The sequence below is a fragment of the Fusarium phalaenopsidis genome (genome assembly GCF_050370095.1).
Source record: "Fusarium phalaenopsidis strain FUZ10S chromosome Unknown contig_32302, whole genome shotgun sequence".
NCBI classification, from domain to species: Eukaryota; Fungi; Ascomycota; class Sordariomycetes; order Hypocreales; family Nectriaceae; genus Fusarium; species Fusarium phalaenopsidis.
The window spans coordinates 4,293,785-4,412,951 of NW_028145405.1; the positions used below are offsets into that span (position 1 = coordinate 4,293,785).

The 119,167-nt window shown below is 53.0% G+C and overlaps 34 protein-coding genes and 2 non-coding genes across 36 annotated transcripts; 21 read left to right on the top strand and 15 right to left on the bottom strand.

Moving 5' to 3' along the window:
* Positions 1-9,937: 9,937 nt before the first annotated feature.
* LRP88_08682 (uncharacterized protein) lies at positions 9,938-11,077 on the bottom strand (the record flags this gene model as incomplete). Its single annotated transcript, XM_083245185.1, has 4 exons — positions 9,938-9,972; positions 10,026-10,108; positions 10,218-10,643; positions 10,698-11,077. The coding sequence occupies 4 exons, from the start codon at positions 11,075-11,077 to the stop codon at positions 9,938-9,940; spliced, it is 924 nt and encodes a 307-aa protein (XP_083099679.1).
* A 587-nt stretch (positions 11,078-11,664) lies between these two features.
* Positions 11,665-12,612, bottom strand: LRP88_08683 (uncharacterized protein; the record flags this gene model as incomplete). The annotated part of the gene is made up of 1 exon (XM_083245186.1): positions 11,665-12,612. The coding sequence occupies one exon, from the start codon at positions 12,610-12,612 to the stop codon at positions 11,665-11,667; it is 948 nt and encodes a 315-aa protein (XP_083099680.1).
* Positions 12,613-14,295: 1,683 nt separating this feature from the next.
* Positions 14,296-14,601, bottom strand: LRP88_08684 (uncharacterized protein; the record flags this gene model as incomplete). The annotated part of the gene is made up of 1 exon (XM_083245187.1): positions 14,296-14,601. The coding sequence occupies one exon, from the start codon at positions 14,599-14,601 to the stop codon at positions 14,296-14,298; it is 306 nt and encodes a 101-aa protein (XP_083099681.1).
* Positions 14,602-16,275: 1,674 nt separating this feature from the next.
* LRP88_08685 (J domain-containing protein) lies at positions 16,276-18,720 on the top strand (the record flags this gene model as incomplete). Its single annotated transcript, XM_083245188.1, has 1 exon — positions 16,276-18,720. One exon carries the CDS (start codon positions 16,276-16,278, stop codon positions 18,718-18,720), a length of 2,445 nt encoding a protein of 814 aa, XP_083099682.1.
* Positions 18,721-19,576: 856 nt separating this feature from the next.
* LRP88_08686 (cation efflux protein) lies at positions 19,577-21,406 on the bottom strand (the record flags this gene model as incomplete). The annotated part of the gene is made up of 3 exons (XM_083245189.1): positions 19,577-21,049; positions 21,111-21,194; positions 21,263-21,406. The coding sequence occupies 3 exons, from the start codon at positions 21,404-21,406 to the stop codon at positions 19,577-19,579; spliced, it is 1,701 nt and encodes a 566-aa protein (XP_083099683.1).
* Positions 21,407-24,004: 2,598 nt separating this feature from the next.
* Positions 24,005-24,978, top strand: LRP88_08687 (uncharacterized protein; the record flags this gene model as incomplete). Its single annotated transcript, XM_083245190.1, has 2 exons — positions 24,005-24,417; positions 24,471-24,978. The coding sequence occupies 2 exons, from the start codon at positions 24,005-24,007 to the stop codon at positions 24,976-24,978; spliced, it is 921 nt and encodes a 306-aa protein (XP_083099684.1).
* A 3,014-nt stretch (positions 24,979-27,992) lies between these two features.
* Positions 27,993-30,171, top strand: LRP88_08688 (uncharacterized protein; the record flags this gene model as incomplete). The annotated part of the gene is made up of 2 exons (XM_083245191.1): positions 27,993-28,426; positions 29,166-30,171. The coding sequence occupies 2 exons, from the start codon at positions 27,993-27,995 to the stop codon at positions 30,169-30,171; spliced, it is 1,440 nt and encodes a 479-aa protein (XP_083099685.1).
* A 499-nt stretch (positions 30,172-30,670) lies between these two features.
* Positions 30,671-31,703, top strand: LRP88_08689 (MEMO1 family; the record flags this gene model as incomplete). The annotated part of the gene is made up of 2 exons (XM_083245192.1): positions 30,671-30,825; positions 30,884-31,703. The coding sequence occupies 2 exons, from the start codon at positions 30,671-30,673 to the stop codon at positions 31,701-31,703; spliced, it is 975 nt and encodes a 324-aa protein (XP_083099686.1).
* A 2,037-nt stretch (positions 31,704-33,740) lies between these two features.
* LRP88_08690 (t-SNARE) lies at positions 33,741-35,246 on the top strand (the record flags this gene model as incomplete). Its single annotated transcript, XM_083245193.1, has 5 exons — positions 33,741-33,746; positions 33,907-33,911; positions 33,977-34,101; positions 34,179-34,952; positions 35,008-35,246. The coding sequence occupies 5 exons, from the start codon at positions 33,741-33,743 to the stop codon at positions 35,244-35,246; spliced, it is 1,149 nt and encodes a 382-aa protein (XP_083099687.1).
* An 832-nt stretch (positions 35,247-36,078) lies between these two features.
* Positions 36,079-36,765, bottom strand: LRP88_08691 (uncharacterized protein; the record flags this gene model as incomplete). Its single annotated transcript, XM_083245194.1, has 1 exon — positions 36,079-36,765. The coding sequence occupies one exon, from the start codon at positions 36,763-36,765 to the stop codon at positions 36,079-36,081; it is 687 nt and encodes a 228-aa protein (XP_083099688.1).
* A 1,374-nt stretch (positions 36,766-38,139) lies between these two features.
* Positions 38,140-39,503, bottom strand: LRP88_08692 (glycoside hydrolase superfamily; the record flags this gene model as incomplete). The annotated part of the gene is made up of 4 exons (XM_083245195.1): positions 38,140-38,229; positions 38,373-38,944; positions 39,021-39,252; positions 39,324-39,503. The coding sequence occupies 4 exons, from the start codon at positions 39,501-39,503 to the stop codon at positions 38,140-38,142; spliced, it is 1,074 nt and encodes a 357-aa protein (XP_083099689.1).
* Positions 39,504-43,336: 3,833 nt separating this feature from the next.
* Positions 43,337-44,616, top strand: LRP88_08693 (S-adenosyl-L-methionine-dependent methyltransferase; the record flags this gene model as incomplete). The annotated part of the gene is made up of 5 exons (XM_083245196.1): positions 43,337-43,639; positions 43,710-43,779; positions 43,827-43,844; positions 43,894-44,098; positions 44,151-44,616. The coding sequence occupies 5 exons, from the start codon at positions 43,337-43,339 to the stop codon at positions 44,614-44,616; spliced, it is 1,062 nt and encodes a 353-aa protein (XP_083099690.1).
* Positions 44,617-45,274: 658 nt separating this feature from the next.
* On the top strand, positions 45,275-46,063 carry LRP88_08694 (uncharacterized protein; the record flags this gene model as incomplete). Its single annotated transcript, XM_083245197.1, has 1 exon — positions 45,275-46,063. One exon carries the CDS (start codon positions 45,275-45,277, stop codon positions 46,061-46,063), a length of 789 nt encoding a protein of 262 aa, XP_083099691.1.
* Positions 46,064-46,419: 356 nt separating this feature from the next.
* LRP88_08695 (DUF1776 domain-containing protein) lies at positions 46,420-48,035 on the bottom strand (the record flags this gene model as incomplete). Its single annotated transcript, XM_083245198.1, has 3 exons — positions 46,420-47,382; positions 47,433-47,945; positions 48,003-48,035. The coding sequence occupies 3 exons, from the start codon at positions 48,033-48,035 to the stop codon at positions 46,420-46,422; spliced, it is 1,509 nt and encodes a 502-aa protein (XP_083099692.1).
* A 1,626-nt stretch (positions 48,036-49,661) lies between these two features.
* LRP88_08696 (amidase signature domain-containing protein) lies at positions 49,662-52,893 on the top strand (the record flags this gene model as incomplete). Its single annotated transcript, XM_083245199.1, has 6 exons — positions 49,662-49,699; positions 49,783-51,166; positions 51,215-51,361; positions 51,984-52,086; positions 52,136-52,270; positions 52,340-52,893. 6 exons carry the CDS (start codon positions 49,662-49,664, stop codon positions 52,891-52,893), a joined length of 2,361 nt encoding a protein of 786 aa, XP_083099693.1.
* A 614-nt stretch (positions 52,894-53,507) lies between these two features.
* Positions 53,508-54,633, top strand: LRP88_08697 (WLM domain-containing protein; the record flags this gene model as incomplete). The annotated part of the gene is made up of 3 exons (XM_083245200.1): positions 53,508-53,574; positions 53,628-54,268; positions 54,493-54,633. 3 exons carry the CDS (start codon positions 53,508-53,510, stop codon positions 54,631-54,633), a joined length of 849 nt encoding a protein of 282 aa, XP_083099694.1.
* A 4,040-nt stretch (positions 54,634-58,673) lies between these two features.
* LRP88_08698 (uncharacterized protein) lies at positions 58,674-62,937 on the top strand (the record flags this gene model as incomplete). The annotated part of the gene is made up of 5 exons (XM_083245201.1): positions 58,674-60,516; positions 60,567-60,899; positions 60,952-62,093; positions 62,144-62,155; positions 62,209-62,937. The coding sequence occupies 5 exons, from the start codon at positions 58,674-58,676 to the stop codon at positions 62,935-62,937; spliced, it is 4,059 nt and encodes a 1,352-aa protein (XP_083099695.1).
* An 816-nt stretch (positions 62,938-63,753) lies between these two features.
* LRP88_08699 (SMP domain-containing protein) lies at positions 63,754-67,641 on the bottom strand (the record flags this gene model as incomplete). The annotated part of the gene is made up of 3 exons (XM_083245202.1): positions 63,754-63,864; positions 64,032-64,370; positions 64,447-67,641. 3 exons carry the CDS (start codon positions 67,639-67,641, stop codon positions 63,754-63,756), a joined length of 3,645 nt encoding a protein of 1,214 aa, XP_083099696.1.
* Positions 67,642-70,903: 3,262 nt separating this feature from the next.
* On the top strand, positions 70,904-72,679 carry LRP88_08700 (ferric reductase NAD binding domain-containing protein; the record flags this gene model as incomplete). The annotated part of the gene is made up of 3 exons (XM_083245203.1): positions 70,904-71,016; positions 71,067-72,550; positions 72,603-72,679. 3 exons carry the CDS (start codon positions 70,904-70,906, stop codon positions 72,677-72,679), a joined length of 1,674 nt encoding a protein of 557 aa, XP_083099697.1.
* A 175-nt stretch (positions 72,680-72,854) lies between these two features.
* LRP88_08701 (uncharacterized protein) lies at positions 72,855-73,697 on the bottom strand (the record flags this gene model as incomplete). Its single annotated transcript, XM_083245204.1, has 2 exons — positions 72,855-73,248; positions 73,303-73,697. 2 exons carry the CDS (start codon positions 73,695-73,697, stop codon positions 72,855-72,857), a joined length of 789 nt encoding a protein of 262 aa, XP_083099698.1.
* A 1,705-nt stretch (positions 73,698-75,402) lies between these two features.
* Positions 75,403-76,060, top strand: LRP88_08702 (Mpv17/PMP22 family protein; the record flags this gene model as incomplete). The annotated part of the gene is made up of 3 exons (XM_083245205.1): positions 75,403-75,422; positions 75,500-75,660; positions 75,717-76,060. The coding sequence occupies 3 exons, from the start codon at positions 75,403-75,405 to the stop codon at positions 76,058-76,060; spliced, it is 525 nt and encodes a 174-aa protein (XP_083099699.1).
* Positions 76,061-76,827: 767 nt separating this feature from the next.
* LRP88_08703 (mitochondrial 37S ribosomal protein mS38) lies at positions 76,828-77,892 on the top strand (the record flags this gene model as incomplete). Its single annotated transcript, XM_083245206.1, has 2 exons — positions 76,828-77,158; positions 77,219-77,892. The coding sequence occupies 2 exons, from the start codon at positions 76,828-76,830 to the stop codon at positions 77,890-77,892; spliced, it is 1,005 nt and encodes a 334-aa protein (XP_083099700.1).
* A 715-nt stretch (positions 77,893-78,607) lies between these two features.
* LRP88_08704 (ribosome biosynthesis protein KRE33) lies at positions 78,608-81,971 on the top strand (the record flags this gene model as incomplete). The annotated part of the gene is made up of 4 exons (XM_083245207.1): positions 78,608-78,624; positions 78,681-78,875; positions 78,930-81,716; positions 81,767-81,971. The coding sequence occupies 4 exons, from the start codon at positions 78,608-78,610 to the stop codon at positions 81,969-81,971; spliced, it is 3,204 nt and encodes a 1,067-aa protein (XP_083099701.1).
* Positions 81,972-82,490: 519 nt separating this feature from the next.
* Positions 82,491-83,318, top strand: LRP88_08705 (uncharacterized protein; the record flags this gene model as incomplete). Its single annotated transcript, XM_083245208.1, has 1 exon — positions 82,491-83,318. One exon carries the CDS (start codon positions 82,491-82,493, stop codon positions 83,316-83,318), a length of 828 nt encoding a protein of 275 aa, XP_083099702.1.
* A 2,101-nt stretch (positions 83,319-85,419) lies between these two features.
* Positions 85,420-86,292, top strand: LRP88_08706 (uncharacterized protein; the record flags this gene model as incomplete). Its single annotated transcript, XM_083245209.1, has 1 exon — positions 85,420-86,292. One exon carries the CDS (start codon positions 85,420-85,422, stop codon positions 86,290-86,292), a length of 873 nt encoding a protein of 290 aa, XP_083099703.1.
* A 1,667-nt stretch (positions 86,293-87,959) lies between these two features.
* LRP88_08707 (JmjC domain, hydroxylase-domain-containing protein) lies at positions 87,960-89,465 on the top strand (the record flags this gene model as incomplete). The annotated part of the gene is made up of 1 exon (XM_083245210.1): positions 87,960-89,465. The coding sequence occupies one exon, from the start codon at positions 87,960-87,962 to the stop codon at positions 89,463-89,465; it is 1,506 nt and encodes a 501-aa protein (XP_083099704.1).
* A 417-nt stretch (positions 89,466-89,882) lies between these two features.
* On the bottom strand, positions 89,883-91,062 carry LRP88_08708 (DUF4448 domain-containing protein; the record flags this gene model as incomplete). Its single annotated transcript, XM_083245211.1, has 2 exons — positions 89,883-90,586; positions 90,639-91,062. The coding sequence occupies 2 exons, from the start codon at positions 91,060-91,062 to the stop codon at positions 89,883-89,885; spliced, it is 1,128 nt and encodes a 375-aa protein (XP_083099705.1).
* Positions 91,063-92,033: 971 nt separating this feature from the next.
* On the top strand, positions 92,034-92,135 carry LRP88_08709. The gene has a single exon. It is a non-coding gene; the product is annotated as a tRNA-Leu (tRNA).
* Positions 92,136-92,363: 228 nt separating this feature from the next.
* On the bottom strand, positions 92,364-92,479 carry LRP88_08710. Its single transcript, XR_014475184.1, has one exon. It is a non-coding gene; the product is annotated as a 5S ribosomal RNA (ribosomal RNA).
* A 1,235-nt stretch (positions 92,480-93,714) lies between these two features.
* Positions 93,715-94,719, bottom strand: LRP88_08711 (uncharacterized protein; the record flags this gene model as incomplete). Its single annotated transcript, XM_083245212.1, has 1 exon — positions 93,715-94,719. The coding sequence occupies one exon, from the start codon at positions 94,717-94,719 to the stop codon at positions 93,715-93,717; it is 1,005 nt and encodes a 334-aa protein (XP_083099706.1).
* Positions 94,720-96,065: 1,346 nt separating this feature from the next.
* Positions 96,066-97,061, top strand: LRP88_08712 (dihydrodipicolinate synthase family protein; the record flags this gene model as incomplete). Its single annotated transcript, XM_083245213.1, has 1 exon — positions 96,066-97,061. One exon carries the CDS (start codon positions 96,066-96,068, stop codon positions 97,059-97,061), a length of 996 nt encoding a protein of 331 aa, XP_083099707.1.
* A 2,138-nt stretch (positions 97,062-99,199) lies between these two features.
* On the top strand, positions 99,200-99,775 carry LRP88_08713 (uncharacterized protein; the record flags this gene model as incomplete). Its single annotated transcript, XM_083245214.1, has 1 exon — positions 99,200-99,775. The coding sequence occupies one exon, from the start codon at positions 99,200-99,202 to the stop codon at positions 99,773-99,775; it is 576 nt and encodes a 191-aa protein (XP_083099708.1).
* Positions 99,776-101,796: 2,021 nt separating this feature from the next.
* On the top strand, positions 101,797-103,502 carry LRP88_08714 (glycosyltransferase; the record flags this gene model as incomplete). The annotated part of the gene is made up of 2 exons (XM_083245215.1): positions 101,797-101,866; positions 101,917-103,502. The coding sequence occupies 2 exons, from the start codon at positions 101,797-101,799 to the stop codon at positions 103,500-103,502; spliced, it is 1,656 nt and encodes a 551-aa protein (XP_083099709.1).
* Positions 103,503-108,822: 5,320 nt separating this feature from the next.
* Positions 108,823-111,711, bottom strand: LRP88_08715 (uncharacterized protein; the record flags this gene model as incomplete). Its single annotated transcript, XM_083245216.1, has 3 exons — positions 108,823-109,206; positions 109,262-110,626; positions 110,680-111,711. The coding sequence occupies 3 exons, from the start codon at positions 111,709-111,711 to the stop codon at positions 108,823-108,825; spliced, it is 2,781 nt and encodes a 926-aa protein (XP_083099710.1).
* Positions 111,712-113,345: 1,634 nt separating this feature from the next.
* On the bottom strand, positions 113,346-114,933 carry LRP88_08716 (alcohol acetyltransferase-domain-containing protein; the record flags this gene model as incomplete). Its single annotated transcript, XM_083245217.1, has 2 exons — positions 113,346-114,807; positions 114,860-114,933. The coding sequence occupies 2 exons, from the start codon at positions 114,931-114,933 to the stop codon at positions 113,346-113,348; spliced, it is 1,536 nt and encodes a 511-aa protein (XP_083099711.1).
* Positions 114,934-116,984: 2,051 nt separating this feature from the next.
* LRP88_08717 (RNA polymerase II subunit A C-terminal domain phosphatase) lies at positions 116,985-117,811 on the bottom strand (the record flags this gene model as incomplete). Its single annotated transcript, XM_083245218.1, has 2 exons — positions 116,985-117,642; positions 117,702-117,811. 2 exons carry the CDS (start codon positions 117,809-117,811, stop codon positions 116,985-116,987), a joined length of 768 nt encoding a protein of 255 aa, XP_083099712.1.
* Between the last annotated feature and the right edge of the window lie 1,356 nt (positions 117,812-119,167).

The following is a 119,167-nucleotide window of genomic DNA, read 5'->3' on the forward strand; positions in this document are numbered from 1 at the left end:
TCCACTTGAACTGACGCAGACTGGGAGATTGAGCTGAGTTGAGATGGGCAGATTGAGCTGAGTAAACGCAGGGAGACTGAGATGAGGCTCTTGAACTTGCCACAAGACAATGATGCGTCTCTTGGGAACCGACGAGAGAACTGACAGCTCTTCCGAAACTGGAACAAAGAAAAGCTCCATGTCAAATCTTTTCTGTCACCACCTTTTCTCTCACTTCTCACATGCGCCAGTCGACGCCAGTGAGGGGTAGCCCCAGGAACCACGTCCAGGATCCCCCTGGCCGGTCCCGACGCGGAGGGTCGAGATACCAGATCTGTGAACCATGGTGGTGTGTGGTGGTGTGTGAGCCGTGTGAGTGTGTGCCAGCTATTTGCAGATCCTCACATCCCCCATATCCATATCGTTGCATTCGCCAGCCCTCTTCTCTGCACATGATGATGCTGCTGTAGTATGATCAAGAGGTGAGGCTCAGCAATGGGCCATAATGACGTGTCTGACCGAGCGGTTTGCACTTCCGTGATCCGGCCCTTGTCGTGGCACTCAACCTGATCAACCTTAAGGTACGAAAAAGCATCTGTAAAGTCGGCTCTGGACTGGTTCGCCCAATTTAGCTACCCAATCTTGAACTAGCAAACATGTCTCAGCCAACTTGAAAGCCATCTCATGTCGTCCGCCCCAGAGATCAACCATGCCATTAGCAAGCTCTGTATACTGGGCCTTGAACTCTGTTACTCCCCCACGGCGGACAGACGGTCTGGACGAATTGTCGACAGGTGGCTCCTCCGAGAAACCCCTCAACGACCACAAGGAACAGGGACCCTACAGGATTCAAAAGGTCGGTGACGGTCGCCGTGGCCCGCTCCCTCGGAGGCGAATTTTCCTTACATGGAAAAAATGTCTCTTTTGTATTGAACAAGGTGTTGTTGTGGTGTTGTTGTTGTTGTCCCTTGTCTCTGGCCTGCGACACTCAGAGGCCTTACTCGAGGCCCTCTAAACAATGTGACAAAACAAGAAGCGGCCGAAAATGGCGGCCCAAGCCACGTTTCCCGAGAAGCTGCAGCAGCCACTGGTTTCTGTAGATCAGCCATGTGCCAAAACAGAAGAGACCTTCTTTTGTATTCCCGGCCGGTGTGATCAAGGCCTTTGTCTGCAGAGTCGGGGCTGAAAGTCTTGCCCGCTCACTCGGTTATCGAGTTGAAGTTGTCAATTCCGCAATCACGGGTTCTAAACGGTCAGCACAGGCCCGGCCTGTCCTTCATGTCCTCCTGCGGCGCCGGCTAGACCTTATAGACCTCTAATCGTATCATAATTCGCAACTGGTGGCCCTTGGTAGTGCTCCTCGTAGTGCCCGTCGTTGCGCTACGGCTGCCGCACTGGCCTGGTTGCGGTCCTGGACACAAGGCAACCCAGCCCAGGCAACAAAGGCCCGGCTGAGTGGCTGGCTTGGCTGCCGAGTCGTTCAAGGTGCAGTGCGTCAATGCTGAGTGATTGTGATTGTATCTCTATGAACAAGGGACGGGTCCTCTTGTGAGCGTCTCCGAGCCAACCAAGGCTTCCTTTCTTCTTCCGAGTCGCCGGCCTCAAATTTCCAAGGCAACTCGACTCAAGCAGAATGCAAGTTTCAATTCTCCCTCACCCTCACATCCAGCCAGCTCCAGCACCGACAAACGTGACGTATGGCAACCTGGCTTGTGGGGGACGCCGAGCCGTCACTGGGGCAGGCGTTGAAGTTTAGTGCTCGGAGCCCTGTAGGATGTGACCACTTAAGCCGGGCCTAGTGTGAGCCCCCGCATTCGCCGAGAGGAGAGTTGCCAATGGACGGACCGGGATCTATTGAACCTATTGGTAGGATTGCGGATGCTGCTTTCGTTGCTCTATAGAAATGAGACTCAAAGGTTTCGGACCCTTTCATGCTCTGTGTCCTCCGAGTTCATGCTGTGTAAGACCAGTAGTTCCTGTTTGCGAAAAGAGCCGCAATCTTTCCATCCCGATACCCGAAGAGTCGGCTGTCCTTTTTACGAGGACCGGTGAGGCACAGCGTCCTTCCGATCCCCGTAGGTTTCCATTTTTTCTTTGGCCTGTGGTTGTCAACTCCCAATGGTGCCCTGGCAACACGGGTCACGCCGCAGCGGAATGCCCAAGAAGCGGCAGGGCCTGCACTGCATCAGACTTGCAGACCTAGCCACCTCGAGTGTCATGGTCATGCTGTCACTCAGGCTGTTGTCGATTCCAATCGCGTGCCCCTGTTGGATGGCTGGTACGTCAGAATGTGCAAGCACTTTAAAGCCCGTCCGGAGAGTCACGAATTTCACACGCTCCGCTCCGCCCAGCCCAGCCCCGATGTAGGAACAGCGTTTCGACGAGTGGAATACGGTGTCAAAGTCTAGCCATCGTAGCACCTTGGATCGCATCTCAGCCGCCTTGTCCTTGCTGTGACTGCTGCAGAGTTGAGCGTGTCACCTCCCGCGTCGGAGGAGTTGCTTAATTCTGGCGTCAGCCTGTCCTGTGCTGTCCTTGCTGGGATCCAATGCATCGTCCCCTCGCCTCGAATGTGTTGCCGCGCCGTCCACAGCCTCCGCCTCTATCGCACGAATGACGCCCATGCCGAGACACTCCTTGCTGCGGATGCTGACGCCGTTGCCTGCAAATTCTATCTAGACCCTTACTTAACCTCAATCAACCCCGTCCCTGCGCGGCACTCCCCCAACCCCGTTGCCCGAGAGCGTGTCTTGCCTTTGAGCGACATAGACGCCCCAGAGACGCGCGGGTTTTCGTGATGATTTGCAGCTCGCAACACGTCCCACGTACATGGGTTGCTGCGAGACGCGTGAGATGACAGCCACCGACAGGGTAAAGTGTGAAGTGAGGGGACAGTAGAAAAGAAGAAAAAAAAAAATTTATCATCTACGCCCACCGCCCCGTTGAGGCAGGCCGGCAAATTGGAGTCTTGGGCGCTCCATTCCCTTGCAGGCCCCTCCGTCGCCATTTTCTCTGCAACGAGGCTGTCACCGTCACCAAGAGAATTCTTCTCCCTGGCGGATGCTGCGGTTTCTTCCACTTCATCTTTACGTACGCAGGGACCACGCAGAGGAGAGGATCAGCTTAATTAAGCTGGGTCCGACCACGGTGGGCTCCAGCTAAAAAGGCGCCCCCAAGTCCCGTCGCCTGAGACAAGAGGCAACGGAGGATGCTGCCCCTCGAATTATCAAAAGCGCGGCTGTCGTTGGCTGGCTTGTTCCTCTTCCGCACTCCATCGAACACATCCGAGACCGTGGACAATGACGCCCTTGCTCTCCCCTCCGAGGACCGACGGGGCGTCGGCCGCGACAAGCGGATGTGACTAATCCAAGTGGTTCCAGGGTGGAATTTCTTGTTTGTTTCTTGCATCTGACCCGCGACGATGCATCCACTCCAAGATGAAGAGAAGAATTGAAAAGATCTCTCGTCCCCAACCACGCTGCAAATTGAGGCTCCAGAAGTTTGACTCGACTCGACTCCATCGTCCTCCACTTGCACAAAACTGACGCGGGTGCACGTGCCTAGCGCCTCCAGCTTGTCCACGCTAAGCGCGCCATGTTCGAGAAGCCTTCCACAAGGTGGGGCTTCCCGCGGAAGTGACGACACCAACTCCTTGCTTCAAAGCGAGATGAGGCTGAATCGCAATCTCTTGAGGCTGGTATCCCCCACAAGCCACGGCGCGCCATCTTCAGGGTCCAGTTTTCCCTGTGCCTTTATTATGTCTTGTTCTTATACACGTTGTATTCAATGAATACCGTTTTGTGTCTCCTCTGGTTATGCTAATGCAGGGCAGGGTGTTCCTGCCGGCGGTGGAAAACCCGGCAAAACTGCCCCAGAGGCCCAGACTCTTGCGGCTCCATCCCTCGCTTCTTCACCACGGCGACGCCCATGACCAGGACCAAGACTAACTGGATCCATGACGCCTCGACGAGGACCCATTCCTCCGATGGACTCATGCAAGACGATGGGAAAAATCCCAGAGAAAAAAAGAGTGCATCCACCCGATCGTCTACCTACTACTGCATCTCAAGGTCGCATACATGTGCGGAGAAGAAGACACCGCTCTCGAAGTTTCTGCATTGGCAGGACAATGATGAGAAAATTTCTGTCTTTCCCCTCACTTGGGATACAGCCTTTACTTTAAATGACCTTTTCACCCTCGTCCCCCGACTCGTTTCCGTGGTGAGTGCCGCAAGCGCCGGGCTTGGCCTTCGGTCCTTTGACAAACGGCCCCAGATCTAGGCTCCTCCGGACCCGGACACGAGGGAACTCGGCATTCCACCCCTCGGCCCCTCTCCACTGTAGGAGGGGTCGGAGAGGGATAAAAAAAAATTCGATTCTCGCGGCGGTGAAACTATCCTCGGCAACTGTTGAGAGAAAAATCGCATTTCTACTCGAAAGGCCGAAAGAAACTTCACTTGAACATCTTGTGATGGCTTGTGTCGTTGCTGATTCAACTTGTTTCAGCCCTAGGGTCTGGTGGACCACGGACAAGGGCCGAGCCTCCCAACAACCATCAACCTGACACTCGTTTCCTTATGCTGACGTTGTCACTTTGCTATTTCCTGGTGGTCGCCGTCAACCAATGCGTTGCTGTGGTTGGGGATGGATTGCTTCCTTGAGGGTTGTTGCTTGGCCTTCAACTCGCTCGGCGGGCTTCCCAATTGAGTCAACATGAGAACTGATCATCATGGATGTTTCTCTCGACCTGAGGAAGCGAGATTTGCCCGCGAATGCCCAACGCTTGGTCAGCGAGTTGCTAATATCAATACCAGAATTACCGGCCTTCATTTTCCCGTTCGGAAAGGAGAGCTCTTCGCAACAGTTGCTTCAGAAAGAAGTTGCTCAGCCATGTGTCAGTCACCTCAGGGTAGCCACTAGGACAGCTTCAGACACAACAGTTACACGACGCACACCTAGCCGGTCCTAGGTTCGCGGGGATGCAAGTAAGCGGCGCTATTGGTCAATGCCGCCATCTGATCAGCCGGTTTGCGATGATGCGGGCGTACAAGTGTGCGACACGGCCATGTTGAGAAATCCAATGCGCTCTTACTCACACGAGCGCCGGCTGCGGTTCCATGTCATTTGAAACCTCCCCGCATCTCACATGTCTGAGAAACTCCAATGCCCTGACTGTCAGCCCAAGGGCCCTGGGTTACCGAGTGGTCCCTTTGGCAAGACGTCAATGCTTGTGACTTGCAGCAAGGATGCTACCGGGGACGAAAGGAGCGTTGGTGATGGATATTCTCCACGACTGATCATGTTTGACAATCCCGTGACCAACATTCGTCTCATCCAAGAAGATGTGCAGGCATTCATCGCCAGTCATGATGTTGCCACAGGCGGTGGAGTCACGGGCGCGCGACATGATCCTGGCGAAAACAACAAACAACAAAAACAACATGGAGATAACGGAGTCAAGCACCGAGTGGGATAGTTTCGGTACCGGAACGAGCAAGAGGCGATCTATCAGTTGCAGAACAGGGTGGGATTCGCTGACGGAGAACCCACGATCTTGGGATCTCCAAGCCAAGAAGCCGTCCAGTGAGAGCGCACCAAAGAGGCTTGGCCACAGCCAAAAGCATTCACCATGACGCCGAGCTGCATTCAATGGTTCCTCTGCGAGGTCTGACCCCTGGCCTCTTTGGGTCTTTGGGCCCTCTAGCCGCCAAAAACGTTTGGCTAAACTGGCTTGATGATGGCAGGAGGCCCTAGAGGCCCCAGGAACTGTCAGCTGGAGGTGGGAGGCTGTGAGGATGGCCATCGCCGAGCGGCCTATCAGCGGCCAGAATTGACATGTCGGTTGTTGACGCGAACAGGTCCTCCACAGATCTACTGTGGCTATTGCATGCATGTGGACGCTTCTGTCGGTCGCACTCGTCATGTCTATTTTGATGGCATTTACAGGCGAACATGGGATATTCGGGCAAGGCGATGAGCAGCATGTCATTCAATGGATCCATGATGCATCAAACAATCAACTGCCTCAAGTTTCCAACCCCAGCTCTTCTCGGCTGCTACCGGGACATTCTCCAGCGGTCGGAAACATTGTTCTCCAGAAGCTCTGACCGAGGGCGCGCTACGCGGTCAGAGAGGAGAAAAAAATGGCATTATCTCTGTCGCGGCTGGCGGACGATTGCGCTGGGCAAACAGGGCATGGCCTTGCTTGGTGCTCAATGGTGAGATTGGATCGCGAGCTGTGGTTGGCCTGCTATACAGCTCGCCCATGTTTGCTTTTCCCCTCTCGAGACACCAAGCCGGGAACTTGCTGGCCTAAGCAGGAGCTGGAATCTCCAGCATCAGCCACCAAGGGCCTAGGCGAGGCCGAAGGGACGCATCTCACAAAGAAGTCTCACCAGCTCCCCACAAGCCTTCTGATCAAGGGTCCCTGGAAGCCCTAGTTATTATTCACAAGCCCATCTGCGTCCCATCACCAACAAGGCTCTTGTCAGCTCCCAGAAACCGCGGATGAGCCTCCCAATCGGGGACATGGCTGATGAGCTTTTGGCGATCTGAGTTTCGCAAGGTTTCCTGGCCGGGGTCCCTGTCTAGGGCCAGGCTCGTGCGGCGGTCATACGGATTCGTCGCCCTGGTTCATCCCCGCAAGTTTTTTGCTGCTGGGCCAGCAGCATGTGGGGTTTTTCTTGTTCGGGAGAGGCAAAGAGAGAGAAAGTCAAGGGCTTGAGTATCAAGAATGCTGAGTGAGGGGAAAGAACCGCCTGGGCCTTGGAGGTGAACTCAATGCGAAAGATGCCATCTGTTGAGAGTTGTCGGTTGAGGCATTAGATGGCATCTCCATGTTGACATGGCATGGCGCAATAGCAAGTTGCTATGTTTGCTGGTCAAGTTCATTAGCATGGTGAACTGACCAGCACCTAACGCAGCCTCGACGGAGACTTGAGACAACTGGTCTAGCTTGCGAGCCGAACCAGGCCAGGCCAGGCCAGGTACCTGCTTGTACCTCGCCCATCTTCCCGATACCTTACCCACTGATGGGAGGATGTTTCGCGTGTCAGCCCGCTCGGGGCTCCTCTCCTGCGTATCACCAGAGCATAAGGTCGACCTCATCCTGCCGGTTCTAGTGGACGACTCCCCATGTCGATTCAACAACTCTAATCGGTGCGATGTAACCAGAGCTCCTGTTCCAGAGGTGCCGAAGGACCGAGGCACGCAGAGTCCAGCCTCAATTGGCCGCCCGTGGTTCGTCAATTCAGCTTCCAAAACAGAACGATAGGCTTGCTGTTTTAGGTCAACGAGATGCTCAAGGCAAGGCTGCCTTGCTGTCTGGCACGCAGGCTGTTGGAACGGCTGCTGACACCACCATGACGCCTTTCCGCTAGGGCATTTGTTGACAAGACTCCATATTTTGTCGTCGCCCGTTGACATGCATCTCGTCTACGTACATACGCTGCGCTCCGCTGCGAGCCGCGCCACGATGCGAGCGAGCGAAGCATGCATGGATCTAGGCCGCCAAGACGAGGCCATAAACAGGTTTATCTTGTCCCGCATGGATCTTCTTCTCCGGCACAACAAATAAACAACAGGAAAAAGAAAACCGTGAGCAGTTTTTATCAAGCATCATCCATCGGGAGATGGGATATCCGAAGAGTTCTCGGTGGTGCCAAATTCTCCGATAGGGACCGATTTCCCCCTCCCGTTGACAACGCCGAGCGCCCTGTTTGATTTCGGTTCAGCCTCTCAGACGTCAAGGAACCTTGCTTCTTGGTCTTGCTGCGTTGGTGCCGGGGGGTCGATGTTTTCAGCCCATGATCCCGGAGGGCAATGGTCGGCCCAATCGATGAGGACGAGAGGGCCACGCTATCGACAAGTCGAGGGATTGCATCTTGACGCCGTCTTTTCTTTTCTTGGGTGATGGTTCGGGCAGTTATCTGGTATTCCATATTTGGAAATTCCCCTACTGACAGGCGGGAGCTGAAACGTATGCTCAGAGAGACCTACAGGCAATCTCCAATCCTTGCCCTTGGGACACCATCAATACAGGACCCGCCCAAGGGAGAATCCCTCGTGTCTATCGGCGATTGCATCGTCGATTGCTCCCGCCAAGGGATACGAAATCTTAAAAAATCTGCCCACGACGGTCTGTTCTTGGGGGACGTGAAACCAGAGGCTGGGACCGCCAAACGACGTCGGCAGCCAAGAACCACGCGTGCGATTGCAATTTCGGTCATCCGCTGTCCCTATCCTTGAGAGCTCAAAGAATGAGAGTGACACTGATCCGGTTTGCTCTTGTCCCGCAAGCGCTGCTGCGTTGGTGGGCAATCATGGTGGCTGCGTACAATCATCTCGCTCACCCTGGCAGTCCAACCCCTGACGATTGGCAGCCGTCCCTTTAGATAGGGCTGCCAGCACAGAGAGATGCGTATGTATGTCCTCGCCCAGTTTTGCTGGGCAGATTCGTGCGTTGAAAACATGCATCGTCGACTTCTCACGAGCCGCTGCGCGACGTCGCACATATCGTTGGTACCACGCGAACCGCGGGCATCCCTTTGGAGAGTGTGCAATCAACTGACTGGCAGACCCCCCCTGGTGAACTCGTCGACGGGGCCTGGCATCGGATGGCTCATGGTGCTACGGCACAGCGCCGCGAAGAGGAAAGAAGCAATTCGCTGCTCGAGGCCGGGGCAAGCGAGACGACGACGGGTCGACGCTCCGGGCCGCGGGTGGCCCGTCGAGCGCCTGCCGGGGGCCGTAGGTCCTCCCTTCATCTATTGATCTCTTTGGATGGGGATATGAAGTTATGCTGTTTGTTGTTGCTGTTCAGGCGCCCCTGTCGTGTCCTCCGGCCTTCCCACCGAGATGCAGGGCCTCCCGAGTTGCATTTTCCCTTTCCCGGGGGTGAAACTTGACAAGAGAGGAAGGCCAAGATCCAACAGGATCATCAGGTCAGTCAGCGTAGCAGTCCTGAGACCGGTCAGCAAGGGTTTCGACCCATCCAATTGCCCGCCGCTGCAGGTCTTTCAGCTCGACCCGGGCTGCGGCCACTTTCCCAAACCGTTCGTGGCGACTGGATGCGCCGTGTGGCAGAGCTGTCGTGGCGCCAGTAGACAAGTGTAGATGCTCAAGTCTAGGTGACAGGTGTGTGATGGATGCCTCGTGCATGATTTGACAGGTGCTTAAAGGGGGTTGTTGCTTCTCCTGACATGACATCTTTGTAGATTGCCAAAGTGGGAGATACATGATTTGAGGGCCATGTGACGGTAGCAGGACGTTGCAAGCGTCAACTTACTGCGTAACGCTCTTTATCGTTTCAACTTGCATCTTGGTGTGTAGGCATCTGACCCGTGATTCGTCGGCAGATATTCATCATCTTGGGTTGTATTGCATACCTGATAAACAGAACAAGTTTACAAGTTGTGAGATTAGCGATCGTGGTTCACCAGTGCTTGTTGCAACGACAGGCACTTGAGTCAAGCGCTGTGTATTGCGGAATGGCCCTTGGCTGTGCTCTATAGAACCTAAGGGGTATCAATTAGTTTCGCTCTAAATCTGCCGTTTGTTTAGGGACATTGTCAGGGGATACTTGGGAGTACATGTAACTGATTGTCCTAGGAGCCTGCTTATCTGCCTTCAATAGACATGCCCTCTCAAGGTGTTCAGTTCTCCAAAATAGATGGGTGAAATAAGTAGCTTGCATAGCAATCTTGGGTTTGATAGGTATTGGATCCTTTATCAAGTTTCGTGAGGGTCAAGGTGTCTGGAGTTGATTCAGGATGATGCTTCGTCTTAACCTTTAGCTCAGATAAGACTAAGGTGATGCTTTGTTGACAGTTGTGTGTGAATGGGAAAGGCATTACTGCTACTGCAATGGCTTCAAACAATGAACTACTCTTACACCAGACCCCCTTTCTTCATGGCACCTTGAAACGTTGGCACAGCCGTCACGCTCGCTCTATGGTCTCTAAAGCACCTTTTGCAGCCGGTTCTTGTCCTTGACTGGGAGAAAACGTCAACACGGTTTCTAGAACAGTGAGAGTCAGGCTACTTACATCGTATGGTCATGAGGGTAGCCACGCCTCCTGAGCTGGTGGTTGTGGACTGAGCCAGACTCGACGTTGTAACGCTCTGTGTCCTGTTCACGAAACCCGCCCAGCCATTCGACATATGAGGAGGGATAGGGTTTCCCATGTATTGCGTCTTGGAGGAACTGGCAGATGTCTCCTCTCTAGTTTTGACCAAACCACCTCCATTGGCTTGTCAGCACCAGGATGGGCACGATGAACGAGATGAGGTTGATGGCGAAGGTCGACGCGCCGGATGGCATTGGGGTGAGAACTGGGATCTCCGGGGAAGGACTGGGAGTCACTTCAGTCGAGGCGTCTGCCACAACTGGAGTCATTTCTGCCCCTGAATTGCCAGTTGAGGAAGAAGTGCCCGTAGCAGTCGGTGTGCCTTTCAGGGTGTGCAGATCAACGCTTGTCGTCTCGCAAGCGTCGATGTAATCAGCAACTGCTGACGCAAAGTTCTCGTCATATTCGGCTTTCGACTCCTCTTGTATCTGATACAACCCCAAGACGCAGTCGGAGCATCTCTGGTTCCCGAACTTCCCAGCCTCACTCGAATCCACCCATTCTCTAAGCAGGTCATAGCAGAACCTTCCCGTCTCTCTGTCCCTTGGTTAGCCTTGTCTCAAAAGCGCACTTGGAGGGGGATCATCTTACGGGTCAACCAGGCAGAGCTTGTTGTACCTGTCAATGAACTCGTTGATGTTGTCCGTGCCCGTAAAGTTGCTGCCATCGGGCCAGTGGACGATGTTGCTCTCTACCGGACACGCCCTTTGTATGTCCCTTTTGAACCGGACGAGGGAGCTGTGACATGTGGCACTGCAGATCTTGGTCGCTTGCTCGACCGACGGCGTGATGTTTTCAGGTCCATATCGAGCAAGTAGCGTATCGCAGTCGAGAACCTTGTTCAAGGCTGCTTTGCATGTCGGCGTGATGCCCTCAGAGGGGCGAAAGTCGTAGTCGTATTTGTATTCGGGGAGCTGCTGGGCAGTTGCCGTACCCAGCAGCGAGGCAAAGGGTATTTGAAAGTAATGCATCTTGGTTCTTGACGATTTGATCTCTCTGGGGTGAACCGACGTGAAATACTTATGTCTTTGCTGAGGTTTCATGTATAAACTTGCCAAGAGGATTGTGGCTCGAGCAGGACCTAGAACCAACAACTCATAACCAACACTCACTAGTATTGGATTTTGCTGACGTTTAAGATTAAAACATCGTCTAGAATATGTAAAGTGTTTCAAGGGGTCGGTATTTCATCCTCATTGTGCCTGGTATGTTGGTAGCACCAGCTTCGTAATTTCTACCTGGCACACATGCGTGAAGGAAAATGAGATACTAAAATATATAAAATATCAGAAAAATACTCAAAGTAACTAACTAGAATATTCAAAGATTTGTGATATTATTGCTTATTATTATCATCTCATATTTAGATCATAATTCGGCTATAAAGCGAATCCTCTTTGTTAGGTTAACTGAGCGCAACCCTGATGTCTTGAGTTTTTTTACCACCGCGTGCTGGTTGAAACATTTTGCGATGTTAGCTCGAGGATTGTCTAGGGAAATATTTGCCGAGAATACATGATAAGAAGTTAAATGCCAATAACAATTCCCATGTATCCATTCATATATCTAGAAACTTGAACATAGGAAACATCTCATTAACATGCCAGTGAGACAATCTCTCATACACCTCTATGAGACGGTTGAGCGGCAGTTGGTCGATACCAGAGAAGAACTTACGACTCGAACCATCAAAGTATCCAGTCTCACAGTTTGGCTCGTCTGGGTAACTCCAACTACGGCAGATGATCTTGACACTGACCTTGCGAAGTGCTCGATCGTCCTCCTTGGGGTTGATGGGGAATTTGAAGGCTGCCAGCTCGTTGATCTTGGCTTCGTCTAGAACAATGCAAAACTTGAGTCGACTGTTTCCAGGGGGTCTGTTGAGGTTGTCGTGGTAGTATCGAGCACGGTTTGCATCTGGGTCGTAGTCGCCATCCCAGAGATGTAAGCTCCTTACATACGCGTTGAACTCTTCTCTGACACGGTCGTCCGAGGCATCTTCAAGTAACTCCTTGTTCTCGAACAAGTCCAACTTGAATCTCTTGAAGGCCTCTTGTCCAAACGCAGCGAATCCAGGAGTGGTTTTTTCACGAAAGTAGCGGTCTACGATCTTGACCAGCATAAACACGGCTGAATCCAGGTTCTTCTGAGCCTCTTTCGAGTAGCTCGTGACAAAGATGCAAAAACCCCAGGTGACTTCTGGTGTGAATTCATCTTCGTTGCGGAAATCGGTTCGGCCGTCAGATATGACGCGGTCAAGAAACTCGCGGACAGCTTGATCCCGCGGCTCTTCCGAATGGCGGCCTTTACCACTATAGTCAGGCACGACGAGGTCTCGCTCCAAATCTTTGATGGATCGGACAGTCTGGTGGATATCAGGGGAAGCGCCTGGGCCGACAGACCGAACGTCAAAGCGTCGTTCTCTCGGGACTGGGCGAATATCGAGGGTGGCATCTGGTCTAGGGAGTTTGGGAACAGGGTTCCCTGCACGCCCGCGGCCCGTCATTGTGTAGGTGCAATCAATGAAATTGAAGAGAGAAAAAGGAAGATGTTGAGGATCAAGAATGATGCCACAAGTTGGCAGATAAATAGAGTCCATGTTGACCCTGCTCTGTTGCCTGCTGACCCACCTTTTCAAGTTTCAGCACGCACCAACAACTCTATAGTTCGGTCGCTTAAGATCCTTTGAAGAACCGAGTTGTCTAATTTGAGGCTATCTGATTGACTCTGCTAGCATTGATGGCTGTGTGTCTGTGTTGAGTGGTGCTGGACCTTGTCCAGGCGAAGCTAGCCTGGGCATGTATAGAACAACCAATCAAGTCTCGAACTGCGACACTTCAAGTCAAGCATACTCCATACTATGTTGGTATGCTGAAGCCTATCAACACATGTTACTGAGGTAGTATGGGTCATTCTCGGGGTCGTCTTGACTGTATATCCATTCCTGATCGGGCACACTGTAAGTTCGATGATTCTCTGGATATGGATTAGACACTTGACTAACTCTTGCCGAGGCATGTGGGTAGAGATGTTCACGGCTGTCAAGCGGCATCTTGACTGGGACTACGCTGTCAAGACTGGGAAGAAGCTCCCCCCAGGTGGCAAGCTGGACTGGAAATGGGTGCTTCGCTATTGGGATGGTGCCTAGGAGTCCAGCAAGTGGGCTCTATTTCATATCAAACCGTCATTATGGCCTGAATGCTTCAATCTAAATTTTTTTCCTGGCGCCTTGGTGGCATTATTTGGGAGACTCCCTCGTTCGTTCCCATCCAATTGAGGTTTTCACCAGCATATCTAAGAGTCCATCAGTAAGTCTTTTCCTCTGTCTTTGGTATTTACTGGCAATACTAACTCTTATTCGGGGATAGATCATAGAGTCTCTTTTTACTATCTTTGCTATATGGGAATGGCGATCTGGTACTTCGGGGTTGGGAAAAAAACTGGCGTTGAGGATGAAGTCCAAAGATGGAGCAGGGCTACCGCCCGGGATACTACTGAAACAAGTCTCGCCAAAGTGGCAGGTAGTAATTGAAGATGACGAACCAAACCATGTAATGGAGCAGCTTTTACTATTGCTGCCTGGGTATTAACTTGTGACATGATGAAGATCCGTGGAAGACTTGGTGACCATCACAGTGCTGAATGACGCTCAGTTTTCAGAAGTTGAGCTGTGGACGCAATAGGTGACCCTGATCGCAATCCTATCAAATGCGAGATTACATGTGCAACGGTAGCATTTCGTCAAAAACATGGTGCTATGCGTCGGGAGGCTTAAGCAAAACAAATCCCACCAAGACATTTGGCACGTTAATGGTTATAGACCGTCGATAGAGCTCTGCGATATCGCCCAATTATTCTTGCCTACTAAATCACATTATCCTCATAATCCATCCTGCCCTTCAAATCCTTGTTCCTATCAGCTCACCACTGAACACAACCATTCTGCTTCGTCTCATCGCCATCGCCACCGGCACCCATATTAGTCCCAGATAATTTTGACAGCCTCACCTCCGCCCTCGTGGTTAACATCTCCGTCCATGGCCACGACATGATTGTCCTCTCGGGAGTATTATAGGAAGTACTAGAACCTATGAACTTTAGTGTGAAATGAGAAGTATCTTAGGATAAGAATAGTATAAATCTATTATAAGTTAGGAGGAACTCAGTATATTTTCCTCTTAAGTTTTGATTATCTCACTATAAGATATGTAAATGATGCTGTTGGCTGGCGTTTTATCAACACCTTGGACTTGATGAGCTCAGCTTCGCCGTCATCTCCCTCCTCGGCCTGATTGTTTTCCTTAGAGCCAGTGTCGGGAGGGGCGGTGTCAATGTCGCCAATGACGAAAAGAGCGCCGATCTGTCTGGTGATGCCGACGCAGATACGGTTCCCGTTTGCGACAAACAGGGGGCCAGTCTCGCTAGTCACACACAGCACGAGGACGACGATGACCCTCGCGTCCTTGGAAAGAATCGGCTGTGTTGACAGTGACATGGGCGAGGTCGGTGAGGCCAGAAGACTTGTCTTTGAGTGTTTGTTGCAGGCGATGCAGGTTGGCGCGATATGAGCTGATGATTTAAACTAGGTAGGTCGTCGGGATGCGTCGAATGATAGGGCTGTCAGATATAAAGTCTCCTAAGAACATGTCCCTCCCTGTCTTCCTCGATTGCAGGAACTCGTTCTGCGAATATGATGGGCGTTCTCGCATCAATGACCAGCAGAGCCTCGTCGAGGTTAAACTTGTTCACAAGTTAATTGTCGACTGTTCCTTAACTGGTGAAGCCAATCATTTCCCATGCTCAGTCCTGGGCTACAGAGGTATAAGTTAACTCCGACTTAAGGTATCACTACTAGATATAAAATATCACTCGACACGGACATTAGCAACAAGACTAATATATGACTGTAAATTAACTATCTCAGGCCTCTATGACAGTCTTTATGCCGTTCCTGCATAATCGATCTTGGGAGGTATAGGGATCGTTTTATACATGTAGGGGTGTTTATCGATACGTGTGGTTGGTGCAATCGGGTGCAAGCTGAAACCAGATAGATCCTGCACGTAGGGTATCACGACGTCTCGGGTCTCACCGGGCACATGTCTTGCATAATTCCATGGCAAGAGCGTGATTAGCATTCACGAGGTCCGGAAACATATACGGTGTAATGGTGTCCAACCACGGAGGTCGAGAAATAAATAAGACACCAGAACGGCGAAGATCCAACTCTTATTAAAACTCAGGACTATATTTATTTAAATATATAAAAATAATATCATAAATTAATTAAGATATTAGATCCTTTTTCTTTATTCTTTTGTTAACTTTATTCTACCTTATAATTACCCTTAGGGAAGGATAAGTTAAGGTAGATTTCTGTCCTGGTGTCTCGTTTTTTCCTTGACCCGGGTGCCAACGTTGCCGGGGCAGAACTTATGGGGTCAGCAACTTGGCATCAGTGTAATTCGAGTCTTGCCTGCATCCGAGGGAATTCCAAGCGAGGAGACGGAGGAGTCATTGTTGACCTGGCATTGCAGGCGGGACCAGTCGTACGACTGCTGGGCAACGTCGTGGAGAAGGATATCGGTGGGCTTCCTTGCTTTTTCCCTGTACGGATAGACAAGCAGCAAGCGGTGGAGACACGAGAATGATCCGAGATGTAAGAAACGGCCTGACTTGAGTCAATATCAGTACAACAGCCGACTCTTGACCGTAATATCTTTTGATCTTCAAGTTAGACAGAGTTGATCGTCATGTGTAGGGTGCACGAGGCAGTCTGTCAACCACCTTCCCCGCTGTAGGGCTCAGAAACAGTGGCTCCCCCTGCCGCCGTCAGGGCGTTGACGCCTGAAAGCTGGAGCCGTTGTGGGCCAAAAAGCCCCGAACAACCGAGACGAACCCACTGAGGTTTAGCGGAAGGAGGGTCCGGCGTCAACCTCTCCCGACCCAACATCAACCCACCTGCAACCGGGCGACTAATGGACGGCACCGCGCGAGGGGCACCATGATCCATCCATCCATGGCTGTCGTCGTGATTGGCGAATTCCCCATCTTCTCGTCCATCAGGCCGTCAGTCCGGGCGGTGACGTTTTGCTGCTCTTGTTTATCTTGAGCCGTATACCGCCCATGGAGAGCTGGTTTCTCCAAAACACCACTCGACCGCATCACCATGACCGACTCCCGCGAGCGCGCAAACCTCCGTGTTCCTCGTGCCCGGCCCGGCGTCACCAGAAGCCCCTCCACCCGCTCCTCGGCCGCCTTTGAAGACTTTCGCCCTCCCCCAGGCGGCCCCGCTGGTTCTCAGACCCTCCGCGGGAATTCCTCCAGGATCTCTCTCAATTCTCTCAATGAGCAGTTTGCGTCTACGCGCCAAGAGTATGAGCTATGGGACGACGATGGGAGCTCGGTTTATGAACGCTTGACCAACGCATCTGAAGCGGGGGACCCCGAGACCGGCGAGAAGATCCTCATGAGTTCGGCTGATGGATTCGGGCTGCTATATCATGCCGACGAAGCCCCGTCTGGCCCAGGACTGTCTTATTGGGACTACTACGATATCCTCTGTCTTCCTCGAGACGGCAAAGAGTTGTCACAAGAGCAGATTCGAAGCGCTTACTACCGCCTCTTCCTCCTCTTTTATCCCGATAGCTATCCGGAGCATCTTCGACCAATTGCTCGCCAGCAATTCCTCCGCGCACAGGAAGCCTTCGAGACACTGATTGATCCCATCCGCCGAGCGCAGTACGACCTGGACCATTTCCTACATGTCGAAGACGCTCGAAGGGCATCATCAGAGTACGAAACAGCTTTTAAGGAAGCTGTCCGGAACCGCGTACAGAATGGCATCCAGACGAGCTCCGATTTGGGTATCCGGTTGGACGCATCGAGGTCCTCCATAGACCACTCGGGCCCTCGACTGCTGGACTTTGCTCTCAGCCATTCCGTGACGGTGGACATACCCTCCCTGCGCAAGCTAGTACAGCCTCAAGTCTCGCGGTTAGAGCGCTTAGCGTCGAGCAAGCAGCAGCAAGCAGTGGTTGATGGGCCTTTTCAACCCACAGTCGAGGTGGCCACGCCGACTTTGACCGTATCTGGATCTACATACGGCATTGCAGGAGATTCGTCTATGCTGCCGACGACACTATTATATGATAGATACCAGCCGCTTCTGCCGTTGACGATTCCTAGGAACCGCCTCATCCAGCTCGTCGAGAATCGACTTTCTCCATTGGTAACTCTACGATACAGACAAGAGTTCCTGAACCGCTCGCCTATATCATCATCAGACAAGTTCAGATGGGTCAAGACCGCCATCGAGCTCGAGTCTGATATCCTGCCTGAGTTCTCAGCCACTAGCCGCCTCTACCACCAATTCACCCTCCCCAATGTCTCAGAGCCAACCACCCTCGAGTATAGCATACAGTCTTCCCGACATGAGCCTCCTACTCAACCACGAATTACCCTCGGACTTCACCAGAAGCTGTACCATGGCACGGGATTCCTGCGTGCGGATAGTGGTGATTGGGTGTTTGGTTCTGGCCACTCCGGCTGGTTCTCCGACTTCTCAAGGATGAACCCCAACATGTTCAGTGCTGAGTCTCCTCTGAAGACGTCCCCTACTTTGGAATTGGGTTTCCGGACTGGGTCGTCGGAGCGAGTTCCAGTGCCAGGCTCCTCGGACTCGCCTGGTAGCGAGAGTGGCATCAGGGGCCTTGACCATGAACTCAACTCTTCCTGCAACCACGGCACTTGGGCTATCTCTGCCTCGGCGACACCTACTTCGGCTGCGGGTCTCCTACGATATAGCAAAGACCTCGACCTCCCTTTTCAAACTCCCTCGACATCTCTGGACCCTGGAACGCCCTCGTCCGCTCGCGTGGAAGTCGAGCTCTGCTCCAACACTTTCCAAGACCGATATCTCGCCCTCCGCAACCTGTGGTCCGTCGGCCGTTTTGCTCGCATCGGCCTAGAGCTTGGCATCAGCCTTCACAACCTCCACCTCTCAGTCTACTGGTCCCGACTTGGCCAGCGCCTCAGCGTGCCCCTTCTTATCGCCCCGCGTGCCCTTATCGGACCAAGCATCATCTTCTGGGCTGGCGCACTACCTTTTGTTGGTCTTGCTGCGCTTGAACTTGGCCTTGACCATCGCCGCCGCCGTAGACGTTCTTCGCGTTCCCGTCGACGCGCGGCGAGAGCAGAGGCTGCCACTGGTAAACCCAACATGGTTACCGCCCGACATCGCTACGAAGCCGACAACGTCGCCGTGCTCCTCGCCCAAGCCGTCGAGGGCCGACAGAAGCGCCAGATGACCCTCGGCGGGCTCGTCATCGTCAGTGCCAAGTACGGTGTCCCCAGCGAAGACGGTACGCTCTCGACAGGCGAGCAGGTCGCCGACGTCACCATCGGACTGGCTGCTCTCGTCGACGACTCACCCGACGCCCGCGGACCAGCTCTATCAATCCCCCGAGGGGTGCGCAAGAGCCGACTTCCGGGATTCTGGGACCCTGCCCCGGGCCGTGACAAGGTTCTCCGAGTTGAGTATTCGTTCCGAGGAGTTGCGGACGTGGTCGAGGTTGGCGGCCGTGAGGAGCTAATACTCCCGCCTCAGGCGTAAATTTACGGAAGTCCACGTTATAAGTATTTTCTGACTTTATGCCACCCAAAATGGGTATCAAAATATCTCAATCAATGTCTCAATAATTCTAACAGTAAAGGCTTCATGTCCAGGGGTGATGGCTCAATAGACCCAGGCTCATCAGATTTGGGTATGAAACCTCTACTGTTGGAATTATTGAGACATTGATTGAGATACTTTGATCCCCATTTTGGGTGGTGTAATCATGTGTAATGAAGAAGTAAACGAAACGACATGACTGCATGATATGGGCTTCGTGGGGATTGGAAGGAGGGCATAGATGGCGGCTTCGCATTTCCTTGGTAGCACAGCCAGATCCGACGATAGAAATATTATCTATGATACCTATCAGCTGGAAAGACGTTGAATGTGTAACCCGGAACAAGGGGTCAGCCAACTCTTTCATCCGAACTCTGTTGCACTGATACGAACTGACGTGATACTAACTCGTGAGTCATGTGGAACAAGACGTGTGCGAGGTTGAACTTGTCCTACCTCGAGACCAAGTATCACAATTCACGGTGAGCCTAGGCATGGGACAAAGAGAATAGATTGACGCAATAACGCTGTCTTTATCGTACATGACACCATCCCTCTAATCCAGGCACAAAACAAACACCTTGTGCGCAGTGTCGCCCAACCAACTTTGGTCCTCCAGTGAGGACTCGTGTGCTCATACCATAGAAACGCCTAACCCACTTTTTGTTTGTCAAGGAAATAAATTATTGGTATAGAAAGCGTAATGAGAGAAAACCAAGGCTCAGTTGGTATAGACATGACCAATTATCCCCTTGTTAACTGAAAACACCGAGACTGCCATCTAGACAAAAGTCCATTAATGCTCATGTCTATGAGGACTGCTCTGGCTGTGTGACGAGTCACTCGCCCGACGAATCGAAGAACCCCTGGACGAGGCTTCTCTACTTGGGCAGCAGCCCTGGGCCTGGCAGTCATCGATGCACTCGAGCAGGCAAGCGTCACCCTTAATGCCATCAAAAGTGCCATCGAGAGTAAGAGCTTGAGCGTCTGCATCGTGCCGGTGCTTCTGGTCGAAGCAGAACTCAGGTTGGATGGTGGCGCTGTGGATGCCGAAGCCGTGGAGACACTTCCTGGCCCGGCGAGCCAGCTCCATGTACTTCTCACCACTATGCGAGTCGATGGGGAAAGAAACCTGGATATGCATGCTGGCGACGAGCTTCGTGTCGGAGAGCTGCCAGACGTGAATGTGATGGCAGGTGATAACACCGGGGAGTGCCTCGATATCCTGGCGAATCTCGGGAATGCTGATGTGCTCAGGGGTAGCCTGGAGCAGGACTCGTGCGGTACCGCGTGTGAGAGGAATGCAAGTCTTGAGAATGATGGCGGTGATGAACAGAGAGACAGCGGGATCGGCATACACCTTTCCAGGCCAGTCGGTAAGCCAGATGATCAGAGCGGTAGCCATAACACCAATGTTGCCGAGCATATCACCGATGACGTGAAGAATCATGGCATTCATACCCATGTCGTCGTGACTGTGGCCATGGCTGCTCTTCTTGCCGGGCTGCTTGGGCAGAGTGTGGTGGTGACCGTTGTGAACGCTCGAGTCTCGGCGTCGTCGGGGGGAGTGAGAATGAGAATGAGATTGAACAAGAGTCGTCTGCGTGGTATTGACAAGAGAATCGGCATTCCTAGGGACACCCTTGAGAAGAGGCGATTCCTCGGTCGCCTCCTCATCCATAAGAGGGGTCTCCGAATCAACTTCACTGTCGCTGGGAGACTCTCCCATTGTTGCGGCGATGATATCCTGTCGGAAGCTTGCCGGGTGAATGCTAATATCTTCGAAGTTGGAGAATCGCGAATGTCCACTCCTACTGGATCGGCGATAATGTCGGCCCCTCGAATGCGTGGAATGTCGGTTGCTGGCGCTGGACTCCTCCCTGGTGTGACGATGCTCAGTCGCGCGGCGGACAACGACCTCGGGAGGGACGTCGCCGGTATCTTCGTGGCTATGGTATCCGGCATGGCCTTCCTCTTCGTCGTGAGCGTGGTTGTGCGAGTGGCCGTGAGCATGGTCGTGTCCGTCGTGATCGTGGTCGTGATCGTGGTCGTGTCCACCAGGTCCGTGAGAATGGCCGTGGCCGCCGAGAACAAAGAAGCCGACAAAGTTGGAAAAGAGACCGGCGCTGCCGACAATGAGCATGAGCTTAGGGTTGTCGATCTCGGGAGGCTCAATGAATCGGGTCAGGGCTTCGAGGACGATGGAGACGCAGAGGGCGATGAGGAAGACGGCGTTGAAGAAGGCACCTAGAATCTCGGCGCGAACCCACTGCAGGCGCATGTTAGCTATGGACATTGATGCGCGGGCGTTGAGGCGTTTAGGGACCTACACCAAAGGTAAACTGGTCGGTTGAGACCTTTTGGGATGCCTTGACAGCCCAGAGGCCGATAACCAGGGAGATGATGTCATTGAGCTACGTGGAACGTTAGTAGATGGTCCAAAAGCCAATTCACTCGTGAAAGAGCGCCCGAATTGACTGACCATGTGAAAGGCATCGGCCATGAGGGCCAGCGAGTGGGCGAGGAAACCGGTAACGAGCTCGAGCAGGAAGAAGGCTGTGTCAATTGCGATCATGACCTTGATCCTGGTGCTCTTGGACCAGGCCATCTTCTCGAGGATACCCATGGCGGAGGATGATGAAGGCGCCAAGCAAGGCGCCGAGTGTTCTGAGGCGATTGATGGATGGAGAAGAAGAGGATGGAGGGGAATCGATGGTTTCGTTTGCGGGAGGAGGCGAGGGTGAAGGCGGAGATTTCAGTGGTTTGCGATGACGGAATGCGACAGTGGAGGCCGATGGCCCTGGGCCAGGGATGGAGACCTAGGAAGGGCGTCCAAGGGGCACCAGAAGGCCAGGGGCGAGAGATGTCTCGGGGTGAATACAGGAGGAAATTGGTGAAGCGATACTGAGCGATAAGCAATTAACTATCCGGGAGAAAGAAGAAAAAGAAGATGTATGCAAGATGCAACGCAGCAATAAAAGACGCCTCGGGGACGAGGGATGTAAGAAGGAAGAAGAGAGGGCTTAGCAAGAAAGAAGGTGTTTATTAGAGAAAGCTGAGATAATAGAACCAACGGGTGGCAAAGCTAAAAAGGCACCCGGGCCAGCAAACAGGTGAAGAACCTTTTTCAGAGGACGAGACCGAAAAGAAACAAAGCCGAGACTCGATCGGGAAGTACCCGCCCTACGCCCTTGTTAATGCGGCAGAGGGGAAAGAGAAGAGTCTTAGCAGCATCGAGACACGGCTACTACTAGTTTAGTAACCTCTTTAGCACCGACAAGTGTCTTGATCTTCCCTGCCGGCACCCGGTTAGAATTTGGGACTTGCAGTGCGAACCGCGTCAGAGAATGTAGCATCACGAACGAAAAAGCGCCGTGTAAAGCTGTGAGTACATACGCGGGCGTTACGCACGTCATGCACGCACCATCAGTTGATCTGCTGCCCCTTGCCAAATGCAACATTTCCTTCCTTCTGTTCCGTTGCCTTTTCCTTTTCCCTTGCCGCCTTGTCCGACAGGGGCGTAGGGGCGCTCCCGTGGTGACCTCCATCAGGTAGCTAGCTCAATTGAGGCCCCTTGTGGCTCTCCCGATTGTCCAGTGACGGGCCCTGCTCGTCGATAAAAGTTCAGCTCCAGGGTTCACTTTTCACTACCAGCCCGCCCGGTTCGGCCCATCCATTCCTCTTTCTGACAGCTTTGTCTTGAAGATGTATTTATCATGGCGGCCTGAAGAGATTGCGCAGCAGAGACAAGACACGCAGCCGTGCCGATGCATGCGCCTAAGTCTACTGCAGGACCTCTGGTCGGCAGAACCATGCCCTCGAATCAAAGCCTGTCCTACAAGACACTCGGTGGCACAGAGACGCCTGGTCAAGGGGTGGAGATGCCTTCCTCCGTTGCACCAACGCTTCCTCGTCGGTTCGGGACGGATCCATCTCTTCCCGGTCACCTGTTCTGTTCCCACCAACTCCAGCTCCGGCTTCGGGAGAATTCGTTGCAGAGTGTTACTCTCGAGTGACCTTTGTGCGATGGATGGCGAAAAGAAGGATCTGGAGATAATCTAGAGACAATCTCGAGCCCTGAGATGGCCATCGTCACTCTCGGAGATTTAACATGCTACGTACTGCAGTGGTAAGCTGCTCATGTCGCGATGATCAATCTTCAGTCCTACGTACGTCAGTGTCCACAGCCAACCTGTCTCGTCTCGCGCAGCATACTGTTATTGGATCCGCGAGCTTCGGATCCCCATCCGAGCGTCTTTTCATCGAAGCGTCTCCAAAATTGTCAAGATTGATAAGGATCTGATAATGCATCAGACGGACAAGCGATTGCGATTCCGGAAGGGTCTCTACGGAACGGATACTCAGATCGACGTTACCCCGGTAGGCTCCATCCACATCGAACCACGTTAATTCCGTCGCCCCAACAGTTATCCCGGCGGTTCTATGTATTCCGTTTACAAGCCCGTATTCGGCATTGTCGTGGCTCTGGCTTACGTTTGATGCGCCTTGGACACGGAGGAAGACGCGGGGTGTAGGAGACGGCCGCACACGAAACATGGTGCTCCCATGGCCATGAAGTAACATTGACGATACTCAATGGTTTGTTTGCCAACATCCAAGACTCCAGGCCGGACAAACATACCTAGGCATCAACTGCATATTCACCAACCAAACGAACCAGTATGGATCTGGTTACAACCACTCGTTGAATCTAGGCAGCCTGAGCTGGGTTGTATAGGTACCTTGGCGCATATTGAATTGGGCCTCGATTTCGATCCATCACTTGCTGGATACCTGGGGCAGGCAGGTAATACCGAGTCACTCCTCCCTTTGTCATTCTTTGCTTGGCTCATAGGCACCGGGCTCCTTGCAAGTCCAGCCACCGCTCAGAAACCCAGCCCAAGCCACTAATCGTCTGCATGGCGGTATATCTTCTTCTTGATTCGATCATTTCCTTGCAAAGTGCAATTCACCAGTCCTTGAGAATGCCTCACCCAGGTTACAGACATGACAGGTCCAGTCCACCTCACTGAGGCATACCTTCCTGGGAAAACCCTCTATCCGTCGCCAGGCTTCACCACTATGTTCCCTTTGATGGATTCATACGCCGTGATATCAACATCCGCCGCTCATAAGTGACCGAAAAATCAAGACTGACCCAACCGCCGAGCCCTTTCACCACTGGCATTGCGTCACCTTGTCGCAGCCCTTTGCCTTTGAGACCATGGAGCCAGTCGAGATTGTGGGCGTAGCCGCTGCAGCTATCCAGTTTGCTCAGGCGGGCATGGCTATCACGCAGGTGCTCTACAGTACTATTTCGAGCCTGAAAAGCTCTATCGAGGTCCAGCGAGAACGGCTGAAGAAAGTCTCTCAACTTGAAGCTCTCTTTGCCGCAATTATCCCCCACCCAACCTTTCAGACCGAAGCAGTCAAACTCGAACTCGAAAATTGCCTCCGGGGTGTTACTCGTCTGAACAAACTTATCAATCGTCTAAGCGCATCCCCTACTGCTAGCAAGTGGAAGACTTGGTCTAAAAGAGTTCACGCTCTCCTCAAAGACGACGAAATCGAGAGATGCCTGGCCGTCTTGGAGAGAGACAAGGGCTCTCTTGCTCTGGCACTGCAGGCTGCCGACTCGTGAGTACGCATGTATTCGCCCAGAGGGCAAAGATACTTAGAAATCCCCATAGTCGGCTTCTCAGCAACCTGGGCGTTGAAGTCAAGTCTATCCATGGTCATGTATTGGACATGTCAGTGATGATGAACACGATCGCCCAAGGTGTCGAAAGCACGAATACGGCCCTGTCCCAGGTTCTCAGCAAGCTCGAGAATCTTGAAGTCGTCACAGATTCTCAAACAGAAAAAAACGCCCCGGCTAGATTCATCAATGTTCCTTACCATAGGGTCAAGGACTTTGTTGGCCGGGCAGAGGACCTCATGACCTTGAAGCATCACTTGCTCGACAAACCACAAGGGACCGAAGCTCGCTGCGTCGCTCTCAGGGGTCTTCCAGGCCAAGGCAAGACACCTCTGGCAATCGAATACTGTCGACGATACATCAACCAACCTTGCCAGTCAATGTTATGGGTTGATGCTTCCTCTCACAATACTGTTGACTATGACCTGTTCGTTTGCGCGGAGGAGATCCTTAGCCGCCATGACGGCAGGCTCCCCTTGACAATGGATGGTAAAGCCTAAGCCATTTTTCGCCACCTTGCCAACACTAAGACCCCTTGGCTGGCTGTCTTCGACAATGTTGACAAGCCTGAGATGATGCGAAAGATCAAGAGGTGCTTCCCAGTGGCGCAAAATGCCTCCGTTCTGATCACCACTCGTCGGCAGAATGTCCAGGACTTTTTGCGGCTGGATGGATCGGTCGACACGGAAAACATGGAAGAGGAAGATGCCGTGGAGCTGCTTCTGCAAGCCTCAAAGAGTGGTGACACTAAGAACATAGAACCTCGGAGCAAGCGGGTGGTCCGCAGCATTGTCAGCCAGCTCTGGATGAACCCCTTGGCCATCGTCCAGGCAGGGGCTGTACATCCATCGCTCACGCCTCGACTTTTAGGCCTTTCTCGAAAGATGCAAGGACCAGTCTGAGATATTGTCAGACAGATTGGTAGCTACTGATTACATCACGAACCTGGAAGGGCCCGAAATGGCACATATTCTTTCGGTCTACACCACTTGGGACCTTTCCATCCGCCAGGTTAAGAATGCCAAAGGAGATGGCCCTAGGGCTCATAAAGATGATTTGTTGAATATCATTGCCTTCCAATCTTCTTCGAGTTTCTCGGAATCCCGTTTTGTGCAATTTTGCTCAGCTATGCAACCTTGGGACACCAAAGACCGGATGGCAGAGCAGCCAGGTGCCTTTCTCGCAGCTTGTCTCCCGGGATGGGATTCTCGAGCCTTTGGCGATATTCTGGCCGAGCTCTATGACGTCGGACTCGTGCAGCAATATGATATTGGCAAGGATGGCTTCTATCATGGTGTGATGCATGGCATGGTTCAAAACGTGGTACGTCTCCGTCTCGCTCAGGCAGCTCGAAACGAATATGAGAAATTACACCTGGATCTTGTAGTCCATTTCGAACAACCGACGAGCGTTACTGAGCCTTTCGACAAAGACATATTCTATGAGACAACTGGAAACTGGCTGAATGATGTTACTCCACTTGTTGAACCCTGGGCGATGCCGCCGTGGGAGGAACAAGTTGGGCAACTCATCCTCGATGTGGCTTCTTCAGAGTTAGGAGATGGCTTCCCTGAGTTCAACGACAACCGTGATTTTGCGAGAGCAGTAGGAGAACTAAGCTCCGAGGTTGGCATGTTTGCACAGGGACCTAGGGCACCAGGGGCCAATGAGAAATTGGTTGACAAAATCAGGGAGATGGCACAGTTTTCCACAGGTGTCGATGAGGCCATCGATGCCTGGCATAAGGTTGTAGACAAGCCTAGAGTTTACACGGCACCAAACTCATTGCTTCCCGAGGCGCTGGAATGGTTACTGCCAGTGCTGAAACAGTCTGGCATCTTTGGCAAAAGGTTCATCTACCACGTTGAAATTCTCGGTGAAATTCTTACTCTACAGGATTCGTGGTCGACCAGAGCCCATGGAGAACAGCTTTTAAAGGCAGTACTGGTCCTCGGCATCTCGGAGTCCGTGCAGAGCGAGGTGCTTCTTGACACAGCCAGGAGTTTGTCCATGCTGGGGCAGGCCTTTCTAAAAGATGGCTGTCACGAGACGGCTGATGTCATGCTCAAAGCCTGCCTCGATCTTGGCAGGGCAGAAAACGCGGACTTGTTGTTTATACTACATGCAATGCGCATTTATGGAACAAACTTGGCCTATCTCGATGGCAGAGGAAGAGATGCCCTGTCAACTCTGAGAGCTGCAGCTGGTGGCTTTGCAACGATTCGGGGGGCGAGGGATCTTGATATCCACTGCAATATGAACCTAGCTATATGCTCCCACCACATGGGACTTAGCAGGGAAGCTCTTGGGATCGTAACAAAGGCACTCAGAAGTGTCCATGAATCCGGCGATGCTGCCCGGTTCAGGAGTCAGGAAAGACCACTCACTTGTTTTCGCTTTCGTTTCCTGAGCGCCTTGGGATATAGTATGGAGGTAGTAGAGAGCACAAGGGAGATGATTTCCTCGGTACGGGAAAGCGACTTGCCCCTTGCAGCGAGATCTTCTTTGTTGGTTAACTTTGCTTCAATACTGCTTGAGGCACAGCGGTTTGACGAAGCAGAGGCGGTGGCTAAAGAAGCAATACGTGGGTATCCTAACCTAGGGTATCCGGAGACATATGATGAGGTACAGGTGGCTTACCATGTTCTCCGAAATGCGCTTGGCCATGTACATAAGGAGCGTTAGACAGCCACGGTGAGTCTGGCTGAAGAGTCCAAGATGGGGATGTAGACGAAGATTAAAGTATGGGGATAGTCTACGAGATGGCTACGCAACATGCGTTGAGGATGCATAAGAGATTCTGTAGAGTGATCCATGGATGTTTACTGTAGGTACTGAACCATCAGTTCCTGGCGATGATACCTAGTGGTGGACAAAGATGACTTTCTCTGGTGGTGAGATGATAAAGGACGCTTCCGTAGACCAGTAACCAATCATTTTTAGCGCCCAGGTAGCGGCTTTAGCGGCCCGCACCGCTGGGGCTTTCTAGCCGGACCCGTCCCGCGCGTGTGCATGCCCATAAACGGCAGCCATGGCGCTTCTATTCCATCTCATCTCCAATGTTAAATATCTAAGATATTTTTCATCTCGTAGCTAGGTACCTAAAACACTGGGCTATACGGGAGGCCTACCATTTCGCCGACACAGCCTGGCAGGCACCACACTATCTGCCGCGGCCCCCCGTTCACTTTGCCGCCCAGATTCATGCGGCCACCGGTCTACGCGCCATCCCCGTCCTCCCAAAACTGGTTGGTCCGTGGCATGGAGTGGTACACTTCTTGGTTGTTCTTGTCTCGGAACTGGGCCCCCATGCTACGTAGGACTTGAGGTCATGAGTTCCCATCGTGGAGGCTGTGTTGAAGATTCCTCCTCCTCTACTTCAGCCTGTGCTGCTATTCTGTTGTTCCAGTTCATTCCATCCCGCACTCTTTTAATGTCTCGTGTCTAGAGTTGCAAAGGTCAACGGTTTTGTTGTTACTATTTGTCCTGAAATGAGCCCTTCACGAGGCTAAAAATGGAGACCGCTGCCAGTATCATCGCATTTGTCCAAATCACGGGAGATATCGTCAAGTTAATCATCAAGGTCAACCAACTATGGAGCGAGGCAACCGACCTTCCGCACGACCTTCAGGACCTGCTCGAGGAGCTAAAGGACTACTCGATCCTGTTCGAAGAGCTGAAGGAGCAGCTCGAGGCCGACAATGCCACTAATACCGCCCGCAGCGACTCTTGTGTCGCCCGCAGTTTTGTCAACTCACAGCAGGCGCACAAGATTCTGAAAGAACTTCTCGACGAGATGAGCACCCAGGTCCAGTCTAAGAAGGAGGGCTTCCAGCGGACATTGACGGCTCTGAAACTTGCGACTAAAAAGGAGAAGCTTGAACGGTTTCAGAAGAGACTCAAGCGATCAATTAGGTTTCTGAACGCTTCGATCATGACATACCAGCTGTAAGTGCGAGGTATTCAGATGGGGAATACATCACTGATTTGCAAAGGGCTGTTTCAAGGCGAAACGCGGATACGATCGTGAGCAGAGTTACCAGCAACTTCAGCGAGCAGCTGGATACCTTTCAGCTGAAACATGTGTCCACGGTCAGAACAATAAGCGATCGTGCACAAAAGACGGACCGGACGGAAGAGAGCAAGAAACAACTGACGGCCATCCCACGCAAACGTGCCATCTGCAACGGAACGTATATCCCTTCCCAGACAGGGCGGCTTTCGCTAGCCTATACGAAAGGGACAGGTGCCTGGCAAGCATACTTGCAGTTTCCGAGTTGGATTTCGCAGTCCATCTACATCTTTCAGTCTCGCTCGACCATGGCTGGTTGGAGCTTCAACTATCGAGTTTACAACATTGTTTCCCCAAAATCGGAGATCATCACTAGGATACAGAACGGGGATAAAAGCGGTGTTTTGGAGCTTTTCAGTACTCGGAAAGCATCGCCATTTGATAAGGATGCTAACGGAGACTCACTATTACATGTCAGTTCAAAGTGCACCACGCCGTATTCTGTCCATGATTTGCTCACAGCTCAACAGTATGCAGCACAGTCCAAAAGCTACGAGATATGCCAACTTCTATTGAATTTGGGTCTCGAAGAAACACTGTACGAGGTGGTGGGCCGTGATAGAGAGTGAGTTGTTTTTCCAGGTCGTCTTGTTCCACGTCTAACACGAACCTTAGGAGTCCTCTGAAGCCGTTGGTCTATCAGCCCAACAGGGAATGCATGGAACAAGACTGGGAGAAGATTGCGAATCTTTTCCAAACCTACCTACAGGATCCCGAAGACTTACCCATCGTGAGACTATTTGACTTCTTACATGAATGGACATACTCGGACGACTTTATCTTCATCTTCCGGTCCCGGTTCATGCCCAAGTACTACACCTGGCCATTGCGGAACCGACTGGAAGCTGTACGGTTGGGTTCATTTCACGTAAAGTCTTTTGCAAGCCTCCCGCGGCTCCTCTCCGAAGACTCGGTTGTGGCAAAGGCAGACGTGTCCCTTTCGACGGATGAGAATCTATCACTGGTGCATTCAGCGGCGGTGTCGCTGGGGATTAGGTTTGCGGATGAGGCGTTGCCGTACAGGCGAGCGGAATTCCAGTGGCACGACTATAACGATGCCTGGGACAACTTTGTCGTCCACGTCGCATCGGCCGCAGAAGCCCGAGATCTTCACAGCATCGAGTCGGTGGTCCCTTGGGATGTATATCATGTCCCGCAGTGGCGAGGGACACCGTTGATTTCGGTGCTTGGAGGTGCACTCTGCTATCTCTCGCCGCAGGTCTCTTTCTCGCACTGGAACGATGTCTTCCAGAAGACAATACACCAGTGGCTTGAGGACCTCCTGGTGGCTGGAGTGGATTTGCTTGAGTACGGCAAGCGGGAGAGGGATCTGCTCCGCGGCGAACTACGAGGCGCCTTGGACGCTGATGCGATTACGGCGTCAAGGACACTGACAAGAGAAAGCATGGCGAGAGCTGCCTATGGAGGAAAGGTGCAGCAAGCAATCCGCGAGGGATGTAATGAGAACCACTGGGTCCCTATCCGGATGATTGACCTGAAGATTGGTAAGAGCGTACAAGAGTGGGAGCTCTTGTGGGCACCTGAGTTTGAGCACATGGCTTGCGAGTTCTGGAGGTCGTTTGAGGAAGATGGGAGAATGCCCGGTGCTTGGGTGGATTAGAAACGCCCGATCACGCCGAGAGTACAGTTCGCTACGGAGCTGTGGAGTGCAGGATAGCGTGATGTATATTTGTGTCATGATAACCACGTTTCATCCATCGTGTATTGATAGAAGAGGCCTACATATCGGGCCTAGAACATCATGATTTAGTTACTGTAGCATGAGCAACCAAATGACGGCATACAAACACACGTCATCTAGGAGAGTGTAACTAGCCGCGCGGAACATGCGAAACGCCTGTCTTGCAACTGCGATCCAATACCTGGTCATGTATGATGCTCCGGTGGATGCAGTGAAGCGCCTATTGCTGCCTACCCCGCATGCAAGGCGGAGACAGAACCGCCTGCCTCCCGTCAGCTCACGAGTAACGTGAGGCGCTGAGCAACCTGTAGCTAGAAAGCATCTTCAAGAGCTTATCTCGCTCATAAATAACCCCATCATCAACCCACCTGTCTCGTTCAGTCTTCTTGACATAAACACCACTCCCACCAGAGCAAAAATGGCTATCACACGACCTGCTAAGAAGGCTGGTACCTGGTACCTCAAGGATGCCGATGCTCTGAGAGGCGAGCTTGAGGGCTACTTAGCGGTTGTCCCGGAGAGCATCGATGGAGCTCCTCTGCCCATTCCTGGGGCTCGCATTGTCATCGCACCGTGAGTTTACTTCCCATACGTTCTGACTGAGCTCCAATCTGACGACGTCGGGTGCCAGCCATGCGGGATATGACTACTCTGGTCCGTGTGCGGCCTGGGCATACAAGACTCTGGACCTGAGCCGCGCCAAGCGCGTCTTTGTCCTGGGACCTTCTCATACCTACTACCTCGAAGGATGCGCCGCCACTACTTTTGACAAGTACGAGACTCCCTTTGGTGAGCTTTCAGTTGATCGGGTCCTGGCCAAGAAATTTGAGGATGCCGCCAGCATGGACCTCATGCCACAGAGGAACGAGATCTCCGAGCACTCGCTGGAGATGCACATGCCTTATCTCTACCTCCGCTGCCAGCAGACCTTTGGCTCACCGGACAAGTTCCCCAAGATCGTGCCTGTGCTGGTTGGATCCAACAACGGGCCGGAGGAGAAGGAAGTAGGACGAGCGCTTCTCCCCTTCCTCAAGGATCCGGAAAATGCTTTCATCATCAGTTCGGATTTTTGCCATTGGGGTGACAACTTCAGTTACATGGTCTACTCTCCCACCAGCAGCCCCGGGGACCTCGTGAGGCTGCGCAAGTCGGATCGAGCGCCAACCGGTCCCCCGATTCATGAGACCATTCGGGCCATCGACGAAGCTGCCATGGATGGCGTCAAGAGCGGCAGCCATGATGCTTTCCTCGCGACCCTGAAGCAGACAAAGAATACAGTATGCGGGCGACACCCCATCGGAGTCATGATGGCGGCTCTTGAGCTGCTCGGCCAGGAGCCGCAGTATCAGGGCAAGGGCCGGTTCCAGGTCATTCAGTATGACCGAAGCAACCTGGTGCAGCAACCTAATGACATGAGTGTCAGCTATGTGTCGGCGTACGCTGTTTTGTGAGCATGGCCATTGAGATGAGCTGCTTTTGTTTGAGATTCGGATGTTTTTGGGCGTGTTTGGGTTCTTTGGCGATTCGAGATGAGTGGTTGTGAAGAAGTGGGCGGAGTTTCTGTTTTTGGGATTGAAGCGGCGTCAAGACGTGGGATGAGTGAGATATGATATGAAGTTGAAATATGGTTCTAGAGTAATTGACGTCCAAATACTGTAATGCAATGCAGTGAAAGAGAGATGACCATGTGAACAGTTTTCGCCAAGCCGTTGAGGTGTGCCTGCGTGATCGGCGAGCAAACATCAGCGAGTCCGAGCTGTCGAATGCGAGTGTCAGCTTATGATTTATTGAACGCCAGCATGCGGCTGAAGTCTCTGTGGCGGGTTGATGAGAGGGCAAGGGTGTGATGTGAGTGAGACGAATCCTGCCCGTGGGTGGAGCTGACCAAAGTTCCTCAAGAGGGCATTTCTATTGCGAAATGCATGAACGTGGTAAGACGAAGCCGTTGATGACAGCGTTTGTGGACGAGTCTGGCGATCACACGGAGTAGAGTTCCGTATTTTCTTTATGAATCCGAAAATAACCTCGCAGAATCGCGAGCACCCTTGACACGAGCCCCACGCTGGGCGAAGCTTGGTTGAGGTTTGTTCCAGACCAACCCCGGTCAGTGCCAATCTCCAAAAAGGTGGCGTCCCTGGAGCTAAGAGCTGAGGGATTAGCGTGGGCTCGCAGGGCTTTTCCGCGTCAGCCTACATGCGGATGTTCGGTTCTTGGGGGCGCAGTATCAGTGGAGTTTGTTTCTGGTGTCAAGAATGAGGGTAGAATTTGTGGTAATGATGAACAAGACCATGACGCTGCTGCTTCATACGTAGCAAGATGCAACATCAGACATGTTACAGATGGCGAGGTTTGAACATCCATGGGATAAAGCAGCCGCGTGCAAATATGAAACAGTGGAGAGGCCATCACCAATGAGAGGACCCTTGACAGCCAGTTGTTATTACTGGGGATCGTGGGACCCGACCCCTAAAAAGAAGCACAGCACAGCAAATCTGCCGCTCAAGCTCATTAGCCTATGGACCCGACAGAAATCCATGCAGGGCCCCCTCCAATTGAGCGTCGCATGATTGATTCGAGCTGTAGCATTTTGGGTGTTGCCCTTCTCTCCAAGGGGCTGCTGGGTTGGGACCTGGCGAGTTAATCTTGGAGCAGTAGCAGTCCGAGGCGGCTTGCGAGATTGCGACCGTGACGGTCTGAGATTGGCATTGAGATAGAGCGAGCTACCTTGATTGAAGGCGTCAACTACGGGCTTTTAGGTCAAATTGAGTAATTATTTTGCGAATTGTCGTGTCAAGATCTTCAGTGACTGGTGCCAGGACAGCACTCGCTGCATCTTCATGGGTGACGATGCCTACGGACCATCTGCCCGTACGGACAACCGATGGACTCGGGGCTTTGATGGATGGAGCCCATCCCCAGGGCATCTAGCCGCTAAAAGAACCCACCTGCAGCCCAGTAGAGGCAGTGAGCAGCGCCCAAGCGCCCGTCCCCCAGTGGCTGGACCATGGCGCGCCTCCAACTCAGTGGCCACTCCCATCCATGCCTGGCCTGTCCAGTCCATCTCACACCGTCTGTCTTCCCCATTCCCGTCTTTTGCCTCTTTCTTACTTTCCCTCATCCACGCCCTATCTCTCGTTCCATCGCCCCCCCTTCTGTCTTCTTTTTTCCTTTTTTACCTTCCCTTACGCCCCCCTCCTTCAAAGTCTCGACCTTCGCTATTTTCCTCTCTTATTCTCGAGTCGTTTTCTCCTTGCTGTGCGACGAGATCTCGGGTCCAGCCACCACCGAAGCTTTCCTTTCCCTACAATATACCCAAAACCTACAATACGAGGACGAAGGCGAAAAACACCACACCAGGTCAAAACCGCACGATTCGATCTTTAAAAGATCAAGCCCGACGACGACGAAACCTACAAAGGGAGCTTGTTCGATCTCCCGAAACAAATCCATTCACAGCTTTTGAGTAGAGCTCTGCTCAGTCGCCCATCATGAGTGTTAGTCTCGCCTCCTATTCTGCCTGCCTCCTGTCCCAATCCCTTCGAGTGACTCCAACCACCGACCCGAATTGAGCACCGCAATTCGATTTTCAAACATCTAATTACCCTGCTCAACACAATACTCCTTAATATTGATATTTGCTAACATGTTTCGCAGTACGGGTTAGTTGTCGCATCCCACGCGTTCGATTTCGCCCCTCGACCCCCTTGCTGACGCACGTGAATAGATACGGAAGACAAAATCCCTACGACTCGCCCGACACGGGCTATAACACTCCTACCGGCGGTTATGGAAACAACGGCGGTTATGGAGGTGGGTACAACAGCCCTCCCGCGCAGAGTGGTTTCGGAGGTGAGATTGTGATGAACTGGATATGGGACTGGCCGTCGTTCGTCGTCCACAGCGCGCTGACACGACGCGATTCGTAGGCAACGTCGAGCTGGAGCCTCTCGCCCACAACGCCAGCTCCTTCGGTCATGGCGACCCCAACGCCATCCTGAACGAGTGCCGCGACATTGACCGCGGCATCGACACTGTCGAGAAGAACCTTGAGCAGCTCCGACACATCCAGCAGCGAACACTAGATGACGCCGACAGCTCGGCATCGAGCGCCGCCAACCAGCAGCTCGATGCCCTCTCTGCCGACACCATGAGCCTCTACCGCGGCCTCACAGAACGCGTCCGCGTCGTCAAGTCCAACCCTGAGGCCCAGTCGGCCAAGAACAACCCCCACGTCACCCGTATCGACCGCCGCCTCAAGTCCGCCATCCAGCAGTACCAGCAGGTTGAGTCGCAGTTCCGAAAGCGCACCCAGGACCAGATGGCTCGCCAGTACCGTATCGTTCGCCCCGATGCCAGCGAAGCTGAGGTGCAGGCCGCCGTCGAGGACACCACTGGTGGCCAGGTCTTCCAGCAGGCCCTTATGCAGAGCGACCGCCAGGGCCGCGCCCGTGCCGCTCTCAGCGCTGTTCAGGATCGTCATGCCGCCCTTGTCAAGATTGAGCAGCAGATGGTCGAGCTCGCCCAGCTATTCCAGGATATGGACACCCTGGTCGTCCAGCAGGAGGTTGCCGTCACCCAGATTGAGCAGAAGGCTGAGGAGGTCGTCGAGAACCTCGATAAGGGTAACGAGGAGATTGGCGTCGCCGTCAACACGGCCCGCAAGACTCGCAAGAAGAAGTGGATCTGCCTGGGTATCTGTGGTGAGTATCAACGGCTTATGCAGCCCTGCCAACGGCCAGCTAACTTTATGTGTAGTGGCAATCATTGTCGTCATCGTCATTATCGTGCTTATCTACATCTTTGTCATCAAGGGCCAGAACAACGACAACAAGAAGCGAAGTCTCGTCGACGACATCAACCGCACTCTACCCGCTATCAATGCCATCGGCCGGCGATCTCGCATCATGGGCCGAAGCGCAGACGACAGCGAAGCTACCGCCCTCCTTGACCAGCTCACCAAGGGGCGCATGCACCTCCCTTCACTCCCAAAATAGGCGCTCGGAGGATAAAAGGTTGACTCCCAAAAAGTATCTTGTTTGGGCGTGGCTGTTGTATAGCCCAGCCTTCGCCCCGTGTTGCCATTTTGAGGATATATACGCATCTGAAGAGAGGAAACCGATTCTTGGCCTCGCGGCGATCCTTGCCTCCTGCTTTTTCTTTGCCTGTCTCTTGCGTATTCCCTGCCCGCACCATGTTTTGTTGCTGCTGCTGCCACAGCCCGATAGCCTGTCCTCATCTCTTGCTTGGTTTTTGTTGTTGTTGAAAGGATACAAATCGGGCCGCTGCGTTGTTCTCTCTGTCGCCATTCTGGAGTTTTTTTCTCTTTCGATTTGCATTAGTTAGGGGCGTTTATACAGTATATGAGCTTTTAATCAATCTTTTTGTTACGCCGTGTTTACTATATCCCCTGTTCCAGTCACAAGTTGAAGACAACAAGGATTCGCATGATAAAAAGTCCAATTCGTACATCGAGCTTAGGCCTACTTTAGTTGATCCAAACACAGAGAGTCGAGATACTCGGGTGAAACAAATCCCATACGCCAAACCAATTTTACCCATACATCCATACATCCGTTCATCCATCTCTCTGAACAAAGGTGCCTGGTCCACCTGATAATCCAATCGCATCCTCTCTCTAGAAAACACTCTCGACTTCTTTGTCGTTCATGCCATGAGGAGGCATCGTGTAAACTAAACAAAGAGGCCGTCAAGCATGGCATGCGCAAGTGTCCATCCGTGATGGAGCCAAACTGAAGCGTCTCACAGTTGTTGTGTGCATACACACTGAATACCCACAAAGGTATCAGATTCCGGTAGGCGTCTCACTCAGTCCTTGGCCTTTTCCTTTCCCTTCTCGACGCTGTCATAGTCCACTATCGCCTCGTCGGGTGGACCCTCGTCTTCGTCTACTTGTTCGTCTTCATGTTGTCCTACTAGGGCGCGGCGCTTCTCTCCCTCGTCGACAACCTTCTTGAGCACGCCCATGCGTCGTCGAAAGTCCTCGGCGAGCACGTCGACGTCTTCACCGCCAATGGCGCCGCTGCCGGAGCTGGGGAGGCTATCGGAGCGCATCTCGACGGGTTCGCGCTCTACGCCTTCGACGCGGAGCATGAGGGCGCCCCCGTTACGGCCGTCGTCATCGCCCTCGCTTTGTTGTACAGCCACGTTGGATTTTGTGACGGCAAAGTCCGGTGTCAAGCTCGCAGCCCAGGATACAGCCCATCGACTCGAGTCTCCCTCGGGAGCAGGCACGAGGTCCACGACGAGGGCGCGGTCGACGGCAGGGCTCGCCAGAACAGAAGGGTCGTCGTCGGAGAAGAGGTAGTGGATGCGGGGGTGGACGGTGGTGTTTGTGGTAGAGTTGGTCAGGAGTGCAAAGAGAGGCTCGAACGGAGGCATCGGGGGCTCAAGCGGGGCTTCATCGTCGGGTTGTTGCTCGTGGAGGAGCTCGGCGGCGGGAGCGAGCCCGGAGGCCGCAATCGGTGGGGACGGATCCCTATCGGTGCCGGACATGGTGGTGAGGAGGAGTGTGTGTTGAGTGACTGAACGACGGTTGCCGCTCCGTGGGCATCTTTATGCGACCAAGCACCCGTCTGTTGTCAGGTAACGTGTCGAGATGTTGAGAAGGTGACAAAGGTAAATGTGCTGTTGAGCTTCCAGAGGTTATCGACGTCCTAGGTAGGTAGGCAGCATGACGGAAGTAAGCTCCAGCCTTATCTTATCGCACGTGGATGATGCCCCATGCGACCAAAAAAACAGCTGCAGGTTCCGTAAAGGTTGTGTGGTGTTTTTAGGTCAGTTGTAAGGTAATCTTTATGTCGCATGCCGCTTTTACGCATTTTCAAGTATCGTGACTTGACATGTGACGAGTACCTTTACACAAACAAAAAACACCATCTTACACGCAACCCCATGCATCTCAACGGAACACCTATTTTAGGAAACCCATCCAACGCCCATCCTCACCAAAGATCCAGACTGACACCAGGCACACGGGAACCGGGAAACCCAAAACGGTCTCTCTTTTCTGGCGTCTCCTCGCATTGGATAGTTCCAAAAGACCCCAATCCCTCGTGGGGGCCATGCGCCGTTGCAACCCACACCCGCTTGAACGTCTCATCCACCACTCCCATCGTGTCGTTGCCCAACAAGGCTTCCCTGCTTGCCTGACTTGTTCAACCGCCGATCCAGTGCGACCACCAGTTGACGCGGCGCTTCCTCTGTTCAGACGGCTATCGCGTCTCGTTATACCCCGGCGTGTCCCGTTTGCCCGATGTCTCTCTCGATCCCCCTAGTGATGCATTGTAATCCTGACCAACAGACACGAGACCCGTCGCCATGAATCATGAGAGTAAATTGTTGGAAGGATAATCAGGTTGGCAGTGAACCATCCGTGTCCAGGAGGGAGTCGAGCATCCAGTGCTTGTCTCCCACCCCAGCTGCCTGGAAGAAACGCCAACCCCCCGTCTATTGAGTCTATAACAATCCCGTCCGTCATGCCCATGCCGATGATATCCCTCTCTCCCATTTTCGCGGCTCTTGCCAGAAGAAACAACGTGTGCCGACCCATCCCTGTAAGGCGTTCATGATAGTAAACCAACCAAGTTTTCCCAAGCAACAAAGGAGAAAAGGAAACCATAATGGACAAAAGAAAAGAAGAAGAAGAAGAAGAAAAGAAACGCCAGCAAATGCCCCTTCTGATGCTGTTGATGGATGATGATGAAACGCCGTCTCGCACCGTCTAGTATGCAGAAAGCAGGCTGTGATCAAACAGCCCGCGAGACAAGGACATTGAACCGTCACGTCGTACCAGGGATAGCCATCACAGCTCCCTCAGGTCAGGAGGTTGAGAGCTCCCTCCCTTCACGATAGCAGAGCCCTCTCTCCTCACGAAGAGTGCAAGGCGCGGAAGCCAGCCGCAATTAGGCTCCTCGACTTTTCTTTGGCGTCGGCCGGGCCGTTCCAGTAAAAGAGACCCTAGATGCCGCAGTTAGCGATCTGGTAACCACAACTACTACCCAAGTACCCGGCTTGCACCCCGACGTGGGGGGAGAGACACGTCGGTGGTTCGTCCAAGACAAATGCAAGACACCGAGAACAACAACCACTGGTCGACTTACCCCTAGTCCCTTTTGCTTGCAAAATCCAGCCTTGATCTTGACCGTGTCTGGGTTGTCGTACGTCACGAAGCCACCGTCTGCACCCACGCACTGCGCTGCCACATGGCGCTTGTCGACAACCTCCTTGCAGCCCTTGCGTGGGAGCTGGCTGTACTCAAAGGTACCATCCTCAGCGCCTCCGACGCCCTTGAACTTGTGCCCAGCCCCCGAGCAGTGGAGAAAGCTTCGCCCAAATGTCGGGATGCCCAGGAGGATCTTCTTTGGCGGGAACCCCTTGGACATGAGATACGAAACCCCCGCTGATCCTGAGGTCTCCTCCTTGTTCATGGCGTACAGCTGCGAGTGATGGCCTGCCTTTGGTGTCCAGCTGCCAAAGAAATCGTACGCCATCAGGTTGATGAAATCCAGGTACTCGGTCACCAGCTTCAGGTCGAGAAACTGCAGGATGGCCTTGTTGGCGGGCAGCGCCGCCGTGAGAATGTAGTGCTCCTCAGGGAGGTGAATACGAATGGCCGCTAGCAGCGCGAGAAAGTCGTAACCTTGCTGCGCATCGCACGGGTATTCCCAGGCAACTATCACGGGTGACATAGTCAGCATCTCGTCCGCAGCAAGACCAAGGCCCAAGTCATTGTCTCAGCTGCCACTTACTGTCGATTCCGTCCAGGCCAGAGGCTTCAACGAGGCCCCTCGCTGACCGGGCAAAGTTGTCACGCAGCAGCGTGTTAGAGGCCACCAGGGGGAAAACCTCTGACGAATTGCCGCCTCCAACAGACAAAACCACTCGAAGGTGAGGATGCTTCTGTTTGAGATGCATCAGGGAGCCCAGCCCGCCTTGTACACCGTCGACAGGCGCTCCGGCGTCCGCCCACTCATCACTCAGCTAGAGCAGGGGCCCGAGTCAGTACCGATCTTCGGCCGCCCGGGCACATGATGATGATGGGCGAAACTTACAAAAACACCACCATCGGCTGAAACACTGGCATATGCATAGTAAACATGGTTGATGCAGCTGTAGTTGAGCATCCCCGGTGTGTCGCCTTGGTATATCCTGTAGTTGGGGAAGTAGACGGCGTTGGTGAACATGACATTGGACATGCTCGACGCGATCCGCGACTTGCGAGAAGAACTCATGATGGGCGACTAAAGAGGCGGAATATGGAAAACAAAGGCGATAGACGTTCAAGCAGCGAGTGAATGACCCAGGACAGGGTCTGCAAAGATCGAATTGTGTGCGGATGTGTCTTGTCTTTTAATGCTGTGCGAAAAGGTCATGCTCCAACAACCAGCCCGATGGCTTAGAGCTTCAAGGTCAAGGAAGGAGAATTGATGAGTTGGAGAAGACTGTTAGGCACCAAACGAGGCCGAGGAGCATCATGGCTGCGGCCAAGAAGGATTGGTCGACTATATAATGCTCAATGGATGGAGGGATGGATGGACGGCGGCCAGCTCATAACGAGCGAACAAGCCCGTCCAGGCAGAGGATCGAGGGCCGGCCTGGGCTGGGCAGGGCGGCTGATGCTGGTGGAGCAGGGTCCCGTCCGGTATCCAAATTACGGGAGGGTCCAGGATACGGCGAAACCATCCATGATGCATGACATAATTGCGGGGAGTCGTTCAGAAATGGATGATGAGACTTGTGCATTGTTGCTTCGACAGTGAAGCAAAGCTGAGCGAGCCTTCAAGGGTCCTGTCCTCTGTCCGTCGGACCGCCTTGCTGATGGCTGTCATTAGTCCGTCTCTCCCAATCATTGAGCCTTGAACCAGCCTCGGGCCAGCCTTGGACCACGCCAATTTGGTCATGGTAAACCTCTGTAATCCATCCATCGCCAAATGACAACAACCCCATGGCGCTTGGCAGGCCAGTGCTGTGCTGGACCGAAGCGGGACATTCGGGCGAGGCCGCTTTCTCTCGTTTCTTCTTTCCCTCGCGTAAAGAGCTCAAGAACCCTGCCCTGCCCTGCCCTGTCCTGCCTGTCTGTCCGCGTCACGTCCCTCATTGAGGACAGGACGCCCGAGGCACCAGAGGAGCTGTCCCGAGGCCGTGCTTGTTGGTGGTTGAAGCGAAGCATTGATAATGACTGACACTGACACTTGACAGAGACAAGCCGCGGCCTCCCCGGACCACGATACAGCCCTGTCGTAAAAAGGGTAGAGGGAAAAAAAAGATGAAACGCAATGACAGGCCAGCAAGACGAGACACGTACATCTGTGCGTGCCCTTGAGCATTGCCTTGCCCACCGAGAACCCAGCCGAGCAGACGCCGTTCCGTCCTTGGGAGATGAGTCCTCTCTTCGGTGCGCGCCTTTGTGAGCGTGAGTGCGTGCGTGCGTACGTACGTGCGGCTATGGCTACGGGACAGCGGGGTGACTCGTGCACGAGTCTCCCCCGTATAAGTCGCCGAATCCGACTGGCTCTGGAGTTTGGTTTGAAGAAGGCATTGTCGTGAGCCACCAGGGCTCGGCTTCGAACCGGGCTCGTACCGGGACCGCAGCAGGATCAGAGCGAGTGATCCTGCTGAAGAATCGGCGTGATCCAAGGGGTGAAACAGTCTCAGCCAAGATGGGACTTGTTCTCAGCAGCATTAGTGTTGGCTGTCCTCGATGTCTCAACCTCCATCTTGGGGACCGGAACAATCCACGACGGTCGAAGACATCAAGGACAATCCCAGGCGTCTAGGTCCCCTCCCCGGCTTGTTGTGCCAGAAGCGCCGAGCCAGGCCCAACAGAACAGCCTCCGATAAGGGCGTCGACAGCCGTGCGGCTCCACGGATTCGCCCTGCCATCGAAGTTCTGGAAGGTCGACGAACACTTGGAACGCACTAAATGGTGAGATTGGCTCCATAATTAAAAAACGGCCAGGGATGCTGGCCATTTGGGCGCAACATTCAGTGGAGTGAAACACCTTCTCTTCAGCTCCCAGTCCTTGCAAGCTGCTCGCCCTGACAGCCAAGTTGAGCCGGGACCAGGCTCTAAACCTCGCTGTTGCTCGCCATGAATCATCCTAATAACCCGAGAGGCCTTTGAGCCTAGGCCTTCTCATCTCCATCTCCCTCCGCCATCCCCGAAACCTCCAACCAAGACCTAGGCCCACTCGGTTGTGAGTTCAGAAACCGTGACGTGCCGCCATCCTGCATCATCTGAATGTCAACTTGAGACCAGCCCGGGGCTAGCGGCCTCCAAGGTATACGCAGGGCAGAGTCGCTCGCCAACTGCCAACTCCAGACTCTCGCTCAGACGTCCGTACTGGCGTGACCTGCCGCCGACGTTTCCTCCACATGGCTGGTATGGCAGCCCGGGGTTTAAGCAACCCTGCAGATGTCGATGTCTGGCACATCAGAATCCCATGGATCCTTGCTGGGGCGGCGCGGCGCTGGGAGACAACTGTTAGCGTCGTTTCCAGAAACCACACAGCCAACGTCCAATCCCATCCAAATCAGCTCGCAAAGCCCAGCAGAAGGAATTCTGCTGAAATCAAATGTCTCGGTAGTGTGTGCAGAGCCCCCGGTACGTACTCTGTGGAGCTGTCTGACACGCTGTCATGCTCTGTTTTTCTGTTTTTAGCTTCAAACGGCGAGGAGAGGTGAAGCCATCAGGAGCCCCTCGGAGTGTTTCCCCGTTGCTGCATTCAGAGAGCTGAGCTGTTGCTTTATTTCGATCCATTGTTTAATGCGCACAGCCTCGGCCGCGCCCCGGATGTACGGATTGATTAGGTGCGCATGGGGCTCTGGCCCTCTTGTATCCGTGACGTCGTACTGGGAGTCAATGTTGTGTGATGCCATATTGGCAATTCGGAACCACCTCCATGTCAGCTTCGCACAAGTCCGAGATGATGTTACATTCAACATATGCAAATTTAACTGCTGCATTTAGCACAGACACGAGGGAGCTCTCCAACAGTCCTATGTAGAGTACACCACAAGGAACTGAAACCAATAAGCTCACCCACCAGGCTCGTCTGCACCCCAGCCAACCTGACTTGGCTGCATTATCTTGGCCTTGAGCTGGACGACGCGCATACCTGTCGGCTGGCATGGGGGGAAATAACCGATATCCATTACCCGGTGGGCGGGTAATGTCGACGCAGGACGTACCAAGGGTTGGCGAATAGGTAATGAGAACAGCAGACCGAACATTGAGTCTTGTAGCATGTGAGACCGAAGCCGACCCGCAAGGTGGTGGGCAGTCTGCGAGTCTTCTGCGAGGCCTTCTGCGAGGCTCAAGTAGACGACCTCGCACAGCAGTAGGTAAGCGAGTGCAGACGCATGTTTGCCCAACCCTGGTCCGTCCGGCCTAGGCCGAGTCTCTCAGATCTGCCCAACCGATCCGTTGTCAGTTCTCGTTTCCGTTTCGAGGAGGGATATAGAAGACCTGTTATTAGTAGGTACCCGCCCGCTCAACCTCTACAAGAATATACTTCAGACACTTTTCAGATAGAAACTCTCTGCACTCTGAAAGTCTCTTCGACTGTCTCTCGGTTCTCCAGAAAGGCTCTTTGGCATTTGTTCCGTACTGAGTCGCCGCTTGGGCCATGTGAAGCAAACAAACTCCGCCCCTCCTTCGCACAAACTGAACCAAACAGCCGAATCGCAGAGTCCCTTCATGCGCCAACCGCATAACTCATCACCAACAACTGGCGCCGGTATGTACGTAGTAGGTCGTAGGGCACACCAAGTGCGAACCCCTTTGTCGAAGGCCAGTGTCGGCAGCCAAAAGGGTTCATCGGGGTGGGCCCTCCGTCATGGAAGCAACCGTGTAATATCCTCATGACCTCTTGCATATGTTGATTGGGGTTCTTGGTCTTGTGCACCTGTCGCAGTTGGTCGTTTCACAGAAATGGCCAAGGTGGTGGCGTTGCCGCAACTGAGGAGGACATGATTCTCGCCGTAATAAAGCGTACCGAATCTCAGGTCGTCTATCTCCCTTGCCACCGAGTCTCTATCCTTCGCCCTAGAGCCGCTCGACACGATGGAAGACGACGATACCCGCTCTTTCTCGCTCATCTCGACCGTGGGGATAGAGTCCGCATACACGCCGACAGATCAAGATACGGACGAGTTCGAACTCGTCTATGACGAGGAGAGGTCCGAATGTTCGCGCTGGGATCTGAGCTCGAGCTGCTCCACTTCGCTACCTCCAAGCATTCATGGCTTTGAGTACGAGTATGGCCGACGGTATCACAGCTACATGAGCGGGCGGTACCCCCTCCCCAACGATAGCGGAGAACAGCTTCGTGAGGAAACTGAACATGCTCTGTTTCTCCATCTACTTGTGCGTACCATGGCACACAAGCTTGAGGGAACTGGGGTCGGTTCGACTGCTAACGAGTCTATCACTTCAGAGTGGTAAACTCTTCTTGTCAGATATCGGTAGCTCTCCGCGAAAGATCATCGACATCGGCACGGGAACCGGTTAGTACCCCAGAATCTCGATGGATTCATACTAACGTTGATCTCAGGAACATGGGCAATAGACGGTAGCACGTTTCCAAAGTTTCTGTACGAAACCATGGCTGACCGTTACAGTGGCCGACCTGTACCCAGGTGCGAGTGTCGTCGGGACTGATCTGTCGCCCATCCAGCCCGAATCGATGCCGTTGAATGCCCAGATGTTTGTCGAAGACTGCGAGGACCCAGAATGGACGCATGGAAACAACTTTGACCTGGTCCACCTCAGGGGGGTGGCTGGGTTCCTACTCGACCTCGATGCCGTGGTCGATAATGCCCATGAGTGAGCAACCTGGTACCCAGATATCGGGGGTACGTCGCTGACGAGAAGAAAGACACCTCAGGTCCGGAGGGTGGATCGAGTTTCAAGAGTTCGACCATTCGGTGCTCTGCGACGACAGCACCATGAAGCAAGATGATCCATTGCGTATCTTCTTTGACACCTGTACCGAGGGTATGCGCAAGCATGGTTGTATCGGCTTTGGTAAGCACGATATCAAGCAGTCCCTCAAGCGTGCAGGCTTCAGACGCATCCAGATGGAGACCAAGAGGGTTCCTCTCTCGTCATGGCCAGGGGACAAGAAGTCGAGGACCGTGGGAACGCTGATGCAGGCTAATATCTCGGAATGTCTCGAAGCTTTTGCGGCCAAGCCATTGGTTGCCCTGGGAATGGCACCAGAACAGAGACACGAGATGGTGAGCCGCGCTCGCGAGAGCCTTCTGGACAGTTCAATTCGTCGATACGTGAACTGCCATTTCTACATGGGTCAGAAGGTCCAGCGCGCTCGTGTTTCGATCTGAGCTCTCACCTTTGGTCCATTGTGATGATTGATACTTTGGATTGGGAGGCAGAACAAGGGGGCATGAATTTAATGATTGACAACTTTTCTTGAGATTGATGGAGGTTCCAAAGATGAACGTAGGGGTGGAGATCATATTGATGGTCACAAAATATAGCAGGAAGGTACGGGCGAGGAACGGAACAAGGGCAGTTGCCAACATCGGGCAACAGGGCAACAGTGGTGGACTAGTAATTGCGTGGCTCACATGTTTGTATTGACTTTGGTTCATCAGCGTGTTAGTACAGAAGAGTTTTTATACTCCAATTTAATAACGGGTTTTATGAAGCTTAGATAGTCACATCTCATGCGACAGCGAGATGTGGTGCTTGTTATGGAACTCGGCCTGGAGCTGGTGGGTGGCGCCCACTAGCGGCGATCTTGGTCGCTGACAAAGGTTCCCCACACCGCAGGCGCCTATCGTCACGGGCTTTGAAGCTGCTGGAGCTTTCTACGCGTGGTGAAATTGTCAACCTCAACCTCGACCTCAACATCAACACCAAGTTTCTCCCCTCGCAGCAAACCATACCCAGCCCCCGCGCTCAAGTAACAATTACGCATCGATAGTGAGATACAGAGTCTACTCCTGTGCCGATAAAGGCCTCGGCCTCCTGCCCAACATGCCCGCCGCAGTCGAGTCTGCCGCATCCGCCATCCTCAATCACTCGGCGACCTCCTACAACTTCCGCTTCTCGCCTTTCCTCCGGCGAACATACCAGGTCGGCCTACCTCCCGACCGTCCCATCTGCAAGGCCTTCCAGTCCGGCCACTGCCCCAACGGCACGCGATGCTCCGAGCGCCACGTCTCCGATGCGAAGACGGCGCAGCCCACGGGCGGCCTCAACTCGCTTGTCTGCAAGCACTGGCTGCGCGGCCTGTGCAAAAAGGGCGAGCACTGCGAGTTCCTTCACGAGTATAATCTGCGCAAGATGCCCGAATGCAACTTCTTTATGCGCAATGGATATTGCTCAAACGGCGACGAATGCCTCTACCTTCACATCGATCCTCAGAGTCGGCTGCCGCCCTGTCCTCACTATGACATGGGATTCTGTCCGCTGGGGCCCAACTGCTCGAAGAAACACGTCCGCCGCAAGCTCTGTGCCTTTTACCTTGCCGGTTTCTGCCCCGATGGTCCAGATTGCAAGGAGGGCGCCCATCCCAAGTGGTCCAAGAACCTGGAGAAGCCAACCCTTAAGTCGGAGGAGAAGAAGGACGAGGATGTTCGAATGGAGATGCCACGAGATGAGGAAATGGACAGGCCACGCGAGCAAAGAGACAGAGACCGCGACCGTGACCGAGATCGCGATCGGGACAGAGACAGGGATGATGGAGGCAGACACGGCGGGCGTCACGGAAGAGGAGGTAAATGGCGTGGCAGGGGACGCTTCCGTGGAAGAGGAGGTCATTGAGGATCTTGCCAACATGGAAGAGAAAACGAATGGCGCAGAGGAGATTATTAAGGATATGGTACAAAAGGTTTCGTCTACTTGGTATTTTAATGGCAATGATACCCAATTAGTTCCTGGGCCTTGGGTTCCTGAGGAACATGTTGCAAATTCAAGTGATGATGAGATGAGAAGAGAGTAAATCAATATGTATTTTCACCAATCTTTGTGCGAGTCGGGTTGTTTAACATAACATAATCATTGGAGTCGTGACGGCGTCTATTGTAGCAGAACGGATCCTTCTTTCATGTCCCATCGTTATTTGCGGTACACATTAGATCCATTAGGTGACCTGTGTAGAATCATCAAGGGTTCCTCGTTCAAGAGGTCTCGGACGTCTGAGGGGTCCAGAGAGCTCCCTCGGCTTCGTGAGCACCGCCCCAAACGTTGGACTCGGGTGGAACGGCGACGAACTCGGTCGACGTCTCTCCTCCCTCGGCGTCTCCGTTCTCACTCTCCTCATCGGCCTCGGAGCCCTCGTACGAGCTCGTCTTCCAGGTGGACAGCTCATCCACCCGGCGGATTCCCATCATCCACGAAACGAGGCTTCTGGGGGCCCATCGTCCGACGAATCCGTAGACGCTAGCACCAAGGCCGACACGCACGGAGTCAGCAATGATCGAGCCATCGATCACATCAAAGACCGAGTTATGGAGGCTTCGCAGAGAGCTGCCCCTCAGACCGCGGATACGGCCTCCCGAGATGGCAGAGCTGGTCTGTGCCACAAAGTTCTTGGCATAAACATGTCGGGCACCCTCAGGCCAGACGAGAGGTGACTCAGGGTTTCCAGACTTGATAAGGCCTTGCTGACCGTGGCCTCGAGCGGGCACAAAGCTGGAAAAGTCAAAGGTACCGAGTTGCATGTGGGTAACGGGGATATCAAGAGGTCGAAGTTCGGCAGTGAGAACCTCGGTAAAGGCAGAAAGGGCCGAGCAGACAGTCGCCTCGGGGGCATGGAAAGGCGGGTTGATGGACGAGATGATAGAAGGCGTAAACACAAGGACCTTGGGAGGGACCCATTTCTCCCCGATGGGGTTCAGGCGCGAGGTGAGGAGGGGCAGGAAGGCCTGGATTGTGAGGATCGGTTGGAGGAGGTGGGTATTGAACAGGTCGGCAAAGCTAGACGGGGGAATAGTAGCGATAGGAGAAGTCTGGTAGTGGAGGCTTGGGATGAGAATGACAGACTTCAGGGTGAGCTGGTTGGGCTTCATTCCGGGTCCAGGAGCTTGAGGGGACTGGAGGAAAAGAGCAAAATGTTCGATGGCAGCGCCGGCATTGGGTGGCTGGGGTTGATGTCAGCATTTGGTCTTGATATCAAAATCAGCAAACTCACGTCGGTGGTGTCGATACTCAAGGGTCGGATATCGGGTCTCTTCATGGCAAGGACCATGCCCTCATCCTCGGCAGCGTTGCAGACAATGTAGACCATGAATCCCCGCCTCTCCATGTCCAGAGCAAGAGATCTTGTCAAGGGCAGACTCGGCGAGCCGGCGACGACGATAACCTCTGTACGGCCGCCATTCCTAGCCCTCTTTGCTCTCCTCGTCTTTCTACAAGATCGAGTCGCCTGGTAGCCCTTGTAGACGGCGGCTCCGCACGCGACCACGAAGATGCCCGTCAAAATTTTATGCTTCACCGCCCAGTCTACCAGCCTCTCGCCGCGAGACAGGGAAACGACCTCGACAACGGGCTTCAAGGGAGGCGTAGGCCTCACGGACTCAGGTATCCATTGCGATGTTGAGAGATTTTCCCTGACAACTTCGGCGGCGCGGTCGACATTTTTTTCGATTATGCCGGTAATACTGTCGGTGTACTGGCGGACTTGGGGTGGGATAGCATTTGACAGCTGCAGGGGGCCATGGTCAACGACAAGACGTCAAGCAGAGAAGCCGGCGCAACTTACCACGTCCAAGAAGTGCTGGTCGCCGGCCGACATGATGGCGGTTGGATGTCAGAGGAAAGATGTTTCAACTCAGTTCATATGACGGTCGGTATTGGATTGGGCTGCTTCATGCGGACGGTGGGTGGAGAGCTGGAAAAGCTTCTGATTGCCGAGTTCGCAGAGGTGTGGTGCACGGGCCACCCGATCTCCGCGTCGGAGATCGGGGCATACCGCTCCGGTGGCTGGCTAGCCGGTAAGATCCCGCATGACTTGGCCGACTGCAAGGATGAGCAATGTCCTGTCAAGATGCCGTGCTAGATGAATTTCTTAGAAAGGAGCAGGGGCATTCAGAGTGGTTATATAGGAGGCAAGATATTGTTGTATTTGTCAACGGTGATTCGCTGCCTCTTCTCAAACATTGTTAGCACCAATAAATATCAACCAGTCCACAAGGCATTAGACTATCTAGCTGGGCTCTTTCTAGACGCTTTATGGTGTATCTTTAATATTTACTTTCTAGAACTCAAGGTTATTAAGATTCGCGTTATAACAAGTCAAAGTGGACTAGGAACTCATCTACTGTTGCATGAACTTGGTGGAAACCAAAATATCGTTAAATCTCCCAATTCATGCAGCAACTTAGCTTAGTCAGAACTCGCAGGATCAATATCGCTGTCTCGCATGTGAATGCTGTGAAAACAGTGTGGTAATGGACTCCTTTTGGTGGATGGACGCATGACATGCGTCCAGGGCTCCAGGGTGGGCGGGTGTTGGAGACACCACACTGCTAAGCGCCTTGCAGGTCTACTCCGCCAACAGTGCTCAGTATACCACGTGATAGAGTCGTTTAAATTAACTGCATCTTCATGACTACATTTCCTTGCCATGCATTGTACCACCTATGTTACGTAACAAGGGCTTTCAGGTTGTCCAAGTTAGAGATGTCAGTAATAGGTGATGGATCTGTGTGTGATGGGGCGTCTCTGTGGGAACAACGACCTTCCTACTTGGCAAAGCACGAGGCACTCTGAATAACTGTTGGCCAGTGAGTTCCTCACGCTGGAATCGTTATCATTCAGCGAGTACGTGTAAGTCATGGACGTCCAGCCACAAGCGATCAACTACAAGATAAAGGGCGTGAAAGTGGATTGGTCTCGTCTCCACAAGACACCAAGATTTGGAATTCTCATGTCCTTCCCCTTTTCACCCAGATACGTGAAATGGTAAGGAGATGGTAGGATGATAATTCTTGGAAAGACTATTCAACGGGAATTTCTACATGTTTATATTTCTCTGTAAATATCTGAAAACCCAAGGCTGACCATTTTCGGATCTTTATCATCGGACGGCTCCCTATCTCGGCCTGGGGATCACTGCCGGAAAGTGGAGCACGGCCCCTCTAAACGGACGGTAGGAGCGGAGATGGACTGCGGGGGAGCCAATGGCTCAGCGGCTATCAGCGGCTCCACCCCCGGTTACCCAGCCCGGATCGGAGCTCGGCGACACTTGGCTTTATCTTGATATCTCGTGACCATCTGCTTCTTGTCCAACCCTCTTATACAGCTTTCATTGATCTTGTCTTTCCTTCAACTCATCCCTCTTCAACTCACATTCCCTTGAGCTTCATCCTGCTTGGTCTCAGTCTTGCTTGTCTATATACCCGGCCCTACATCCGCAATCATGTTTCTCTTGGACTATCTACAACATCAGCGAGATTGGTCAGTCTTTCTTTCAGAGGATGCATATACCTCGATATAATACCCAATCTATTCCAACGTCCATCCAACTAACACCATGTTAGTCAGTTCAAACAAGAACAACGTGCAAGCCGTATTCAAGGCCTTACATCCTACCATGCCCCCTTCAGTGTCTTGGACCGGGAAATAGTCAACAAGTCCATTGAGGAACTAGTCCAAGATGTACAGAAGGACCCTAGCAAGGCCGCAGACTACCTCCACACCTATGGCAAAGTTGCCCTCAAAGCACACGAGAAGACCAACTGTGTAACAGAGGTCTTGCTTTCTTCCGCTGAGAAGTGGCTTACCGATGGTTCCATCAACTTCAAGGGACCTCTGGCCGGCATCCCTGTGAGCTTGAAGGATACAATCGAGGTTGCCGGCTATGACAGCACAGTCGGAATGAGCATGTATGTGGGGAAGCCTGTCAAGGTTGATGGTAACACTGTGAGGATGCTCAAGGATGCTGGTGCTGTGCCATATGTCAAGACCAACGTTCCCATTACACTCCTGAGTTTCGAATCATCCAATGATGTGTGGGGAGAGACTTCGAACCCTTACAACAAAAAGTACACCGCAGGCGGCTCTACTGGAGGTGAGGGTGCTCTTCTTGCTCTCGGTGGCCGCATCGGCATTGGAAGCGATGTCGCCGGAAGTGTTCGCTGCCCAGCTCACTTCTCGGGAATCTATGCTCTCAAGTGCTCGACCGGAAGATGGATGAAGACAGGCATGGTCACCAGCATGCCCGGTCAGGATGGTGTACCAGCAGTCTACAGCCCTATGGCAAGAACGCTGAACGACTTGACGTACTTCACTCGATCAATCATTCAAATGAAGCCTTGGACTTACGACTACTCCTGCCACCCTCTTCCCTGGAGGTCAGACATTGAGCGGGATTTCGCGGAAAAGAAGAGTCTCCGAGTTGGCATTCTTCGAACAGACGGCGTCGTAGATCCAAGCCCTGCCTGCAAGAGAGCTCTGGAAATCACTGAAGCCGCTCTTCGGAAAGCAGGCCATGAGATCGTTGAGATCGACCCTCCTTCCTCGTATGAAGCTCTATGCCTCGCATCTATTCTCCTCTGCAGCGACGGTCTCGAGACAGTCAAGTCGTTCTTCCGATGGGGCGAGTGGAATGATCGCGGCGCAGCTCAGATGACCTACTACTTCAACCTACCTCGACCTCTTAAGTACCTGCACTACCTCTGGGTCAAGTACGTCCGACGGGATCCTGTTTGGGCTGGACTATTGCGCAACTGGCATCCCCAGTCTGGAAGCGAGATATGGAGACTCAACGCTAAGCGCGAGCTGTATAAGAGGAAGTGGTTCGACTGGTGGGACAAGTCTGGCGTCGACTGTTTGATTACCCCTCCTAACGCGACTCCGGCTGTCCCTCACAAGGGAATGCATGACGCCTGCAGTAGCTGTGGCTACACTTTCATGTTCAACTTGGTATGTTGCCCCGACTGTACTTTCATTGCATAGGCTAACCCGCTATAGCTCGACTACTCTGCCGGTGTCTTGCCAGTGACACATGTTGACAAGACCAAGGATCAACTGCCAGCTGGGTTCAAGCTGAAGAGTCTCAATGGTATTGCACAGGGGGCGTACAAGCTTTACGATGTGGACGCCATGCATGGCTTGCCTGTAGGTGTCCAGGTTGTTGGCCGCCGACTAGAAGAGGAGAAGGTATTGGCGATCATGAAGAGAGTGGAGGATGCTTTGGGTGAAGATAGATTCCCCCTACTAGAGCTCGATTAAATACGGGGGTATTGGGCAGTTTCCATCTAGTTGATAGGTTTGGAGGTTGGGGTATGCTATCTCGGAGACAGATCTGGAGTGGCATTTAGCCAATTCCACCGACAACCGGCGGGCATATGTAGCTAGTCCCTATCATGACCTGACGTAGACAAGATTGACGTGCCGATTATGCCGGATCTATGTTTTAGCGAATCAAAGCCATGCTTTAGGTCATGATGTTGGATGGTCAAGATCTGGGGGTGGAAATGTATTCTTGCAGGGTAGTTTCACGACTCCGATCTCGGCGCGAGCTCCAAGAACTTCTCCTCATCAGCCGTCAGCAAGCGACGCTCTCTCGGGTATAAAAGAACCAGGAAGTACTTTTTATCTGAATACAAAGTTCCAAACACAATTGCTCGATCAATCGCCTGTTACACTTCAATCATGGCTCAAGAAAAGGATATGTGGTCTTCCAAGGTGCATTCCCCACTTTCTCTGGAGATAGCTTCATCACTTACACGCGCGATAGGCCTACCAGAACTCAGCATCCTTTGTGCCCAAGCTTGCGACAAAAGTGATTGGATGGCTTGATCTTCAAAAAGACGACGTGCTTCTCGACATTGGATGCGGCGGTGAATATTTATCTCCCTTTTGGCTAACCTAAGCTGATCATCCATCCAGATGGCATATTAAATATCGAATTCGCCAAGATCCTGGCTCAAGGTAGTGGCTCGATGCACGGCGTTGATAGCTCGCCTAGTATGATCGAGGCTGCTCAAGAGCTCTGCAAGGATGCCAAGAACTCTACCTTTGAGAGTAGGTGCCCCCAGCGTTGTTCAGAATATAATTTTGTTGTTCCTGATTTAGTGTATTGACTTGCTATAGCTATCGATGCCACCCAGCTCGTCTCTAAACCAGAGCTCCAGAAAGGAACTTTCACCAAAGCCTTCTCTAACGCAGCCATGCACTGGATCCTGCGGCCAGAGGACACCAGGGCCCAGTTCTTCAAGGGTGTGTATGCAGCTCTCGCACCTGGTGGCACCTTTGTATTCGAGATGGGTGGTCTTGGAAACGTCTCTGAGATGCGGACAGCGGTCCTTGGCGCCGTGGCTCGCCGCGTCGGAATGGAAGCTGCACTGGTGGCCGACCCTTGGTTCTTCCCAGACGAAGCCTGGGCAACAAAGTTCTTGGAGGAGGCAGGCTTTGTGGTTGAGCGGGCCGAGCGTGAGTGGCGGCCTACACCCGCTGATAAGGGTGGTGTGGAGGGCTGGATACGGCTGATGGCTAGCAAACTGCTAGATGCTGTTCCAGGGGAAGTGGAGAGAGAAGCAGCGGTACAGGAGTGCATAGAGGTACTGCGTGAAGTTTGCCGGAACCCCGGAGGAGGAGAGATGATTTCCTATGTTAGACTGAGGGCTATGGCTCGGAAGCCGGAATGAGATGATCCTAACATGGAACTCACCGGAATTATGGGAAAAGGGCTCACTTCAGCACGTGAAAGAAAATATCTGACCGGATGATAATACGAAACAGGCTCCCAGCCACGTTACCTGGCGATATCCGCTTCGACTCGAGTAGAATTGAAGTGAGTGAGCTCATGGAAGTTCGTTGTATGCGATGGTGATTAGTCATCGCCTAGAGAAACCGGGAAATTTCTAGGCTGATTCCGTCAGCCTCCACGACCTCTCTCCAACACTGAACGTATGCTCAACTGCCTTGAGGGGCAAACGGCTCAAGGCACCTGTCACTTGACGTGGCCAGATCATCATCACTGGCGCAGAAATGAGTCGATAATCATCGTCGACTGATGCCCACACTCGCTAGTTAATCGACATCACCGTCGCTTTCAGCATACGCCCGTTGACCCATTTGCCCGTCGTGATATTTGCACTTCTCACCTGAAAGCTTGCTGCCGAGACTGGTAGCTACAACCCCAATAACGATGGCCGAACACGATGCGTTGGTACTTTCGTACGTTCACTTGAACAACTTCCCGAGAGCAAGCGATGCCCTGCATACTTTGAAAAAGGTGGCCTCTTTGGTCAAACCCATCATGAGAGCGCGCAACTGGAAGGTCCGGGAACTGGCCGAATTCTATCCCGAGCAGGGAAACCTCCTAGGTTCGTGTGCATGGCGCCCGTAGAACTGCAGCCCGTATTGAACATGGATATAGGTCTCAACGTAAACCGAGGTATGAAGATATGCCTGCGCTTGCGGCATGCTGGCGACCGGAACCAGTTCATGTCCATCGAGAGCGTCGTCGATACTATGCTTCATGAGCTATCACACATCGTGCACGATGCCCACGATTCAAAATTCCACGCTCTCTGGGACCAACTCCGTGACGAACACCAGGGCCTGGTTCTCAAGGGATATACTGGTGAAGGGTTCCTGTCTGAGGGCCATCGGCTGGGAGGTTCCAGAATGCCCCAACGCGAAGCTCGTCGGCTGGCGCGAGAAGCTGCTGAGAAGCGTCGAGCTCGATCTGGTGGCACTGGCTCTGGAAAACGTCTGGGAGGAGCTGGTCCCCGGCCGGGCGAGAATATTCGCAGCGTCATTGCAGATGCAGCTGAGCGACGAAACAGGACCCTCCGTGGTTGCGCAACGGATAACCTCGACGAGTCTCAGATCCGGAACATTGCTGATGCCGCTACAAGGAACGGCTTCCGAACACAGGCCGAAGAGGATGAGGCCAATGACGCAGCTATCGCGCAGGCTCTCTGGGAGTTGGTGCAGGAGGATGAACAGGCCAAGTATGGAAGCAGTTATATACCCCCAACTGCGAGCAATCCAACTGGCAATGGCGGTGGTGCAGTGATGAGGGACCAAGGGGGACCCAGTAGTTCGGGGTCTAGACGATCTTTGGGCAATACGGCCGATAGAGAGGGACATGGTTCCAACGTTGCAGCGAGAGAACCTCGAGGATGGACATGCGACACTTGCACACTACACAATCCCGTCACCTTTCTTTGTTGTGATGCCTGCGGGATGGAGCGGCCCGCAAAGGCAACGCAGGCTATAGACAATCGCCGATCCAGATCGCCAAAACCTGGAAGAAGACCGGTTGTTGTCGACTTGACTCAGAGCCCGCCGCGAGATCGACAGCAGAGCACTACCGCCTCACGGACGACAAGACCGGCGGCGAAAGCTTCCTCCGTGCCTCAGACATGGCAGTGTAGCTTTTGTGGGACAGAGATGGAGAGGCAATGGTGGACCTGCTCAACCTGTGGAAAGATGAAGGAGAGTTCAGGATAGGCCGACGCTTACATCGTCGGTGGTTAGTAGGCGATGGATAACCTGAATTGAAGAATTGATACCCCTTGAACCCTGCTCCTGATTCTTGCTTCGGTCAGCGATGACTTCATCGCGGCAGATTGAGCGAGCATCGAGCCCACCGCGGCTGCTTGGCCTGGCCTGTAAGGCTCTGCTGGCCTCTGTCGGTATGGGCTCACGACAGCCAGGCATTTCGGGGCAAAGCCAGGGCGCAGGGGTCGAACATCAGATCGTGACCCTGAGATTCCCAGGGAAGATGACGTTGGGAGCTTTGCAGCTTTAGGGAAAGCGTCGATCGAAACTGGAGATGATCTGCGGCGCGGGCTCGGACGCCATCGGAGCTTTATGGCGATTGGACCTTAGCAGACGAGGCAGGAGAACCGGTGGTTTGGGGGAGATGAACTTGGGTTAAACGAGAAGAACGGGACGCCTACGCTTGAAGCGGCTGTCCAGAAACAACCGATCTGTGAGAGCCCCATGGACCCGTGAATACAACCTTTTCGCTCATGGTGGTTCGAGATGATGACCCACCACATCCACAGAGGACCTTGCCCTGTTCGCACAGTCTCAGATAAGCAACATGATTGTATCCAGCATAGGCATGTATCAGGGAATGGGCAGCCAAGGCAGAACGGGGCCTGTAGCCCTCTCGCTTTGCCAGGAGAACGTGGATGGCATTGGTCTAGCCGATGGGTTCTAGACGGCCATGGACCCAAGGCCAGACCACAATAGACCTCGACAACCCTCGTCTGCCGCCCTTTAAAACCCATTCAGAGGGCCACAAATGGACAGAGACATGTTGGCGCAAGCCGCGGGCTAGGGTGAGCACGTTCGGAGCGTATTTTGGTAAAACAGACGCTTGGCCGCGTGCTTGGCGTTTGGGAAGCCATCTCTTGCTTCTGCAACCGAGGGGATTCAGTAACGAGGATCCCGATTCATGAGCACGCTCATGAGCCGACGGCTGCATGCAAACAAGGCCAGGGACTTGCCGGCCGACGATCTTGCCACTGGAAACGCACGGAAACCCTCGACCCTTAAGCTGCCAGTCCCGGTCGAGGTTAAGAACTGCTGGCTGGAGCCGAATCGGGGTGCGAGTGGATTTGATCAGCTCTGCATGCCTTGGTGCGAGAAGTCTCTTGCTGTTGTTTTGCTTTTTGTCCCCGTCCCTTCTCTCGCTCAGTCGTCGTTGGATCCTTCGCGCGGTGCCTGAAAGAGGGCCGTCTCATTCGTCGGTTCCCGCGATCTCCTGTGTCGTGCATTTTCTGGAGTGGGGTGCCGCGACAGATGGACAGGGCCGGCATGCGGGTGTGACTGACTGCAACCCAGGTAGCGAAGCGGTCGTGTGTTTGTGTGGGAGCGTGCGGGAGAGGGCATCAGCAATGGGAGGTGTAGGAGCCATTGGCTTTGGCTTGGTGTTGAAGAGATGCCCAATTGCCGCTGCAAAGACAGCAAGCAGCATTCACGGTTGGGTATCCGTACCTTCAAGCTACTGTACTTGTTAGTGTCGACGTCTAGCCGGTGGTGGATAGACGCAGAATTCGTCCGGTGTCAGGCGGTTTAGCCATGTAGACAGCGTCTGTGCCAAGTAAGCGCTGCTGACAAGTGGGTGTGCTTCACATGCTCCCTTCCAACAGCGGATTTGGAAAATCCATGATGATGACCAGGGTCATGTTTGAATTTGAAATGCGGCCGATGGTCGGTCGAGATGGATGGAGTGTTGGAGGAGCGGAAGGGAGGTGGAGGTGGAGATGGAGAGAGGGAGAAACGCCAAAGCTTGGCTGGATGGGGCCCTCTTTCGCCACTGGCGCTGTCGGGGTGTGGGCGGGTTCCATGGAGTGTTTTAGTGAACGCCCAACACCACAGCTCGCTGTGCTACGCAGTAGCTCATGTTGTAGCTCCTGCTAGCAATTAAGCCTGGGCTTCCATTGTGAGATCGAGTCGACTCAACTCCAAGCTCTAAATAACTGGATGGCCGGCAGCAGCCGCGAGGAAATCGCCGAAGAGTCGAGTGACAGCTACCGTCGATCAGATCAGAGGGACGGGGATTAACCTGCCCTTTCTAGCCGACGTGCAGGGTTGCAGTCTAGGCTGGTGACTTATGGGAACCGTCAGGCCGGCATCAACTTTGTGGTGTTGTTGGTGTTGCCAGGATCGAGGATATCCAACCACATGGGACGGATCCGCGCAAACCTTTCCACTGCGTGACACCCTGCTCATTTGTGGACTGGTAGAGTGGCAGTAGGCTCAGATAGTGCTAACCGCCCTGTCCCGGTACCTGACTTGGCGACCTTGGGCACACACTGGACTGGACAGCTCAGATAGAAGCTCCATCTCGCCGTCGCCCTTGACCTTGAGAAAGAATGGAACGGCCAAGGTTGGAACGGCCAAGGTTGGAACGACCGGGCTCTAGGTTCTTGGGTAAGGTGTGTTGAGCGGATTGTTCTCATTGCTACGTAAGGCCGTCGTATTGTGGACTCTTTTCTCCAGGCCGAGAACCTACAGTACCTCTAACAGCAGCTTATCTGCAGCAGGCGAGCTCTTGGTGCTAGCTGGGAGGTCATCTGTGCTAACAAGCTTCCCGTCGCCCTTCGGACCACCAAGGCTAAGGTAGTCCCGATTCTGGGCTTCACCGAACAGAGTGCTTGGGCTGATATCCAACTCGGTCCGCCATCTGACCCTCTGCGGCCGTGCGATGGATGGATGGCATAGCGTCTGTGCCATCAGAGACACAACGACTTCTCTCGCGTGAACCGGCCTGCTCACCGCAGAAATCAGGGCTTGCCAGGCCATGCCATTGTCGTCCTCGATCGGCATTTAGACACAAGGCGTGGCCCCACGCGTGGAGGCGATCCCGACCCTGGCCAAGCCTGGCACGCCGCGGCGGCCAGTCGAGGGTCCGACAGTGCCCCACCTCGCAGCATCTCACCTACCCTCACGCCCCCCAAAGAGCAAAGAGGTGCGCCCCCGGAGCCCGCAACACCCCGTAAGGCCACCCCGTTCAGGCGTTGGACCCTCGTAAGCCCCCGCCCGTCGGTGCTCTTTCAACTGCATGGATGGTGGCCGTCCCGCCGTGTCGTCTCAGCTTGTGCCCCCAGCCCGCAGAAGGTGTCAATTCAGGGTCCCCATCCATCTCAGGGCCCTTCTTCCACCCCTTCGTCTGAACGGACAATCTATTGCCTATTCTATCCTTTCGAGCAAGTTGCATTAAGCATTGCTCTTTGCCCATTCGTGCCGTGTCGGATCTGCTCTGCTCTGGAAGGGCGCTCCGGGTTAACCCATCCACCGTCCAGACCTTCCTTGTCTTCTCCTCTCGGTTCTGGGCTTCAGTCCCATCGTCCTTTTACACCTTTAGCTGTCTTGTCTCCAACCGTCCTAGATCGCCTCGACCTAGATCGCGGCTGCTCGCCTGCCAGAGTCTGCCAGCTCTACGCTCCTCGGCCATCACGGAACCTTCTCCGTCGTCTCGACCGGAGCTGCTGGATTCCAGGTTGACTGGGCGATAGAGGGCATCCCACTGTTGCCTGACCTCACCTCACCTCACCTGAGCGAGCTGGTCGGATAACACCTTCCAAAAGTTAAATCCTGTTCCCGTCGACGCCGCATCCAGAAGACCTAGCTAGGCCCCTCGCTACGGCCTGTCTCACTCAGCATATCCCACCTTTGCGCCATGCCAATTCCCCGTCGACGGTCACTTGTCGATTCGTGGTAGAGAAAGCTTCGCCGCCCACTTGCCGTCGTCTAGACCCTGTCTCAGTCTCGAGGTCGAGGTCGTCCGCGTCGCGAGAGGGTTAGACATTGCTCCCCACGCCCATTGCGGCGCCATCTTTCCACTCTTGACTTCTTTCTTGGATATTCTATTTTGTTACCTCTAACTATTGCTCCTGTTCGACTCTCAAGTCGCTTAACACGGCTCGTTCTCGATGCCTCGTGAACGGGCAGAACCGACATGAGCCCTCCCGAACAACTTCGCTCCAGCAGCCAATCCCGAGCTATTAGGCCCGCCGCAGCTGTGAACGACACTGGTTTTCCATTGAGCCGCTCCGAGTCACATCCTAATCACATCCAGGCGCCTGTTCCAACCGCTGTTAACCCTGCGCGACCGAGAGCTGCCGCGGACCTGGTGAACGAATCCAACCGTCAAGATGGTAGCCCACGCCTGCTTGGTGGAGGACGCTTCCTTCGGGACCCCCTCGGAGACGGCTCGAGGTCGCCATCCCAGAGCCCATTTCGCCTAAATATGCCCGCCATCTCACCCGGTCAACTCGCCTTCTCAGCTATGCAGTACCTACCGGTGCCGACAATGGTTCTTAACAATCTCAAGACGGTTGTTTTGGCTAATGAGGCAATGGGTCGAATGCTGGGAATAGTTACAGAAGATTCGGACGAGGAGGATGTATCCACTATCGAACATCTGCGGGGCCAGTCCCTCTCTCAGGTCGGAGTCGATATCTTACAAGACGGACAGCCTGTGTGGGCGACATGGGAAGCTTTCTTTGAAACCTTGGTCGACGAGATGGGCGTACGAGCACCGGCGAGAGATTCGAGACAACACTCCCAGTCAGGTGGCGACGCAACACCAACCACTAGTACCATGCCCACCCCCGAGAGCCGTCCCAGCCCTCCTGCTCGCCAGACCCAGGATGCCGTTGTTGAGGTCGTCATCACCAGGAAAGGTATCAGCAGAACTTCCTTCGACAATAGGTATAAAGCCAAGGAGTCAGACTACCAGGTCTTTGCCAAGATGATCATAACTATCTGGGAGCTCGAGGATCGGCAAGCTTTCTTCACGCTGACCTTTACCAACACCCAATCGCCAAAGTCGACGCTCTCTAACACAAAGAAACCCATCGCGAGACCGAGTATCCTTGAGGCTGCCGAGCGGAAGTCCATCTCCCACTCCAACCCATCCTCAGTCGCATCCAGCAGAGACTCGAACTCACCCTCGTTTCACAGCCCTGGCATTGTCACCATGTCTTCGAGCCCCTTTCCCCCGATGGGACCTCCATCCGTTGCGTCCCATTCTAGCACACCATCGCTCCTACAGAAGATGCTGCTGATGAAAGACGCCTTATTAAACAACACCCAGATGCCTATCCTTGCAATGTGGAAGGACGGTAGTGTCACGTTCCCCAACTCTGCGGCTCGCAAATTGTTTGAGAAGGATGCACCGCTTGACACCTCAGTCAATGGCTTCGATCTCCTTCAGTACTGGCACATTTATACCGAGGACTTTTCTCGCCGATTGGATGTTACAGAATATCCCATCTCGACTTTGCTCAAGACTGAGACTCCTTTTAGCGGTACTCGCGTAGGAATGTATGATGAGGCTGGAAAGAAGCTGGTTTTCGACGTGCTTGGGGAGGCGATCCGGGACGATTCAACAGGTGACTTCCTTGCTGGCGTTGTCACGGGACGCGATGTTACCGTTATGACAGAAGAGATCACACAGATCAAGGAGCGGGATGAGGAACGATTTAAGCTCATCTGCGACACGATGCCTCAACTGGTCTGGACGGCAACCTCGGACGGCCTGGTGGACTTTTGGAACACTCGGTTCTACAACTACTCAGGACTAACTCCAGAGAATAGCCTCGGCAAGTCATGGGTGAATGCTTTCCACCCGGATGACCTGGTCGAGGCTCAAAGAAGGTGGAAACATTCTCTGAATACGGGCGACCCCTACATGACGGAATACCGATGCCAAAGCAGAGATGGGCACTGGCGCTGGTTCCTCGGACGGGCATTACCTCAACGCAACAAGGAGACTGGCAAGGTTGAGAGGTGGTTTGGTAAGTTGCATGCTAACGTTGTGCCATCCCCTGACTAAACTTGGAATTAGGGACTTGTACCGACGTTCACGAGAGCATTCAGACCAAAATGAATGCCAAGCGTACACGCCAGCAGCTGCTCAGCGTTATCGCCCACTCCCATGTTACTATCTTCACTGTCGACCCGAAGCGCCGAGTGACGATGCTTGAAGGCGCGTTGATTTGGAACAATACCCACGAAGAGAACCATGATGGAACGAGGTGGTTCGTCGGAGAGAACATGTACAAGGTGTTCAACCGTCTGACCGCACAACTTGCCGACGGCGAACGCCCAGAGTTCCTGGAGCCCATCGAGCTGATTCTTGACGGGCAAGTTGCCGAAGATGTCAAGGAACACGGGATCGGTAAGACTTGACCAAGTTTGAATGCCAGTAGCCCTCTTCTAACTTTGAATAGACGATCGTTGGTATAGGACTCGTTTCCTCCCTATGCTGGGCAAAAAGACTCAAGAAAGCGGTGCAAAGAACGATACGTATATCGAGGGCGTTATCGGCGTCATCATGGATGTCACAGAGCTCAAGAGCCGCGAACAAGCACTGGAGAAGCAGTCCAAGGAGAAGCGAAAGGCCATCGCTAACGAGGCAGCCGCCAAGGAAGCCAACAGACTCAAGAGTCAGTTCCTGGCCAACATGTCTCACGAAATCCGGACGCCTATCACAGGTGTATTGGGAATGGCCGAGCTACTCGCTGGAATGCACTTGGACGAGGAACAGCAAGAATACGTTGAAAACATCCAAAGCTCAGCAACCTCTCTCCTCACCGTCATCAATGACATCTTGGACTTTTCAAAGGTGGAGTCGGGGCGCCTCGACATTGAAGAAGTACAATTCTCGCTGTCTCACATTGTCAAGGAGGTGGGAAGAATGTTGCAGTTCGCCGTGGAACGCAAGAATCTCGATTTCCAATCAGATATCGGGGACGGCATCGAAAACGACCTGGTTGTTATTGGAGATCCTGGACGCGTACGACAGATCCTCACGAATCTCTTGACCAACAGCATCAAGTTCACAAATCAAGGATACGTTAGGTTCTCAGTGGTTGCGGAGAAGGAAACGGCCGAATCCATCGAGGTCAGGTTCACGGTTGAAGATACGGGGATTGGTATTCAAGACGAGGTTCGGAAGAAGTTGTTCCAGCCGTTCAGCCAAGGCGACGCATCAACCGCAAGACGATTCGGAGGCACTGGACTGGGTTTGACCATTTGCAAGAACTTGTTGGATTTGATGCACGGACGGATCTCGCTAGAGTCCAACGTTGGTGTTGGAACCCGAGCGACGTTCTGGATCCCCTTCAACAAGCCAAGTGGCCCGGCAGAAGCTGGCCTTGCTAACGCGGGCGCTATTCCTGACCGCCTTCAATCTGAGTTGAGCATGTCTTGCAATAGCTCGGAGTATGATCAAATTGTCGGCACCCCTCCGGCGTCTGATGGAATGCAAGGAGGCTCCTCAGGATCTCGCCGGGCCCGGTTCGGCATCTCATCATCATCAAGCCCTGACCAAGAGCTGCCCCCGTCAGAAAGAGCCAAGATTCACATCTTGGTGGTCGAAGACAAGTAAGTCATGGATGAATCGAATAGAGGAGCCTAGAGCTAACTGTGACAGTCCCATCAACCAGAAAATTGCGACCAAAACCATCGGTCGACTTGGCTTCCAGGTGACGGCTGCCTGGAATGGAAAGGAAGCCCTGGAATATCTCTCTGGTGTTCATCAAGGCACCAAACCCAAGCCGGATATCATCTTGATGGATGTGCAGATGCCCATCATTGATGGATACAAGTGTACACACTTGCTGAGGCACCACCTCCCCTACAAACCTATCGTCCAAGATGTCCCTATCGTGGCCATGACAGCATCGGCGATCCAGGGCGATCGAGAGAAGTGCACTAGGGCTGGTATGGATGACTACTTGGCCAAGCCTGTTCGGAGCGTCATACTAGAGAAGATGCTGCTTCGATGGTGCCATGCTCGGCGTCGGGCATCCACAGCGCCGGATCCTTCCGCATCGGACTGTTCAGAGATGAGCGAACACTGTGATAACGCAGATATTCCACATGTCGGCATCGACGAAAACGACATGCCTCCTGTTGGACGCACGTCCGAAGATTTCAACAACAGCCCCATTACACCCCGGCCGTTGACGACAAACGGACAGAACGAGCCATCCCCTTTCGATACCACGGCTCCGGAACTTGCGCCTCAGTTGCGGCGGCCGGAGGGAGAGACTGAATGGTCAAATAGGCTTCAAGAGACCAAGCTCATCGACGCTGCGGGTGGGCCAGCGAGCTATCGAAGGAACTCGTACCAAGAACTACAGACTGGGGATTCATTGACGGAGGAGAACATCAGCAAGCTAAGGAGCGGTAACCAAGCGCCACGCCGGTAGAATGACAAGAACGTTTGGGACCCACAGCGCATTGGTCACATATGGACTGATGTATGGAGCTATCGAGGACTACATCGGCGATCTGGTTGGTCATGTTTTGTCAACACATCTACTGCTTCTCCGGTACGCACGGAGTAGCCTTCATCTTCTTTTCTCTACTCGAGCATTTGCAAAGAAAAACATGCATTGCATGACGGGTTGGCGTTGGAGCAGGTCTTCTCTCTTTCACAGCGGAGAGGTCACAGAACTGCAGAGCACATACGATTCAAAAGCTTGGGGGTGGGGGCTTTACAACAACTTGATTTAGGAGGCTCATGCTTGTTTTTTTTTGCCCATTTTATTTTTTTCGCTTCTTTTTTTCTCGGAGAAATCATAGACGGTTCATCATTTTTATGAGAAAAAACGGGATCACCCGCATACGCCGGTGGGATCGGATGGGAGGGGGGCCAAAGGAGGAAACTATTTGGATCAGGACGACTTGGAATGGCATGATTTGATTAGCAGGAGGTCGGCATTTGGAGGTGGCATGTTTTTAATGAGCCATGTGGTAAGTAAAGTACAGTAGGTAGGCAACGATGAATGATGGATGATACCTCTTTTTCTGTTATACCGCCTTTCTCGATATGACCCTCGACAAGCATAGCATATTGAACCCTCATTACCCCGACACTCCTCGCTTGCTTGTTTGCTTGCTTCTCGCTAACTGATAGATCCATTTTACCAATCATGTTACACAGCCTCTCTTGCTCTTGTGCGCTGGCACCGGCATATCCACCCTTCCCTTCGGCATGTCGCTTGGCTGGTGCGTGGCTTGCTCTAGACCTCGGTCTCGATCCCAGGCTGCTTGGACGAATGCTCCAAGACGCTAGACGCCTTATCCCCAACGCGGTCGAACTTGTGCTTGATCCACTTTGCTGTACGCGGGATCTAGGCCCATCTGTCAGTCCCACGTTGTTTCTTGCATCATGCTTTTGATGCACACGCCCCCCTCCTCGCTTGCCTGCTTTTGCTTTGCTTTGCTTTGCTTTGAACGGCCAAAATAGAAGCACGGCAGACAAGGAAATTGGACAGGCACAAGGAGATCCGGAGCTTACCTTCCACTGCATGAGTCCCCGGTGCTGCCGATGCAGACGCTTGTCCCGACGTCGATAGTCGCGGAGCTGATCAACGGGACCCTGTTTGTTTCCAGCACTGCCGTCGGGGATGTCGGAGTCCTCTCCGTCCGAGTCGGAGGAGGATGAGGAGCTCGAGTCCGAATTGCTCCCGATCGATGGTGGGCGGCGCGCGGCCCCAGACGACTCACCTTCAGAGTCGACTATGCCGGCCTCCCTCTCCATACGTCCGGCCTCGAGGTTGTCGCGTGCGGTTTCAATAACCTCGACTACATTGCGGAGGTGCTCGTCACGGCGTGTCCAGCGGGAGTGGGCGCTTCCCTGTGACGGGGTTAGCATCTGTGAGCTGTCACCTGCCTCTCAAGAGTTGTAGTGGTGTCGACAAGGGACTATTTACCAAACCAGACCAAAATGTCACCTTTAACTTGATGGTGCCAAGCTTCTCGCCGCACTCTTTGAGACAACAAGCCGTAGCACGACGGAAGTCACCCTTCCATATCGGCAGCTCCAGCTCTGTCTCTTCCTCATCCGCAATATCCTTGAGCCAGAGGACAGAAAATGCAGCCGTGCCGTCCCCAAAGAAGCCCTTATCACGAAAGGCAATTGATAGACAACTGCTATACCTTGATTGAACAGCCAGAGCGAGTGGCCTATCTCGCTTCGACTTCCATGTCACCATCCCTTGGTTCTCCCCATCCTCAGTGTACATCTTTGCTGCGCTGATGCTGGTCCGAAACTTGAGCTTTGACGAGCGAAGATCCTTGGGGCAGTTGTCAACCGTTACTGTTGGCTGGACCTCGATGGTGCCATACTGCCAACCCAGGAGGTTTCGCGGCGCCTGCAGTTGGACGCTGCGCCAGACCATGGAGAGACGGATACGTCCGTGGCCAATACCGCCTGACAAGGGCCAGAAGCCCATGACCTGTGAGCGCTCACGGAAGAGCTCAGAAAGTGGTAGGTGGACGATTCCCAGCAAGGGGTCATCCTCCTTAAGCCGGGCATCGCGCACAGTGACAAACACCTCAGCCTCGCGCCAGTCACGCACGAAACGTTCACATCCTGCATTATAGAATGGCTTTGCGTTCTGGGGCTTCGTCCTCGTCTTGAATGTCTTGCGATGGTTGAGTATGATGGTGCAGTAAGCGCTCGGCAGACCATCACCAGAATCCTCCTCATCTGTTGCCTCAGCATCGTTCGAGGCTTGCCGTTTGTTTAGACGATCCAGTTCGAGGCCTGTGATGTTGTGGATCTGAATACTGAAAAGACCGCTAGGGTAGCCATCAGGGGGTGCTGCCGAGATGATCATGGCGTCCTGCTCAGCTTTTAACTCTTGGGCCTTTTGCTGTTCGAGTTCGTTGATGTCTCGTTCCTTCTTGCCCTCCTTGAGCATGGTCTCTCGGAGTTTACGTTCGCAAGACTTGTCCACCTTCTCTTTGAGCTGTTCCATGGTGCGGATTTCGGGGTCGTGAGTTTGTCGCTCAAATTGATCTTGTTGGATTCTGGTCTTGGAGTAGTAACCGACACTCCATTCGAGCTTGCCAGGCATGTTGTCGCCCGACTTGAGAGCCCTGAAGCCGTCCTGTCGAGTCGACATCCGCCCGTTGGTGCTGTCACTCTTCATCAACTCCTTTATCCTGACCTCGATTCGTCCAAGATCGTCGTCTGCAGTGAGTCTATCGGAATCCCAGAGTTGAATACGCAATCTCTCATCGATATTCAGCTCCTGTGGCGTCACCAAAACGAAGCAGGTCTCGTCCCAGTATGGTTCCATCTCGTTCTCAAGCACACGCGTGGACCAGACCGGCTTGCCAAACTTGGCCCAGCCAACAGAGACATAGGGGTCTGAACTGCCGTCCTTGACAAGCGGGATACCAGAGTCGCCCATTTTGAAATCGTATCCGCGCTTGATGTTCACAACAATTACACCAACAGCGTTGGTATCCTTCTTGAAGTCGTCACCAGCCAACATGTCCTTGAGGTCAAGGGTAAGACTCTTGGGGGCGACATATTCAGCTATGGCAGCGTCAACGGCGGTTTGAACAAAGTTGCTGATGAAAGGCACATCCATGATGTTGATGGCGTGTTTGCTCAGGGGCACGCAGCTCAAGTTGACCCTGGGCTGTCCAAGAAAGGTAATTGTGCAGAGGGCGAAGAATGGCGGATCAGGGGTCAGCTGGAGGCGCATTCGCATCGTGCCAATGATGCCCTGAAGATCCACCCAGACCGGAATCTTGATGTTTCCAGGTAGGTAAAAGGCAAGGTAAAGATGCATATCCTTGGTGCGTTCTCTGAGAGACTTGGAACTGGATCGAGTTCGGTAGGCAAATGCCACTTCGAGGTTGATAAAGTCACCCTCCTCAGCTTCCATACCATCCTGGACAGTGTTGCTGCTATCGGTTTCACCGTCCTTCCTCTCGGTATCGTTGTCACTCTGCTCTGCAGTCATGAGTTTCCCATCCTCATCAACTGCCCTTGCTGCAGCACCAGTGGGAAGCCACCGGATGCCAAGGATTCGCAACGCCTCGCTGCCCTGACCAATGTCCTCCACGCTGACCATCCGGATGAGCTTGGGCAGTGAAGCCTGCATAACGTCTTCCAGGGTGTCTGCGAGACTGGCAAAGAGGTCGGGGTTGATGAGAGGCCATACAGAGCCAAGAAGGGAATTCAACCAAACGGTAGTCTCAGTGTCGTGGTTCTTGGATGCCTTGATAACGCCTCGCCGATGAGCGTCCCAGACTTCGTCCTGGAAAATGTTGTTGATCTTATTCGCCATCCATTCTCGGACGGACACAATGAGGAACCAGACAGATGCCGCACATGCTGCGGCCAACACGATCCAAAGCATACCGCCTCCTACAGCCGACGCCCAACCTCCAACCGGAAGTAAGTCCTCTCTCAAGGTTCGTTCAAAGGAAAATGTTCCGGCGATGACTGTTGCGATAGCTGCAAGTCCAAATGTGACACCACGTTTGCTGATCTGCGCCATCTCGAGTCGAAGAGCATCAAAGTCCGGTGGTGGAAATAGCTCTCCCATGGCATCATGGCTCTGCTGGATGTCCTGATGTTCCGCCTGAAGCTGGGTTTGGGACTTGTTCTTCCCATCAAGGCCGGTTGCTGTCCGTTGGGTCGTGCCAAAGGATGGATCATTGACCCCTACCTCCTTGAGTGCTTCATCGGTGAAATCGTGTATGGTGACAGGGAGGTGAGTGACTGGGTCGGTGACTTCTCGTTCTGCCCTCTCCTTTCTATTCTTCTTCATCTCCTTTCTCCTCTTTTTGGGATCAGACGACTGTCCTTCAATCTGAGAGGTATCCTTGATACCCTCAAATTCCTCGTCATCCTGACCCTTGTCGGTGTCATCTTGCTTGGCGTCTTCCAACTCTGGGCGTGGCCCAGGGTCTTCTCTCGACTTTTGTTGCGATAGATAGTCATTAGTCCCGCTTCCCTCTGGAACGCCATTGCTCTTGTTCAGTGCCTCTTCTTGTCGAGCTGCCCTCTCTTCTCGGTACTTGGATATTGTGGGTATAGGGTTCCTGGCGCTATATGGAGCTGTGTAGCGGCGGTGCTCCTCGGCATCATCCTTGCCAGACATTGCGGGGGTGCTCTGCTCTCGTAGTGGTCAAGCTCCGTAGCGACAGGATGATGCAATTGGCAAAGAGATGAGATTCGACACTGAAATGTCTTGGGAGAAGTGAAAGAAAGAAGTCGAGAAAGCCTCAAGCTCTTGCTTACGAAAAGGCAGTCGAGCTCCAGCCTCAATCCCCATCATCCATGTGGCATGGCAGGCAGGATTGAGGCGGATGAGGTGGCCCTACGTCATCAGTTGGTGGCATGGCACGTGCCGTGTTTCCATCTTGGCGGTGCCATAGTGCCCAGATAAACAAGCCTTCCTCGCATAAAGCAAAGATTTTGAAGCTTGGCGAGCGAATTCTTGATGTCAACACTTGGCGATAGTTTGGGACTGTTTTTTTTTCTGGCGATTGAGTTATGAGGCTAACCAATACATGGACGGAACGGGCGTTGGTTGAGTTAGTGGACTAGCTGATCACAAGTCTAAGCCAGCATCAGCATCCATGCTGTGTGATCCAGCTAGCTCCAGGTACAGTTCAACGGCCAACTCGATGCATTATTACTCAGATAGAGTGGGATTTTAATTGGTTCCAGGAACAGCAAAAACCAGAATGCAACAGACAGACTGACACCACCAACACGTCAGTGCAGGAGGAGAAATCAAGCTTGCTCGGCTTGACAAGAGGCGGGGCATCGAGATCGTCTGTGGGAACCCGCTCGGGGAATTGATTAATTCGACAATGATCATCATGGATCTGGTTGGTCGAGTTACCAGTTTCATCATGAGGATTAAGCAAGTTTCTCTTCTCGATCTGAAGCAAAGATCGATAGACTCAGTTGCTCTTTGCGGAGTGGTAACACAAACTAATAGTGCTTGGACTGCCCTTAGTACGTAGCATATTTTTAGGTAGAGCTACCATATCGAGGAGACTAACTCGACTTGGAAGGAGTTTGATGGCCAGAGTTGCAGGCTAAAACTACCTAATCGTTGATATCCTCTGGAGGCATCCCCTTCCGGCTCCTGACCGTCACCTCTCCATCCAACCGGCCCCACTCCTCCGAAGCGGAGTCGGTCCCCGACCAGAGCGGCGGCCGTTTCGGGGCTGAGGGAGTCGAGGGTTTCGTGTGATGGCAAGGGTCCAGTTACAGCCTAATCGGGCCCGTCTATGCGGCTACACTCGAAAAGAGACCAAGGCTATGTTTTCTAAATCCTTCGTCTGACACCTCAGCGCGTATACCACGAGTCATACGGTCGCATCTCCTTTATCACAGCGAGGGTGTCTAGTCACACGCAGTGTGAAAGAAAATAAAGCTGAAAAATCATCACATGATCACATCTAGCTGTTCTTAGTGATAGCTTGGGTTGGATTGGATTGGAGGCCAAACCAGGGGTCAACAGTTGAGACGCTCGGTTCAATGCGACGACGAGGAGAGCGGTCTGGCAGCCCATGTGGATCAACCAACGGGGACAGCCTGCGACGGTGACAAGAGACCATGGCCCAGCAGATTATGAGTCTAATGTGAGGGAGACGAGAGATGTGCGGCATGGATGGACGCTATTGATCGGATGACAGTCATTCGATTCCTCTTGGAATCGCTACACGATGGGTTTCTTGGAATTGATGCACACTCATCTTGGCTGTGATGAGGTGCCGCCATGCTGACAGTCACTCTTTAGTGGCTGGGCTCCAACTAACGTTAGATTGCTTTGCTTCTTAGAGATAACGTAGGGCAGAACAACCAACAACACAAATCGAGTTTCCAGCTCGTCGGGCCAACATGATGACGGCAATCCGGTTCAACTTGCAGATCATGCCCGTCCCTCTCCCAAGGAACCGGTACCGGTAACCTCTTTTCATCCATGACTTCGCCGCGTTGAGTAGAAAAAAATTCGGTACGGGTCACAGGGGACTCGGTTAGCCAGCTTCAGCAGGCCAAGCGTGTGACTAGCGCCGTCACAGCGCATCTTGCCAAGCCCTATGCAGACGGGAGCAGGGGTCGACCAGACCCAGTCGGGGGAGGCTGGCACGGCTGGGCAGGGAGACGGAGGCTCGCCGTTGGCTACGTCTCGGGTCTCTAAGCGCCCGGGGACGAGCCCATGCCCAGGGCAATCACAAGTCCAGGGGGACCCGACGCTCGACTCCAGGGCTCTTCAGTGGCTGGATGCTCCTCAGATCGAGTGTTCCAAATATACTCGGCCAGTCAGAGGGCGGAGAGGACGGATGCCCAGGCCTCTAATAGGCGCCCGCGATGCGATATGCAACCAATTCTTTTGCCATCCATGGATGAGGGTGGCCCGCCTCGTGGAATCCCATGATGGGTTGGTACCATGGTTATGGACCGATCCTCTCTGTCTGTCAATGATGAGGACAAAAACAGTTTGGTCCCCAGTTTCTTCCCTTTTGATCTTTCTATCCGAATAATCCCTCCCCTCCTTCTCCCCCAGAGAGGTCTGTCCCTTTGACGCTCTACTGCGACAGTTCAAAACTCCACCTTGGTCTCCCCCCCGCGAAACACCACCCATCGTCAAAGCGCCCTCTCACACCCGGCGTCTCAAACCTAACTCGACGAAACCCGCTACGATTTGGATCTTTGTACTGGACCCCTTCTCTGACGTTTCAACTCGCCCTCGACAACTGTCCACCAGGGCACTTCTCGGCATTCCCCTTTCCCGTACAGCCTAATACCGTCTCGCAAGGGGAAAACGACGCCGGTGATCGGGAAGTCTGCGCTATCGAGAGAGCCAGAGTCGCACCAGGATCCGGATCGCGCCCGCCTCTTCCTCTTCCGACTCGACTCCTTGCTCTGTCGATCTTGGCCCCGAATATCCTCGTCCTTGGCTAGGGCCGCCTTCTCTGGCCTCGTTTATCAACTTGGTTCTCCCCCCGGATTCTCGTTGCTCTCATCTCTTCCTCCGCTGTCTCGCTGTCGTCGACTCCTCGCCCCCTCCGAGTCTATTGGATCATTCCCTTCGTCGGCCGCTCAGCCATTACCTTCGCTTCCATACGCTGCTGGATCAGTCTAAACTTTCTTTTTTATTAATTCCTTTCGATCGTTGGTTTGGTTTCGTTCTCCTCAGCTGGTAAAGCAGGGTTGACGTGGAAGTAATTGGGATTGTGTCAACCAACTCGGCATCACAAGGCGGTTTATCTGATCAGTCGCTTGGAAGTTTTCTGAAGCAGTACTTTGCTTCACCTCTTTGGCACTCCCTGAGTCTTGTCGCCGGTCGACTTGGACTCTCTTAACCTCTTATCCTCACACAATCCGATACACCAACCGCCAAGATGGGCGCACAACTCGGCTATGGCGAATTAATACGGAAGCAGTTCACGCCCACCAAGCTGTTCTTTCACTTCCTCTTCTGGAGCTTTCACTGGGGCATCTTTGCCTATGGATGGTGAGTCTAGGTTTCTGGAAAACCGCCTTCATCGCTAACCATCACTTCAGGTGGAAGCAGGCTGCTGATGCCCGACTTGCGGGTCTGAACACACTCAAGTTCTCAGTTTGGATCTCCCGTGGTGCCGGTCTCGTTCTGAGCGTCGACTGCATGTTGATCCTTCTCCCTGTCTGCAGAACTATTATGCGATGGGTTCGACCCAAGATTCGATTCGTCCCTCTCGACGAGAACCTGTGGATGCATCGCCAGCTCGCATACTCCATCCTGCTCTTCACCACCCTCCACACCGGCGCTCACTATGTCAACTTCTACAACGTCGAATTGACCCAGATCCGACCCGTTACCGCCCTTCAGATTCACTATGCCCAGGCTGGTGGCATCACTGGTCATGTCATGCTTCTCTGCATGCTTCTCATGTACACGACCGCCCACGCCCGTATTCGTCAACAATCCTTTGAGACTTTCTGGTACACTCACCATCTTTTTATCCCGTTTTTCCTTGGTCTCTACACTCATACTGTGGGATGCTTCGTGCGAGACACTCCCGCGGCCTTCTCTCCTTTTGCTGGTGATGAGTACTGGGCCCACTGCATCGGTTACCTGGGATGGCGATGGGAGCTCTGGACCGGCGGTTTCTACCTGATCGAGCGTCTCTGGCGCGAGGTCCGAGCCCGCCGTGAGACCAAGATCACTCGAGTCGTCCGACACCCCTACGATGTGGTTGAGATTCAGTTCCACAAGCCTTCGTTCAAGTACAAGGCCGGCCAGTGGCTCTTCATCCAGGTTCCTTCTCTCTCCAAGTATCAGTGGCACCCGTTCACCATCACTTCGTGCCCCTTCGACCCCTATGTGTCGATTCACGTCCGTCAGGTTGGAGACTTTACTCGCGAATTGGGTGATGCTCTTGGTGCTGGTGCTGCTCAGGCCAAGCTCTACGATGATGTCGACCCAATGGGCATGTACGAGGTCGCTCTTCAGAACGGCGACCAGATGCCCGCTCTCCGTGTCGATGGACCCTACGGTGCTCCCGCTGAGGACGTCTTTGAGAACGAAATCGCCGTCCTCATCGGTACTGGTATTGGTGTCACCCCCTGGGCGGCTATCCTCAAGAACATCTGGCACCTGCGCAACTCTCCCAACCCTCCCCGCCGTCTCCGCCGAGTCGAGTTCATCTGGGTTTGCAAGGATACTGGCTCTTTCGAGTGGTTCCAGACTCTTCTGTCTTCGCTCGAGGAGCAGTCAACTGAGGCCGCTCGCGTTCCCGGCAGCACAGGCGTCGAGTTCCTCAAGATCCACACCTACCTCACCCAGAAGCTCGATATCGATACAGCCCAGAACATTGTGCTCAACAGTGTCGGCGCCCAGACGGATCCCCTGACGGAGCTGCAGTCACGCACCAACTTTGGCCGACCCGACTTTAAGCGCTTGTTTGCCACCATGCGTAACGGCATCCTGGACCGGACGTATATCAACGGCCTTGAGGGTCACATGCGGACGACTGTTGGTGTTTACTTCTGCGGTCCTTCTTCAGCAGGTTAGTTCCCTCCCCCCTAGCCATGTCTCTGCCTCATACTAACTGTATCCAGCTCGTGATATCAAGTCTGCTTGCAAGTCTGCTACGGTCAACGACGTTGAGTTCCGTTTCTGGAAGGAGCACTTTTAAGGTTAGGATTGAATTGAGCTGTATTTCTATTTATGTAATCCCGAGATACCATCACTATAGCATTCTGCCCGCGCAAATGGGTATGTAGATAATGAAACCAGTCACGTCGTCACAACGCTCCCCCCCAAAGCCATGTTCTCCACCTCCTTAGTACCTTATCCTAGCAGCCGTCCAACTATGAACCCCATGGAGACACAGGCTCCTCTCGAGATGGTGGCGTAGTCGTCTTGCTCTTTCGGCTGTTCTTCCTCCTCACCTCAACAGCTTCTGGTACAACATTGGCGGCTGCAGCCTCAGCCTCAGCCGCCTCCTCGGCAGCACGGTCCAGAGCCTGCTCATCCTCTTCGTCGTGATACCGATGCTCTTCGTCGACAAACAAGGTGGCATATTCCCCATGTCGCTGCTGTCGTATACGCTCCAGCCAGGGCAGCTCGGGGAAATCTGGTCGGAGCCGGTGGTTGCAGTTGGGGCAGTCGGGCGGGAGTGTTCTCCAGGCGAGCCATTGGACGAGGCTGTGGATGGCGAGGCCTGTATAGAAGGCTTCCAGGGCAAGAAGGAGGTGAATGAGACTAGGCGTCTAGTTAGTATGCTTAAACTGGGAGATGGGTTGAGGAACAGCCTACAAGTTGACCAGCAGAGGAATAGTTGCATAGGCAGCCAGCATACTCAGCGAAGCCGAATCACCCTTTGAGATCCATGTAAAGACCAAAACGGCCATAAAGGCAGCAGAGAGTATCACGTCGCAAACAAAGACCAGCACAGGGTGCGACAGCCTCAGGGCAAGTCCAGTATCATCATCGCGTCGACGAAGCAGAAACACACCGCCACTAGCAGAAAACGCAAGAGGAACGAGGCCGACCGCAGGAACGGGGTTGTGCGAGAGGATGCCGTGGGCCAGGCAGAGGGGAAACGCGGGGAGAAATGAGGCGATGGTGATGAGGCGGAACGTCCTGTGCGAGCGTGGCGGCTGGTGGTGAGCCACCGTCGAGTCGGCCTCTGAGGGGGCGGTGCTGGGCATTTTTTGGTTCGGTATGTGCGCTCAGAGTTGAGATCGAGGAGCTGGCTTGCACGGGGTTTAACAGAGGGTCATGTTGCGCGAACGCGGTGGCTGGTGTGAGGCATTCGTGATCAGACCCTGGTTAGTAGGGCGGCTACATATCATCATGGGTGGTCTGACCAATGGTGAAGCCTTCGGTTGTTTGGGGTTTTGACTGATTCGGTAGAGGAGCAAATGAGATGATTTCTTGGATGGATATCCATCATTTCAACTCTTTTTCTTGTCAACCTCATCTACCTTGACCTTCTGCATCTATTCATCCTCATGAGCACGGTGATGCTTCAGGGTCCTCGGTGAGAGATTGGCCCGACCACACGTGGGGTAACGCAGGGTCCTTGTTCGCCGGGGTCAACGAGATAAGCTTCATCAGACGTTGTGCCCCCATTGACGAGAATGATGTTTCGGGAGAGAAGATCTTGGACGTAGTAAGTGAAAAGTGAAGATGCATATATCCGTCTCGCTGCCGCGTCTAGCTCCCATTTGGGAAGTTGTCTCAGTTGCTAGTCGCACTGGGAGTTTGGCCAACACTGGTTAGCTGCCCTGAGGCAATTTGCAATGCTTCATCTCAGTTTAGCCGGTATCGCCTTTAGTGATGGCAGAGGGAGAAACGCCAGCTCCTCACGCGTGCCGAGGTGCTCTAGATATTGATGCATCCCGGAGTCTAGGAGCACGCCGAAGCCCCGGCGTCAAGCGATGGGAGCGCCTGATAACCAACTCTAGATCCATTTCTATGCAGTTGCAATGTGCGGAGAAGACGCCCATCACAGCGAAGCAACCGTCCTCATTGGTCTCACCTCCTTGGACAGACTTGTAACTCCACAGTAGATTCAATTTCACAGGCTCACGAGAACGGATCGACTTTTCTTTTCTTCTTCGCAAGCCCGCTAGTCCAGGTCGAAATCCTAGCTGCCTGGACAAGAGAAAGCCCGCTACCCAAGCCAGGAAACTCCGCATCCCATCCCATCCCATTCATTCCATTGATGAGGCATGGCCATGCAGCAATCGTGCACCTCATCTCTCAGTAAACTCATAAAAGCACTAGACACCATCTTCGTAATCGGACATCGGTGTGCATTAAACCGAGATGGCGAGTTTAACCGGGCGGATCTCTTGGTGGTGAGGATAGTGCTCAGCAGGAAACACAAAAACTCTGGAGCCCCTAGAGAGGAAACCAAGGCCACCTCAGGTCGACTCCTATCAAACGCCGACGTCGCTACGTCATGATACTTGTGCTGTAGCTGTTTGCCGCTCCAGTACCTGAATCGTACTTTTTTTTTCTTCCCCCTTCGCAAAACAACGGTACCGCGTAATCAACCTCGACGAAAAAAAGAAACGCCATCTTCCTTTCTCCAATTTCTTCTCTTGATACCTACCGTTGTTTCCTTTCCTCCGTGAGTTGGGGTATTTCCCGCCTGACTACCTTACCTGCAGCAGCCTCACGTCCTCTCACCAATCGTCGCATAGACGCGTCTCTCACCCAACGTTGTGGCGTACATCAACCAAAAGGCTCGTGGGGAATCCTAGAGGCGCGCCCTGCTGGTCTCTTTTTCTCCCAAAAAGCCAAAGCGAAAAGGATTTTTGAGTGAATTTTAAACTTTGGCCAAGATCCAAAGCATATCCATTCTTCGTTCCTCGATTCGTCCAGAGAGTCAAATCCACCGTTGCAATGGCTTCTTTCATTCGTTGGTACGTCTTCTAGAATGCTTCACTCAGGCTCGTCCCATCATCTGCCGCAACGTCTGTGCTGACCCTGGATCGCTCAGGTACAACGCCCGGCTGGCTGCTCGCCCTCTGCTCACCCAGAGCGTCACCACCGCGGTGCTCTTTGCTACTGGTGATATCACGGCTCAGCAGCTCGTCGAGAAGAAGGGTGTCGAGAAGCATGACTTGGTTCGAACAGGTCGCATGGCCCTTTACGGTGGCTGTGAGTATCTCCAACGGTAGTTCACTGGTTTCGAATCATTAATTAACTCTTGATAGTCGTCTTTGGCCCCGTAGCGACAACCTGGTTTGGTTTCCTCGCTCGCAACGTCAACGCGCGCAACAAGAAGGTTGAAACTCTCGCCCGTGTGGCTTGCGATCAACTCCTCTTTGCACCCGTCATGATCGGCGTCTTCCTTGGCAGCATGGCCACCATGGAGGGCAACAGCCCCAAGCAACGAGTCGAGACCACCTGGTGGCCGGCGCTCAAGGCTAACTGGATGCTCTGGCCCTTTGTCCAGGTCATCAACTTCTCCTTCATCCCCCTCCAGCACCGAGTCTTCTTTGCCAACATCGTGTCGATCGGTTGGAACTCCTACCTGAGCTGGATCAACAACCGGTAATCAGCCATATGGGACTATTCGAAAGCATCTTTGCCGTTTACTTCGAAACATAGACATAGAAGTGTTCATGTTCGCGTCAGGTTCTCACACAAGATCGCATCTGTTTCGGTTGATTTCGGGATAAAAGGCCACCAGGAAAGGATAGGAAGGGAAGGGAAAGAAAGGGAGAGCGAGCATCACATCTCGAAGACTCAGACCATGTTTCTGATAGACCAAATCCATCATTGTACAGTAAGCAATTCAAAGTCCACTAGTTGGATCTACCTTGTCTCGTCCGACTTATCTTACGAGTGCGGGATGAGCCGCTAAGCCTCATGGCGCAACGACGATATCTCTCCTCATGATGTGCTCAGCCATTGCGGCAACAATAACATTAATGCGCTCATGAAATCATGCCAAAGTGACCGAAATAGGATCACAGAGGCCAACTAAACGGCTATTAGCCCCTATCCCGCCTTTTTGAGTCACTTATTGCCTTGCTTCAGTTCAGCTGCGGAGAAACCCCGTGATCAATCAAGGTGCAGCGGTTGGGAGACCTCAGTTGCCAGTCCCGTTATCGCTTGCTGCCTTAGGCCACAAACAGTTTAGCGCCACTCCCCGTCCACTCACGTCCACTCACCCATCACAGCGAGCGCAGCCTTTTCCGAGCGGCCAAATCCGGGTTTTGAAGATACAACCGACATCATCAGGAAGTCGTCACGACCTCCAAAAGACCCTCTCTCCTCCATCGACAACCTCTGCGGACTGCCTGCGCCGCGGTAACAGCCATGTTGCCCTCCTCGGTGCGGCGTGTCGCCTCCTCCGCCATCTCCTCCGCCCCTCAGACCGGCGTCATCTCTGCCCTCGCCTCCTCGGCTCCCAAGGCCATCCCCGTCTTTCTTCGCAACCAGCAGCGACGATGCTCCTCCTCCAAGCCCTCGAGATCCGATAACGGCTCCAGCGAAATCTCAGCCGGCCAGTCGGTCCCTGCCTCCACCGCGAGCCCCAAGTCTGGCACTGAGAAGCGGAAACGCAAGAGTAGCAAGGATGCCTCCGAGCGAGCGGCTTCTGTCAAGAAGTTGCCCAGCGTCCCCAACACGCACCACATGTCGCAAGAAGGTAGGTCGTCGGGTGTCTCAATGGCGGATTTTCGTGTGGCATTTGCTGACTATGGTCCAGCTCTCGGTCTATCAAGTTTCTTCTCGCTACATAGGCCCATCTCGGTCACACAAACGATGCCCCGAGCCGTGACCGATGAGCACTTTGCTTCCATTTTCACCTCCCGAACCAGGAACAACAAGATGTCCGACACCATGTCGACTCTTTCCGACACTATCGACCAGCTGGAAGGCCCCATGGCCCAGATGACCATCGGACAGGAGGGACAAGATTCCATGCACAAGGTTGATATCAAGAACGCCGACGGCAGCGAGTCGAGCATGTACCTCCAGATCGACACCATGTCGGGCGAGTTCCTCCCCTTCCGACCGCCACCGCTGCCCCAACCGCAGTCCGCTGCCGAGACGGACGGTGCCGTCGCCGAGGCTGAGGCCGCCGAGGAGGTTCCCCAGCACCGCGTCTACAAGGCCCTCTTCACCATTGAGGAGTCAACCGACCCCGATGGCCAGATCCGTATCATGGCCCACAGCCCCCGAATCATGCAGGACGCCCAGCCCCGGAGCTTCCTCGAGCGACTCGCCCTCCGCCAGCTCAAGTTTGACGAAGCCCAGGGCCGCCGCGACATGCACGCCATCAGCGTCAAGCGGCAACGAAAACTCAAGATGAAGAAGAAGAAGTACAAGAAGCTCATGAAGCGGACGCGAGTCCTGCGCCGCAAGTTGGACCGAACTTAGAGGACTGTGTTTTTATGCTCCCCCACCCCTTGCTCGACTGCTATTTCCTTTTCTCTCTCACACACACATGAGCATTCGAAGGGGTTATTCATTCGTGGTGTCTGGGCATGGAAGGTGATGAATTGTCTTTGTGGAACTGTGGCAGTGCGCTGTGAGGCTTTTCATCTTACTATAGACTCGCGCAGGTAACAATCATCATTGCAAATGAGCTGAGCCGTTTCCACATGGTGACTGCAGTCTCCCAAACAAGACGATACTGTATAACTAGCTGTAAAATTCACTCTCTTTCTTCTTGTTCAAATTTGATCCTCGTGAAATATCTCTAGAAATCCTTACCCATTGATTTGATCAAGTCAGTGTGTTCGAAAACATGGCTTTTATCATCTAATATGAGTATATATAGGATAAATCTTGAATAGTACAACTCCTAGATTCGATTTCATAGTCAAATACAAAGCCACGGCCAAAGCCAATCATCGGCGTTGCGGATGTGGTTGAATTTCAATAGTCCACCGAGGTGAGTCGCAGGTGAGCACTCGGTCAAGTGGCCCTGTCGGTGAGACCCCCACTTTGAGATTCTCACCACGTTCACCGCCCGGCAGAAAGTCCCCGACCGCCAAAATTTTGGATTTTTGACCCAGTCCCACCTCGAGACGAGATCGCATATGCGCCAGCGTATTTTCAAAGCGATTGGCCTGTGGAAAATCCAGCAACCATGGCGCGCAAAGTTGTGTAAGTGAAGTAACTGCTGGGCCTGCTAATCATATATGCTGACAGTGAAAATACAGAGACTCGCGCATCCAGGCGCTCATCAAGAATGGAGTGCAGGAGAAGAAGAGAAGCTTCTTCGTGGTGGTGGGAGACAAGTCCAAGGACATTATCGTGAACCTGCACTATATCATGGCCCAGGCATCGCAGGCCACCCCGAATCAGAACAATTCGGTCCTGTGGGCGTACAAGCACAAGCTCCTTGGCTTTACCAGGTATGCTTCCGCGGTCCCTCTACCCAATGCGACGAGCTAACGCGAGGACGACAGTCACCGGAAGAAGCGCGAGACAAAGATCAAGAAGGAGATCAAGCGAGGCATCCGCGAGGCGAACCAGGAGGACCCCTTCGAGCTGTTTGTGTCGCTGCACAACATCCGATACACCTACTACAAGGAGACGGACAAGATTCTGGGTCAGACCTTTGGCATGTGCATTCTGCAGGACTTTGAGGCCATCACTCCCAACACCCTTGCGCGAACGATCGAAACTGTCGAGGGCGGCGGTATGGTCATCTTGCTGCTCAAGGGAATGAACAGCTTGAAGCAGCTCTACAACCTGTCCATGGACGTCCACTCGCGGTACAGGACGGAGGCCCACGACGACGTGGTGGCGCGATTCAACGAGCGCTTCATCCTTTCGCTGGGCGGATGCAACTCGTGTCTGGTCATCGATGATGAGATGAACGTGCTTCCCATCTCAGGCGGCAAGGGCGTGAAAGCTCTTCCTCCTGCTGACTTGGACCAGCCCAAGTCCGAGTCGCAGGCTGAGCTGGAGGCTGTGAAGGAGCAGAATGAGGACCGACAGCCTGTGGGATCTCTCATCTCCCTTGCCAGGACCCTCGACCAGGCTAAAGCCCTCATCACTTTCACCGATGCGATCGCCGAGAAGACGCTTCGAAGCACCGTTGCCCTGACTGCGGCTCGAGGTCGAGGAAAGTCTGCTGCCCTTGGTGTTGCTGTCGCGGCCGCTGTCGCGTACGGATACAGCAACATCTTCATTACCTCTCCCTCGCCCGAGAACTTGAAGACCCTCTTCGAGTTTGTTTTCAAGGGCTTCGACGCCCTGGGATACGCCGATCACGCCGACTACTCCATTATCCAGAGCACCAACCCTGATTTTAACAAGGCCATTGTTCGAGTCAACATCCACCGACAACACCGACAGACGATCCAGTACATCCGACCCCAGGACGCCCACGTGCTTGGACAGGCTGAGCTCGTGGTTATCGATGAGGCTGCCGCTATTCCCCTGCCGCTTGTGCGAAAGCTGATGGGTCCTTACCTGGTTTTTATGGCCTCCACCATCAACGGTTACGAAGGAACTGGTCGATCTCTGTCTCTGAAGCTGATCAAGCAGCTCAGGGAACAGTCGCGCTCTGCCTCCTCGACCGGCGAGGGCACGGAGCTTGCGGACCGCTCAACAGGCAGGGCCTCAAAGGAGGAGTTCCAGGCTGGCCGAAAGTTGCGAGAAATCACACTTTCCGAGCCCATCCGATATGCCCAAGGAGATGCCGTCGAGAAGTGGCTCAACACCCTTCTCTGCCTCGATGCCACCCTGCCCAAGGCAAAGTCTAACATCAACGGCTGCCCCGATCCTACACAATGTCAGCTTCTGAACGTCAACCGAGATACCCTGTTTTCTTTCCACCCTGTGTCAGAGAAGTTCCTGCAGCAAATGGTTGCTCTGTACGTTGCCAGTCATTACAAGAACTCGCCAGATGACCTTCAGCTCATGAGTGACGCACCCGCTCATGAGTTGTTTGTTCTTGTTCCTCCTGTCTCCGAAGATAGCACAAGATTGCCAGAGCCTCTCTGTGTGATCCAGGTGTCACTAGAAGGAAAGATTAGCAGACAGAGTGTTCTTAACAGTCTCAGCCGAGGACAACGGCCAAATGGTGACCTTATCCCCTGGCTAGTCAGCCAGCAGTTCCAAGACGAGGACTTTGCTTCTCTATCTGGTGCTCGAGTTGTTCGTATTGCCACGAACCCCGAGTATGTATCTATGGGATATGGCACCAAGGCGCTGGAGCTCCTTACCGATTATTACGAAGGCCGTTTCGCCAACCTGTCTGAGGACGAGGACCAGGCCATGGAAGATGCCATGACTCGAGTTACCGATGCGGATCTGGCCAATGCATCTCTGCTTGACGACGATATCAAAGTAAGGGATATTAACAAGATGCCTCCTCTGTTCTCCAAGCTTTCGGAGAAGAAGCCCGAGAGACTTGACTACATCGGTGTCAGCTACGGCTTGACACCTCCTCTGCACAAGTTCTGGAAGCGGGCATCTTTCTCTCCCGTGTACCTCCGTCAGACCGCCAACGATCTTACCGGCGAGCACACTTGCGTTATGCTGCGACCGCTTGAGAACAGTGATGATCGCAGCTGGCTCGGTGCCTTTTCCCGAGATTTCCACAAGCGATTCCTGTCTCTGCTCTCGTACCAGTTCGGCTCGTTCCCTGCGATCAGTGCTCTCAGTATTGACGAGTCTGCCAATGCTGGTGCCAAGCTGGACTCAACCGAGATCCAGCCTTTGACCAAGGTGGAGCTCGACAGGCTCTTGAGTCCTTTCGATCTGAAGCGACTCGAGTCGTACGCCAACAACATGCTCGACTACCACGTTGTGCTTGATCTGATCCCGACCATCGCCAACCTCTACTTCACCGGCCGCCTCAAGTCTGACATCAAGTTGACGGGTGTTCAGCAGTGCATTCTGCTCGCTATCGGTCTGCAGCACAAGGACGTTGATGTCGTGTCTCAAGAGCTCTCTCTGCCCTCGTCTCAGCTCCTTGCCATGTTCATCAAGATCCTGCGCAAGGTGACGGGACACTTCGCAACCCTTGTCTCTGAAGCCGTCGACGCCGAGCTTCCCAAGGCCGAGCGCCTTGGTGTGACTCGTGAGAACGCCAGCGGAGCTCACGACGACGAGATTGTGGATGACCGATTCGTGCCCTTGGCTACTACTCTCGATGACGAGCTGGAGGAGGGTGGTGATGAGGCGTTGAGGGAGCTCAAGAAGAAGCAAAGAGAGCTCATTGACTCTTTGCCCCTTGACCAGTGAGTTCTTCCTACTAAACAGTGAAACGTATATAGCTAACGAGTTCAAGGTACGAGATCGACGGCGACGCTCCAGCGTGGGAAGAGGCGGAAAAGCAGGTTCTGAGCGCGACCAAGCAGGGCAAGTCGAACCCCGTGGTCAGCGTCAAGGCGGCCAAGCAGAAGCGCAAGGTCGGGCAGACGGCGAGCGAGGTGTACGAGGAGGCATTTGGCGATAAGAGGAAAAAGGCCAAGAAGGCGAAAAAGTCTGCGTGATTGGGTTGAGTTCACTCTAGGTTTATCCATGGAAAGGCGTTTTTTGCTCAAGTATAGAGGAGATGTGTGTTTAATCGAGACAGTGTTTGTTGCTGAATACCTACCTGCATTACAGTTCGACAACCAACGCGATGCTGCCCATTTCCACTGCAGCCAGGCACATTTCAAACGTGAGATTGAACTCCAGTGCACCTCATTATTAGGAACTCCTTGAATAGCTATGTTTTGCTAGCATCTAGCATCTGGAACCCGAGTTTGGCAAAATCGCCTCCTCTAACTTCCAGTTGCGTACTCCTCACCACCCAGGCAGTGAATCATAGTCACTCCAATGAGGGGATGAATCACAGTCGTTCAGATTCGTCTATATATACCATCCCGATTCTCAATTTCTCCTCTTCTTTCTTTCCTCCTTTCCTCTTCACCTCTCATCCCCTTCACCACCTCCACTCCTTCACATCCCCCTTCAACTCCAGCATCACCCCTCTCTTCTCACTTCAACTTTCAAAGACACCATCGACAATGAGCAACTCGAAGCGCCCCATCCCAGTCAGCGACGAGCTCCGCGACCAGCTCGAAGGTCATCTCGACGACTTGGTCAACTCTGGAGACGTCGAGCTCCCCCCTGGCAAGCGCATCCGTCTGAACCGCGCAGGCATTCCCAAGCTGGTCAAGGTGTCGACTCCCACCATTTCGATGCAGCGAATCCTTCAAGTCTACTACCACATTGTCGGCTTCTCTTTCACCCGCTCTGCTGAATGGGGTGTGTTTAAAACCGAGCTCAATGAGCTCAGGAGCGACGAGAGACTGCGCGCCAGCACCACTCACGTCGGCCTGTTGCGACGCATCGAAGCCGTACAAAAGCTCGTCGTGGAGGATTTCGAAACCTTGGTCGACCTTGCTCAGGAGCTGAAGGATTCCCCTGACCACATTAAGAACGCCAAGTTTGCCGTCGGCCTTCCTCAACTCGTCGGCCGAGTTCTCAACGAAGCGCCCGAGCGCGCCGTCAAGCAAACCGAATATCAGGTCATGGACATGTGGATCAACCTAGAGAAGTTCCACCGTGGTGTTTATGTTCTCGTCGAGCACATTCGCCAATGCCACCGCGACGCCAGAGCGAACCCTAACCACCAACTTTACTTTGGAAGGCTCGCGGCGCACTGCCTCAAGTCGTTGGTGGCAGTTTTGGCGCCATGGGATCCACGAAACGACATGGACCACGAAGTGTTTCGGTCTCTGAAGGAGAGAGCCGACGGGATTAGTCGCGGCAACCGAGAGGCGTCGCCTGGGGTCGACGGCGAAGTTGACGACGGGACTGAAGATGGGACTGAAGACGGGGCCGAAGACTAAACTTGCAGTCAACCACGAAAGGATGTGATGGCGATGGGCTGAGGTTCACATTGCGGTGATGACGCAGGTCATGGATGGTCGGAAGGGAAAGGGCACTACTCACTGCTGTTTTTGGGAGTCAAATTTCGAGTTTAACGGTCTGGGAAATTAGAGGTCAATAAAGACATCTAACTGGGAAATAAACGGTCAATGGTGACTTCTGACGGGTCAAGGTCGACGTCGACGACGGACTGATGGGTAGGCACGGGCGTCATGATTTGACCGTCAAGGTCTGCAGGTACATGGGTAGTTTTGGGCTCTAAACAATGTGTGCTTTCTAAAAACAATGTGCTGGAATCCATTACATCTCGAGTGAAGTAAGACCCCATTTCTCTGTTCTCTTAACATGACGAGAACTTATTCGTCCAGAGTCTTTGTCCCAGAACAGACGCCCGGGCTGCGCTATACTTAAACATTCTGCTATTCTACGAAGCAGGACTTCCAAACTAAAAGACCACTCTAGCCGTCGTTTATTCGCCTTCCCAGAACGTCAGTTTCTCTTTGATCTAGATTCACGTCGGGTAGCCAGCTGACTTACTTTCTCAAGGCATCCGTTGACCAGACCGTCTTTCGACCCAACAAACACTCGACGACTCGATTGCGACATGTCGTCATCAGAAGCCCCGACGGGCCCCATTGATACCGACCTTTATTCTCGATATCTTCTCAGCTCTCGTTTAGATGAGCTCGTCCGCTCAGGTGCCTTGGCGGTCTGTCAAGGCCACCAGCTCACGCTTGACAACGACGGCCTTCCCATTGTAACTGGCGTCGACACAAAGACAAACGTCAAGAAAAATTCGGAACAACAGAGATTGGATAACATCATCCAGTTCCTGAAATCACCCGTCGGCCCCCAGTCCGTGGATTGGAACTGTGCCCGGAAGGCTCTTTGCCAGCTAAGGGATGAGGGTGTTTCCCGAGAAGGAGATGCCGGCATTATGGCGTGGAATATGGTGATGGCAGCCCACAACTCTACAATCTACTACCTCCGTCTCTTAGAGAGTCTTCTAAAGGAGCTCGAGGTCAAGAAAACAGACGTCTGCCGACTGAATCGTATCCAGACGCTGGTTCAATGTTTCCCCGAGCGCGCATGTCACCTAGTCGGTATCTCCACCCCTGACGGTCTGGATGAAGGCGTGGTCAGCGATCCTCGACGGCCAGCGACGAAGCTTCTTGGGACTGTCGACAGAACCCGAGTATTACCTCCGTCGCTTTCTCGAACTTGGTGTGGTCAAGGTGCTGAATGAATGGAGGGGCCAGGATGTTTTTGTGATCCTGGAACGCATGGCTATTACAACTCGACGATTGCGGGAGGCATCAACCTAAGCCGAGGTTGTCTTTGTCCGATGACCACAGTCACTGCAATCATGGCCGCAGATTAGAATAGAGCACTTCGACAAGACATAAATTTGATTCAATCCATCTGTTACCTGTATCGGGCTCCGAGGGGCTCTGTGCTTGGTAGCTTGTTGATACTCTATGTCATTACCCCTTTCACAGCACCATGTCCACTATCAATCTGCAATTTGACCCACAAACACGACACGAAGACATTAGAAAAGAATGAAACGGCACGTTTGGTTAATTCAGGTAGTGCACGGTGAAGTCACCATCAGTCAACTTCACCCGGCACTGGTGGCCAGTGTTCACCTCTGGCAAGATATCAGTGAATCACTCCCTCTGGATTCACCCCCTCTTCCACCTCGTTCTCCTCTCTCCACCCCCTTCTCTCTCTCGCTTTTCGACTCCACTTTCCTCCCTCTCGCTCTTCCTCTCTTTTCTTTTTCTCCCACCAGAGCCAGCCTTTCCTCTCTCCCCAACCCGAGGTTGGACGAACCTCCACGCAGATTTACCTACTCTGCCTTTCAGATATCCCGGCCTCTAAACCAGAGTGCCCATTGCTCACCCCGTCAGTTTCTTTTCCGTCTCTGATCCATAAAAGCTATCTGGTAGGCACGCACGTTCTGCACATGACGGTGCTAGACCACTAACTCTCAAGTCTCCCCACCCCCAGGTCCGCCCAACTTCACGACATTCCTAAGCACCTCAATCAGTCAACAACTTGGAGGGTTCGCCTCGCGCAGCGCACAATCGAGAAGATGAGCACCAACGAGAAGCGAAGTTGGCCAGCACCGACGAAATGCAAGAGCATATCAACGGCCTTGTTGCGTCTGGTGCTATCGTCCTTGGGGATGGAAAGCGTCTCAAGGTTGGGGACGACGGTCTTCTCCAAGTCACTGATCCTGATCAGGACCCAATTCCCATGTCTTCTTCTAGTCCCCGGCAGAGACTGATCAACACCATCAACTACCTAGAGTCCCCAGATGGACCCAAGTCAGCCGGCTGGTGCAAGGCTCTCGCCAAACTTCACCAGTACCTCGAGAACAAAGATGTGCGTGGGATTCGGTTGGATTCCCGCGTTTGGGACGTCTGCAAAGCCGCCAATGACGAGGCAACCGATGACATCGCCTACATGGACATGCTTTACCATCGCCTCCGGTACGGAGGCATGGGGCATGAATGGGTCGGCAACGGGTACAAGTTCACCCAGTTCCCACAGCGCGCCTGTCGCCTTCTAGGCATTGAAATCCTCGATAACTTCGACGATAAAGCTTGGGACGATGGCTTGGCTGATCAGATGTTGGAGAAAGACCTGGGGGCATACAGGCTCATCCAGAGAGGCTTCCATTACCTCCAAGAGGCCGGAGAGAGTGAGAAGGATTGTGGTGACCACCCAGCGGATAAAAAGGCATCGAAGTATGTGAAGCGCTTTCGGAAACTCGAGCCGATGAAGGCAATCAAGGCGGTTGCGGAAACCGATGGGTTTCTTATCCTCGAGCGCAAGGGGGAAACAGCCAAACGCGTCCAAGAGGCCAGACAGGCCAGAAAGGCCGAGAGCACACATATCAAATCGGAAGGGGTGTGTTCGGACTGAACCTCACGGCATTGAAACCGCTCCCGCCGGCCTTTGATCTTACACTCTCTGTCTTTGGGTTGACGCACCTATGCACGAAAAGCGAGACTGCTGGAGGATCTCCTTGACAACAATTCGGGCAGCAAACTGGGCAAAGTCCAGAGACATTTGTTTCTGGTCCGTGGTTTCTTGGGCAGGAAATTCGTTGTGAGGGGGATTGTATATGCCGATTCTGAAAAACAGGCAGAGGGATCTTGGTACGAGCTGACGGATACGCGGGAAAGGACGAGACAACTTCCAGGTTGCCATCATGTCTCTAGGTAACCAATTGCAATGCCATTAGAGGCTACAAATCCTTTGGACGATAATTCACATCTCGCTGAGTACCTACTGATGTTCCGTGTCTTGCATTGCAAATCTGCAAAGCGCCGACAGCTTTGCGGCAGATGCTGTCTTGTACAACGCTTTTGCAACATAGAATACCATGTGCTTTTCCGCTCTAGACAAAGAAATGAGCTGGGGGCTACAGAATAGAAGCAGTTTGCCGGTTCTCGTCACAGCTCACGTAGCAGCCGCACCGCGACGTGGCTTACAAGGCAATCTGCCGTCAAAGAAGATGCATCCCGATTGATAAACAACGTTCAAGATCCTTGTCAAGGTGGTAGCGCGGGTATAAGATGGGGAACAGACAGAGTCTTGGCGCCGATCTCTGCTGGCAATGGCCATTTTTAGCCACGGGTGTCTCTCCACTGCCGCCATGATTTTGTCCGCCTCTCAAGGCCGCGATCGCAGCCAGCGGCGTTTACCATTTGGCTGGAAAAACTCTGACCGTAGGCGGCGTCACCGGTTGAGTCCGTTAAAGGGGTTGGCACCGATGAGAGACGGCCTTCAGTTCACTAATACATTTTCCAGGACATTTCCTCTCCCTAGTAATCGCAGTCCAGTCGCCCTCCCCTCACGTTTGCTTCCCATCTCCCTCCTTGGTCACATTCCCTTCCTTTTTTTTTCTTCCGTGTTGCCCCGCGCTAGTCAGGGGCCCTTGCAGGTGGCCTTCCGCTAGAACACAGTACGTACACGCAGGAGCTTCCACTGAGGAAGGAGGTCTCCCCGCTTCCACCCAATTGTTCGCCTGGTGCTCCTCCCGGCTGGGCCCTCCTTCCTTCCTTCCACGGGTTGGCTGACGGGCTCTGCGCCTGCTGCGGCTCTGTCCCATTGTCAGTGAGTGTCAGCGCGGGCAGCCAGAGACATGCGCCAGGTCGGGTGTGTGGCGGAAGGCACTCCCAACCTAGAAAGTACCTGCACTTTCAGGCTCTGCACTTGAGTCCCCGCTAGACTCTCGTTAGTGTCTTTTTTTCGCTTCTCACACGGGGACTCTTTCTCTAGCCTCATTTTCCTCTTGCTCAAGGGTTGGAGTTGCGCACAAAAAAAGCTGCTCGCCCTTTGCGCCCTTGAGGATCGCCTCTATCGTCGCCCGGCCGTCGTCGTCGTCTGCGGCGCTTTCTGCCGTCGAGGATGCACATACTGCATCCCTTGCCATTTTAACTTTGCAGTTCTGGCCTGTGTCTTGTGTCTTAGGTGGCGACTGCCCTCCATCATCCCTCACCTTCCCGCCCTCTCTCAACTTCACCGTCCGCAAAACTTCACCGCTGGCCTGTCGCAACTGCGCAACGGGCCCTCCCCTGGCTTCAATGGAGGTCCAACCACCGTCGCATGAGGCGGCGACTCCTCCTTTTCATTCTCACGAGCCTATCGTGCATCATCAGCTTCCACCCGAGCCTCTTTATGGTCCCTGGCTCCCGAGTGAGCAGGGTTCAATCCCCGCCAGTTTGCTCCCAGACGTCATCGAACCGACGCAATCTGCCCAGCAGGACATCGCGCCCGCGGTTCAAGAGCCTCGGGTATCAGAAATCGCCTCAAATGATCCGCCTGCGCCTCGCGAAACTCCGTCTGCCTCTTCAAACCCCCAGATGCCAGCAGATAGTTGGGATGCGAGCTCGACGCTTAGCGAACCAGCGCCCATTGATTGTCCAATCGACCACGACTATGACGGACCTCAAGGCCACAGTGTGCTGCGGCTCAAGCCAACCATCGACCAATGGAACGACTTTCCCGCCATTCTTGCCTCTGCTAGACATCTCGGGGCCGATGAAGATGGCTGTTTCAAAGTGATCCTCCCGCAGGAGCTGCATGAGGAACTTCCAGAAAAGAATTCCCAAAAAGTTGCAGCAAATGCCTACCGGCCCACCCAGATCAAGAAGAACAGCTTCTGGAGAGTCGACACTGTCCCTTCTGAGGGCACCTTTTCTTCCGACGTGACGGGTCCAGAATGCACCGCCAGTGCTCTGGACGCCATTGACCAGCTGAGAAAGATGTTCCGCAAGAATGACCACAAGCAGATCCGCAATGTTCGTTATCGGGTCGATGTTCCCGCATGGACCACCGAGCAACGAAGGCAAGCGGGTGTTCCTGAAAAGAGCCCCATACATCCTCTCAAAGGAGACAAACTGGAGAACACAAGAGCCATTATCCCTGGAATTCACACGCCTTATGTGTACGAATCAGGTCCGCATTTCGGAGCGAGCTTCCAGATTCATGCCGAGGACTTCCGACTCGTCTCTCTGAACCATCTCTACAAGGGCCGCAAGATCTGGATCGTGGTTCCGTCCACGGCAGTCGACGTGGCCGAGGAAGCTCTCGGCCGAAAAGGCAAATGCTCGCAGTTTATGCGCCACCGGGCTGAATTCTTTTTCCCTCAGAAGCTCGAAAAACTAGGCATCCCCTTTCGCATCGTTGACCAACGCCCCGGCGAGACCATAGTGATTCTGCCGGATGCGTACCACGAGGGCTTCAGCACGGGATATACCATTGCCGAGGCCAAAAACTATGCCGACGATGCATGGACTACCGACACATATCAACCATGCGAGATCAAGTGTCAGCTCGCCACGGCAATTCCGGCCGAGCTATTGAGGCCCCTGCAGGACGGCGAGACGCAGCTGGATCTCTGCGCCGGTTACGAACTCATGTCACAACAAACAACACCAGCGCCAGTTACAACACCGGTGCCGATGCCGGTGCCAGCGCCGGTACTGGTGCCAGCGCCGGTACTGGTGCCAACACCATCTGAACCAGTGAAGCGGCGTTATGAAGGCGAAGAACGGGATAATGGCGATATCAAACGGGTCAAGGAATAGAGCGGCGCATGGGTTCATCTGGTTTTTCTTGGTCTTACGGAGTTGGTTTTGTTGCCATGGCTATGATACAATCTGCTAGGGACGGATGGGGTTTTGTTTTGGGAGGGATTCGGGATACCCATGAGACCCGGCGTATGTGATACTATCATGGCATTTGCCATGATTCACGGGATCGGTTCTCTTTTTTGTTTCGTCTTCACGGTGCTGTCAAGACAGCCAGGGGAAGGCTATGCATAGTATTGGGTTGATGGACAAGGCGTTCATATTAAGTCTCATCATACGTCATTTATCATTACTCCCACTCGCCGTCATCCAGATGCATCCGTTGATGTAGATTTTACACGTCAAATGAGACCACTGTCACGGACAGGCTGGCTCATATGACACCCCCATATACGCTTCACTTCCTTCTCTTTCTCAACGGCTCCTCTCCTGGTCCTGTCTCCTCATCTCATCACGGAAGGCGTTGCGGCCACCAGTGGTACCCTGCTGGGCGAACGAGGGATCAACAGGGCTGCCAGCCAGGCTGCCGAGGCCGTCGCTGTCACGGCGGCGGTGCTCAGGGGCGTCACGGTACTCGCCAGGGGGTGGCATGTCACGGGTGTCGAGCTGGATGCCGTTGTCCTTTCGGCCAAACAGGCGGCGCTCAGCACGGCCGGTGTATCCGTGGCGGCCGCGGCTCATGATGTTGCCAAGTCCGATGCGGCGGGTCTTGCGGTTCCAGAGGCACACGCCGACCAGGAGGAGAGCAATGGAACCCAGGACGACGGGCAGGGCGATGGTGAGAGTCTGGCCGTGGGGAACCTTGGGTTCCTTGTGGGCAGGAAGCGCGGGGGCGGCGACGTTGAGGTAGATGGTCGAGGCCTTCTTCTTCTCGGCGGTGTGGTTGCGCTGGCTGTAGAGGGTGATGGAGATGTTGTGGTCGCCACCGAACTTGCGGTACGAGTCCTTGACGTTGAAGGGCCAGAAACCGAAGGCGGCAGGGACCTGGTCGAAGTCGTCGCCCTCCTTCTGATACTCTTCGCTGGTGGTGTTGTAGATGTCGAGGCGGGCAAAGACCATCATGGCGGCGGTGGTGTTGTCGGCGTTCTTGTCCTCGAAGTAGTCGGGGTCCCAGGTGACTGCAAATTTATTAGTGGTTGGAATTGGGCAGATGTGAAGGCTGTTACTCACCAAAGTAGGTCTTGCCAGTGGTCAGGGTGCTGTTCTCGTAGGGAGAACAGAAGGGAGCATTGCTGCCGTCCTTGTTGTGGCAGCGGGTGAAGGCACCCTCGCCGTGCTTGCCAGAGGCGGTGGGGTTGGGAGGCTCGCCAGTGCTGGTGTAGATCTCGCCGTAGTAAGTCGAGGTGTAGACGGTGGCGGTCAGGTCATGGGGAGCAGCGTCGACGATGGAGGTGACGCCGTCGACCACGGTCATGGAGGGCGTGTAGGTGGTGGCGGGCTGGGCCTCATCGTCGACGGAAACCCAGGCGGCCGTCTGGTCGGCTCTCTTCTCGATGACAACGTCGCGCTGTTGGTTGACATTGGCGTAGCGGACGACCGAGGCAGAGGCAGAAGCCACGAGGCCGACCGAGGCGAGGATCTTGGACGCGTGCATGATTGTTGTGGTGATAGTTTGAGCGGATGAACCAAGATCGAACCAGACCAGAGGAAGAATCGCCGACGGAAGACAAGGGCGAGGAAGAAAGGAGAAAGGAGGTTGAAGAAAAGGAAAATAAAAGGAAGAAAAAGTTGGAGCTGCCGGGAGATGAGGTCGTGACAACAAAACAATGCCTACCATGAAAAGAAAGCGCCGATCTACCCGGGGCGCGGGATTGGAATTGGGGAGCCTCGACCGCCCAACCACGTCGAGGTATTATTTCGCGCAGCAGCGCTCTGGGGCCAGGTACGAGGGACGCTAAAAAGGCCTCAGCGCAGGGGACGAGTCAGGGGTCGTTGGCAGGTCTTCTCCGGGGCTTCCAGCAGGATTAGAGCGCCACAGCCGACCGATGATGCCGGGCGTGTTGATGTCATTGATGGAAGGATTCGGAGATGGAAGGTTGTTCAAGAGAAGAGGGTAGAGACATTGTATTGAGTACATGTTAAAGATTCAATATGAATGTTTGTACGGTACTTGTCTCGTCTCGTGTTGTTGGTTTTGCTTTTCGTGTTGGTGCCGCGGCTGAAATGATCGGCATGCGACCAGACATGGCCTTGATCCTTCCGCAGCGTGCTACCCTGCACGATCCTCTGTGACAATCCGGATTTCAAATTGACTGCCTGGATCATGTCGTGTTTCGCTTCATTGCCTTTTCATCTCACATCTGTTAGCAGCCAACTGTATTTGTACGTCTCTGTTGTGTGTAGTTGTATTCTCGGCGATCGGCATGTCCGAACATGGTAGTCAATAAGCTTTTCAAGTCCAACCTCCAATACACGACAAAGTCAACAACCATAACCTCCTATGACAGCAGAGTAAGCCGAAAATACAAAGAAATGCCCCCAACCTCTCTGCCAGCAGAACTCCCGACCCTTATGGAACGCTTGGGCTCGGCCTCCCACCATCAAGCGGATCCCCCGAGATCCTCCGGTGAGATGGCCGAGTTGGTTATGGCGTCAGGTTAAGGTCACCTTAACAACCTAAGATTCCTGATGGAGCAATCCTCCTGGGTTCGAGTCCCAGTCTCATCAAGACTTTCTTTTTGCGGTTTGGATATGTTGTTGTGCTGTTGTTGTCATTGTCGTCGTTGTTGGTCAACCTTCCTTTTTGGCACAGAGCTAGAAAAAAAAAAGTTTCATAATTTTTATGCGAGCAAAAGTTGGATTGGCCAATCAGAGCTGAGCTCTACCGGCTAGCCTTCAACACCATGGTTTGACATCTTGACCAGCAAAAAAATTACAAAAATTGCAAAGAAAAAACATACAACACCAGGGATTCGCTGGTCGTCACCGACCCAACTACTAGTCCGGCGCTTCGGAGCTTAACTATGGGAGAGCGGACGGGATCCCGTGTTCTCTCCGAGCTGTGGTCGTATGTGCCAGTTGAGGCTTCACAATCGACTTATAGCCACGTGAATCCCAATATGAGAAGAGTTGAAGAGGAAATTCCACAAACACCATTGTTCAAAAAGACAGGCCTTTTGTCCGAGAGTAGGCTCAATCGTGACACCTCAAACTCCAATAGCCAAGTCGTTCTCACCCGACTGCTTCTTCTCATCCTCAACCCTCCTTCATCGGTGGAATCTTGCTCGGACAGGCAGTGTTGGGACATTCTGCCGCGCCGAGTCCTTGGACTGCGCTCCGCTTGAGTTGATGTTGTGGTGAAAACCAGGCTGCTGGGGGAGTCAAGCCCTCATCCTGCCGGCAGACCTCGAGGCTGGTCTTGAGGTAGGGCATGCAGTATTTCCATAGGAGGGTGACACTGCTGAAGCAGACCGGACACTGGGCAACCGCTTCACTGCACATGGTGTCGGATCGGTTGATGATTATATACTCGAAAGTCGGCAGAGAAAGGATAGGGATGAAGGATGCGCAAGGTTGAGAAGGTCGAGGAGAGAGTCGTCTCCCAAATGGTCGATATATATACCTGTTGCCCTGTTGTCACAAAGATACAATCTTCCCCGGCACAGCCCCTTTTCAATCACAAAAACGAATGCCGCCGCCAAGAGCCCGACTGGCTGTCTCTTGTATTATATGGCCTACCATCAACTCACACCGTCCCATGATCGGCGGCCAATCTGAGACCTGTCAGTTTTTTTTTGCCTCCGCAAACACAGCTTTGCTCGCAGGCACCTGCCGTTAGCTGATTCTCTCCTAAAGATGGTGATAAGAATAATAAAAAAAAGGCTCTAAAGTATTACCTTTATTATGATATATAAATTAACTCTCTTATGATACTTTATATAAATTTATTCATAATCATTATGAGGAGTTAGGTAACTCTCCTTATATTCTGGTGTCGTTTATTTCTTGACCCCCTTGGCAGGCTCGTTGCGCGGCATTTCGCACCACGGTTACGGACAGACGTGGATTGGCACACTGATAGGCGCCATCGCATGCGCCATCGGGTCATTTCCTCGGGGGTGAAACGGTGACACAAGACGGGAGCGCATACCAGACGACGAAAAGGAGAAGGAGAAGTAGGTCACCTGCTGACCAAGATCGGATATCCAATACCATTGCCATATACATTTCCCACATGACGCCCTGTCCATATTTTCCCCCTAGACACGGAAGCACAAACAAAAAATAAGAAACAACCCGATCCCCGTTAGTAGATTTTGATTTGCCCATATTTGTTAATGGTGAGCACAGAGTCGGCCGAGCACAAGTAATGCGTGTTGGCTCCGTGTTCTCTGTCAAAACCCAACGGTCCCCACGCAGCCTCCATGTCCTCGCGGAAGTCCGTCTTGGGTTTGCCGGCCTTGATGCGCTTCTTCTCGAAGAAGATGTAGGCCGCGTAAAAGGTGATGTTAGTGTTGCCGTCACGGGGACCTTTGCGGCCCATAAAGTACCGCATGTTGGCCGCTGAGACGCTTTGCCCCTCGGGCAGGTTCTTATTGATCTCGCGGATAAAGGCTGCCTGCGTGATACCATCGCGGGCCAGGACGTGGCGGACCTTCTTGCGTATCTCTTCGCACGTGTCAAAGACGGGCACGCTGCCCGTCTCCTCGCCGTGAAGCTCGTCAACACCACTCACGTCGAGAATATCGGCCGCCGCCTTTGCCGAGACGGCCGTCTTGGGCTTCTTGGACTTGGGGGCCTTGAGAGGAAGACCCTGGAGCTCGCGCTTCTTGAAGAAGCGATGCGCCTTGTGATAGGTGTCGCAACCGTCGCCGTCCCAGGTGCCGGTGCGGTTCATGAAGGAGAGGTAGGCCTTGCTGCTAACGCCAATGGTCCTTTGGAACTCGCCGACCTTTTGCGCGCCCGACTCGGTCCAGTTACGAATCTTGCGACGGACCGCATTGCACGTGTCGGTGATGACATCGAGCCGGGGGTCATAGTCGTCAATGTCTTCAACATCGTCGGGGAAGAGCTTCTCCCTGAGGTCTTCCTCGCCGGCGTCCGACTTGCGCTTCTTCGATGCTGTTGTGGCAGGCTTGGGCTTGGGCTTGGATGCGCCTTTGGCTGTGGTAGAGTTTTCCTTATCTGCGGATGCGATGGGTGACGAGGAGGCCTCAGTCAAAACTGGGCTGTCATCGCTCACGAGATTGTTATTGTGAAGCTGAGCCATGGCACGTCTTGGTGACCACGACCATCCAGCTTCGGTCGCCATTGTCTCTGTGATACGAGTTCAATTTAAAGGGTTTGCAGGTTGTTGAATGCAAGACACAGCGTCGATGTAATAACCCCACGGATGACGTTTTCTGTCTTGGAGCTATCGGCAATCTTGCTCTTGCCCACTAAAGATGCGCGAAGCTTGCACGATAGCTGCGCGTTGCTTGAGACTTTGTTGAAGCACTGTGCACTGTGCGAGTCTGTGGTATTTCCTATTATGGCAAGATGCTAAGATAGGTACTATTTAATTATTCCCGGCCGGCGCTCCGTACGGAGTGGGGCCGGCTCCGGAGCTGATCGGGTGCCGGAGCGGGGCAGCACAAAGAGCATGACTTTGAGATGGTACACAAAGGCTATATGCACAATGCAAAAGCAGCATCTGTCCCCGAGGGTAGGATGCCTGGTAACCCACGGGCCACCATTCCACGCCAACGGCTCTAGCTCAATGCAAACAAGACAATCTCGGATGTCGTACAGATAGGGATGGAGACACTTCGTGGGGGTCATCATCCTCGGGAGTCGGAGTACACAACCGCCAATACGAGAAGCGGCATTAGAAAGGGCACGAGACTGCTAAGACCTCAGGCGCGGGATGCAGACTGTCTACATGCGCCCTCTGACCCGAATTGGGGGGACGCCAGCTTCAACTGCATACAGCTCTGGATCCTGGCGTGAGCATCAGCTCGTCATGCCGGAGAAATATTTAGGTAACGGAAACGATCAGATGTGTTCGGCAATTGTTGTATACTACTCTCGTCGAAGCTACAGGTCACGATTGGTTAGCAGTTGTCGGGCCGGGCAGCGTGGCTCACAGGTCAACTACCAGACAAGTTTGACGGATACTTGTCCGAGACTCGTTGTCATTTTCCACCACTCACGCGTCATGATCGCCCGCGGCGTCTGCAACCCCCTCTTCCTTAAATCCCCGGACTGATCAATGCTCCATGCGGCCCAGTGGAGCTGAAGCTGGGGAAATGAGACAACCGCTGTGGAGTTTGTGGGACCCCCCTCTTGGCCGTTTACTCGGTCCTGGCGTGGGGGGGTCGACGGGCCTCGTTGAGGATACTACAGCTCGTGGGGGTTCCGGATGCTAGAGTCAAACCACATGATGGTCGTCTTCGGCTGGTATTCCCGGCTTTGATTCGGCTCGAGTCTGTCCGAGTTGCTGGTAGGTCCGGCGGGATCCGGCTGTGTCTGTCTTGGATATATAAGACAGTGACATGTTCGGGAGGCCTCAGCTTGATGTGCTTTGTCTAGTAGAGCCATAAGAATCTGTGTATTCGGGACTCCTCCGTATCTGAAGCTCCTGTTCGTCTTTCAATCTTGTCAGTTCTCAGCACCATCATGGCGGTGTCATCGACAGCAGAAGAGAATGGAACCATCAACCACTCTGCAACCACAACGGCGTGCCCCTTGACCGATGGCATCTATGTACCGACCGTTGCATTTTTTACCCCTGACAGCAACATCGATGTCGAGGCTACAAGAGCCCACGCAGCTAGACTCGCACGGGCGGGCGTTGCTGGCCTCGTCACCCATGGTTCCAACGGCGAAGCTGTCCATCTCGATCATGAAGAACGACGACTCGTTACACAGACTACACGAAGTGCCTTGGACCAGGCAGGGAAGCGTGACCTACCTCTCATCGCTGGTTGTGGTGCCCAGTCAACACGAGAAACGGTAGAGCTCTGCCGTGAGGCCGCTAGCTCAGGGGCAAGCCACGCCCTTGTTCTCCCGCCAGCCTACTACCACAACCTTCTCACAACTGAGCTCATTCAACAGCATTTTCGCAAAGTAGCTGATCAGAGCCCTATCCCCATCATCATCTACAACTTCCCTGCTGCCTGTGCCGGCCTCGATCTCAACTCTGACACTATTCTTGCCTTGGCTCAACATCCCAACATTGTCGGCGTCAAGCTCACATGCGGAAACACGGGAAAGCTGGCCAGGGTAGTGGCTGGGACCAAGGATACGGCTTTCAAGACCTTTGCTGGAAGTGTCGACTTTACGATCCAATCCCTCTCTGTTGGGGGACACGGGGTCATTGGCGGCACGGCCAACATCGCCCCTCTGGCATGCGTTCAGCTCATGCAGCTGTGGAGGGAAGGCAAGCAAAAGGAGGCTGTGGGATTACAGGCGATAGTATCTCGCGGCGATTGGGCAGCTATCAAGGGCGGCTTCATAGCTGTCAAGGCGGCACTGGAGAGATATTATGGGTACGGGGGTCAGCCAAGGAAGCCATGTTCGCCCCTTGAGGGTACTGCGCTCGACGCTCAGCTGGAGGGATTCTTGGAGCTTGTCGATATGGAGAAGAGATTTGAGGGTGATTGCAAGAGCTGACAGATGTTTTTGCTGCATGTAGGTGGTCATGGAAGTAGATTGTACCTTGACGAGATGACAGGTCGACTAGTCGCAGCTCAGATTCTCATAGAGATCATGACTGAGGATCTTGTCACAAACCACTATTGTAGTTTCAACCAAATCATAGCTGCTGCGGCTTTGCTGCGTGATTGCGTAGTGAGGTTGTCGTTTGGCCTCTCAGTTGGACGGAGCACGCACATGAGTATGGTTACACAACCTCAAGCAAGCTGACCCATAGAAAACATGATCCCCCACGCAACAGGTATCTGTTACCAGACGTGGCGTGTTTTCAGTAGTTCATGTTACTTTGGGGGCCCCAATCAGTCAGGCCACATTAAGAAGCCGGAAGGAGTCATGAGTGAGAACTGACGGGAGGGCCTCAGAAACTGCCGTTGACCATTCAGTGAGACTGATAGTGAGGTTGAAATGTCGCTCGAAATTCCCTCATACTGGGAATACCTGGATTAGGATCGGTGTGATAGATTTCTCATCTTCGCCTTTGATGGCGATCAGTTAGTCAGGAATATCACAGGTTTGATGTTGCTATCGTTGAAATATCACAGGCCATCAGGGAAGGCTGATTTGAGACATTCATATGCAGTTGTGAGTAAACCTTCCAAACCTTCACCCTGAGAACACTCTTCTAGAATGCGTGTCTGAAAGCCGACAGTTAGTGACACCGCTTGGTATTGAATGTAGAGCGTCATATATATTAGGAGGAGACTATCATCGGCAAATCCATAGCCAGATGCCCCCTTCATGCTTCGTTTGCTGTGCCCTAACACAGTGACCTTGGAAAGTGCCTAAGTACATAGAGGTCAAAACCGGTGATGCTGGATCAAGTTTGGCTCAATCAGTGATCGCAGTGCAATCCGCAAATGGAAACTGCTGCGTAGACATCAGCCACCTAGAATCAGCAAACAGCACCTGGCTTAGATATATAAACCTGCTTTGAGCTTCTCGAGCTGAAGAACAAGATGACACTGGTATCAACAGAATGGAACAGTATATTAGACGTTGTGTCACCGGTCACCCACACTGGCTACCTTATCTCCCACCAGGATCACCGAGACCTAACTCCTCCTTTTCCTTTCTTGACGGCTTATATATCACTTTACCACTACTAGATACGACACACATCATCCCGCAACCATTTGACCTTCGCCTCTTGCAGTCTTTGCCACTCCAGGGGCTGGCAATGACATAGAAACCCTAGTCCGGTTTGGGAGCCTTGCTGTGAGGCAGGAGTTGGAGTTATCCACAGGCCGCGGATAGGCTGAGATGGCAGACCAACCACGCCGAAAGTCATCCGCACACTCAACACCCTTCAATAGTTTCCACTACTATATTGGGATAGAATGTTGGTTGAGCGCAATGCCGTGGGGAGAAGATATCAATAGCCTGATGATATCCGAATGTACAGAATCTTTGGCCACTGAGAGAAAGGAGCTGGCGGCTGGGGGGGGGTTGCTATCTCGGCGATACTCGGATCTTGAATCCCTAGATGGAACGTCAAGAGCGTTCAGGGAAAACCAACAGCACGTTGACGGACTTTCTCTCTCCTCAACTCCCCTCCTTGACGTTTTTTTCTGCGCCCATGAACAATTACTTTCATATCACTCAAACAATAAACCCACTGAACACCAGAGATTCGTGTTATTGTTAAACATCTGCCTTTATTACTCTACACATCTTGGCGCTCTCGGCACCTTTGTTCACTTCAAGGACAGACCAACTTCCTTCACTAAACATCAGTCAATGAAACACATCACAAGCTAATATTGCAACTATTATATTCACTTTATTCATCCGTTTATATAACCATGCGTACATTATACCCAAAACCAAGCAAGTGCACTCACTTGACCATTCAACTGTCTCTCCGCCGAGCTGTTTATTGGCACTTTTGCTAGACCTTGGCACCGGACACATTTCCCTCTTTCTCCCCTTGTACTATGTGTATCAAACACGTAAATGTGTGCTGCCACTGCGGCGAGCTCATGGAGCCGCATTGGGTCAGCTGCAACTTTCATCTCCTTCTGTCCCGAACAGCTCTGAGCCAAGATCCCCCACTGGCAGAGCCTCTCCACAGCCAGTGCCCCTATCAGAAGAGCTATATGCGTCCTACGCTTCGGGGGTGCGTCAACAACGACTCTTGCCCCTCGTGGTTCTGGAGTGTATTCGAGGGGCTTGGTGGGGTTGAAGACGAAAGTCAGGAGGTGACCGAGACGCAAGAAGAGGTTGCCAGAGCAAAGTATGAAGCGTATAAGAAGGAGTTTGCAGAAAGCCACTACACTCGACGATCACCCCCAATTCGCAAGAACTTTGGAGAATTCTTGGAGACGGCACTTGAGGATACACCTCCCCCGGACTCGGAAGACAGTTCCGACGACGAAATTAGCTTGACGGATGATGATGAAGAGGAGGAGCTTCGATTTGAGACTGACTTTCTTGGCAGTCTTTCGGGCTCTATGGAAACCAGCAGCGCTCCTCCTGGGCTGGGTGTCCACTTTGAAATCAACCCTGAGTTGCTCACCCAAGGAGACATTGCTGCCAAGGAAGACAGCCCAGACCCAGAAAGCGAGTCTCCCTCGGCCGAAAATCTGGCAATGGAGTATCGAGATCTCATAGCACCTATCTGGGCATGGTTCTTCCCGAACGACTCAGACCCCGATACTGAAGTCTCTCAATAAAGTTCAATTTCCCCAAGATCAATTCGCAAATGAGGTTTTTTTTTACTATTTATATACTACAACATGTCTACCAAAAGGGCGATATCAAATACTCACATCTTCCCCAAACTAATTTTAACTTCATTCGTCGGTTGCATCGTCGTTGGAGACTAAATTTGAGATTTCCTCCAACGTCTACAAGCCTTGCCCCTGGACGCAACCTACAGTCCAGGGGGTGACGTCGGGTTACTGTCTAGTTGGACGCACGCCTGAAGTCCCACTTGCGTTTTCAACTGCTCCCAACAAATCCAGGGGCTCTGGGAATATCCCCACTTGTGAACCGAGTTATGTCCGTCACGTCAATTCCTCCCGGCGCATCTACCAAAACCCCGAGGCCTTTGCTATATATAACGTTACTCTCAGTGTCGAAGACATGTGGAAAATTCGCCTAGGCATAGACAAGATTGCAGGCGACATGGACGCCGCGCTCGCTAGCGCGAGCTAATATAGTAGCTCTCTAGGAAGCACCGCCAAAGATGGTATCAATTAGAAGCCTCGTGCTCTCCAATCACACCGCGGATGGCACTCCCGCGGAAGGGGCTCAGAGCCGGTATGATAGTAGTCCCGTAGTGAAGCTCTGGCGAGAAGTCGGCCAGAGCCGCCGGGAGCGTCCACCATTCGCACCTCGTGTGGACTGCTGGAACCCCGTAGAGGATGGAGAATTCGACTCGGATCAAGTCTTTGACTTTGATTGGCTGATTTATGGTCTTTTATGCACTGGTCGGCAATGTTTGACGGAAGAGGGTAGGAGGGTCAACTTCACATCCTCCACTTTTGGGTTGCCAACGTCAAGCCATCTACCGACAACCGAGGGAGGCTTGAGGATTGAAACGACCTCAATTGGAAGACATGAGAGGGTAAGATTAAAGGAGAATTAACTCTCGCAGTTTACTTTGGTCATCACGTTTGGCCAGGGCAGGCGGGTTCGACGACGCTTTTATTGGGTCTCTCTCTGAGTGAACTATTCACAGCACCTATCTAGTGTCCCCAAGATAGCACAAAATCATATACAGCAACTTAATAACCAAAGAAATTAACAAAATATATCTTGATATGATAGTTTCGCATAGTAGCGTGCTTTGTCGTGTGTCCATTGTTGCGAGGAACCTGCGAGTGCGTGCCTTACCCTAGGTAGGTCCTTGACCAACATTGTACCTCGAATTCGCTGTTGGCCTCTATGTGGAAGGGGAACAAATCAGAGTACTTAGAATACGCCTAGATAGTATTTAAGGCCTTTTATTATATCTAAGTGCCACGATTAAAACCTGCCAGTTGGTCTATCATGGCGAAAGCAGGCCGTAGTACACACCATGGTCAATAAATAGTTATCCAATCCACATCGGAGACCCAATTCCGTAGGTCAGGGTGCTTAGATCTTCCGACCCCAATACTTTAAAACATGGTACAAAATTATAATATCTTTTATTTGAGACATGAGATTTGTTTATGTAACATTCGTCTGGATGAAATCGCAATACTCGGTTACACAATGGTCATCATGACGGTCCATCATGACGATAGTACGGATTTCAGTCTCAATTGGCGCCAATTCCGATGAGCGGAAAGTGGGCACGGTGGGGGGCTGAGCTCTCAGCTACGGCGATCATTCTAACTAGAAGCAGTAATAATCAGCGGCCGTATCTTGAGCTTGGCTTGCTCATATTCTCCGTTAAAGATCAGATAAGCTTCTAGAAGCCTTTTTCTAACTTCCAGAACCTCCAAGAGACACATGAAGTCTTAAGAAGAGGAATGTCAACTGTCAAATATCAAACCTTTCCGGGTTTTCTTCGTGTATCGGACTCGAATCCTTCCGGAAGAAATCACACCACCGCACGGGATTCAGCCCTACAAGCTCAAACCCCGGTGCATTAGAACCAACACCATAGATCCACCTGATAAGATTATAAGTCAATGCCCGACCCTGTTATTGAGCTCTCAATTGACACGCCGCAGTTTTGTTTGATCAACTGACTCCGTACACAATGACTGAAGGCAATGACTGGCGCAGGAGGATCCTCCTTCTGGTCACAACAGGGGGCTTCACACACGCTGGTAACTCAATGCTAACCCTCATTATAACTTAAACTAATGGCCTTACGTAGCTCCTGTGCTCGAAATCGGCGCCGTACTGGCCTCGCGAGGTCATGAAATCCAATTCGCAACATGTGCCGGCCAAGAGTCCTGGGCAGATGACTACCCCTTCATCAAGACCATCCACACGACTGGCCCCGCGGCGCCAGAGGATGAGATGGACGCCCACTACGAGCGCATGCGACTCTGGACACACAAGGACGGCTTCGCTCCCATGTGCAAGTCCAAGTACCTCTTCGATCGCTTCTGGACCGATGCCTACAAGTGCGTGCGAGCGTTGTGCCTAGATGCCTCTACAAAGCCCGACTTTATCATTGCCGATTGGTTCGCCGATAACGTTGCCAGGGATATGCTGAAGCAGTTCAACGTTCAAATCGCCAGTGTTTGGCCTCAGATGCCCTTTATCATGGCTCCTGTGAACTACCAGCCAGGTCAACCGGGCTACCAAGCCGATGGAGCCATGACTTCCGAACACGCAACCCTGATCTCAAGATTCCGAAACGAATTCGTCGTTGTCGCTGCCATTCCGACCGTTATAGGCTTCCTGCGTTGGACGCGCAAGATGCGCGCTGATGCTGGTGTTCACTATAGCCAACCCATTCTGACCAAGCCGGACTATCTCGTCCTGGTCAATTCGTTCTGGGGCCTCGAAACCCCTAAGGAGTTACCACCACTGATGGCTTCAGTCGGCCCCATCCTGGGCGACGAGTATCCGCCTTTGGACGAAGACCTAGATGAGTTCCTAGAAACGCACGACAAGACCGTCTACGTCTCACTTGGAACGCACGTTGCCCTCCCGGCTGAAGAGCTTGAAAAGGTGACCCTAGGCCTCATCCAGGCTCTCGATGCCGGCTCCATCAACGGTGTCATCTGGGCCATCCCTCGCAAGGGTCGGGCCAAGTTTGACACTTCAAAGTCATACCCTCTCGCTGACGGCTCCGTCCTCAACGTGGCAGAAATGCTCAAGGATGCCCATACTCACTTCCGCCTACCAGTCTTTGCTCCCCAACGAGCTGTTCTGGAACACCCTAATACGGCTTTATTCCTCACACACGGCGGTGGCTCAAGCGCCAACGAAGCCCTCTTCCATGGCAAGCGAGTTCTGGTGGTTGGCTACTTCTTCGACCAACTCTGCAACAGCTCTCGTCTTGTCACAGCTGGAGTCGGCCTCTCCCTCGACAAGTCATACCTCACGCCTTCATCCATCGGCAACTCCATCACAAGAGTCATCCTCGACACCGACGGCACCTTTGCCCGCAACGTGCGCCGCATGCAACGCATCGCCGTCATCAACTCCCGTCGGAAGGAGCTTGCAGCCGACCTCGTTGAGGAGGTCATGACGGACCAGGAGCTACGATTCCATGACGGGGTTGAGCTCCGACCGATGCATCTACAGACCGCCGATGTGCGAATGCCCATTTGGAAGGCAAGGAACTGGGACATGTGGCTTGTTAGTATGACTGGTCTTGCTGCGACGGGCTTTGCGAGCTGGTGGCTGGCGACTGAGGGTTGGAAGACGTTGCCGGGTTTGCTTAGACGTTCGGTCGGTGTAAGTAGGAATCTCATATCAGAGGTTATCGAGAAGCGACTACGATAAATATCAGGTAACTTGACTGTTTGACGCATAATCATAAGAATTAGGTAAATACCTATATAGGTAGTGAGTATGGACTTAATGACATGTGAGTGTCATGTTTAAATATGCTTGGAAGGATTATTGTCAACGAACGTGTTACATCAGCTACATTTTTATCTTATTCCGCCACCTTTTTCAGCATGTTCTACTAAGAGCTGGAGGGCCTCAGGGCTGTCCGTGCAGATCAGGCTCTGGCCGAAACTGCCTTACCTCTCCACGTTGCATCTCTGTCGGTGAGCAGTTTCAACCCATGCCATGCAGCCGATGAACTAAGCGACGTGCAGCGGATGGCCTCACGTCAAAGCTCATTTGCCAGTTTGAATGTAGTTCCAGCCACAGTTACATAGACGCATTCACAGAGAAATGACAGATCCGAGAAGAGCAGGGCTGTGTTGTGGCTTTGACTCTGCATGCGATGCCGTGTTGGCCTAGCGTAAGGCTCTGGCTAGATGAAGTGGTAGTCGATCGATCGCTGGGGCAAACATGACATTTAGCTTGACACGATCTGCACCCATCGCCCTTTGCTCTTGCAAACCGATCTCGAACTATTCCTCCGTGACTTTGTCGTCATGGAAGTCGCGCTCACGTTCGGAAGTCTAGGCGACATCATACAGCTCTGCCAGCTCGCCATTCGACTCGGTCGAGCAGTCGGTGTGGGATGCGGAGCAGTTGGGGAGAGCTCCAAAGAGTATCAGGAACTTCGCGAGGACCTCAGCTTCTTTGTGCGCATATTGACGCAGGTGAAGCCCCCTTTTCGAGATTTCCAAATGACTCTACTAACAGACCCTTTACCTCAGGTTGTCGCAACTTATGAAAAGCACGAGTCAAGCACCTACCTTGCAGACCTTGACCAAGCATCAAAATCCGTCGTTGACAAGACAGCCTCCCTGATACAGGATGCCCTGGATCACTTCCAGTCAAGATACAATAACAGTCTTCATCCAGAAGGGTCTGGAAAAAAGTTAAAAGATGTCTATAAGAAACTCGAGTGGTCAACAAGGGAGAAAGAGCGGATACGATGTCTACGAGAGAAGCTGCAGGAAAGCGTCCAGAGGCTTCAACTTTTGACTAGCCTGGCAGCAAGGTAAGCCTCATTCAAGGTATCATAGAAAGTGATGTGAAGAACTAATCCGGAGTTCTCTAGGAAATCTGCTCGAGTCGACAGCGCTGCCCTACTTGCCTGAGTCACTGAAGTACAAACCCTTCTGTCAAAGACGTGTGCCAGCCAAGAGGAAATACTTCATCTCATAAAACGGCGAAAGGCAAGCGAAGATCAGGCACAAAAGCTGGACGACGTAAGCCAGATGCTTGTGAGGCAGGACAAGAACAGCCACAGTGTTTTGGCCGTGGCCGGGGACGCCCTCAGCGCTATCCTTCAAGTCAAAGACCTAGTTATCCAGGTCTCTCAGAATGTCATTAATGTCGACATGGTCTTCAATTCATCGCATATTCGACCAATGGATCCTACGAATGAGCTCCCTGCCATTATCGAAGACGCACTTGGCTGTCAAGTCCCAATCCCGGCTGAATGGCTAAGTTCACTGGAGTGGGAAGTAAGTACATACCTAACCCACAACCTGTAACATATTTATTCTGAACACTTCTAGGCATTATATGCCTTGCTATCCTGTCATTTCAAAGGGCAGAATGAACACGAAATGGTGATGAGGCGAGAGTATGCTCTTGAAGAGAGCGCTTCGGGGAGAGACCTGGACCCAGAGCGTCCTTTGCATCTTTGCCTACGAAGAGGCATGCGGATCAACATGAGCATGATATTTCAAACGGCCGAACGACTTTCTGGTGCTTGCCCACGCTGCAGGACAGAAACAGCTGCACCGGAGGGCATCACAGTACAGTGGTAAGGAATTAATCACCAGTGTTTATGACCCGAACTTTGAACTAATCTATCTAGTCCGAGGTCTGACTGTGGCATGTGGTTTCGTATGCAAGAAGCTGTCACGAACGGCTCGAACCAAATGACCTCGTCAAAAGATTCGGGCAAATTCAGCACAAGATCTACCATCTTGGGAGTGACGGCTGCAGCAAACATGCCTGCTCAACCAGCTGACTTCCAGCGGGTGCGACTCTTCCGCCACGATATGAAGATGAAGGTTTCGAAGGTGGTGTCAAAATCCAACGAAAATCCGAGATTACAATACAGCCCTCCGCCTCTACCAAGCTATGCGCGTGAGTTGACGTGTGTAAGTAACCCACCACATAAATTGCAATCGTAACGTCTCTTAGGCCTTGTTCGCAAAAAAAACTGACGGTTTCACAGAGGAATTGCACACTTCCTCGAATTAAACGTTGCGTGTCTGACATGTTCTGTACTGACTGTGATTTCGGACGACGACACAATACAAGTCCACTACTCGTCCTAATACCGAATCATTATTTCCAACAGCAACGGCATAAGGAGGCAAGGAGAAGAACTTATCTAATATAAGCTTTTTAAGGGAGCTCTTTATATATTTCTGTTTTACTAATAGTGATTTTATAAAGGTTTTAAATACTATATTTAGTCATATTTTATTATTACTTAATTCAGCTAACGTACATGATAAGCTTATGTCCCAGACAAGTATGTGTCCCAAAAATCCCTCAATCTCTCTCTCTTCCATTTGATCAATTAATTCTCAACCACTAAATATGTCTGAATTCAATAGCGAGGGTAATATACTTCTTGCCCTTCAAGCGCTTCAAAATAACCCAAAATTACGCATCCGACGCGCTGCATCAATCTATAATGTCTGCCCTAAAAAGCTAGGTCGCCGCCAGAAAGGCATGCAATCTCGACGCGATTGGATTCCTAAATCACGTAAACTATCTGATCTAGAGGAACAGATCATTATTCAGTTCATTCTCGACCTAGATTCGCGAGGATTTCCCCCGCGACTGCGTGGTGTTGAAGAAATGGCCAACCGATTGCTCGCCGACCGCGACGCGCTACCCGTCGGCAAGCGCTGGGCTTCCAACTTCATCAAGCGGCACCCGGACCTTAAGACGCGTTTTTTTCGGAAATACGACTACCAGAGAGCCAAGTGCGAGGATCCAGCTATTATCCGTGACTGGTTTACGCTTGTGGCGAACACGATCGCGAAGTATGGCATCCAATTAGAAGATATCTATAACTTTGACGAGACTGGCTTTATGATGGGCATAATTCAAAGCGGAATGGTCGTCATAGGCATAGATAGGCGTGGAAAGCCAAAATTAGTGCAGCCTGGAAACCGGGAATGGATTATAGTTATCCAAGCGATTAATGCAGAAGGCTGGGCGATCCCGCCGTTTATTATCGGTGCGGGCCAATATCACCTCGCCAACTGGTACCGAGAAAGCAACCTCCCGGGCGATTGGGCTATTGCGACGACCCAAAATGGCTGGACAGATAACGAGACTGGTCTAGAGTGGCTAAAGCACTTTGACCGGTGTACAACCAATCGATCAATTGGTTCCTATCGTCTCTTGATCCTCGATGGCCACGAAAGTCATCATTCTATCGATTTTGAGAGATATTGCCAGGATAACAACATCATCACGCTCTGTATGCCGCCTCATTCATCTCATCTACTTCAGCCCCTTGACGTCGGGTGCTTCAGCGTGCTCAAGAGCGCTTACGGTCAAGAAATAGAGCATCTGATTAGATGCTCTATAACCCACGTTTCAAAGACCGAGTTCTTTCCGGCCTTCCACGCCGCATTTCAGGCCACCATGACGGAAAAAAATATCAAGTCAGCCTTCAGAGGAGCTGGGCTTATTCCTCTTGACCCGGAAAGTGTGGTCTCGAAGCTTGATGTGTAGCTACGGACTCTAATGCCTGCCGAGGAGGTGGCTGAACCCTTGACCCCTTGGGTCTCAAAGACCCCAAAGACCGTGCTTGAGGCTCAATCTCAGTCAGAATACCTCGAGACACGAGTTAAAAGGCATAAAAGTAGCTCCCTAGAGTCAATTCTAGAAGCTATACGGTCTTCTTCTAAGGGAACAAAGATAGTTATGCATAAGGTTGCCTTACTCGAGGCCAGGGTCAAAGATCTTAAACAGGCAAATGAGATACTAAGCCGGCGCCGGAGGGCAAAAAGGACTAGACTACAGAAAAGAGGGGTGATGATAGTAGAGGAAGGAAGGCAGGCAATTAATTAAATGGATGTTGATGCGTAGGTAGTGGCCGAATCGTCGCGGAGTGGTGGTTAAGGGAGGTCGGCGCGACCGGGGGTTCGGCATTGTGGTGTCTGCGGCAAGCCTGGTCATAATGCAAGAACCTGTCAGGTAGTGATTGAGACGTCTGGGGAAGAGTATAGTGAGTAGTTTTAATTGATCGAATGGTTTATAGTGTTTTTATAGCGATTTCTAATATGAAGGGTAAAGATTTTTGGGACATATACTTGTCTAGGACATAAGCTTATTATGTACGTTACTATAAATAATACTACTTTATTTACTAGGTACATTTATAAAGATGGGTTTTATTCTTTAACCTATCGCTGAAATTACTTTTATTGCAAGCATTCACGGGCGGAGATGTACGCATTCGTTTTCAGCGCGTCATTGAAGCCGTTAATGATAGAGCATAAAACCTTGTTGATTTGAGTATTGGGCTTTCAGGCTTTGGGTATGAAACCTTTACTATTAGAATTACAAAGTCTTCGATTGTGATACTTTGATCCCCATTTTGGGTGGCATCAAGTCAATAAATAACAAAACTAGCTTATATCACTGTCATACTTGGAGTTAACATGTAGGAGGAACCTGATGTTTTCTGTTGCCAGGCAACAAATAATGAGCACACGTAGCTATGCCCAGTACAAATTTGACCGCAGACAGCATTTGGATAGACATCTCCATTCATCATCTATCTCTATTATCATCGTCCACGTATCGTCTTGTCTGAACAAAAAAGGACAGTCCCTCCTTGTTCGCTTCCATAAAGTCTTGACCCTCTCTGTCTGAAACCCCACCACGGCTTGTATATACTGACTGCCAGAATCTATGTCTTCACACCATGCGTCATCAGCAGCACCTTGTCCAACGCCGTATCCATGCTTTCCCGCGTGCACACATTACCCAACAGTCCCTTCCATTTATCCTCCTTGATCCGCCTGCCTCGTCTTTCCAAGAGACACCCTCGACGTCAACCCCCGGCCTTGTCCACCAAATCCAAAGACGAGAAACTGGGACAGCCAAAGCGGCTGCCCGATGCCAAAGTCGGCACTCAGGGGGTATCAAGCGCGTTTCCGTTCGTAAAAGGCGAAATCCGGAATCTCAGCGGCAAATTGCAAGGTAATTACGAAAAGTCATCCGCCCTCCCTGACCTCGCCACGTTGTCCAGCTGCTGCACCAGCTCCTTGGACTCGCGTACCATCTCAAACGCAATAGGAGGTAGTGTTTGCACCCACATGCGCCACTCGTGAGAGTTGGTGTTCATGCCGATGTTAGCCATATCTTGGCCCTGATCACCAGACTCGAGGAGTCGAGCTCTGTAGTGCGTGAGTTGCGTTGCCATCTCGCCAAAGCCCGAGGATTGCGTGTCCGAGATGATTCTGCCCACGATGGCCGAGATAGATCCGATATCGTCCATGATCTGTTCCATATCGGCATCACCACGAATGGTGTTGACGAGCTTCTGGACATCGGCCGCTAGAACGGCATTCTGATCTTCAAGGTAGAGCTGAGGTACATGTCAGCACAGCTGCTCATCATCACAATTAATAGTGCACACTGACCTTGAGATCTTCAGCGGCTCGGGGATCCGGTTGGGGTGCTACGTGTCCGTTGACCGGCTTGCCGCTTGGGACCGCAGGAAACCCGAGCCCGATTGGCACCGCACTATCCTTGGACATGGACCTGTCGTGGGAGTAGGGATCCCTGGACTGCCGGGGGGAGGTTATAGGGCTGTAGGCCGATGAGTCCACGCTACCACGGGCACCGAGGCCTTGGAAGGGTCGAGCCGGGGGGAGCGTACCCTGAGAAGCGGAAACCTGGTCGTTGCCTACGGGGGAGAAGAGGCCGCTTGAGTCCACAGGTGTCACGGTTCCATCCTCCTCTTCGTCGTCCAATTCCTCGGCTGGAGTGATCCGGATCTTGACTAGGCGGAGCAGATCCACAATGGCAGCCGAGAGATGCGAGGCGGCTGTGTCGAGCAGGGAGACGGGGGACATTCCGGCACCGGCGGCAAAGTTCTTGGAGGCTGTGATCAGGCTGTTGGCGGTAGATGAGACCTTGGACCGCAACTTGGCCTGCTGCTGGGCAAACTCCTCATCATGGTTCTGGGCTCCTTCGATATCCTTGGTAATGCGGCGGACGCTGACCACGACTGACTTCATAGCATCAATCACCTTCTCTGGGTCGTCAGCCCGTGCCCTCTGCAGGAGTTCGTCAACGGCGATCTGGAACTTTGTAACGTGGACATCCTTAATAAGGCCATGCTCATCGACAAATCCCTTCTCCCGGATGTGCTTTGCAGCGTCGTGCTCCATTCCAAGACCGACAGAGGACGAGCGCATATGTCGGAGCTGCGTCTTGGCGCGAGCATAGCGGTTCCTCCATTCGTGTACTTCATGTTCAAGGCGCTCAATCGTCTTCTCGAGCTCGGCTTGTCGTTCGTATGTTGAGCCACTTTGCTGGGATAGGATTCGCATCTCTTGCAGAAACTCTTGAGCTTCCTTCCGGACCTCCTCCGTTACCTGCTGTTGCTCCCGGAGCTCATGTCGGAGTTCCTCGTTCTCCTGCTGCAATTCCGAGTCTGCAGCACCGGGTTCAATGCTTCTGGTGGGTTGTGCGCTCTGAGCTGCAGCCACCTCATCCCTGAGCCTCTGCGTCTCGGCTTCATGATCGTCCCGTACGCGCTGCAGTTCTTGCTTCATCGAGTCGTTCAGATTCTGCGCTTCAGCCAGCTTGTTCTCGAGGTTGAGCCGGAGATCGCTCCACTCCTGCTTCTCAAGACTGGTTGCTGTTGCTCGTGACCGTTCCTGGTCCAGAGCCATGTTCATCTCCTCTTCCTTCTTCTTCATAGCATCCTCCATACCGTCAATCTTCTCGCCTAATTCTCGTACCTGGTTTTGATAGTCTTCAATGAGCTTCTTATCGGCCTGCGAATGGTTAGCCATTGAGCCTTGCTGGCAAACATCGCCAAAACACCCACTTCCGAGGTCACACCGCTCTCGGCACTCCGCTTGCTCTCGCTATTGTCCGTAACCTGTTCTAGCGCAAATGAATCGCCGTCACCGTCACCTTCGTCGTCTTCTTCTAGCATGGTACTCTTGTTTGGAACTATGGTGTTATTCTGGTTGAGTTGCTTTGGTGTCGGTCTTCCATAATCGCCATTGGGGGCACCTGGTGATGGTAACCCGTAAGCATCTGTCGGTCCAGGGCCTCTCATAGATGGAGCATCAGACGGCCTCCTCATGCGGCTTTGACCCCTTGGGGGAAATCCATTACCATTAACCGGTGTGCCCGAGCGGCTTGCGGGAGCGCCCCGGATTGACATGGGACTTCCTGACCGAGGGAGGTCGGCCCCGACAAAGCGAGGAAATCTGCGTTCGAGCTCGTGGTAGACATCGGCCGCGAGGTCGCGGAATCGGGGTGGACCTAAGGAGGAGAGTCTCTGACGAGCCTGGTTTCGCTTCGGGTGGAAGTTCTTTTCGGGGAGTAGAAAGGCGGGAGGGCCGCTGGGAGCGTTCGGGGGGGCTCTGGCGGCAGCCTGCCTCCGGATCAACTCGTCGAATACGTCGGTACTGAGCTCGTAGAACTGGACGGAGGAGAGACGGAGTAGCTTGTCTCGCGCCTTGTTGGGTTGCTGCTTGTGATTGGGGTCACGGGTGTTGAGGAAGGCGCGCAAGGCAACGTAGTGCTCATTGAGGATAGCCTCGTCGAGGTCGCCGCGGACACTGTTGCGGCCGCTGTCGCTGCGAGCGTACATGTTGGTGCCATTGCTGGAGCGGGCGATGGAGGCGGGAGGCGATGGACCACCGGTGCTCCTGGGGCCAGGAGCGTTGGCGAAGCCGTTGATGCTCATGTTGCTGTTGGAGCCACCCGAATTCGGGGGCGAGGCGAGGTTGGATCGACCGTTGGGAAAGGGGCCGTCGTCGGCAGCCTGGTACTTTGAGACTGAGAACTCGCTACCGACTACAGAGACTGGGGATAGCGGCGCATTGCGTCCCGCACTGATGCTCATGATGGTGAAAAGAAGTCAAGGAGGAGACGGGAACGGAAGCTCAAGGTGGTGGTGCCCGGTGCCGCTGCGCAGCGCTGGAGGGAGACGAACAAGCAAGCAAGCACCAGTCGCCTGTCTCATAGAGGACGCCACGCGGGACCGGTCGAAATGCAGGTGTGTCGTCCTTGGAATCGATGGCCAAGGCTCCCCCACAAGGTTGGCGTCTTTCGGGGGCGTTCAGGGGCGACAAGCCAGTAGCGCCAAGATCTCCGGGCGGCCGAGAGGGACGACGACGACTCGAGAGTCGGTCAACGACGGTCTCGGGGGGGAGTAATGATGCGGAAGTGTGAATCGGTGGTGATAAAAAATGGGTAAGGTATGGAGAAGTAACGGACACTGCGGGAGAGCAGGGAAGGATAGAATGGAGGATGGAACTGAACTCTGCCGTTCCTTCGTTCGTTCGATAAGAGAGAAGGCGAGCGACTCCACGAATCCGAGACCGAAGCGAAGCGAACGAGACTGGAGGAGGGAAGGGGGGATGGGGATGGGGATGGGATGAATGAATGGATGAAAGCGTCCCGTTACTTCATCCAAAAGGGGGTTGGGGTTTAGCTTGAATCGGATTCGGGTGTGGAAAGAAGTTGATCGGTGAATCAATCAATCAAGCATCCATCCATGGAAGGAAGCAATGGATCAACAGGTCCCCTGACTCCACCACCAAGAATAGCGTGTGCATGCCTCGACAGTGCTGTACTGTGCTATCCATGCGCTGCATCCTCCCCCAAGTTTTCACTTGTGATGCTGCTTTTGCGAATGCGTGCATGCACAGTCAGATCTCGGCGGGAAATGAGCTTCTACATTGGCTCGGTCTGCAATACGCGGGACGAACATGGCATGGGCAACAGGCCGCGTCTCCCCCTGGACAGCAATTAATTGATTGTTCTTGGACGGACTGGATCGCAATTTCTCGAACCCACCGCACAACACCACGCCTGCATTCACACTCCCGCAGATGCCGCGTGCGCGAGGCCAGCTGAACTCCTTCTGCAGTTGTCGTGTCTTCTCTGCAATCCATTCGATAACCATCGTTAGATTGCATGAGACGACATGACCTTGACTGAGAGTGGTTGCAGAAAATGGCTGAGATGGAGGCTGCCTCTGGCTGCGTCGACGTTGGCGCAAGGGGCACCCAGCCAATCTCGATGCAGCTCGCCCACCCTCTTCTAGCGCCCACAGTATGCGCGGCCCTGAGCGAACCTCCAATCGATCCCTGCACCCTGGGGACTTGCCCCTGAAGCCGACGCTGGCTCGACCCGTGATTCGTTGCTTCATCCAAGCTGGACTCGCAAAGCTTAGCGGCTTGCCGAGCGAGGCGCTGGGGAGGGACGGGATCCTAGAGGGAGCCACCCACTGGAGCAAGGTTGTCGTGCTGTCAGACTCGACATGAGCAGTGCCGCTTTAACGGGAGTTCTCTTATCCTCACCGTCTAATATGGATTCCCATGAAAGACACGCAACATGTTATTACCGTCCCGAAGCAAAGAAAGACATGGATCTTCAGTAAGTTACTTTTACTAACAAAGACATACAGCTTTTCCTTTCCGGACGTCGAGCCCATCTCCATGATGATTCATCTCAGGTCCCATCATTCCAAGGCTACGCACCAAGAAACCTTAACCAAGCTTCCATATCCTCAGCCAACTTATCACCAATCGCCTCATTGATCACACCCTCCTGCCAGCTGATGTCCACGCAGAGCTCTCTGCCCTTTACGCTGATGGAGCTGATATGGAACACGGGCGATGTAATCTCGCAACTCAGCTGAAACACGGCTCTCTCGATCTTCCAGCCAGGGCCCTCTACCTCTCCGTCTAGAGTTCCCAGGTTCGAGACACCCCATGCACTTCCTCGTGGTTTCTTGAGTTGGCTCATCTTTTGTGCTCGCCAGTCTGGAACGAACTTCATCAAACCTAGCAGGTCGTTGTTCATGCCGTTGTCGAGCTTCTCCTGGATCTCTTGCCTAGTCTTAGCTGCGGCAGACCAAACGATATCTTTCAGCACATCCATGACCTCGTTCTCAGAGGATGTTTCCCTCGCCTTGCTTCGGATTTCTGCTAGTAGCTTGGAATCGAACATGTGGAAGGAGAGGCTGAGTTCATTATCCATGGTTCTCTCGGGCACATGCCACGGATATTCCTTGGGTTTCGTGGGCATGAACCGACGAGTATCCAAGGCAGTAATGGCATGCATTGTTTTGGCGTCCTCCTTGTAATGCTCCTTGCCCTCGTCTAGCTGTAGAGCCAGGGATGCCAGTGGCAGGGCGTGTAAGAGACCGGCAATGGTAGTCTTGTGTTCTCGGCACGCACTGACAACCTTCTTCACTGTGGCATCATCAACCGAGAATGTTCGGAACTGGGTCTTGTATGGCTCCTCGCGGATCGGGGCCCAGGTTGCGTGAGTAGAATCACCCCACACCAGGAACGGGGGTCTGCGTTCTTTCCAGATGGTTGAGAGGGCAAACGTGAGCGAGATGGGAATGTTGACAAGACTTTCTGGCGGCGGAGGGAACCTGTCGGCCACACTCTCGAGATGGAGCACCGTTCCCTCGAGAGGGGGCAACTCTTCGTTGATTCTGGGATCATTGAGGTTGCGCAGCAGGCTTTGGTGGAAGATCTTGCCGGACACGCCATCCACGTTGGCGTGGTTCCAGGAAAAGATAACCTCGAGAGAGGAGAGGTTCCCTTCTTCCCTAAGAACCGACATTCTCCAGCCAGGTTTGGATTCTACATCAGCAAAAAAGGTATCAAGCTGGTATAGAGTGACCTCCCGGGAACGCGCAATGCGGTCCTGTGAAGGCTTTACTTCTTCCCACTCAATGTGCGCACTCAGATCAACCGAGTCAAGCTCGATCCAGGATGGTACAGCCGAGTCTTCGTTCAGAATGCCCACTTGCAACATCGGGTGCTCAAGCACCGTCACTGCCATAGCCCGGTGGAAGACATCCTGCGCAGCTTCGAAAGAACCTCGACCAGTGAGCTCTTCCGGCAATCTGTAGTGGCATGCCACAACGGTAGCAGCACTCTGGCGTAACACATGTAAAGCCGAATGGTAAGCTTCACTGGTATGTTGTTAGAATGAGGCTGGAAGGTGACGTTTAGACAGGGCCGTACTTGTGGCTCATTGGCCGGATGACTCTTGGCTGTTTGGCGGCCGTCTGTTGCTCGCCATTCCGTTGCGGCGCCATGTGATGAATGATCTGATGATTGTTACTCGAAAGAGTGCTATTGGGCGAGAATGCTGAGTGAACTTTGAAGCCTCATACCACAAGAAGTCCATCTCTCTTATGTTGCTTACACCGTGCATCTTGAGCTTACGGAATCCGCGGGGTACCGACGACGCCGCGGACAGCCGCGCTCGTCAAGACATATAATAGATATTGTTTCTGACCCAGGTTAAATAGATGCCTAGATAGGCGCAAAATCATAAGAAGGATTTGGATGCCTGCTGAGGCCCATATTAGTTCAATTCTCTCGAGAAACTGTTACATTTGTTACGACTCAACAGAGCCTGTGATTGGGATGAACTGATCGCTTACAGAGCTCCCAAAACCCACAGGGAAAGACTGCTTGGTAAGACGTCTAGGCACGAACGAGAACTCGAAAATGAACAAGCCAGGTACGCATACTTGCTTGGCAGTTCCGTTTAAGACTGGACCCTTCCACCTCACGGAGTTCAACCCATTAACCATTGACCCCTGATCTTGTAAGTCGATGTCAATGAAGCAGCGCTGGCGCTAAGCCAAATTCACAATGATCACAAAGAGAGCTCGTGGCGTCGAACCTAATTTTAGAGGCGGACGTGCCCTGTCCATCTGGAGGCCTTCGTCGCTCATCCATTCTCATTACGCGGCATGTAAGAGGTCCCTCGGGTTGCCTCTTGGACTTGGACCCCCTGGATAGGCGCCTGCATAAGTGAAGAAGACCACCGAGGGTCCGGGATTCGATGTCAAGGGCAAGCCATCCACAACCTTAATCTTGGACCAAGACACGCGACTCAGATGATGCAACATCCAGCTTCTGATAGGCGAGTTAATGCAGAGACAAGACACCGTTGAAGAAAGACATTGATCAAGGAGTCAGTTGGTCCTCACATGGAAAGCCGTCGTCTAGCAACCAGGGGGAGAGACCCGAAGATCCCTTCAAGCACCGATCTAGAACATTTCGCGCGGGCCAAGAGCCAGGGTTGGAGAGCATGTAATTCTTGAATGCTACCATGATCTAAGTGTTTTCATAAAGAACACTAAAATGATCATAGCAATAATCATAAAAAGACAATGCTTTAATGATCTTTTGTGTATTGTCTTATCGTCTTTGCACCTATCCTTAGACTACCTTATGAGGAGTTACTGCCTTTGTCCTGGCGTCTTGTCGTTTCTTGACCTGTCTCGACTTCTTGACGGCCTGCCTTGACCTCTTCACAGTCTAGACCCGTCACCCGGATTGGGTCCCCATCTTTCGCGTGTCGTGGGCCCCGTAAATAGGGGCACAGGAGGATGAATCCGGCTGGAGCGTCGTCGAAACACAGGTCAACTCAGCTGGCGGGATCAGCACCATGGCCTTGCGACGGATGGGACGGGCGCAAGATTCAGATTGATAAGCGTCTCCAGAAACAGCTCGGTGCAGATGCAGCCTGCGAGAATCTTCATTGCGATATGAGGTCGATCATGATCAACGGTCTCTGACTGCCTATGAAAGTCGTGTGTTCAAAACACTGTGAGGGCCCTTCAAGCGCCGGCGTTGTGATCTGCCTCCTCTCCCTCGATATCATTATTACGACGGGAACATCAACGGAGCGACCGGCAATAATGACTCATGGGGGCTCTACTTCATGGAAAGTCCAAGCCAGAACTGCACATGGCCGAGGTTGTTCACGGAGTTATGTCCGGCTCAGTCTTCATATTCACACGAATAGGCCAGAAGACCAATTTCACCGGTCTCGTCGGAGATATCTGTTTGTGATCTCCACCACCTCGGCTCATAATGTGAGTTGAAGCAGGCCCTCCCTTGGTTCTCCGATCAGAATCTACGTGTGAATCCATGACGGGCTGCACCCCTGTTGCCCCAGCGTTCCCAATTTTGCGAGAGAATGCTCGCTCTTCTGCCCGAAGGCTGCTGGCCGGGAGGTCCGGCGTGGTATCTCTTAATCACTCATAATAGTACTGTTTGGCATAAAACAGCCAACAAAGCGGCAACATGCGCAACAACAACTCGAAAAAACAGGGCCAATAGCGTGTTCTCAGAACCAAGCCAAGGTCCATGTGGCCGGAAGGTTGGGCCATCTTTCCTGCCAGGAGGCAAGGACATCGGGAACTCGCTCGTCAAAAGTGGCTCTGCTAGCAGCGGAGCCGTTGTCAAATGCGGCAGCGCCGATAGAGTCTCGCTCTTCTCGAGCCACGGCGTTGAGAGAATTGGCAAGGTCCAAAATACCCTGACCACCAACGGCGGCTTCTTCGTGGTTGTCCTTGATCTCGACGTTGATAACGTGAACAGGACGGTTGAGGGGAGACCCCCGGTTAAGAAGGTCATCAATAACGGCATCCCAGCACCGCTCCTCACAGGTAATGACCACATCAACCAAGCCACCTTCAGTGCCCTCGCTACCACGATCCTTAGAGTGGTTCAGACGAGGAACACCTACTTGCCAGTCTTGCCAGCGCTCAGGTCCCCACTTAACGCCTCGGTTTCGGTTAAGCATGTTCAAAATTCCGTTGTTTTTATACAACCGGGGATCCTTGGATTCAAGTTCCTTAAACATGCTGTCGTAGGATGTCTTGTTGAAGTGATAGACGTTTGGCTGTGTGATAGTGGGACCCGGCAGACGGACAAGAGAGCCAGTACCAAATGATATGACTGGGTACTCTGCTTGGGAAAGTCTGAGATGTGCCTCCATGGATCTGTTTGCGTGACCAGTAAGCATCACAGCAGTCCGGGTCGGAAGAACAAGGCATCTAACCTGTTATTGTTACTCGCACACACAGTGCAGAATGTGAGCTTGTATCCGTCAGGCTGCCCGCCCGAGCCATTCTGGCCCTGAGCGGCGGATCCTCCGTTCGCAGCCTCCATCTTTCCGGTTTTCTAGCCTGGCGAATAAACGAGGTCGTGATGAGGCGCAGGGGCGCGTGGCATCCTTTGGGGGTAGCAGACACGGCAAAACTATGAGCATCAAAGTCAGTCACAGGCCGCGAGAGTTGAGCAGGCTAGAGTAAGAGAGATGCGCGATCATAAATCAGATAAAAAAAAGCGTATAAGGTGTCTTTTCAGCAATGGAAATTCAGACAGCTCCAATAATTGAGTTCATCATAGAAAGCAGGCGCGTTAGTTGAGAGTGTACTTACAAATTCTCGGCCTTAGACAATTGTTTTGATCATGTCATTTCGCCTCGTTGCTCACGCGCTGCGCAATGCAATTCGTGCGTGTCTTTGTTGTTTGAGGAATGTAGAGGAGAAGGTTGTGAGGTTGGTGAAAAACTTAGGCGAGGCTGGAAGTGACGTCCCACACCGCCGGCTAAAGTGCGGCTGGGTCCGCTTAGTCATCTGAATGATGTAAGCTGAGACCTCGGAGCCGACTGATGGACTTTAGGTTCATCAGGTGAGGAGAGAACACCAGGAAAATAGTTGCAATGTTCAACCCTTCTTGTTTGCCGAACGAAAACAAGCATAATTTCGACGACGGAGAATTAAACACCCCTCTGCCAAGAGCTTAGGCATCCAAAATAGATGAAAGGCCTTGCCACAGATACCTGAAATAGTACCCATGTACAAGTCCCGTCGGATTCGATATCCGATCCAAACAGCAGCCAGAAGTCATCACCTGACCCTTGCAAGATTACGCCAGAATAAATTGATGCCAGACCAGATGAAGTTGAACTCGCTCATTCATGGATGGTCAGACGGGCTCTCGTCCATCGCTGTACACATGAGAACCGACCTGCTCCCCCCACCGACGAACTTGGCTCGGCACACGTTATTGGCTGTTAGGCGCCCGCATAACCTGAAACAGACGACGCATTGGGCAAGGCCAATCAGGGAGTGGGTGTAAATGAGCTAAAGTGCAGAGTTGCCAGAAATAGAAACACTTTGAGAACAAGCCGTCTTGCATCACCGGTTGCATGGAGGCTTGAAAAAGGAGACGTTGGACAATGAAAAGGAGCTGGCGTTGCGGTGAGCTCGCCATAGATGTCATGTTGATGAGCACTCTTTCTCGACCCAAGCTGAAGTCGTAGCTGAGGTGTCATGTAAGTTAAGTGTATACCCAACCATCCTTCAACTGACCTCACTCTCCAAAACATCCTCCTCTACTAAGCTGAGAGTAATATCGCATCCTCTCTCTCTCACCTGTAACAACCCTGCAAATCCAATTACGCTACACCGACCTGGCTTGAGATGCAGAAATTGTCTCGTGCTCACGGCAGGATTGTGG